We start from the raw sequence: 144,179 nt of genomic DNA, 5'->3' as shown, positions 1-144,179 counted from the left end.
TGCGGTTGGTATTAGGAGTCTCCACTAGAAGTAGAGTGGAAGGAATCTGCTGATGGTCATCTTCTGCCAGTCTGTTGTGGCCGGGTGGAAGTATCTGGCCATTTGTATACACGATTTTGTCAGTAGTCTTCTGTGTCCCTTTGGAACTTCTGTCTCTTGGTGGTTTTAATGTCCTTGCGGCGTTCAGTCAGAGTGGAGGTAATCTGTTTTGAAGTTGTGTAGTCTTCCTTGGATAGGATCTCTTGGAGCTTTGTTTCTGTAGCCTGGATCCATTCCTTGATGTCTGTAATTGCAGACTGTAGATCAGATAAGGTGAGAGTCATTATATCAAACGAGCACTTGTTTAGTATTTGCTTAAATTTCATGCAAAACTCTGGATTGTCTTTAAAAAAAAAAGTAGGACGTGTATGTATTCGTAGTCCTCTTGGTATACATTTAGTCCTAAGGTATTCAGCCAAGGTGATACTATGTATCTCGTAGTTCTGTAGACGTCTGGATTCATGCTCCAAATCTTAAATTCGGAAGCTGGAGTTTGGAGAAATTCACCTGATTGGGTCACAAATGCATGAATGGCAGTGACTTCTTCTTGCTGGAATGATAATGTATCGCTGATCATTTTGTCACAGGTGCGGTGCCAAATTCTGGAAGATGATGAATTCACAGAGCAAACCTTGGTTCTATATAAATTACCATTATGTCCTCTGTTCTGGTTAAAAATGTGCATTTGTTACTGTATTTGCCTATATACGACGTCTCACCATCACAGGAATTATACTTGTAAACCTCGTCTATCATTTTGCGTTATGAAAACGGCTCTCTGCACTTATATAGAATAACCTGTGATAATGATATCTGGTCCTTTTGTTCTTTTATTCAGCCATTTTTGACTGTTATTTGTACTTCTTTGTATATAAACAGTGTCTGAAGAAGGCCTGCGAACCAAAACGTCACGCATGAATATTGCCGTAAGTTACCGAACAATATGAAATCGTACTATCAAGACAAAAACCTACAAGCTGTAGTTTTAGTTATTATTGGATCTTATTTAGTTAGTGTGTGTCAGAATTATTTGGGTAGTTGGTTACTTTTATTGGAAAAGGTTATGGCTTATATGTGACTGTGTGGTATATCTATACACCATGCCCAAGCTTCACATTAGGGAAATTTGTCAGGACTCATGCCATTTCACTGTCTACCTGGACGCATTATAAAAGATTAAGAGCTAATTACTTTTTCAGTAAGAACTCCTAGGTAGGAACACAGCTGCGTTCTCCTACATTTCTTATACACGAACCTTCAGGTAATGGGTTGAGGATTTTACTGACAATGACCAGGTTATTTATTGGATTAGTAGTTCTACTTACAATACTCAAAAGGGAAACACTGAAAATATAATATGATGGCGTGGTTTATATCTAGGCTGAAGAAGACCTGGTCGAAATGTCAATGTATGGATAGCGTTTAAAGGTGTTAGGTTCTTCTTTCACTTGGGTAAAGATTAGCTATGGCTATAAGGATGTGCATACCATGGAGATAGATCATTTGGCTTCTATGGGGCCCTTGAAAAGAGAAGGTCTACCCCTATTCTTGGTTGTTTTGTACAAGGTGGTGGATTCCCCTCTCTAGAGAAGCTGCCGTGATAGCAAAGAAAGGGGTGCGGAACTGGGTCACGGAAAAGGCGTGTTTTTTTGGGGTGAAAAACACTAAACCCTTCTGTCTAGGGTGGCAAACCCTGGCACCATATTCGAGGCACAATTTTAATCTTGGCTATGGGCTTCCTCTCTTCTATGTACACCGGTGATTATCTATTACTCTCGTCCATCCAAGGATGGACATAGAAATGAGCGTTCTGGGAGGAAGATTGCATTAACTTGTTAACGAGTTATTGCTGAAGGGCGGTAGATCAGAAAATTATGGACAGTGCCTCGTTGAGGGTAGATAAAGAGCCAATTTAATATATTGACTGAGTATTTACACTGTAAATTGCAGCAGATAATGAAGCGTAATAAGAGAATAGTGTGATTCTGTTTATTGTGCCGGGTTTAGTCATGTCAGCTGCTGAACTAAATTGTCCATCAATTATCCATTGCCGTGTGATAAAGCAATCTGTCCCCACGCTGGAACCACAATATGGACGTCAAAAGGGACAAGCATAAAACACATGCTTCCGCGAACACAGGTAGTTTTGAACTACTGGTGCGCACCAGGTGTCCCACAGAAAAGGCCAGCACGGGTAAAGGAATACGTATGTCACATTAACAGCAAAGGACAATACCCACCATGAGAAATGTGCACTTGATGGATTTTGTGCACAATAAGGTATTGTGGCTAATTAATGGGAATATCCTACCTGTTGTATCTTCACTTTCCCCGATTCTATTAGTCATTAGACATCTCATTTCCGTCATATTAATAAATACATAGCAGCTGAAGGGTTTTCTTATGTTAAAAAATAATGAAATATCACATCTGTTGTAACAACATCACAGGGACAGACACAAGGACTTTAAGGGGGGGTCCAAGTGCATTGGTGGCCTCAACGGAGTACACTAAAACTAATGTACCTTCTGTTTTACAGTGGTGGCTTGTTATGTCACATCATGGAGATATTTTACCGTAGCAGTATTGCTCACACCACTGTAATAGGTTGCTGTATAGATGCACTATATGGCAGCTGAATAATCTCTTATTGACACTCTTTCCCATTTTTTATAATGGCAGATAATCAGCTCAAAAAGGTCCAGATCGGGATCTTTTTGAGCTGATTATCTAGCATTTCCACTGGACCTGTTGTATCCAGCAGCCCCCAGACTGTAGCTACATACCAAAGTCCACTACAGCAAGATGGGCACATAAGCTGTTATTCACTGTTATCAGCCAAGCACCATCCATTATGCCTCTTTTCAAACATATTCCTATGAAGCGCTCTGTGCTTGGCTTTTCTCTCTAGCTTTAAAGGGAGTCTGTCACTACCATATGGCCATATACGGTGCTTACATTGTCCTATAGCACACCTATACATGAAAAAAGGCAGAGCAGCCTGGGCTCTAACACCGTGAACACCGCCCCTGGGCACTTGCAAGTGCTCATTTGCATATGAATCCAAGTTTGTTTTTCCAGCTTCTGCAAGTGTAAAGAAAAAGACAAAGGTACCATTACATTCATGTATAGGTGTGCTATAGGACAATGTACGCACTGTATATGGCCATATGGAGGTGACAGACTCCCTTTAAATTTTTTATCATATCAAGAGAGTAGACACTTCCAATACCAGACACAATGAAGAGCATAGAAACCTGATGTTCAACTCAATAAAAATCAATGCATTAAAAGACAGTGGACATACACTAAGAGCTGAAATCCTAATGTTACAGAAAACTCAATAAACATAGAAACATAGAATGTGTCGGCAGATAAGAACCATTTGGGCCATCTAGTCTGCCCAATATACTGAATACTATGGATAGCCCCTGGCCCTATCTTATATGAAGGATGTTCTTATGCCTATCCCATGCATGCTTAAACTCCTTCACTGTATTTGCAGCTTCCACTTCTGCAGGAAGGCTATTCCATGCATCCACTACTCTCTCAGTAAAGTAATACTTCCTGATGTTACTTTTAAACCTTTGCCCCTCTAATTTAAAACTATGTCCTCTTGTAGCAGTTTTTCTTCTTTTAAATATTCTCTCCTCTTTTAACTTGTTGATTCCCTTTATGTATTTAAAAGTTTCTATCATATCCCCTCTGTCTCGTCTTTCTTCCAAGCTATACATGTTAAGGTCCTAGTAGCTCTTCTCTGAACTCTCTCCAAAGTATCAATATCCTTCTGGAGATATGGTCTCCAGTACTGAGCACAATACTCCAAGTGAGGTCTCACTAGTGCTCTGTAGAGCGGCATGAGCACCTCCTTCTTTCTACTGGTAATGCCTCTCCCTATACACCCAAGCATTCTGCTAGCATTTCCTGCTGCTCTATGACATTGTCTGCCTACCTTTAAGTCTTCTGAAATAATGATCCCTAAATCACTTTCCTCAGATACGGAGGTTAGGACTGTATCACTGATTTTATATTCTGCTCTTGGGTTTTTACGTCCCAGGTGCATTATCTTGCACTTATCAACATTAAATTTTAGTTGCCAGATTTTTGACCATTCCTCTAGTTTTCCTAAGTCCTTTTCCATTTTGTGTATCCCTCCAGGAACATCAACCCTGTTACAAATCTTTGTGTCATCAGCAAAAGGACACACCTTACCATTGAGGCCTTCTGCAATTTAGCTGATAAAGATATTAAACAATATGGGTCCCAGAACAGATCCCTGAGGTACCCCACTGGTAACAAGACCTTGGTCTGAATATACTCCATTGACTACAACCCTCTGTTGTCTGTCCCTCAGCCACTGCCTAATCAAGTCAACAATATGGGAGTCCAAGCCCAATGACTGCACTTTATTGATAAGCCTTCTATGTGGGACAGTATCAAAAGCCTTACTAAAGTCTAGATAAGCGATGTCTACTGCACCTCCTCCATCTATTATTTTAGTCACCCAATAAAAAAAATCAATAAGATTAGTTTGACACTAACTCCCTGAAGTAAACCCATGCTGTTTTTCATCTTTCAATCCATGGGATTTTAGATGTTCCACAATCCTCTCCTTAAGTATGGTTTCCATTAATTTCCCCACTATTGATGTCAGGCTTACTGGCCTATAGTTGCCCGATTCCTCCCTACTACCTTTCTTGTGAATGGGCACAACATTTGCTAATTTCCAATCTTCTGGGACGACTCCTGTTGCCAGTGATTGGTTAAATAAATCTGTTAATGGTTTTGCTAGTTCACCGCTGAGCTCTTTCAATAGCTTTGGGTGTATCCCATCAGGCCCCTGTGACTTATTTGTATTAATTTTAGACAGCTGACTTAGAACCTCTTCCTCTGTAAAGACACATGCATCAAAAGATTCATTAGTCTTCTTTCCTAACTGAGGTCCTTCTCCTTCATTTTCCTTTGTAAAAACTGAACAGAAGTATTAATTGAGACAGTCAGCTAGTTCTTTATCTTCTTCGATATACCTTCTATATAAGTACTAACAACTAATGCCCAGCTGTTAAAGTGGTCAGTATTTTATTAGTAATATTACAGAGAGTAACTTTAATGGGGTTTTCCGGGATTGCTATGAGTTTAAATAGATATACTCATGTAGTTGCATACCTCATGTACATCTTTCCCTGTGCTTTTTTCAGCGTGGACTCTTCTGACCCATTTTCACCATGTAAACCAATCACTCTGGTTTGTTTCCATCCTGTATGTCACACTTCCTGTTGCTATATCCAACCAAACCCATGATGCACTACTTCTTTCTCTGCCATAACTCCAGCCCGCCCCTAACACCCAGCTAGTTTATAGCTCCTCCCACGAGGCTAATTACACTCCCCTATTATCGACACGCCCATGGACATAACATCACAGAAAATAGAAAGAGCTTCACGGTCATGTGACCACAGCCCAAAACAGGAGTTAGATAAATATAAAGGTGAAAGAAAAACATTACAAAATTATGGCTACCTTCACAAATGATTATTTTGACCCCTTAGGGACCCATGACATACTGGTACGGCATGGTTCCCGAGTCCTTAAGGACACATGACGTACCGGTACGTCATGGGTTTAAAACTACATTGTGGTACAGCGGGGGTTAATCGGAACAGGATGTCCGCTGAAATCATTCAGCGGGCATCCTGTTACAATGCCGGAGGGGTCATGTGACCCCCCCCCGTACCGGCGATCGCAGCAAACCGCAGGTCAATTCCAATCACAGTCCGAGCATTTGGGGGTGGCGTTGCTGGCCTTGGTGCCGATTGGTGCTGTCCTTGGTGCTGGAGAGAGGCGGGAGATTCAAACTCCCGGCGCTCCTCTCTCCCCTCCTCTTCCTGCTGCTGCACCGTCCTCACCAGCTCCTGCGATCCCCTCGTCGGCACCCATCACCCTCTAGGTAGGTTAGGGTCAGTGAGGGAGAGGCACGATTAGGCAGGGATAGAAGGGAGAGTTAGGGGAAAAAAACAAAAACCTTTAACCGATTTATTGGTTTTGGTGGTCTCTGGTGGTTGGGGTCCACAGCACTTAGCTGTGAGACCCTAGACCAACCCAGGAGTGCTGCCACTTGCCCCACCCAGCCCCCCAAATGATAATATAGTGTAAAATCTAAATAAATTTAAAAAAGTAGACATATTGGGCATCTCCGTGTCCGTAAGAATCTGCCCTATAAAAATAAACAGATAAACAGCATTAAAAAAAAAAGGGTAAAAAAAGGTTTTTTTTACCTAAGATCACAAAAAGTCTAATAGCGAGCGATCAAAATGTCATATGCACCCCCAATTATTGCCAATAAAACCGCCATCTCATCCCGAAAAAAATGAGCCCCTACATTGGATAGTCGCCCAACAAAAAAAACTAAACTGTAGCTCCCAGGCTATGGAGATACTAAAATAAAAAAAAATTGGTCCTAAAATGATAATATAGTGTAAAATGTAGACATATTAGGTATCGCCGCGCCTGTAAGAATCTGCCCTATAAAAATAACATTTAACCAAACCCCTCGGATGAACAGCATTAAAAATATAAAATAAAAACTGTGCCAAAACACCCATTTTTTGGAATAATTTCCATTTGAATCCTTTGTTTCCGGTAATAAAGCAAGGGTTCACAGACAAACAAAACTAAATATTTATTGCCCAGATTCTGTAGTTTGCAGAAACACCCCATATGTGGTCAGAAATGGCTATGTAGCCACACGGCAGGGCATAGAACGAAGGGAACGCCATATGGTTTCTGGAAGGCAGATTTTGCTGGACTGGTTTATTTACACCATGTCCCATTGGAGGGGTGTACTTTCTTAGATGGAGTCACTTTTTTTTAGAATTTCTAATCTACGGGTGCAACGGGGGGCTTTAAATGGGACATGGTATAAACAAAACCAGTCCTGCAAAATCTGCCTTCTAAAACCCATATGGCGTTCCCCTCCTTCTATGTCCTCCCGTTTGGCCAAACAGTAGTTTAGGACCACATATGGTGCGTTTCTGCAAATTACAGAGTCAGGGCAACCCATATTGAGTTTTGTTTGGCTGTTAACCCTTATTTTATTACTCGAAAAAATTGATTAAAATGGAAATAGATTCTCCATCTGCCATTAAAGGATAACTGTCGCACTTAGACCCTAATTTCAATTTTCATATACAGTTGCGTTCAAAATTATTTAACCCCCACTGAAATTGAGTGTTTTGCCCAGTTTGACATTGATTTTGATCATTTCAGTCATCTTGTTTACAATTAAATCAAAGAGGCACTTGTAAGTCAGACAAAAATAACATAGCATTTATATAGAAATAACCACAAATGTCTTTTCTGTGCTCACATCATTATCTGTTTTATTCAACCCCCAAGTGACATTCAATCTTAGTACTTAGTACAACATCCTTTTCCAGTTATAACAGCTTTTAAACGTGAAGCATAGCTTGACACAAGTGTCTTGCAGCGATCTACGGGTATCTTCGCCCATTCTTCATAGGCAAAAGCCTCCAGTTCAGTCACATTCTTAGGCTTGCGCGCTGCAACTGCTTTCTTTAAGTCCCACCAGAGGTTCTCAATCGGATTTAAGTCTGGTGACTGCGATGGCCACTTCAAAATGTTCCAGCCTTTAATCTGCAACCATGCTCTAGTGGACTTGGAGGTATGCTTGGGATCATTGTCCTTGAAAGGTCCAACGTCTCCCAAGCCTCAGGTTTGTGACGGACTGCATCACATTTTCATCCAATATCTCCTGGTACTGAAGAGAATTCATGGTATCCTCCTCCTAACATAGCGTTGATCCATGGGCCCAAACAGTTCTAATTTTGTTTCATCAGTCCACAGAACACTATCCCAAAACTTTTGTGGTTTGTCCACATGACTTTTGGCATACTGCAGTCGACTCTTCTTATTCTTTGGAGACAGCAAGGGGGTGCGCCTGGGAGTTCTGGCATGGAGGCCTACATTACGGAGTGTGCGCCTTATTGTCCGAGCTGAAACTTCAGTACCCACATCTGACAAATCTTTTTTCAGTTCCTCAGCAGTCACACGGGGACTTTTCTCCACTTTGTGCTTCAGGTAGCCCACAGCAGTCGAAGTCAGCATCTTCTTTCTGCCACGACCAGGTAGCGTTTCAACAGTGCCCTTTGCCTTGAATTTGCGAATGATGCTTCCTATGGTGTCTCTTGGTACGTTTAACATCTTTGCAATCTTCTTATAGCCATTGCCCTTCCTGTGAAGAGAAATCACCTCTTCTCTTCTCTTCCTGGACCATTCTCTTGACTTCACCATGTTTGTAAACACACCAGTAAATGTCTAGAAGGAGCTGAGTATTACAATCCTTTTAAATCTGCCTAATTGGTGCTTATTATGCTTGATTGCTGCTCCTTGACATCCACAGGTGTTTTCAATACCTGATCGAAAACACTTGAATGAACCTCTGCTCTTAAGAGTGGTAGTCTTTAAGGGGTTGAATAATTGTGTCAATGAAGAAATCACAAAAAAAAAATATTTAATACTGTATTACAAAAACAATTGATGTCATTTTAGTTGCATTTGGTTCTTTAAAAAGTCCTTGTAAGATTTCATTCTGAACACAATTACAAATGTACACTAAATTCCCTAAAACCCTTTACAGCATTGGGGGTTGAATAATTTTGAACACAACTGTATGTAGTTACTAATAACATAATATTCCAGAATCAGTTACTATTAGACTGACTTACCCCATATTTAATAAGATTCAGCCCTTAGCAACCAGTCTGCATAAAACTGCAATTTCACTATTCAGTTAAGATGGCTACTCTCTCCCAGCTTGATCAGCAACCAACATGGAGTGGCAATGCTTGACATGACACATATGATAGGAAGGAGGGGGAGTGTGAGTGACCCTGTTCCCTGCTGCTGTTGGGGACAGGAACGTGTCAATGTAGGGGGAGGAGAAGACAGCGAATAAGTGCCTGTTGTGGGAGCTAGGGCGACACAAGAGTGGGGGGATCAAAGGACCTGGCCTCATTGCTGGGGTGCTGCCTCGTGATGTGCCCATCTTGCTACTGTTGCTGCCTGCCTGGCTCCATCATGCCACTGACAGGCAGCTGCCGCCTCCATTATGCCACTGCAGCAATCTGCCAACCTTTATGTTCTGTACAACTGCTGCTACCTCCATCATGCCACCGCCACCATCCTGCCACTGCTGCGACCTGCCAACCAGCATGTACTGGATGGCTGCTGCAACCTGTCAATCATCATGTTGTGTATGGTTGCTGCTGCCACCTCCATCATGCCACTGCCAACATCATGCCACTGCTGCGGCCTGCCATCATCCTCCGTAAGGCTGCTGCTGCCTGCCAACATGTACCATATGGCTGCTGATGCTGCAGCCGTTGCTGCCTTAGCTGCTGTGCTCCTCTTTGTTAATCCTTTACTGACACTACTATTAACGCAAAGCACCTGCCACTACTACCACTATTACTAGCACCCTTAGACAGTCATTCTACTGTCTTGTATGTTCCATGTTATGGTGCTTCTGCTGCCGCATGCTATTATATCCTTACCATACCCTTTCTACATTTGCACAGTACTGCTGCTGCTTCCAATTAAAAGAGATCATTGTTTTTAGGTTCGTTCCCAAAAAGCCAGTTTTTCAACTGACAATCAATACTTGTGCGCGTCATATCAGCAGGAATTCCAACTCTGTCAAGTCATAATTTTTGGATGCTTGGTTCCCCAAGGCACCTTTTCATTTCTTCTCATAACACTGTGTATGTTTAACTCCTTTGGAAAAAGGGTCAAAATGGCCAATTTGCCATTTTTTCATCGTTTCCCTTACCCCAAAAATGTAATAAAAATGTGATCAAAGTCACACACACTCCAAAATGTTATCAATAAAAACTACAGATTGTCCCACAAAAAATGAGCCCCCACACAGCAAAGTACATATAACTATAAAAAAAATAGTTATTTCCCAGTTCCACCCCATTTGGAATTTTTTTCCGCTACATTATATGCCATATTAAATGGTGGCATTAGAAAGTAAAACTTGTCCCACAAAAAATAAGCCCTCATACAGCTATGCGAATGGAAAAATAAAAAAAGTTATGGCTCAAGGAAGATGGGGAAGAAAAAATTAAAATGAAAAAATGAAAAAACCTCCGGTATCCTAAGGGTTAAACATTATCTTCCCCTAATAGACAATTTTTGGAATATGAAAAAGCATGAAACACGCTGTATGGTAACACCATCAAACGTGCATTTAGCCTTAGTTATGTATGTTCGAGTCACTCAGACATTATTTACTATTGCTGTCATTGCGTTTGAGAGCGTAAAGAAAAAACAAAAATAAGAAAAAAATAAATAGAGAGACAACTTTTTCTAAAAATTAGTCCTAGGAGGCCTCTCTAGGCTTATATGCTAATTTTCAGGACCACTGGAGCAACTTTGGTTTGGCCCAAACTGAACTTTTTCAAAAATACTGCGAATCTGAACTGAATCTCGAGTGGTTCGCTCATCTTTAGTTGGGGTGATGGGAAGCGTTGAGTTTGAACCAGTTTCACATAATGGTTTTATCTGACCAGAGAACATTTTTCCATGTTTCTACCACATCATCAGTACATATGGAAATGACTGTGTGGTTGTTGACAGTGAGAAAGTCCATGTAGAGATGAATACTCTACATTGTAGACTATCCGCAATAGCAAACTTTACAGTAATCCCAGATTCACCAATATTTAAAACTCTCAAGTCAGCCAATTTATTACCAATATAACAAGCCCTTTTAATAAAGCCATTCTTCCCCATCACTGTCTTCACATATTATGGCAACAGACCTTCAGTCCTTTAGGATTCAGCTTTCAATCTAAAATTCCTCAATGGAATCCGTTCAGCTTAATATTATTCTTCCGCTCTTTAGGTTCTGCTGCTAGTTTTGTTTTGTCCGAGATAGGGCATCGCTAACTTGTTCATTGAGTTAGAGATGCCCTAAAAAAAATAATGAAACACTTAAATTAAGCATCAAATCTCGATCAACAAAAATCATGAATTAATTGAGAGCTGGATTCCAAATCACCCTGGAACTCAAAGTAAAAAATGAAGATCACAAGCAGATCTAATCACAGCAATTCATAATGCAACGCTTGGTTGATCTTGATGGACCTATGTTTTGTTTCAACTGTATTAACTATGTAACTCAGTAGTGTATACAGCCCACACGTGCTTGTATGCACTCCCGACAACGTTCGAGCATGCTCCTGATGTCAGCGGATGGTGTTCTGATGGATTGCCTCCCAAACCTGTATCAGTACACAAGTGATCTCCTAAAAGTCTGTGGATTTACTTGGTGGCATTGGATGCACAATGTCCCAGAGGTTCACAGTTGGATTTAGACCTCGGAAATGTGAGGTCCAGTCAATAGCATCAATGCCTTTGTCATCCAGGAACTGTCTACACACTTTGGCCACATGATGTCAGTCAATGTCCTGTACCAGGAGGAACCCAGGGATCACCACACCAGTGTAAGCTCTGGCAATGGCTCTGAAGATTGCATTTCAATACTTTACAGGAGTCCGGGTACAGCTGGATATTATGAGGAGGTTTGTGCCATCTTCCAAGGATAGGCCTCCCCAGACCACCACTGACCCACTGCCTAACTGGTCACGAGGGATAATGTTGTAGGCAACGTAACGCTTACCACAGCGTGCCCAGACTCTTTCACATATGCAAAGTGTGATATACGGACGTCCCGGTGACAGTAAGTGGCAGGAGATCTATGAGACTCCTGGTTTGATCTGACAGGTTTTCCTTGTGGATCAATAGGTGTCTCTGTTGTTTCTGGTAATGGCCACACCCCTTGCCTCCAGGTGTTGCTTATGTGGTCATTTAACCTTCCTTATTTATAGTCGCTTCTCCCACTATGCTGTGCGGTTTAAAGCTTCTGTGCCTGTGGATTGGTTTTGGTTGGATCTCGGCTGAGTTCCTGGTGCTTCCATAGCCCCTTTGAAGTTAAGTCTTTCCTTTCCCTTTTTGTATTTTGTTTGGGTTCTGTGTGTTGCATTTCCCTATTGTTTGTATTAGGCCTGAAGTAGACTCCTGTTCGTCCTTCCTTTTAGAGGAACAGGTAGTATCGTCCCTGCCATTAGTACCCGGGTCCTATAGGGGTATATGGGACTCTAGGTATTCCTGCGTATGAACTCACCTACCTTTGGGGTCTGTTCATACTGGTAGTCATGAAATACTTCAATAGGGAGTCACACTCGCCAGATCTTACGGTCGTCCGGAATGCAGCAGCCCACCTGGAGCCCTAGATCCACAGAGGCTCCTGAATGTACAATCCAATAAACGATGACGGAGGCAGCATATCCGGTGAATATCCCTTTATTGGGAACTGCTTACATGCAAAACGTGATTACAAAAGTTGCTACGTTTCGGCTATAGCATAGCCTTTATCAAGCACAGTGTGATCCCCAAATGATCCTGCTTATAAAGTATAAGCCACACCTCCCCAGACGGCCGTGGCTGATCACCTAGTTACATATTACACTAATCTTCCACAGTGTATCACAATGTGTTCACATACATTCGCTACAAGTATATATAAATCCTCCCATGTGAAGAATAACACTCTATGGAACACATACCTCCGTGATGCACGCTTACAGCACGTCCCCTTGTATCCAATGCGCATGTCAGGGGAGGAGGAGACGTTACCTCACGTGACAGACACTAATCACATGATCGCAAACTAACCCGTCCATGCGATCGTCAGTGCCGCCGAGCCGTCTCCTACTCCTCCCCCAGGCTGCGCTCTGTTACTATGGAAACGCATAAAAACCACCCACCCCAACCAGAGCCGCTTGCAGCAGACATACCCATAATTATCTTATGGACCAGCGATCATTCCTCCACATTGTGAATCACGGAGCTGTGTTCAATGGGCAGAACCCATAGTGATCTTAGTGAATATATCCCTACAGGTACAAAAGTAAAAAACAAGTACATATTATAAATCACCATACTGAGTACAAATTCATCATTACGTCCCAAGGATAACCTATACATTCCCCACATTAAATTCAATATTTATCCCATAAGGTTGGAGTGCCTTCAATTCAAAAATCCACTTCAGTTCCTTCCTACGTAGGATTCGATCCCTGTCGCCCCCACGTCTCATTTTGCCAACTGAGTCAATAATCCGGAACCGTAGCTGGTTGACAGAGTGTCTACGCTCAACAAAATGCTAAGCTACTGGTTTATCCACTTGTGCCCTTCTAATGTTACTCTTGTGGGAGTTAATCCGCTCATGGACCTCCATAGTGGTCTTACCTATGTAGATGAGACCACAAGGGCACATGATCATGTAAATTACGTCACGAGATCTACATGTATAGAATTCTATTATTTTATAGGATTTACCACTATAGGGGTGGGCAAAGGTATCTCCTTTCACCATATTACCACAGTTGCAGCAACCAAGGCAGGGATAACATCCCAACCTCCTTGGCGCCAGATACCTTTGTCCATCCACTCGGGAATCTATGACTTCTGTTCTCACCAGCTTGTCACGTATATTAGCGCCTCTTTTATACGCCATCATAGGAAAATTCTCAAACTCTCCTATTGTGGGCAACCCTTTCTGTAGGATATGCCACTCCTTCCGTATAATTTGTGCAATCTCCCCACTAAGGGCACCATAAGTGGAGACAAAGGGAATACGTTTCTTATCCCTGCTCTTATTTTTGCCTTGGAGCGTGGACTCACGGTCAACAACCGTTCATCACTAGATACTACCCCTCTCACCCTCAGCAGTTGGCTCCAAGGGAGTGACTCAACCATCCGACGGGGATGGTTACTGTCAAATTTCAGCAAGTTATTCCTATCAGTTGGCTTATGATAGATGTCTGTCGCGATTGCACCATCCCTGATGTATACCATTGCATCTAAGAATTGTAATTCAACCGGAGATACCGTAATGGTAAATTCTAGGCCAGGTACCATGTTGTTAAGATGTTGATGAAACAATTGCAATTCATCTAGGGTGCCACCCCAGATCACAAAAATGTCATCGATGTAGCGCCTCCAACACCGGGCTCCCCCAAAAAGGGTCGACCTGTATATAAATTTGTCCTCCACCTCCGCCATGAACATGTTGGCATATGTGGGTGCCACATTGGACCCCATGGCCACTCCACACTGCTGCTGGTAAAAGGTAGTCAGTCAGGATTATGGTTAGGGTTTTCTCTATGAGGTGTCGATCTTCCTTCCCTAGTTCTCAGGCCCGATTCCCTGTTCCCCCTTCCCTCCTATGCTCGGTGTGGCGTTTCCCTCCCACACTGAAGCGTGACAGACAACCTGTGCAACCCGAATGGGCTGCAGGTACCACCTTGTGAGATCAGAAGTGACAAGGACTCTAGCAAAATGCAAAACTACAGAAGATTTAGTCAGAAAGGTTTAGCAAAGAGAAATTGCCTGTGGTCAGCATCTGCAAAACCATTCCTTTTTGAGGATTGCCTTGATGCCATTTTCTCTTGCGCAAAACCAGATGAACTCTATTCACAATCACTCATGTTTTCGAAATCAGACAGATTATTATCCCTGAAGTTTAAGTGACTTAAGTGTTATACTGCTGGTTTGGGTCAAACTACTTTTTACTTTAAAGTGTATTTTTATCAATTTCTCTAGCTCCCATACCTCCTTTCAATGTTTTTTTTTTTTTCTCTTCAAATGTAACTTTTTGCCGTTTTCTCCATATCCCCCATGCTTAAATCCTACTTCCTAGCTTGTCATGTGACTGCTGTCCCATCATGCCTTAGGGCAGTGAGATGTATCCTGACAGCAGATCATGTGACACTAAACACTCAGCTTGTTCTTACCAATCAGGCTTCCTATGTCCTACATCACACGGCCCTAATGCAGGACGTAACCAACAGCAATTCAGATCGAAACAGATTTGCAACTGGGTGCAATGATAGGCTAATAAATTTAAAATAAAGGACGTTTGGCTAAATCATAGTATTTGGGGAAAGTGATATATGTTGGGTGGGATACATTTATATTAGGGGATAGCAGAACCCCCTTCCCTTCAAGTGTTCCTTTAATATTCTTTGAACAGTGTAGTTGACATACTGGAAAAGTAGACATAAACGGGAGGACTTACTTGCAGCAGTAGTTAGTCCAACTACTAGGGTGTTTAGTTTGTGATACAACACAGTCTTGTTTTCCTTTCTACCTTCGGGGGGGGGGGGGGGGGGGGAGGAGAGGAAACAAACAAATCAACAAAAAACAAAATAAAGTGCAATGCCTGATGACCTTGTGTGTTCCAGTAGTCAGTTTCAGGATGTCACATGAAGAGATTCTCTGAAAATATAATGGCTATTCTTAGACTTAATCACTGATACTAACAAGTATTGTTAGCTAGTGGACTCAAGCTTTTTCATGGAGTGTACTGAAAGCATCAAAACCTGAAGATCTTTACAATAGATGCCAACCTATTAACATTGTGGAGCCACCATACTGGAAATCTTAGGGCCATTAAGAGCCTACCATGAAGGGCACCTAATTCAGAATAACTAGCCATTCTGAGTGGTTTGGGATGTTTCCAAAGCCATAAAGTAAGATGTCAGGATTCTTTCCAAGTGTTCCTTAGTCAACCAGATGAACAAGACAAGATCGCCAGCCAAGATATTCCTAAAGAAACAGGTCTTCCTGCCATCAAAATGCCACCGTTCATTCCCCCTCACATGTCTACCTAAAGGTCTTTCACAATTTCAAAGCTGATTTCCCATTCTTTAATGTCTTAAAGGGATTGTCCAGGATTAAAGAAAAATTGATGCCATCTTCCACAAAACACTGCCACCCTGTCCACCCACAGTGCTCTTTTTGGTAAGAACATTGCCATAAATATCTAATAAGAATATTAAAAAAGGATCAATGCCCGATTAAGTAAATCATTTTCCCCAGAAAATAATTCTGAAGCATCTTTTTGTAGAACTCTGCATTGTATGAATAACTGACAGCTAGATGTTGTTATAACCCCTGGTCGTGGGGCATGTCCCTACAGTGTGATACATACCATTGACAAGAGCAATGCCCAGTTGTCACTTTATTCATCGACAGAGGAATGGCTCTGTTTTACATTTGTTAAAGGGTTTTCTGGTACTTCGTACTAGGTGCTCTAGCTATATCAACTGGTATCCCCCACTGTCCAAATATTTTGGCCTACCGCCTGCACTGGAAACTGGAAACTTTACAGGTGATGGAAGGCCATGTTCACTGTGCAGTTTCTGAAGCCGGCATAATGCAACTCAGCTCACACTTAGGCTACGTTCACACGTCCGTATGTGTTTTGCAGTCCGCAAATTAAACAGATGATGTCCGTATGGCAAAATGGACAAGAATTGGAAATGTTCTATTTTTTTTTTTTTTTTTTGCGGGGCTACAGAACAGACCTACGAATGCAGATAGCACACGGTGTGCTGTCCTCATTTTTCACAAACACATTGAAATTAATGGGTCTGCATGCTATCCGCAAAAAAAACAGAACGGACACGGAAACAAAATACGTTCGTGTGAATGTAGCCTTACCTGAATGGGAACTTAGCTGTAGTACCCTGCCATGGCCACAACATGGTAGATCGAACCTTGAGCTGTTTCGTCCACTGTTTAGCTTCTGTTACCAGAGGCTGATCGTTGGAGGTGTAGGGTGTCAGACTCCCACCGATCTGATGTTTATGACCTATTCTGAGAAAATGCCATCAATATGCAAGCCCAGAAATTGGTAATTAGTCTTACCGGTAATTGTTTTTCCAGGAGTCCAACATGACAGCACATGGGAGGTTGTCCTTATAGGTCTCTGTAGGGACAGGAAGCAAGAGAGTTTAAAAGGCCCCTCCCCAACCCCCTCTCCAGTGTCTTATAAATCACAACACCAGAAATTTCCCAACGTTATATATTCAGTATATTTAAATTCACAATGTTAACAGCACATTGTTATAATATTTGTATATACATGTCATGTTGGACTCCTGGAAAAACAATTACCAGTAAGACCGATTACCGATTTCCAGGACGTCTCCCATGACAGCACATGGGAGAAATACCCAATCACTTTAACTTCTAGAAGGACCTTCCGTCCAAATATAAAATTCTGATTGATTTGTGAGAAGGTCCAGACAATAATGTTCACAGAAAGTATTATAATTTGCCCATGTAGCCGCTCTACAGATCTGATCTATCGTGGCATTAGCTTTCTCTGCCCACGATGTTGCCATAGCTCTGGTCGAATGGGTCTTATGGAGATTGGACAGTATCCGTATCCTTGATCCATCTTGCCAAGGTTTGTTTAGTAACTTTCTGGCCTTTATTTTTTCCCCAATGCTGAATGAACACATTAGAATCCTGTCTCCAAGATTCTGTTGACTGAAGATATTTAACTACCTCTCTTCTCACATCCAAGCAATAAAAACGCTCCTATTTGGCATTTCTAGAAGTACAAAAGGAAGAAAGAATTATTTCCTGCTCTTTATGGAAAGTGAAGACCACTTTCTGCTAGAAAGCTGGGTCTAATTTTAAGATGATTCTGTCATCAAGAAGTTTTAGATAGGGTTCTTTCATAGAGAGAGCCTGAATCTCCTCTATTATACGAGCGGAGGTAATGGATACCAGGAAGGCTGTGTTCATGATCAAATATTTTGGTGAAATATTATCTTAAAGGGGTTGTCCAAGTTATATTTATTGATGACCTATCCTCAGGATAGGTCATCAATATCAGATCGGCAGGGGTCCGACACCCGGCACCCCCTCCGATCAGCTGTTTGAAGAGAAGGCGTGCGCGGTGTCAGCGCTGCCTCCTCTTCACTGTTTACCTTCTAGCCGTTGCATCTGCAGTGGTGAGCAGGTGTAATTACACCCAAGCTTTCCTATTGAAATGAATGGGACGGCGTGGGTGTAATTACACCTGCTCACCACTGCAGATGCAACGGCTAGAAGGTAAACAGTGAAGAGGAGGCAGCGCTGACACCGCGCACGCCTTCTCTTCAAACAGCTGATCGGAGGGGGTGCCGGGTGTCGGACCCCTGCCGATCTGATATTGATGACCTATCCTGAGGATAGGTCATCAATAAATATAACTTGGACAACCCCTTTAAGGTTCAAAAGGAGGTTCACAAAGGGAGCTTAGGACTAAGTTTAGATCCCATGATGGAATCATTTGTCTTATTGTAGGTTTTAATCTGAAACTGCTTTAAAAAAAACCTTTTAACCCATCATGTTCTGCTAACGGGAAATCTAGGTAAGCAGAAATAGCTAAAACTTGGACTTTTAAGGTACTAGGCCTCAACCTTTTTTTGAAAGAAATCTAGGATGTATTTAAATGCTAGGTGAGGAACAGTTTGCGTGTTCTGTAGACAACTAGGAACCAAATTTTTTCCAGATTTTCCCGTAAATGGCTGAAGTAACTGGCTTCCGACTATTTTGTAATGTTGAGATTACTTTTTCAGAAAGACCTTGCCTTTTTAGCTTTTCACTTTCAGGATCCAGTCCATCAAACTTAAGGTCTTCAGATCCGAGTGCTTCAGAGGGCCCTGAACCACAAGATCACTGGCGTAGCCACAGTAAAGCCGTACCCCCCCCTCATTGGTGGCAGCGGCAGTTCCGATCGGAGTCCCAGCAGTGTAATGCTAGGGCTCCCATCGGTTACCATGGCAGCCAGGACGCTACGGAAGTCCTGTCTGCCATGGCCAGTTACTCTGCAGCATACTTACATGCGCTGTGGCCGCCAGACGCTCCTCCTTCTTGTAACTCGTCACAGGTCTGTGCGGCGCATTGCTATAAGCATAAGCAATGCGCCGCACAGACCTGTGACGAGTTCATACATTTCCTACAAATGTGTTGCCAGTTACCAACTGTCTGTGCTCAGTCCTATGTGTAACCGTCGCATGTGCATGAGGAGCTGCGGATGTGGCGGCGAGGTCCGAGAGGTATGTGGGGATGGGCCCTAATTATTTTTTTTATATGGGGCCCAGTCATTTCTAGCTACGCCCCTGAAGAAGAACCCGATTCCTGGGAAGGATTAATGGATCTTCTATGCACATTGCTCTGAGGAGCGAATACCAGCTCCTTTTCGGCCAGGCCAGAATAATTAATTATTATTTATTATTAAAGCGCCATTCATTCCATAGCGCTGTACATATGATAAGAGGTGCACATACATAATACAGAAAATTGCACTAATCATAAACAAGATGAGTTACAAACTGGTACAGAAGGAGAGAGGGCCCTGCCCGTGAGGGCTTACAATCTACATGGTATGGGAGAAGGACACAGTAGGTGCGGGTTATGTTGGTCATGGCGGTATAGAGGCAGCAGGGTCACTGGTTGTAGGCTTGTCTGAAGAGGTGTGTTTTCAGGTTTCTTTAGAAGGATCCCACTGTAGGTGAGAGTCTGATATGTTGGGGTAGCGAGTTCCAGAGTATGGGGGATGCATGGGAGAAATCTTGTAGTCGATTGTGGGAAGAGGCGATGAGGAGAGGAGAAGGTCTTGTGAGGATCGGAGAGTGCCTGTGGGGGTGTATCGGGAAAGTAGCTCAGAGATGTAGGGAGGGGACAGGTTATGGATGGCCTTGCATGTATTTGTTAGTACTTTTAAGTGAATTCGTTGGGCAATGAGGAGCCAGTGAAGGGATTGGCAGAGGGGAGAGGCAGAGGAGTAATAGGGTGAGAGGTGGATTAGTCGGGCAGTTGAGGATAGATTGGAGGGGTGCTAGATGGAAGGCCACAGAGGAGAATGTTGCAGTAGTCTAGGCGGGAGATAATGAGGGCATGTACAAGCATTTTCGCAGATTCAAAGTTAAGGAAAGCACGGATGCGGCAGGTGGTGGAAAGGGCTTGGATGTGCGGTCGGAAGGAAAGGGCAGAATCCAAGGTCACTCCAAGGCAGCGGACTTTGTTGACCAGGGAGTGTGAAGCCATTGATCATGATAGATAGGTCTGTTGGGGGGGTTGAACAAGATGGGGGAAAGATTATGAATTCTGTCTTATCCATGTTAAGTTTTAGAAAGCGAGAGGCAAAGAAGGATGATATAGAAGATAGACATTGTGGGATTCTTGATAGTAGGGTAGTGATGTCTGGACCAGAGAGGTAGATTTGTGTGTCGTCAGCGTAGGAGTGATACTGAAAGCCATGGGACTCTATGAGCTGTCCCAGGCCAAAAGTGTAGATGGAGAAAAACAGGGGTCCTAGGACCGAGGCCTTGCGGGACACCAACAGAGAGGGAATGAGACGAGGAGGTGGTGCGAGAGTGGGAGACGCTAAATGTCCGTTCTGTGAGGTATGATGTGATCCAGGAGAGGGCCAGATCAGTGATGCCAAGAGATGAGAGAGTTTGCAACAGAAGGGAGTGGTCAACAGTGTCGAAGGCAGAGGACAGGTCAAGGAGAAGGAGGACAGAGTATTGTTTTTTGGTTTTTGCTGTCAGTAGGCCATTGGTGACTTTGGTAAGGGCAGTCTCGGTCGAGTGGTGGGGTCGAAAGCCAGATTGTAGTAGGTCAAAGAGGGAGGAGGAGGAGGAGAGGTGTGAGGACAGTTCTGAATAGACATGTTGTTCAAGTAGCTTTGAGGCATACGGAAGAAGTGATATGGGGCGATAATTGGACAAGGAAGATGGGTCAAGTGAAGGCTTTTTGAGGATGGGTGTAATGGTAGCATGTTTAAAAGCAGAGGGAAAGACACCAGAGTTTAGTGATAGTTTGAAGAGATGAGTTAGGGCTGGGATAAAGACTGTGGTGAGGTTAGGGATGTGGTGGGATGGGATTGGGTCAAGTGCACAGGTGGTCAGATGAGATTTGGAGAGTAGAGTGGAGAGTTTTTCTTCTGTAATGGTGGAGAAGCAGGTTTTGGGAGAAGAGGACTAAGCAGTTGTGTAGAGGGTCTGTGTAGTGAAGCTTTCTCTGATGTTGTCCTCAGCTGAGAAGAGAGGAGAGGGTGGGGGCGCTGGGGGACGGAGAAGGGAGTTAAAAGTGCTGTGTGACAGGGAAGATATGAGAGATGAGAAGCAGGCCTGTTTTGCATCAGCGAGCGAGGATTTGAATATGAGGAGGGATTGCTTGTATGTGGTGAAATTATCTTTAGAATGGGATTTCTTCCATCGCCGCTCAGCAGCCCTGGAAGGTTGTCTGAGTTTTTTGGTCAGGTTGGTGTGCCAGGGTTGTCTTATGATTTTTCGGGTTTTGTTGTGTGTGAGGGGGGCAACAGTGTCCAGAGCTGTACTTATTGTGTTGTTATATAGGGTGGTAGCAGCTTCTGTGTCTTGGAGGGAACAGATGGTAGAGAGTGGGAGAAGAGAGTCAGAAAGCAAGCGAAAGACGAGATGTTTGAGGTTCCTGCGGGGGTGTGCTAGTGTTTGTTGTGCTCTCACTGATCTTCCTCAATACTGCTGGAATAAGATGAATTGGTAGGAAGGCATAGGCGAAGTCTATGTCCCAGATTTGTGACATTGCGTCCACTGCTAGGAGGAATGCCCCTTGGATTTAGAGAGTAGAAACAGCTCGTCTATGCGTTTACTCTGGTCGCAAATAGGTATGAGGATGACCCCATCTGTGAGACAATTCCTGGAACACTTCTTTGTTTAGCATCCACTCTCCAGGATCGACTTTGTTCCTGCTCAGGAAATCTGCCGTAGTGTTTTCCATGCCCTTTAGATGTAGGGCTAAAATTGATAATACGTTGGACTGGGCCCAATGAAAAATCTGATTTGACACCCTCTGCAGCAAGGGGTTTCTGGTTACCCTTGGTGTTTGAGCTAACACACCGTAGTGATGTCTGAGAATATCCTTAGGTGTTTCCCTTTTACAATATTTTTGGCCTGTTTCAGTCTTTAGAACCGCCGTTAGTTCTTTTAAATTTGAAGATCCCAAGTCATCTAGAGGTGACCATGCTCCCTGAAAGTATTGATCCCCCACCTGGGCTCCCCAGCCTAACTTGCTGGCATTTGTGGTCACTGCCACAATTGGATCCAGCTTTCAGGGAATTCCTTTTTGTAGGTTTTTCAGAACTAGCCACCAGTTTAGGGATTTTTTTTTTTTTTACCCCAGTGGTAAGAGATATCCCTCTGTCTAGGGATTCCTGACTTGTCCCAACGAGATAGGATCAATTTCTGTAATGGCCATAAATGAAAATGGGCCCAGGGAATCATGGGTATGCAGGATGTCATATGCACAATCAGAGAGGCGATGAGAAATTTCTCTTCTTCTTGAAGTGTTGGAACTTCATCACCAAGGTCTTTTGGGTATAGGCAGAAAATAAAATTTTTCCATTGAATCTAGAAGGGTACCCAAGAAGATTTTCCTGGTTTCCAACCACAGATCTGATTTGTCGTAGTTGATAATCTACCCCAATTTTGTTAGCACCTGCAGGGTTATCTGAAGATGATCCTTCAAAGTCTCCCGAGACTGGGCTGTTAATAAAAAATCGTCCAGATATTGGATTATAATTATTTTGTAGTGTCTTAGGTGAGCTTCTACCATCAGTTTGGTAAAAACCCTCGGAGCTGATAAAATTCTGAATGGCAGACATTGAAATTGGAAATGATGATGTGGCGGTTCACCTTTATGGCAAATCTCAGATACTTTTGATAATGAGGATGAATAGGGATATGATAATATGCCTCCTTCGGGTCTATTGTACACATGAATGCTGCTGGGGCAATGAGTGAAGGGGCAGACCGAATGAATAGATTCTATCTTGAACTTGCAATAGGAGATCCACCTGTTCAGGAATTTTAGATTTATGATGGTCCTGAACGATCCGTTTGGCTTTTTTTTTTACTAGGAATAGTGACCCTTGAACTGTTTATGAGAGGGTACTGGAACAATGGTCTTCATTCTGCAAAGAGACCGAATATCCTGTAGAAGTTGAATCTGTAATGACACTGAGTGAGCATCAGTTATCTGAAATCTTTGTGGGGGAGGAGACTTGAATTCTAGTTTGTAACCATGCTGAATAGTTCGGATTAACCAGGGATTTTCTATAATGGAAATCCATTCCTGACTGAAAAAACAAAGTCTTCCCCCCACAGGGATGGCATTATTGTTTACCGGGATTATTTGTGTTATTGGGGTTAAGAAGGAACCCTCTCCCTCTGCCCCCTTTCGGGTAGCTCCATCTACCAGATTTTCCCTTCCCTCTACTCGTCGAGTATTGGGATTGTCAGTTTGTCTTCCGAAAGGGCTGACTTTTCTTGCTCTTCTCTTACGGAAATCCCTTTATCTTGTCAGCAGCTCTTTCTAAAATGGTGTCCAGTACAGGTCCAAATACATAGAAACCAGAGAATAGTATTGCACATAGCTTGTTCTTAGAAGCTGTCGCCTGTCCAGGTCTTCAGCCAAAAGGCCCTTCTAGCAGTATTTCTTAGTGTTCCACTTCTCGCTGCAAAACAGATAGATTCTACAGAGGCGTCCGCTAGGGATGAGCTCCGATAAGCCAAAGTCATTGCTTCGCAATAACTTCATAAATTAATTTGTACTGTAAAAAAAAAACATTTCGGTGGTACCTTGGAACCGAACCCTAGTTCGGGAAATGTTTTTTTACAGCACAAATTAATTTATGAAGTTATTGCGCGAAGTGTCGCAAGACTTCGCAAAGCAATAACTTCGGCTCATCAAAGCCAATACATTCTAATACTGTACGGCGCTCCTGCTCAGTACAGTATTAGAACAAAGAAAACAACACTGGAGAATGTCGCGCTCATCCACAGGAAGCCAGGAGCCCGGACCTCGCCCTGAACCTTGGCGCACAACAAGTCCCAGAATGAAGAGAAAACCGGTCCAGCTACACTGAAAATACTTGAGGCTTTATTAAATCCCATGCAGATAAAAACCAACATACAGCAATGCAAGAAATCGACCGGTTTCGGATCACTATAGGTGCAGATCCTTAGTCATGACTAAGGATCCGCACCTATAGTGATCCGAAACCGGTCGATTTCTTTCATTGCTGTATGTTGGTTTTTATTTGCACGGGATTTAATAAAGCCTCAAGTATTTTCAGTGAAGCTGGACCGTTTTTCTCTTTATTCTGAGTATTAGAACAAAGTTTTATGCGAATTGACTTCGGATGTTTCATCCAAAGTAGATTTGCTCATCCCTAGCGTACGCCATGAAAGCTGTAGCCATTTTTAGCAGAGGTAGAGATTCTAGAATTTCTTCTCTAGATGTCTTGAGCTTCAAATGGTTCTCCACTTGATTGAGCAAGAATGCCATTGCTCTGGCTACAGACGTGGCGGCAATATTAGTATTCCCAGACTCTCTTTAGGAGTCCATCAGATTTTTGGTCCATGGGGTCATTTAATTGGGACGAGTCTTCAAATGGGACAGTCGTCTTTTTTGCAACTTTAGCTACTTGGACATCTATTTTTGGAACCTCTTCCCATAATTTAGTGTCATCAGGATTAAAAAGGAGACGACTTCTGAATCCCGAGTAACCATTCCTCTAGTATCATCAAGTTAAAATTAAGGGGAAGCGGCATCCCGGGCATGGAAGAAAGAGGTATACTGGGCAATGCTAGGGAACCTCGCATAGAGGTAATAGCAGGGTCTTTAGGAACTGGGAGACACCACCCGACCCAGCTCCAGCCCTAGTAATCATGTGGCTACTTCCAATCCTTTTCCTTTCTTCAACACTAAAAAGAGGGCCTCTCTTGCCAACTCGCTGTAGGCACAGGAAGAACACTTGAGAATGGGGTGGGGAGAGGCCTTTTAAACGCTCTTGCTTCCTGTCCCTACAGCGATCTATAAGGCCAACCTCCCATGTGCTTTCATGGGGGACACCATGGAAAACTCCTTTAACATTATCCTAAACTTTCATTTAAACAATTAGACAGTTTCTGAGCTATGTTGGAGGTGCCTGGGTGCTAGGAGGACCATGACTCATATATGGTGGGAATGCCCGAAGCTTAACCCGCTGTGGGTAGATGTTTTCAAGCTTTATACTTTTCTATTTCGGGCCAACACAGCTTCCTCCCCTTCCATCGGACTTCTATCTATTTTCCCGGGACGGATCTCGCATATTAAAAAGGGTTCATTGCGGCTTTTTTTGTTGGTCATGAGACAAATTATACCGCGCAGTTGGAAGTCTACCGAGTGTTTGAGAAGGATTACTTGGGCCTCTGCACTGGATGTGCCAATTCACAGAGAAGAGATGTGTGCCTCTGACCATAACAAGATTCCGGAATTTCTTAAGGGTTGGGAGCCATGGTCCAGGTTTAGAGCCTCTTCCTCGGTTTGGATGGCTTCTGGGGTTCTCCCTGATTCCCCTCCATAAGATTGCCTAGCTACTCACTTGCTATGTCCTATGATTTTTTTTTTCCCTCCCCCCTCCCATCCTCTTGTGTGTCGTCTTGTCTCCCCCCCTTCTCTGTCACTGTTTGTCTAGAATTATTTGCCTGTATAGCCTATGTTAGAGGCCGTATTAAACCCTCTTGGGTTTTGATTCCTCTGACTATATGTCAGTTTATTGTTTGCAGTACAGTTATTTGCTTCTACCATGTCCTTGATGTAGCTATGCACTATCTGACACTATACTGCTGTTTGCGATGGCATGACGCACTGTAACTGTATGTGTGGTTTCTATACTGCAATTTGTGATGTTTCTTTTATGAATATAAAGATAAAATCTTATTGAACCATAAACAATTAGACAGAAGGGATTATATCCGTCACACACCTTTCTCTGGTTTAGTAACTACCGATTCTTTTGGTTCTTATTTTACTGTTCATTACACCTGATAATTCTCTGCTTACATAAAGGAAGCGATTAGTCGACAAACAAGCATTTTCTCATTTGGTGATCACTGGACACGTTTATACAGGACAATGATCAGGAACAAATTTCGATATAAATGTTTACTCGTTAGATCATCACCCAGTGTAAAAGGCACTTGGCAGCATTGCAAACGCATATCAGCTAGCACTATGGTAACCCCAAGAGAACACACATCGGAAGTCCCACCAATAGATCTTAGTGGAAAGTACTAGCTTCGGAGTAAAAAGCTGACAGGCATTGGCATGTCAGTTTATAGCTTTACCAATACTATGCAGGTATTGTGCATATGCATTGTATAGGCAGTATATGACTACAAAGCACTGTATAGCATTGGCACCTGACCATTACATGGCTCAGTTCATGCAAACATGGCACCTATGGGTTCCAGTGGTTTGACAGAGTCAATAATTTTAGAAAAGAAACAAAGTACCATTATAGATTACTTTCTCCCCCCCCCCCCCCCACTTACAATCCTTTCCATCGTGAATGCACAGAGATGTGGTTCCAGAAACGTGACATTGCTACACAACCAAACCTGTATTTGCTAGAGTACGCAGTCATAGACGCTGCTTATTATTCAATGGATTAGAGACATCATGTGGACAAAGTATGAACTGCATCAGACTGAGGCGGACATATTGAATCTATAAACAAAGACAAATGCTGTGGACAACGTCTGCAATGAAATTCACAGCAGCATGCCAATTTATGTTTCCAGATGTCTGCTGTAGATTTCGCCCTTTGCAGTGCACAGGGTTAAATCTGCAGGATTTTGCCGTTGTGGAATATTTCACATTTGCTTCTTTCTCCACTGCACTTGCGCCTCATTCATGAAGCAAGCATGTGTCTTTCATAAAACCCTATAAACTGTGTTCAAGTCATATAGAATTAGCCAAGCTTATATATGTACTTGTCAGCATCAGTTAGGCTGTCCATATACATTAGAAGTCGGTGGAACCAACTAATTTATTCAGACAGGAGGGCAGCCGCTGCCAGTCTCCTATTCCCTCTTTCCAATGAAAACACATGCCCCATGGTGAAGAAACAATCGGCTGGAAGCTATCTAAGGTGTATGGCTATCTGCCAAGGATAAATGTAGCACATGAAGGACACTGCTGCTAATTCTTTGCATGTCCCCACAATTAGTTCCTTTATACTGGCCATCCAGATAATCGTGCTGGTGAAGATCGTGGAGGACCCCCAACCTTTTGTATGTTGTGAGTCACTTTTATCTTTCAGTGATGGTCAGGAGCAACAGACTATAAAAAAATAGAGGAAAGAGATTTTGAATCTGGAGAAACAAAAAACATGAAATTGCAAACATTTGTAAACTTTACCACTAGTATTCTACCATATTGGCTAGTTTAGTGGTAAATCTAGGATAGGTCTACAACAATGTCACTTTCATTATATATGGTCATAACTGAGAACTCCTATGGCGACCCACACATCAGGGGGTCGTGACCCAATGGCCGGGGACCACTGGCCTATAGGATTTGTCAGCGAACATTACACTAGGAAGGATGGTGATGAGCTCATTGAAGTACACAACTATAAGGAGGCAATCTTCCTGGTGGGCCTACTGGTCGTTCATCATCTACAGTTGGCTCATATACTGTACAACAGCAGTGATCAAAGCCCCGCAAGCCATACACAAGACAATTCTCCAGGTACTTGGTAACAGAGTTTATTGTTACATGATTAACAAAATAAAAGGCACATAACATTAATTTGGTGTCAACAATGGTGGAAGGGAAAGGCCTTGCTCACCGCTCCCAGAGTTTTTTGCTCTGCAGTTCTCTGGTAGACGGGTGAAATGGTGAAGAGACACCTCTGCAGCCCCCAACTCCAGGGGACCGTGCGGCATTTTAAGTGTTCAGGTCTAGAGATTAATGTGAGAAATGTACCTGAGTAACTAAACAAGGGCAGATCTTAGTCTTCCTGATAGAACATCTGCTTTGTCAATGGTAGCTCAATGCAGTTATTGAAGTCATGGCAGTTTAGCTGCAATATTTTACATCGCTGAATGACGCGGAGGCAGGCATGGAAGGCCAAATCATCTTCTAGATTTCAGTAGCTGTCCCGCCTTTCCATGGCATGCAATCAAAACTGCGCCGATTTGCCTTGCCCTTTTACAGCTAGAGTCACCACAATAATAATAAAAGCAGTCAGCGTGTCTGGACTGGAGGCCTTGCTTTTCTACAGTAAATTAACATCTTATTTTGCACAGAACTAAGCACATGGCTTATATCAGCAGACCATGGAAAGCTAAGTGTTGATTTTGCAGCAGACGCTTTTTTTTTTAGGCTCCCACATGTGTGTAACAGTCCTACATGTGCCGACACTCCTGTCCTAAAAGGCAGTAAAACCGATATACATGAGCACTAGATACAACACTGAGATCTGCACACCCTGTGCAGTATGTACAGAGCTCATACTGGATGCAAACTTGTCATAATGATGTAAGTTACAGAATAATCTCCAGCCATTACATAATTTTACAAAGGAAATTGTCTTATGGCTATATGTTGTACTATTCCTGTATTATTTCTACTAGAAGTTTTGCTAGCAGTCTGCAGTAAGGGTACAGAGGGGTGGTAACCAGTTGGGGGGGCGTGTACCTGCCCAGCCTGAAAATGGTAGCACTGATTGGATAGAGCAATTCTGTGCAGGTACACCCCCCCCCCAACTGGTTACCTCCCCTCTGTATCCTTACTGCAGACTGCTAGCAATTCATTCATAACTTCTAGTAGAAATAAGACAGGACTGACAACATACAGACATAAGAATAGATGCTCCAGAATTGTTATCACATAGGGAATGCATGAAGCTATTAAAACAGGCATGCCAGGAGTGGTGAAAGGTCCTCTTTAAAAAAAAATAATATATATAATTTTTTTTTTTTACGTAACAGGATCCTTCATTTCCTACATTGCGTAGCTGTGCCAGACATGTCCAAGGTGCATAAAACCTATAGCAACCAAATTAATAAAATCCTGGATAATCCGTTTCAGTTGTAATCTATTCCAAGGTTACAGGTTAAACCGTGTTTCAGTATGACGTGTTCACAGTTAGAATATTTGAAGGATATTTTTAGTTTACAGAAAGTTATCTTGTGAACAGACCTGACATAGTCGTGCAAAGCAACAACACTTAACCTTCCATGAGAAAAATCACAACTTGGCTTTGATCTAATGAAATGACATTTATGCAATGGTCATTATTCGAAATCTCCTCAGGATTGTAGTGTACATGTAGCTGCAGATCTTTTTAGATCATTTGAGTGTAAAATCCAAGAGGCATTTAAACCGTTCACCAGAAAATGCAGCATAATCTGCAGGTGGCATGTTATAGAGCAGGAGGAGCTGAGCAGATTGATGTACAGTTTTATGGGAAGAGTCAGTAAAACTTGTAATTTATACCTATGAATCTCTGCCATTTCTGAGCTCAGTTGTACACGGGGGCCATCTTATTAGCGGCTGACAGCATACACAGGGAGTGCTATCAATCACTGTTAAGATTTCCCACATAGAAAACTGACCTGACCTCATCCATTTGATCATGGAGAGGTCGTAGCGGCCATCGTGATTGAAGAAAATGCATCAAATCTAGTGTCTGGCCACCGTGATGACGTCACATGTCAGAGTGGGCGAGATTTCGCGCGTTTTCTTCAATCAAGATGGCCACGACGGCCTTTCCACATTCAAATGGATGAGGTATGTTGTTTTTTTTTAACCACCAATTCAGGAAAAATTGATTCGTTGCCACGACGCAAGGTGGAGTTCGCCATAGTGAAGAATCAAATTTTTACTGAAATTCGAATCCGCTTTGTTAACTTCGATTCGCTGAACACTAGTGACAACTTCCCTTGAGAGGGCATCTGTCAGCAGCTTTGTCCTAATGAAACTGACCGACTTGTTGCATGTGCTCTTGGCAGCTGAAGGTCCAATGTTCCTAATATATGCAAACGAGCCTCTAGGAGCCATAGGGGCGTTGCCATTACACCTAGAGGCTCAGCTCTCTCTGCAACTGCTGGGCCCTGTCCGAGTAGACTGACGGGGCCAGGCAGTGAAAAGGTCATCATGCATGACCCTGTGAATCAAAGTGCAGAGGTCATAGCAGTCGTAGAGAGAGCAGAGCCTCTAGGTGTAATGCTAACGCCCCCGTTGCTCCAAGAGGCTCATTTGCATATAATAAAACCAATTTTTGAACATGGAACCAACACAGATGCCTTCAGCTGCCAAGCGCACATGTAACAGGTCAGGTACATAGGTACAAATCTGCTGACAGATGCCCTTTAAAGAGGAAGGGAAGTCAAATTGATATAAAGTCACAAAAGGGATTTACAGACCATGCAAACCCCTTGGACACGGCTCAGATATCTCTCATACTTAATGACTTAACATGTTAAGCAAAGGTTCATTTACATCCATGAATTTGCCCCAATATTCTGAGCCATGCCAAAGGGTATTGAGCACTAAATACAGCCCTTTTTTTTCAGCATTACCCTCTGTAAACGTAGGAGGTAAACGTCGGGCAATACTCCTGACGTACACAGCTGACAGAAGGGAAAAAACAAAGTGTGAACACGGCCTTAGACCAAGGTCACAGACATAACCTATAAGGTTTTCACACATAAATCTAGGACATATCAGAAGATAATTTTTCTTGGATTTCCCCTTTCAACCCGTTTCTGAAAATAAAAAGGCAGCGAAAAGTTCAGAAATGGTGGTAAAGCACAGGACAGAAGAATACGACCTGGCCTGCCTGTCCCTGAAGGCACTGCAAGGAAGGGCACAGCTGAAGACTTCTCCTAAAATATGGATATGCCCAAGTCCGTCAGGTGATGGACACAATCACGACTACCTACATAAAATCATATTTGGTTATTTTCTACATAGAATATGATTAACATGTAAACATGGCATCCACAGAGTTGAGACGCTCTGCAGGAATATCACAAAGGCTGTACAGATTATAACTAGAAATGGGTTTACAATAATGTCGCCCATGCAGGGCACATCTACTCAGGCAGCCAATTTGGCTTAGAGGACATTCAATTAGGCAACAATCACAGGCGGCATGTGTCTGGGACTGTACTTCACCCTCATTCAAGCAAATGCGGCCAGACTGCAATACCACACTCAGCCATTGGACGAGGGTGGCACTGTTTTCTGGGGGAAGAAAATGAGATTGCAGCATCACTATTGTTAGGATTTTATGCAAAGGCACTGAAAACTACTATAATGGGATCCAAGAACCAATAAAATATCTACAATAATGGCATGATCTATGAAAAACTAGTGCAATCAAGACCCGCCTTGAAAATTTAAAGCAATTCGGACAGGCTGCCCAGGGCACCAGTATTCATACATGAAGCCTTAGATATAGGAAGGCACATTTTATACTGTAGCGGATTCTCAGGATACAGATGCAATATTGATGGGCGAGTTATGGAGTTTAATCTGAGGTCACACTGAAGACTGACGGTACGGCCACAAGTGACGTAAATGCTGTGGGTTCTCCCAAGCAGAATTCGGTGCAGAAAAATCAGCAGCATTTACAGTACTAGCACTGGTCAAAATCTCATCCACAAGCTGTGGAGAAAGCTCACAACGTAAACTGACTATCACTGTGGGTTCAGTCCGAAGCGTGTTGCAGCAGAAGAGCCGCTGCGATTCCGGAAGCAACACAGATGCAAAAAATGATCTGCTGAAAAATTTTCCCCATCACGTGAAGCCAAACCCTAACAACCACAGGCATTATTAGGGTGTGTTCACACGTTGCAGTCATACTATTAGGGTCCATTCACACGTCCGTAGTGTATTGCAGATCCGCAAATACACCCGGTCGGCACCCCCATAGAACCGCCTATTCTTGTCCTCAATTACGGTCAAGAATAGGACATGTTCTATTTTTTTTCCGGAGCCGCGGATCAGAAGATCAGCAGCGTGCGCCGGAAATGCGGACAGCCCCAGAGAATGAATGGGTCTGCACCCGTTACGGAAAATTGCGGAACGGGTGTGGACACATTCTACGGACATGAGATTATCCAGGGCATCTATCAAATTAGTCTAAGTGCACTTTACTAGTGAATGGCTGGACTCTGGACGTTATAACGCATCATCCATAACATTTAACGCGTTTCCATTCTTACATCTGATAACTGAAATGTATGAAATGTACAGCACAGAATAGAAAATAAAGTTGCAATATTTTGGACAATCTAAAAAGTCAATTTTATAAGTTCGACACAATAATAATTCCTTTTAAACTCTCAAATAAAAAGCATTTCGCTGTTTAAAATCTGAAAACTCTGACCAGGTGACTTCTTAATGGGACACCGTGCTCGTTCCATGCAAAAGGCGTTATCAGGACGGTATTAGCTCAGTAGAAATAAGTCACCGACTCCAGTGCTGCTCCCGTTCTGACGCTTTCTGGGTCCCTTTCGAAACACGACAAACGACCGCTCACCCAATCACTGGCTAGGTCATATCCTGTGTGGGGGGAATGACCAGGACATAGAGGACCAAGGAGGACCCAGGAGCGTCAGAACGGGAGTGGTGGGGATTGGGGAGCTGCCTATCTGAACCTAAAAAAAAAAAAAAAAAAACACACACCATGCCGACTGGATTAACCCCTTTAATTCTGCATCCAATTGATGTGCACATCTCAGTCTGCTCTACACGCAACGGTGACCTATTACTTAGGGTACAAGCTTCTATGCTTATTTAAGTGGGGCTGGGTTTACATCAACATTGTGGCAAAACCCTGAAAACAATGCTACATAACTGCAATGTCTGAACACAGCCCTATACAGCAGCAGTTAAGTGCTGTATTTAAAATCTGCAAGCAAGGACTCATCACAACTACAGACCATGGCTGAATGATTGCCATATGGTCCCACTAACTGGATTTAAAAATTCCTAATGTTTCTGAAGGGTTTCCAACATACATTTCCAATCTAATTTGAAAAATTCCACCTTTTAACAGCATAATTTTAGGCCTAGAAATTTCCATTTCTTTGATACAGAACTCAAAATCCTCTGTTTAGACAAAGAGATAAATAATCTCCTGTCTGCCCACAGTGGCCACTAGAGGGGGCCCAAGAGCAATTTCCTACAATAAAAAAATAAAAAATAAAAAAAATAGAATTATTTTTTTGTTGGCTCCCTCTAGTGACGGCCACAGGTATAAGCCAGAATTTATTTTATACCTAGTGGGTATGAACTGGTTCCCTGCATACCATTTTTAAATGTAAATACTAGGTTTACCCTCCACGCTAGTAAGCCCCTGAACACTACAGATATTGCTTATAAGCCATAACAGGCCCATTCTTATGATTGGTGGGGTCCTGAATCCCTTATGATATTTTATATTCTATCAAGCCAAATAATACTTTTGTGGGAAAACCTAATTTAGGTTTGAAGGAGTAATCCCATCTGGACAGCCGGATCAGAATTCAGGCTACATAAAGCCCACCGCAGTGGGAGATGCCCCTAAGGGTGCTGCCACACTACATTTTTCTTGTGGCCATTTTTTAGCCTTGTAATAAAGCCAGGTGTTTTTTCCAGGAGGTGTTTTTTTTTTTTTTGTCTTGGCAATTTTTTTTAGACATTTTTTTTTCTACAAAGGTCTATGAGAAAACGTCTAATAAAACACCACACCCAGAGCATGCTGCAATTAAAAATATACTAAGGCAACAGAAACCGCAAGTGAATGGTCTTAAAGTGTCATAGCCCTTTTAGAATTTTTTTTATTGGCCAGAATGTAACATTTCACTGGTGCATTTTTGGCGGCCCTAAAAAAGTATTTTTTGGAGAAAAAAAAAAAAAGATGTAGTGTGAAACCACCCATATAGTGGCTTGCTGCTCAAATAAAGGAAGGGGCTAATTTGGGGATCACCTTTAAAACGTCCCAATATGGACAGGAGACTGGTTGTTCAGTACGGACAAGAACTTTTGGCTTTTAAAAGGGCATCTTTTAGCAGATTTGTACCTATGACACTGGCTGACCTGTTACATGTGCACTTGGCAGCTGAAGGCATCTGTGTTGGTCCCATGTTCATATGTGCCCGCATTGCTGAGAAAAAGGATGTTTTTATACATGCAATTGAGCCTCTAGGAGCAACGGGGGCATTGCCATTACACCTAGAGGCTCAGCTCCTTCTGCAACTGCCACGCTCTCTGCACTTTGACAGGGTCAGGTGTGATGATGTTTTCACTGCCAGGCCCTGTAAAAGTGGAGAGGGCGCAGCAGTTGCCGAGAGAACAGAGCTTCGAGGTGTAACGGCAACGCCCCCGTTGCACCCTAATGTCTATTTGCATATATTAAAACATAATTTTTCTCAGCAATGCAGGCACATACAAACATGTGACCAACACAGATGTCTTCAGCTACCAAGCGCACATGCAACAAGTCAACCAGTTTAATTGGTACAAAACTGCTGACAGACGCCCTTTAATGCCAGGTATAAAAATATTTAGTCCTGCACATTAAAATAGTTGTGGGCTCAATTTAAAAGTTGTCTCTTCGTTAGGAGCGACACGTTCCACTTCTAGGAGCGTGATGGATTCACGGTGTAGCTGGTCTTGTCTACAAGACCTCACTTACCTTGTTTTCTGCTACCCAAATGGCTAATATTTCCCAATATATGGACTCTGTATATAATTAACAACTAACACCACGCAATTTTCTGTAAAAGGGCGTCTGCTGTGATTGGGCAATGAGATGTCACAGTACAAACGCCTAATAAAGACCATGTAGTGTATCCCAGTAAGGAGGGTCGACCGTGCGCCTGTCTAGGCAATGTCTACAGCGACATTAGCCAGGAGAATCCGACAGCTACAGGAATCTGCCATCACTGGCTTCACAAAGCCTGGAGACTGCAGGCAAGTGCACATTAATCATCATAAAGCTCTGCATATTACATTGTAAACTTCTCCACGAAAGAAGATGCTCAGGGGAGGAATCTGTTCATGTTACCTTGTGAACCTGTAAGTAAAACTGTAGCTTTCCAAAGTTTAGCAAGACATTTCTCTGAAAGGTCCAAGTGACTGCATAGAATACCTGAAAGAGCTAGAAGTAAAAGCAATCAAAGTACTATACAGTTGGTGCAAAAAAACTCCACTTTTTCAATAAGAGGCACGTGAAGCCAGCCTTCCAATCGACACTGAGAAGCCTCTTGCTGCCATTTCATGGGACAACGAGCATAAGCTAGTGCCGTACCTACGGTACATGGAGAAAGAGTCACTCCTATAGTATCTGACTTTGATTCTCCTCGGGGATCACGCGTCTAATTCATACACATCTATCGATCAGGTGCCTCCTTGCTGCACGCCAAATCCCAGAGAGGTCACAAGTCACCCACATTTCAGATATGGATGACTGGAAGACTGAAAAGTTACGAAGAGGCCGCAACGCTGGTTAGAATTAGTGTTGAAGTATGCTGCAGACACCAATCTCCAAGGTCGAGGAAGAAAACATCAGCAGCATTTCAAGAGGAGGGGGAAGACTTGCAGATTTTTTTTCCACGAAGCATTTCAAATGGAGATCACTTTGATCACGTGGCTGTAAAGCATGCCCACTACTTAGCTATGCACTGACGGCTCCCGGGTCTCTCCCTTGTTGTTGGACCTAGCTGCTCAGACCGCCCATAGTTTTCCCTCTGTTTCGTGTGTCCATCCAGCACCAGGCTGGGCTCCAGGTTCAGAGCATGCCTCTCTGTCTTCTTCATTCCATGCAGGAGTATCCAACGCTGGAAGGCAACTGCGCAATAAGGCCTCGTCTGTAATGTAATTTCTAGCAACACTGAAATGCCATGGACAGGTTAAGTATGGATGGCACTGCCTTTTCCAAATGAGTAAAAATCATAGTAGTAAAATACGGAAAGGGTTTCTCGGTACGAATTTGTTACACAAACAGAGCAGGACAGGGAAAATGCTCAGACAAGTAGCACCAGGGGAACAAAACCCACCCTGCTGGCACTGAAATGGTAAACCTCAGCTGTATTCTATATACACCACACAGCGAGCGGTAGGGTGCGGGAACATGGACATGTCTGTTAGTGCTTGAAGCCCTTACACGATCTGTGTGTCGAGGTTCTTGATTTGACCTGATGGGATCTGAAGATTAGTGCTTTAGTCACTTGATGTCTGTGTACAAAAAAAAAAAAAAGAAAAATACATAGTCCCTAAACACCCTTTACCGAACTTTAAAAACAAATATATATACGTATATATATTTTTTTATTATCCGTATCCGCCCGTCATGTGCTGGGCTTAGTTATTCTGCTCAGTCTTTGGGGCTGAGGCATCCCGTTGGTTAGTTCTAAGTTTTAATGGGGTAGATACATCATCTGCTGGCTGCTTGCGACTGTGGTGACATGATGACGTGTGACTGTAGAAGCTGACTGTGGCCGTCTGTCCTTTGGCTAGCCATCTGTGTGAGCATTGAAGTGGCCATGTGTTCAGCTGGTGAGCGGAGCCCATTAGGGGAGGCAGAGGACAATGAACTGTGCTGGGAGACTGGGCCTGGAGAGCCTCTGGTATCGCAATTGTCTTTGAGGTTTTCTGCACACAAAAAAAAAAATAATCCAGTAAATCAGTGAATGTGACAACGATGCAACAGTTCGGTCACAAATGGCAGACGAAAAACATGCGTGTCAATAAATTGGAACATCATTGAAAAGTTATATCAGTAATTCTATTCCAATAGTTAAACTCATACTCTATAGATTTATTACATACAGAGTGATCTATTTCCAACGTCTTTTAATGTTGATGATTATGGCTTACAGCTAATGGAAACCCAAATCTCAGAAAATTAGAAGAAAATAAGATCAATTAAAAATGATTTTTAATAAAGAAATGTTGGCCTTTAGCCAGTACAATCTATGCACTCAATACTTGGTCGGGGCATGCATCAACGCTGTGTGGCGGCGATCAGCCTGTGACACTGCTGAGGTGTAATGGATCCCAAGATTGCTCTGATATTGGCCTTCAGCTCATTTGCATTGTTGAGTCTGGTGTCTCATCTTTCACTTGTCAATACCCCTACAGGGTTTAGGTCAGGCGAGATTGCTGGCCAATCAGCACAGCGATTCCGTGGTTATTAAACCAGGTATTTATTGGTAGTTTTGGCAAGCCCTGTTGAAAAATAAAATCAGTATCTCCATAAAGCTTGTCAGCAGAGGGAAGCAGAAGTCCTGGCAGGACTTTGGACTTGATATAACACAGTGGACATGGGTCCCCAAACCATCACTAACTGTGGACACTTCACACTAGACCTCAAGCAACGTGGATTGTACACCTCTTCACTCTTCCTCCAGACTCTGGGACCTTGATTTGCAAATGAAATGCAAAATTTACTTTCATCTAAAAACAGGACTTTGGACCAATGAGCAACAGTCCAGTCCTTTTTCTCCTTAGGCCAGGTAGGATGCTTCTGATGTTGTCTCCGAGTGGCTTGGCACAAGGAATGTGACAGTCGTTGCCCATGTCCTGGATAAGTCGGTGTGTGGTGGCTCTTGGAGCACTGACTTTAGCCGAAGTCTACTCCTTGTGAATCTCCAAATTCTTGAATGACCTTTTCGTGACAATCCTTTCAAGGTTGCAGATATCCCTGTTGCTTGTGCACTTTGTTCTACCACACTTTTTCCTTCCACTCAACTTTTCATTAATACACTTGGATACAGCACTCTGTTATTAGTCAGTTTCTTAAGCAATAACCTTTTGTTGCTTACCCTCCTTGTAGAAGGTGTCAATGACTGTCTTCTGGACAACTGTCAAGTCACCAGTCTCCCCCATGATTGTGTAACCTACTGAACCAGACTGAGAGACCATTTAAAGGCTTAGGAAACCTTTGCAGGTGTTTTGTGTGGATTAGCGGATTAGAGTGTGACACCATGAGTCTACAATATTGAACTTTTTCACAATATTCTAATTTTCTGAGATACTGACTTATGGGTTTTCTTTAGCTGTAAGCCATAATTACCAACATTAAAAGAAATAAACGCTCAGAATAGATCCCTCTGTGTGTAATGAATCTACAGTTTATAATATATGAGTTTCACGCTTTGAATTGAATTACTGAAATAAATAAACTTTTTCATGATATTCTAATTTATTCAGATGCACTAGTACAACACCTGGGCTATTTTTGCAGATCAAGTCCAACATATAATCTGCAGCCAAAAAGATGAAAGAATTTACATGGAATATGGTTAGACTTCGGTTCAAAACAGTGTCTGGTGCGAAAAGCAACTGTAAAAATGATAAAGACCATTGGTCATAGGAGAGGGGCACTTTAAAAGGGTTTTCCAGTAATAATGATGTTTTATCATGTGCCTGCAGCCTGTCCCCTGAAACCTGCACCTCTCCAACCAATGACTGCGTGATGCCAGCCAGATGTACACAGTACGGGGACCATAAGATGGAGGCAGCACATAGGACCAGAGGGGCAGTGAGCAGGTAAGTATGAATCTTCTGTTTCAGGGGCAGGCTGCAGGCACTTGCAAAACATCATTTTTTTACCGGAAAACTCATTTAAGGGTGCCCATACACAGTACACATATCAAAACAGACGACTTCACCCAAAACAATCGTTTGTAGGTAAAAATGTAACTAATTATCGTTTTATCCGACCAATGACAGACCATCATCTTTTGAAAGGAAGTCGGCCATGTTTAATATTAAAGGTGGGGCCATACGCATTGAAAGGAAAACGTGTCAAACCTCATGTCCATGGGTGTTCTACAAAAACAGATGGTGGGGGAAAGCAGACTAGGTCATACTGGATTTCACCATGCCCAGTCAGAAGTATCTACTCATTCAAAACACATGCACACTTAGCCAAGCATACATGCATGCATATGGGAGAGTCAGGAAGAATAGCTTCAATCTGACAACTTTCTTCACTTTAGAATATGTGACGTTGAATACGTTTGCATTAATAAATACAAAAGCATTAAAGGGGTTTCAGAAATCCCTTTTTAGAAAGATCCCCCCCATGTGCCGGGGCCCCTCACAGGTAATATACTTACCCCGCTCCCCGCACATGGGTGGGGGGGGGGGGGGGATGTTTCTGAAATCCAATAACCTCTTTAAGGGAGTGATACCTTTATAGGTTAACCAGAAAAAAACATATTGCATCCAGCATGAACTTGCACGGATTCAAGATAAACCACAAGGCCGGTACAACTGTGGGGATCCATTACTCTGGACCAGGACACTCCATGGACGACTTAAAGGTTTTAATTCTCAAAGCGAATTTTAAGAATGATAAGAGTCATAAAAACTTGGGAATTTAAAATGACTACATTCCAGTCATTAAGTGATGGACTGAATCTCACCCCTGGTTTTATGACCCACTATTTAGACAAAATGTACACCTCCCTCAGTTCGACTCCAAATGCATAATCTACAATGTCTCCTCTGACCATGTCCACTTGATGCTGGGCCTGATCTTAATTATGCATCCCCCCATGTACATGTTTTGCTGTAATATCCTATAAGTGTTTTGTATTTAACGCAAAGGTATTCAACATCACAGTTTTCTCTGGCTAACACGGAACTATGCAATTCTTGCCACACACCATTTATTTTAGAATGAAAGCGTTGACTATTACAGAATGCACCATAGATAAGCGTTTTAGTTTAAAAGAGTTGTCCGGGTCCAAAGCTGAAACCGGACATATCCCCATCTTCACTCCTCCAGCCGCCCTGATATTAGCATCGGAACATTTCATGCTCCGATGCTCTCCTTTGCCCTGCGCTGAATCGCGCAGAGCAAAGGCATTTTTTGGAGATCCGATGACGTAGCGGGCTCTCCATAAGCCACCACCTAGCACTGAGCCCGGTGAGGTCACTGGCACTAATGGGCGGGCTTTAGCGCTGCCCTAGCCTGTAAAATGGCTAGGGGAGTTCTAAAGCCCGCTCATCAGAGCCAGTTACATCACCAGCAACACTTCTGGGCGGAAGCCTCCACCTAGCAGTGTGTCAATATAAACAAAAAAGCCCTTGCCCTGTGCGATACAGCGCAGGGCAAAGGAGAACATCGGAGCATGAAATGCACCAATTCTTATATATCAGGGGGGCCGGAGGGGTGAAGATGGAAATACGTCCGGGTTCTGAACCCGGACAACCCCTTTAACTAGTTGGGCTTTCCTAGAGGATTCCTACAGATACAAATTACTGGGACAGGCCACATAAATATCGTCTGAGAGACGCCCTAATGACAAAGCGAGTACCACATTGGTATTGTATACAAGACCAGTACTACTCACCTAGATAGACCTGATTTTTCTTTTGCAGGGCAGTTACAGGACAGTCTTTGTGTGCCAGCAACAACTGCTTTAATTGGGCTACTTCATTTCTCAGAAGAGTAACCTCATTCTATAGGTGAAAATTCAAAGAGAAGTATTTTCAGCCAAATCTGCCCGGTACGGATGATAATCCAATCCTAGTACAAACTGCAGCCAATCGATAACTTACACTAAGCTGCACGTTCTGACTGGTCAGTTCCTCTGCCTTTTTCTCCAGAGAGCACACCCAAACCTTACGCTTCTGGCGACAACGTGAAGCAGCAGCTCTGTTTCTCTCGAGGAAGCGCTGGCGACGTTCGTCTGGATCCTCGTCTGTTGCTCGCCGTCGCCTACCCCCGGTGCTTGGGGTGGGCTGAGCAGGAGATACCTGTAAATTGTAATAAGACAAATGAGGCTATTAGAATTATAAGGACAATTATGATTGTCACACTATACTCTTAGCCACTGTTTCCAGCACCTATATGGTTAAAAGACTACTCCGTCTAGAAGCATTTATTAGCTATCCACTGGATAGGCTTTGAATAAAGGAGCAGGGCAGGTCACCTTCACTCCTTTCAAACTCCTACTAGGGACTCCCCCTCTGGCAATTGTTGGGTTACCAAAAGTTGGATCTCAATAAGTGACAAATGCTTCTGGCTGAAATACCCCTTTAACACCTTCCCGACCGCACCATGTAAAGTTACATAGGCGGTCAGACATTTACAAATGGCACCAGCTCAAGTGGAGAGGGCGCCACAGCCGGTGGGTGTCTGCTCTTTTAAACAGCAGACACCCGGGACGAATGTATGCGATCAACGTTAACGCCGATCGCCTACATTTAACTCCTCAGATGCGGTGGTCAAATGTGACCACAGCATCTGGGAGGTTAAAGACCGGGAGTGCGCACTCATGGATGTGTGCCGGCTCCCCCACAGTGAGGATCGGAGGAGCCGGATGTAGTGTGAGGCAGCCTCTGTACTCAGGAGTGGTATGGGGCTACCACACATTAATTCCTTTGGAGAGCCTGCCTGTGGCAGGGCCCCATAGGAACATAGATTGCTTTTCTTATAACTCCATTAGCATTGGAGTTTGAGACTTACACTAAGGATTGCTTGTTATGGTTTCTTAGGGGAACAAAAAAATGCGCCCTTAACATAGCTCCGTACACACAAAAATAAAGCCATGGGGGTCAGAATATGACGATGCAAAGAAAAAAAATGTTTTCCCAAGAGTTTTAAAAAAAAAATTCAGTATTAAAACGCAAGAAAAACTATACTTATTTGGTATCGTCGTAATCGTACTGACCTCGAAAATTAAAGCAAGAGGTTGGTGTTACTGCCAAAAAAATGTGGCAGAATTTATATATTTTTTTAAAATAATAATTCCACCTCATTTGGCATTTTTTCCTGCTTCCCGCCACATTGTATGCAACTGTAAATGGTGCCATTAGAAAGTACATCTTGTCCGACAAAAAACAAGCCCTCATACAAAGCAAGCCGTTGACTACACAAAGGACGAGCAGGAGCCAGCGCAAAGGCCTAGAGAGATGGGGAGCAGGTAAGCAGCAATCATTAATTGTATGATGCAGGTTAGGGGCAGATGCAAAAGTGATTACCGGAAAACCCCATTTAGATTTGGCACTTTTGCCTAAAGACGTTACTTCACTTTCTACGCCACCCCAGGAGTAGGATTGTGACAATTTTAGTGACTTTTAAAAAATTTCACAGTTGATAAATCTAGCGTAAATTAGATCAACAGGCTAGCCATGCTCACATTCACAAACGGAGTGTTAAAAAAAGCGCAAATAAGTTCAAAATGTTGTAATGTCCTATTTTGCGACTTTATGAAGACAGAATTCTGGAGGTCAGGGAGGGATAAATTCACTGCCAATAGGACACTCACGAGACATTGATATATGGGAGGCTGACCACTGAGACCCCAACCATTTCTAAAAACCGAATGGCCCTAATTGCAATAAGAGCAAGCAGCAAATGAGTGGTTTATCCTCACTGACATTAACAAGGTTACCAGCGAGGGCTTTTAGGTAACAACTGACTTAATCAGATGACATGTCTAATCCAGTCATTGAAATAATCCAGCTGATTGCTGAAATTCCCTTGTATTTTTTTCTGGCCTCTCACCTGAGGCTGTGCAGGCGAAGGTGCATCTGGGTGTTGAACCAATATTTGGCTCTGTTCTGGTCGTGATGCTACCATAGCCATCCCTCCATTCAGCGACGATGGAACTTGGTGAGTAAGGGAGGCTTTAAGTCTCTGGAGATATAAATAAATAAAAATATACAAATATTTCACTCCACTCAATAGTCCAAAAACACATGAAAAGAAGAAGAAATAAAAAAGTTGTCCGAATTGAACAAAAACGTGGGCAGCCCCTGTAGGGTAAAATAACAAAAGAATCAATGCTCACTTTTCTCTCTCATCTGTACACACCACTCTGGGCAGTAAGGGGGAGAATAGCACTGAGCCAGGAAAACGAACAGCGGTGGGGAGGACTGGAGTGCAGCGCAGGAAGAAGCGGGGCAGAAAAGGGGTGAGCGTTGATTCTTTTTTATTTTAGCACATTTACGGTGGCTGCCCGAGTTTTTATCTAACTCTGACGACACCTTTAACTTTTATGTGCAATGCAACTACAGTTCATGTACGGCATAATAGCAAATTGTTTATCGAGTATGGCATAAATTTACCAAATATTATCTTAAAGAGGGTGTTCCACAAGGATAGATCATGAAGGCCATTCATGATCCATGGGCGTTAAGGAAAGAACTGAGCTACTCGCCCCAGTGTACTTGAATAGAGAGGGACAAGCCCATGCACCGTCTCCTCTCCATTCAGTTTTTAGCTGGAGGCAACCACCTCATCTGGTGGAACGGGGATCAGTGGGACCTCAATGTCCCGCTAGGTGGTGGGTCCCAAAGCCGTACATTTAGGTAATATCCTATGGCTATGTCGTAAATGTGTGCTGTGAAAAAAATCCCTTTAAAAAGGTATTGTCTACCTTTTAGATACTGATGACACCCTGCACCTCCAACCAACGAAGCCGGAAACAAGACAAAAGGGAGCAAGAAGCAGAAGGCTCTGTCCGCAGTGGCTGTGCGAGCATACAGCAGCTGGGCTCACATTCACTTGAACGTAAGCATAGTGCTGTACAGCCACTACACAGTGGGCAGAGTCTTGTTTCCCCCTTTTTCAACAGTTTTTTTTTCTGACGGCTGCAGCAAACAGCTAATCAGTGGAGATGCTGGACCCCCAACAATGTGATATTGTTGATCTAGCTGGAGGATAGTTCATAAATATCTAAAAGCTGGACAACCCCTTTAAGATGAAAAAGCACTCACTGCAGTTATGTCTCATGCAGATATATAAAGGATTAGACACTGGGTCTTGCCACAAGAGGGTAAGAAAGTGCTTCCCCCACTGCCCTATAAATAGGCTCTCAGAGGCTTTTAGGTAGTGTACCTCTTGGTGAGCGATCGTTGACTGTTAGACATGCCTCTACACAGCACGTGGAGACATTTCACCCAGCTGACAGATTTCGAGAGGGGGCATATCATTAGACTGGTAGAAGCAGGGTGGTTGTTTTGACATATTGCCGACTAACTAGGCCATTCCGACCTAGCTCTTAGGAGATGTTATGAGCAGTGGTTTACGTAAGGGCTCCGGTTTGCCAAGTAAAAAAGGATAATTAGATTTGCTGACAAACCAGAGCAGCTCCCACACTTTCTTTGTCCACCATCCAGACACAGGTGGCACCTTCATTACACACCCCTGTCTCTGCCCGAACACTTTCTAGGCGCTTAGAAGGTGGAAATTTGGTGTCAGGCAACCATCACATGTCCTGACGGCCAACCACCATCACCTTTGTTTGCAGTGGTGTCGTGAACGAGAAACCTGGACTGCTGCAGACTGGAACTGTAACATCAAAAGGATTTGGCGGCTCACTCACTGTTAACCTATGGAGTAGGTGCTCTACCACACAGCACTCCCTATTGCTGATGAAATACAGTTAAAAAAAATAGAGTTTGGCGTCACTCAATATCGGGCAACAATCAGACAACAACATAAATCTGAAAATATTATTTTATATTCGCAACATGTTGCATAAAAATCACAATAAAATACAATAAAATTACAATGAAATTATAATATATAACCATATAAAAACATATAGAACGTGATCCCCTCTAAAAGCGCTAATTAGTCTGTCTGGCTTTAATGTGCGGTTTCCCTGATAGCCACCAGGGTAAAGCCAAGGGAACAGTTGCGTTGTAAAAGAGTCACAATGAGTTTTTTGTATTGATACAATATTGCTTGGGAGTTTAAATGTACTTTACCACTCCTATGGGTTGGATTTCCTGTAAGATGCAGTCGCTCTGTGAGCTGCGTGGAAATGTAAGTCCGATCTCTTTAGATTAAAACACCCGGCTGTTTGACGATGATCTTTGTTACTTTGGCCTTCCAGGACCTGCTTGTGGCGTCCCACGTGGTGCTACTGGATAGGTCACGTGACTTTCGATTCCAGGCGGGGTTTTCAAATCTGTTCAGTATCCGATCATAGATGTTAAATGCTTCCTTTTCTTGTCCCTCACTGTCTGCAAACCAAACGCGTTTCGGGGTACAGCAGCCCCTTCCTCAGTGGTACAGACAATGGGTTTGAAAGGTCATTTTTATATCGTCCTTAATTGGTCAATTGCATGCTGGGACAGTGAGGGGCATGGAAGGTCCGGATATGGATTTTCATCTTATAGGGATCCAATTATAAACTCAAATGTTCCAAATACAATGTAATACAGATCCATATGTCCTTAACATTGGTAACATATATCTTTTCAATTGTTTTTACCTTGGTTAAAATCTATAACTTTAATTTGAATTAACAATAATAGGAAAATAAAAATATGAATAAAAATATAAATAAAACGCATAAGTGTGCTGGTAATATAGTCCAATTCACCAAAAACGCACCTGCGGTTCCTATGCGTTTGTAATATAACATTAAAATATTGTACATTAAACAAAACAATATCTAAAAACCGATGATGGTGAACTAATGTATCAAGAATGAAGTCTCAATTTTCCATGTGGAATGATCATCTCACATCCCTCGTAAATATGTGGAGACCTATGTTTCATTAAATTGAAATATTAAATTGAAACAAATGAATATTTTTCATTATTTTTCACTTAAACGATCTCACATTATATATTCTCATCCAAAACTTCAAACTGACCCAAAAACGCACCTGCGGTTTCGGTGCGTTTCTGGTGCGTTTTTTCTAAAATTTAGTAAAATTTAATAAAATTCAAAGTTTAGGCCGAAGATGATGAGGGGAAGCGCTTTTCGTATTTCTTTTTCGTATATATACTGTTTATGATGTATATAGGGATATAAACAGTATATATACGAAAAAGAAATACGAAAAGCGCTTCCCCTCATCATCTTCGGCCTAAACTTTGAATTTTATTAAATTTTACTAAATTTTAGAAAAAACGCACCAGAAACGCACCGAAACCGCAGGTGCGTTTTTGGGTCAGTTTGAAGTTTTGGATGAGAATATATAATGTGAGATCGTTTAAGTGAAAAATAATGAAAAATATTCATTTGTTTCAATTTAATATTTCAATTTAATGAAACATAGGTCTCCACATATTTACGAGGGATGTGAGATGATCATTCCACATGGAAAATTGAGACTTCATTCTTGATACATTAGTTCACCATCATCGGTTTTTAGATATTGTTTTGTTTAATGTACAATATTTTAATGTTATATTACAAACGCATAGGAACCGCAGGTGCGTTTTTGGTGAATTGGACTATATTACCAGCACACTTATGCGTTTTATTTATATTTTTATTTATATTTTTATTTTCCTATTATTGTTAATTCAAATTAAAGTTATAGATTTTAACCAAGGTAAAAACAATTGAAAAGATATATGTTACCAATGTTAAGGACATATGGATCTGTATTACATTGTATTTGGAACATTTGAGTTTATAATTGGATCCCTATAAGATGAAAATCCATATCCGGACCTTCCATGCCCCTCACTGTCCCAGCATGCAATTGACCAATTAAGGACGATATAAAAATGACCTTTCAAACCCATTGTCTGTACCACTGAGGAAGGGGCTGCTGTACCCCGAAACGCGTTTGGTTTGCAGACAGTGAGGGACAAGAAAAGGAAGCATTTAACATCTATGATCGGATACTGAACAGATTTGAAAACCCCGCCTGGAATCGAAAGTCACGTGACCTATCCAGTAGCACCACGTGGGACGCCACAAGCAGGTCCTGGAAGGCCAAAGTAACAAAGATCATCGTCAAACAGCCGGGTGTTTTAATCTAAAGAGATCGGACTTACATTTCCACGCAGCTCACAGAGCGACTGCATCTTACAGGAAATCCAACCCATAGGAGTGGTAAAGTACATTTAAACTCCCAAGCAATATTGTATCAATACAAAAAACTCATTGTGACTCTTTTACAACGCAACTGTTCCCTTGGCTTTACCCTGGTGGCTATCAGGGAAACCGCACATTAAAGCCAGACAGACTAATTAGCGCTTTTAGAGGGGATCACGTTCTATATGTTTTTATATGGTTATATATTATAATTTCATTGTAATTTTATTGTATTTTATTGTGATTTTTATGCAACATGTTGCGAATATAAAATAATATTTTCAGATTTATGTTGTTGTCTGATTGTTGCCCGATATTGAGTGACGCCAAACTCTATTTTTTTTGGAACTGTAACATCTTTAGCTACGAATCCAGGTCCTGTTTTGGATCTGACTGTGGTCTGGTTTCAGTATGGAGGCCTTGTGATGAGCACCTCAATCTTGCCTTTGCTGTGGAGCAACACACTGCCGCAACTACTGGTGTAATGATGTGAGAAGCCATTGCATATGAGACAGTCACCCCCACCCCTGGTAGTGATACGAGGGACACTAACATCTCAGTGATATATGCAGGACATCCTACAGCCACATGTGTTGCCTCTCATGGCAGAGGTTCCACCTGGCAATTTTCAGCAGGATAATGCTTGCCCACATACAGCAGGGGTTTCCAAGGAATGTCCGGCAGATTTCAGCACTTAGTTGGGCTGCCCAGTCACCATATTTACCACCAATTTAGCATTTATAGGACCAGCTGAGATGCCAGCTTTGGAAACCTACATGTGCAGAACCGACAGGCCTAGCTGCAACATCGGTGGGCAAATGTGCCGCAGGATACCATATGGAACCTGTATGCCGCCATAGAGGGCACTAGAGCCTCCTTTCAATTGTACAGTTTTACCCAATAAACTCATCCTTTGGCTCTAATATTGTAATCACTTACATATATCATTACATTTACATATAAAAAGTTTCATTCCAATAACTTATTCAGGAATTTTTTGGTCATTAGGGGTATAAAACCTAAATCACCAAATCATCTTAAAATATAATTTTAGTTTTTACACGGTACTTCAAAATTAACTTTACACAACTAAAATTTCTCTACAATTCAAAGAACAGGAAAATAGTACCCTCACAACTTACACTATGTGCTGTCCAACAACTCACCAATTTGGCTTCTGTATGAGCTGAAAGACCGGAAGGAGAAATATGCCCCCCACCGCCGATAACTGGGGGTCCAGGAATCCCTGGTATATTAGGCACCATGTTCATAGGTCTTGCCAACTAAGCCAAATAATGCAAAAAAAATTAAAAAAAGTAAGTAAGTGATAACCAAATTCCTTCCAACAAACATTGCAACTGGCCGGACAGAGGTCCTTACCGATATAACTGATGGCATCTGTACGTGTGGACCTGGAAGGAAAGGAACATTCTGGCCACTACCCAGGTGCATCATAAGGGACATAGAGCCGCCTGGGGAACTTAAATGTAGAAAAAAAAAAATTTTTACATTTATGTACAAGACACTATTAGAGAGGGAGATACCATCAATGCTGATGGAATGGATAACCCAAGGCAATAAATTCAACATTTGTTCATCTTATGCAGTGATGGCATATCCTAGTGATACGTTCGGTGACGATCCCACCTAATAATGAAGGGGATGTAGCGCTGGTCGAGCCCTTTATCCACTACCTTTTTTCCTCTGCACGCCAGCACCACAGCCACCCACTGTGCAGGGAGCTGTAAAACTGCCCTATTTTATGAATGGGGCAACTTGCAGTCCAATGAACTGTGGCACTCCCCGATACAAATCCATTGCTGTGGCTCCTTCATTCTGGGAAGGTGGGGTCGCTGGAGGTACCAGAGGTTATATGATATCCTTTAGCTATGCCAACACTTTACAAGATGGAAATAAGATATTATAGTCTCATTGCTGCACACAATTTTACATCTTTGGAGAAAATTTATCTACATGAGGTTAGCACACACACCAATGGAATATAGAGAAAATGAGAGTTATGGAAAGAGATACATTGCAGAAGTGGATTGTATGCCAACGCCAAGACCAAGAACAAAGTGCAACTACGGCTTCCTTACCCTAGCTGTCTGTTGGACGGAGGGGCCTGAGTGATGACAGATGTAGGAGAAGGCAGTGTAGGGTGCAAAGGATCGTATCCCATATGGAGGGGCAGTGAACCAGGCCGGACTATTGTTGGAGTGGGTGTTGAGCTGACCTGCGGCTTCGGTGGAACCTTAACCAGAGTGACACAGTAAAGATAATCAATGAAAATAGTGAACGGCGTGCATGAAATGGATACAGATCATCCGCAACCTAACAAGGTGTATTACAATTCATAAAGCATCTAATACATATTAGATAAAAACGCAATGACTGGTTCTGAAGACTGCTATCCAGTTTATTTCATTCTGCGGCTGCCATCAAGAGTTTATGGGCCTGCGGCCAATGACAAATGACATTTCAGCAAAATGCTTGAGCACCATATTGGTGGCAGATTACCCACGAGAGGCTAGCAGGACAGAAATGAATGGGGTGGGCAACCTGCGGCACTCCAGCTGTTGTGAAACTACAACTCCCAGCATGGATACTCGCTCTGCTCTTCTCAGAACTCTCATAGAAATAGAGCATACTGGGAATTGTAGTTTCACAACAGCTTGAGTGCCGCAGGTTGCCCACCCCTGCTATATAACTTCCAAGCAATATATTGATATAGTGTTATCATTCATACAAAGTTGCCTTTCATCTACTCTCTTTGGCACCTACTTATGCAATAAACTAGGAAACCTGGTATCAGCCTAATTAATCATGTTAGGGTGGGTTCACATTAGGGTTGTTTCAGGTATCGAAATTTCGATACCCAATCGATACTTTTGTACCGGTTTCAATACGATACCGGGATTTCCATTTTTTAGAAACTGGGCTGCGCAGTCTAGTATTACAGAACTTGGAGTGCGCTTCTGTCAACGCGCTCTAAGTTCCCTCAGTAGCACAGGGGAGAAGGAAGCAGTCTCTCCCTCCCCCTGTGCCGCCGCTGCCAATGAGGAGAGACGGGCGAAGAGGGGCGGGCGCACTGTGCCACCAATGAAAGTTAACTTCCAATACAAATACAGGAGGCGGCAGAATCACATAGCCGGCACCCTGCCTCTATGACAGGGTGCTGCGAGCAGCCGAAGTTAACTCGCACCGCACCTGAGGGGGTTACCTGCCACTGATCGCAGCTACCTGTCAGAAGCAGGGTGCTGGCTATGTGATTCTGCTGGCACCGCCTCCTGTATTACAGGTTAACTATTATTGGTGGTGCAGTGCGCCCTCCCCCGTATTAGAATCATTGGTGGTAGTGGCCACAGGGTCCTCTTCCTTCCTCCTCATTGGTAGCAGTGGCAGCTTCTGATCGGAGCACCAGCAGTGTAATCCAGGGGCTCTGATTGGTTACCATGGCAGCCAGGATGATACTGAAGCACTGGCTGCCATGGTAATCTCCCTGCTGCTGTGTGCACTATGTACAGGGAAGCAGGGAGAGTGTGAGGCCCTAATCACCCTAATAGAGCTCTATTAGGGAGAATAGACAAGGGATCAAAAGATCCCAGGTTCTAGCCCCTAAGGGGGGAAATGGTTATTAAATAAAAAGTAAAAAATAAATAAATAAAAAAGTTAAAAAGAAAAACCACCAAAGTATGGATTATAAATATACATATCGCATATTGCCAGGTCCGAAAAGTCCAAACTATTAAAATATTTTAAAAAAATCAATGCGGTGAACGTCAGAACAGAAAATAAATAAATAAATGCGCGATTCGCCATTTTTTAGTCACCTTGTCTCCCCAAAAAAATAGGACCGGACTGTTCGATTATGAGCTGGGCATTCCATAAAATGCACGCGGCTTTTTTTCACGTGGTATTGAATGGTATCGAGTATCGCAATAGTTTTTTATGGTATCGAAACCGAATCAGAATTTTGGTATCGAAACAAACCTAGTTCACACCACATTTTATGCCTCCGTTTGATGTACACAGCAGAAAAAAAGTATACAAAAATGCCGTGCACCACATTCTTGTATCCTGCAGAGTGCGCTTAAAAAAAAATTTTTTTATTTTTTTTACAATGTGAACAGATGCCACTGAATGGCATCAGTCTGAGGCATCCGTTGAAAGTATACGTTTTTTGTATACGTTAAACGGATGGGAAAAAACGTGATGTGAACTCAGCCTCAATGTTCTAACTCATGGTGCCCATGTACCTTCAACAGCTGATGGCTCTCTCTCCTGACGCCCCCATACACATACTGTACATGATCGGTTTGGCCGAACATGCATCCATTTCCAGTGGAGAGAGGATAAAGCTGCGGGCAGTCACCTCTGGTGGTGGCTCATCTCCCCACAGAACAAAAGGATAAGGGGGCTGAAATTCAAAGTGCCCCATCCTTTTCTCCTCCATCATCATCTGTCAAGGTAGAGTTGGAAGTTCCCTATATGCAGAGTGCCAAGAACAGCAGGTTTGGCCATCAACAGCCAGTTGTGTACCGGGGCCTTTAGATAACCACAAAAATGTAGTGTTATAGCTTGGTAAATTTGTAGATCTAGTTTGAAGAAAAAAAATAACCTAGTAAACCAATATCAACAACCTTTAAAACTAGAACTGCAAATAACTGTACTAAGGCTAGTTTCACACTAGTGGTGAAGAAATCTGGCAGGGAACAGCCTGCCGGAGCTCTCTGGATCTGGCACTGCTGGATGCAACATGAAAGCCTGCCAGCCCCATTAACTATAATGGGAACCCGAGGAGATCCAGGTACAACATGGCAAATATACCGAGAATCAGCCGGACAAACAATGATTTTTGTCCGGCCGATTCCCAGCACTGTATGCCGGAACAGCCTGCCAAAAGTGTGAAACTAGCCTAAGGCTCCATACAACCCCAGAGTCGTATGAAGCTGTACAATGGCACCTATAGACGTATGAGGCCCTACTGTACTTCTATATGTCCAAGAGTCCCCCCTTCTGATTATAGAAAAATCTGACAAAAATTTGTACAAGTATATTTTCTGAATAGTTTACGGTCCAGTCAGCGGCACATGGAGTGCCTGTGGCGCCATATTACAGGGCCACAAGGATGGAGTTTCTCACACCGCTCCACTGTGTGTAAGGGGAGTTAATCTATCGGCTTCAAATGCAAGTGCATTTATCTAGGTACAAAATGTGTGTGGAAAAGCTGGCCTGTGTAAGTCACTACCTTCTCCTCTGCTAATGATCTAGGACTGTCTGGAGGGGAGGAATCCACTTCTACTGGTTCTTCCTCTTTGATTTTAATATCAGGAGTTGAAGGTAAAGACATATCCAGTGGTCCCGCACTCTGCAAAAAGACAAGGAGAAGGAATGAACATGCTGTGTCTTAGAGATATTCCATCTGTTACCAGTTGCTCATAAAAACACCCGGAAAATCATTTTTTCATAACTACTTAAAACACCAGAGAATGTTAATGTTCTAATTCAAGGTGCCCATAGACCACCTCATGCACACAGATAGACGCTGAGCTTAAGCAAGGAGGCATGTACAGTTGTGTTCAAAATAATAGCAGTGTGTTTAAAAAAGTGAATAAAGCTCAAAATCCTTCTAATAGCTTTTATTTCCATACACACAAATGCATTGGGAACACTACACATTCTATTCAAAATCAAAACATGAAGAAAAATATATCAAATTTGTGTTGTTCCTCTAAAAAAATTTAACGATAAGTGAATATTAGACTGGTCAAAAAAAAATTGTATTCTTCTTTACAAACTCAAACATTCACTATATAAACTGAAAAATGTTTGAAGATTTTGCTTTCCTTTGAATCACTTAATATTTAGTTGTATAACCACTGTTCCTAAGAACTGCTGTACATCTGTGTTGCATGGAGTCAGACAACTTCTGGCCCCTGTGAACAGGTATTCCAGCCCAGGATCATTGGACTACATTCCCCAGTTCTTCTCTATTTCTTGGTTTTGCCTCAGAAACTGCATTCTTGATGTCACCCCACAAGTTTCCTATTGGATTAAGATCCGGGGATTGGGCTGACCACTCCATAACGTCAATCTTGTTGGTCTGGAACCAAGATGTTGCACGTTTACTGGTGTGTTTGGGGTCGTTGTCTTGTTGGAACGCCCATTTCAAGGGCATTTCCTCTTCAGCATAAGGCAGCATGACCTCTTCAAGTATTCTGATGTATTCAGACTGATCCATGATCCCTGGTATGCGATAAATAGGCCCAACACCGTAGTATGAGAAACATCTCCATATCACAATGCTTGCACCACCATGCTTCACAGTGTACTGTGGCTTGAATTCAGTGTTTGGGGGTCGTCTGACAAACTGTCTCCGGCCACTAGACCCAAATAAAAGTAAGATTGTTCTATTAGTCCACAAAATGTCTCTTTAGGCCAGTCAATGTGCTCTTTGGCAAATTGTAACCTCTTCAGCACATGTCTTTTTTTCAACAGTGGGACTTTGCGGTGGCTTCTTGCAGATAGCTTGGCTTCACATAGGTGTCTTCTAATTGTAACAGTAACAGTACTCACAGGTAACTTTAGACCTTCTTTGATCTTCCTGGAGCTGATTGTTGGCTGAGTCCTTGTCATTTTGGCTATTCTTCTATCCATTCGAATGGTAGACTTTCTTCCATGTCTTTCAGGTTTTGGTTGCCATTTTAAAGCATTTGCAATCATTTTAGCTGAGCAGCCTATCATTTTCTGCACTTATGTTTTCCCCTCTCCAATCAACTTTTTATTCAAGGTACGCTGTTCTTCTGACCAATGTCTGGAACAACCCATTTTCCTCAGAATTTCAGAAATAAATGCACTGTAACCAGCATGTACAACATTTGCTGCCTTCCTTCCTTAAATAAAGGGCAATAGTTGCCACCCGTTTTTCAAAGAATGAATGACCTCACTCATTGAACTCCACACTGCTATTGTTTTGAACATGCCCCTTTCAATAAGTGATTCAATTACAGAGAATCAGCAGCATGCATGTCATGACTGTTGGGTCTATTGGATTTCTCTACTACACCTGCTAGTAAATTATTTGCCACGTAGAAATATCATTTCTACCAAAAACTGTGATTGATCAGGTTAGCGATGTCTGACTGCCATTATTTTGAACACAACTGTACTTTCAATGGAGAGAGTAAAGGAGCATTTACACGCTCCGAGGAGAAACAGATTGTTGGGAAGGAAGCATTCCTTCCCAACAGTCAGCCACTCCTAAAGTGGAGGTGAAGCACTGCAAATACATGCAGCAATCACCTCCACAGTATCACTTGTCTCCATACAAAATCACTGATCCTGGGCAGCAGAGTGCTGTTTAGACAGCACAGTCTGCAGCTCGGGAACGATTATTGAGGCAACTTCACCTCAGATCATGTCATCCAATGAACAAGCATTTTGCTTGTTTATCCGATGATCTGCGGCACGTTTAAAAAATGAGTGTTCATAGGAATGTTCGTTCCCAATAATCTGCCCAAATATTGGGCCATTGAAATCCAATTCCAGGAATCTTGGTGATGGCTTATCTAAAAAGTTGCCATTAGATAACTTCATGCTAATCATTACCCTTATGCAGACATTTTTGGAATATGTTGTATATTTCACCACTAGGATCCACAAATATATCCAAAAGGAGGGTTTGTTAGGCCTCATGCACACAACCATAATTTTCTTCAGTGTGCTACCCATTTTTTTCACAAAAAGTAAGAACATGGACCCACTCATTTATATGAGGCCATGCACACAATGTTTTTATTTCATGATCTGTGTGCCCGATCCGCAAATCTCCCTGCAGGTCCTATTCCTGTCCATACCAGCGGATGAGAATAACCCATTCTGGTGATTGGAATGAGAAAAAAATGGAATGCATATGGCACGTATGAGTGAAAATCGGATATAGTCATGTGCATGGGGTTGTCTGGGATTAGAAGAACATGGCTGCTTTATCCCAAAAACAGCACCACACCTGGCCATGAGTTGTGTCTGGTATTGCATCTCAGCTCCACTGAAGGTAATAGGGCTGAGCTGTTATCCCACACAAAATCTTTGGACAGATGTGATGGTTTCTTACAGAAAGCAGCCATCTTTTTCAACGTCTGTAGAACCCCTTTAAAGGAGAGTACGTGCACAGCTCTCTGCATTCATTTTAATGGAGGAAACCACTGGGCCGAGCATGATAATGTGCTATAGGTTTATTATCTTAACGATACAGATTAGTCATATGGTAACTGGAATACTGATCTATAGAGTACAGAATAGCAAAAACCAGAGAGAGCCAAATGTGTTGCCCTTCAAATAATCAGGTTGATACCATGTTCCGGACAGTGAAGACGGGCACGTTTTAGATGGACTGCATGAGGATGGAGTCTGTGTAGTCGTTTGAATGACCGATAAAAAGGACAAATACAAAAAATACACCAGGACGTTCTTGGCACAGACATGTGGAAAAATCACTCATGTGAAGCAGCATGGTGGCTCAGTGGTTAGCATCGGTGGGGTCCTAGGTTCGAATCTGACCAAGGACAACATCTGCATGGAGTTCGTATGGGTTTCTTCCAGGTATTCTGGTTCCCTCCCACACTCAAAGACAGACTGTGAGCTCTAGTGAGTCTGTAAAGCGCTGCAGAATATGTTGGTGCTATACAAGTGAGTTCATTAAAAAAATACCCATTCAATTGACTGGGTCTGTGTTTAGTCTGAGTCCTGTCCATTCTAAACCTGGATGGGAATCTACCCCGCATGAAGTCAGCCTCGTTCACATCCGCGTTTTGAAATCCAGCAGGCTGTTCACTGTATCCGACACAGCTGGATAATGCCGCCATACGCCAGACCCCCATTGACTAAAATGGGAGTCAATGGGGTTCTGGACGCTTTCCGGCATAAACGCCGGCTTTTGGACAGACAAAAATTTCTGATGAAAAGCAGGTGTGAAAGTAGACCAAGACTCCATGCATCAAAAATGGACTGGAAAAAGTGGTCTTGTTGTCCACAGAAACCAGAATCTAGGAGGGAAGGGATACTAGTATCTCTCACATGCAGTGTACCCCAAAATTGTCAACCAATGTATCTGGTATGGACTAAAAACTACTGTATGCCAAGTCTGGCATGTTGTATTTCTCCACATTTATAACTAGAAAGGTGGCATCTAATCTCATCGCAAATCTGAACCTCTGTCCACTTTTCTTGACCATTAAAAACAGTGTAGGGAATTAATAAAGTAGCATAATTTGCAATATTTTCAGTCTACAATCCCAGAATACTGACTTACTGACAACTATCACCAACCACAGCAGTAGAAAAGAAAGTTCTGGTATGTATACTGTATACACACCGCCTTCTATAAAGTAGAAACCTAAAACTGGACAATATGTGATTGGTGATGGGCACTGTATTAGAAAGCTGGGGGCCGGCATCATAAGTCACCTTTTTGTCATCTTCCTCTTCCGTGCCTTTCTTGAATTCATGTTCAAAAGAGCTGGCCAACTCATTAAATAGACCGACTTCCTCACAATTCTTCAAAAACCGTGTGGGAGTGGGAGTCTGATCTATGAAGACAGAAGAGGTGGGTAATTATACAGCATCTACTCAACAAGTACCACACTAGATAGAATATACATAGCTAAAGGAGCGCGCCACATTGGAGCCACTTTTTAAAATATATTCGGAAAAAGGTTTTCACTGAAGACAAACCTAAGCCTGACATTGTAGGTATGACAGTTGTAATTTTCTTGCCATCAAACTCAATTGAATCACTGACAGAACCCTGATGAGCCCCCTTTATTCGTTGTAGAAATTTCAGTGACTAAAATACAAAATTGTGGTTGTTTTTGTAGCAGGGGGGTGGATTTCTGTAAGCCCTACATAGATGAATGAAAGGGATTTTTCCCTTTGCAGAAATTGCTGCAACAAATATATTTTTTGTAAAATTATACCTGTGTAAGCACAGGATCTGGCCTAGTGCTGTGGGCAACAACGTAGATGTGAACAGAGCCTTACCTGGCACATTAGGGAATTACATAATAAGAACTTCCACAATACAGTTTAAGGTCTCATGCACACGATCGTATCCGTGTACAGGCAGGCTGGGACCTAGTGTGGGCCCCAAACCTGCCTCGAGTGTTCTCCAGCAGGCTGCGCATTTCTGGCGCAGCCTGCTGGTCAATGTCAGTATAGCACTGACATTAAAATGCACTGTATTTTAGAAGCAATCAAAAGATTGCCTGTTACAGTTCCCTTGTGGGACTATTAAATGGTAAAATAAAAAATCCAAAATTAAAAAATATACGCTTTTCAATAAAAGTAAAAAAAATGCTAAAATAAAATCTCCCACATGTTTGGCATGGCCGTGTCCAAAACAACCCGCACTACAGAAATATCTTGTTAATCATCCCCTATGGCGAACACCATATAAATTTATTCTTAGTTGCCACCCAAAAAATTTAACAAGCGGTAAAAAAAAATGCTTGGTCAGTAAGGCCCAAAACAGACTGCTCACCAAAGGATTAAACAATAGGAAATAAAAGGTAACAAACTGCCGCATAAAGAACAACAAGATTATGTCCCCTTTTCTTCACGGTCATTTTGATTCAGGGGATATATAGTTTACCACTGCTGGGGTCAGGGTGAGATGCTGCGGTTTGGAGTGGTGCAATTTTTTATTTTATTTTTAGTGCAGATTTCTTCTGTAGCTGGGACAAATACAGCTTCCTGAACCTCACTGCAGAGCTGATCTGGGTCTGCCAAGACCCCGCAACTACAGCAGATACCCAGTGATCAGATAATGTCATGGCCGCTTCCTGATTCTTACACACAATATTTATTGATGGCAGGGACAGTAATGAACTCTTTCTGCTTTCTACAGAGTGGCTGGTTGTCTATGACAACCTGCTCCCCGCTCCTGCTTCGAGTGCTGCTGCAAACTCCGCAAAGATGTTCAGAAACATCCCTGCAAATCCGCTGGGTATTTAAAGTTTTCTGGTGGTCCGCAAGTGGTTAATATACCGCCACTACTGCAACAACTATTATCCAAATCAAATTTTTTCAGAATGGTTGCAATTTTAGATAATAGGCGAGGACAGACATAGTGAAGAACACAGGAGTAGGGTTGAGAGAACCCGAACTACGTGGTGAGCGCGGTGACGTCATCGCAGGTCCTTTTGCGGGTCCTGAAGAAAGAAGAGGATACCAGCTGCGTGATCAAGTGGATGAGGCGAGTTTTTTTTTTAATTTTTAACCCCTCAATGGTCATTTTATTTAGCATTCTATCTTAAGAAGGCTATTATTTTCCGTTATAACGGAAAATAATAAAGTGAAGTTCGGTTCCCCATTGACTTTAATGGAGTCCGGGTTCGGGTTCAGTGTTCCGGTCAAGTTCGGGTCCCGAACCCGACCTGAAGTTCGGCTTTACTGGGTTCGTTTATCCCTACACAGGAGTAATCTTTTAAGGAAGAAAACAGTAGAGGTGCCTACAGTCAATTTACATTGCATAGCAGAGGATGAATTTCTTGAAGTTTACCTGTGACTGACTTCACTGTGTAGGTGCCAGTGGCAGAAAAACATAAAAAATACATTTACTGCAGGGTGCAATTTTGTTGGAAACCTCTGTATGGTATAGTGCAAGAAAAAAAGGTATACCAACATATATCAGTGGATGGAGGCCAAAAGGACACTCCTGTTGGTTTAAGGCTACTTTCACACTGGCGTTTTGGTTTCTGTCTGTGAGATCTGTTCAGGGTTCTCACAAGCGGTCCAAAGGGATCATTTTTTCCCTTAATGAATTCTGTATGGAAAAGGATCCGCTCAGAATGCATCAGTTTGGCTCCGTTCCGCCTCCATTCCGCTTTGGAGACGGACACCAAAACGCTGCCTGCAGCGTTTTGCAGTCCGTCTGACAAAACTGAGCCAAAACGGATCCGTCTTGAAAACACCATTGAAAGTCAATGGGGGACGGATCCATTTTCTATTGTGCCATATCGTGTCAGTGAAAACGGATCCGACCCTTTGACTTACATTGTGTGTCAGGACGGATCCGTTTTCACTGACACAATATGGCACGATAGAAAACGGATCCGTCCCTCATTGACTTTCAGTGGTGTTCAAGACGGATCCGTTTTGGCTATGTTAAAGATAATACAAACGGATCCGTTCTGAAGGGATACATGCAGTTGTATAATCTGAACGGATGAGTTTGTGCAGATCCATGATGGATGCGCACCAAATGCGAGTGTGAGCATAGCCTAATAGGTGCTTATGGATAGGTTTAATGCATGTGGTCAGGAAAGCAAAATGGACACTGCTAACTTAGTGTCTCAACCACCTCCTCCAAAAACTCCACTTGTAAAAAGGGGGCTTTACGTAAGTAACATGCTGGAGGAGACTTATCACAATGGTCTGAAAATAAAAGCTGCACTGATGGGTTTGCAATGGGCAACAAGGCCAATTTCTCTGTAAGAGACTGATAATCTTACAAGGGCCGACGCTAGGCAACAAACATGTGCCTTTCACACGGTCCAGTGAATAATGAAAAGGGGGATGAATGATCATTATTATGATTGTTCCTCCTCCATTCAGTTTGCATACTGACATGTGGCATGCAAAACAATCGTTAGTTAGCACCATATTGCCTTGTGCAAACGGGGGGTGCTGCCAACATGAACGATTCAATCACCAGACAAGCTGACATTTTTTGTTAGTTTGTCGAGTGATTGGTGGCCTGTGATAACTAGCTAATAAGTGGCCTGTGTATAGGGCCCCAAGTCACTTTCTTTTCCATATGTATTACCAAGATGGCTTGCAACATTACCTTGGATGATCACAGAGTCCGTCCTTGCGGGCCCAAACTTCAGAGTCATCTCATGCTTGTGTTTGTGTACGGCCAAATGGTCTTCATTTGTAAAACGCTGCAATGAAAAGAACACAGGGTCAACAGTGAGAAGAAGCATAATCAATAGCAAATCAATACATAAAAGAAAGCTCAACCAACCTATGCCAGAAAATACCCTCAGCGAATTAAAGGGGTTAGGCAGGATTAGAGAAAAAGGGGTCCTGCTTGCATTCGGTAACGGCTGAGGCCAGTATTGCAGCTCACCCCCAACGAAATGAATGGGGCAGACTTACAATCCAGCCTGAAAAGAGTGGCACCACTGTTTCTGGAAGAGCACCCGGATCTAGGTTGCTCTCCCTAAAGGGCTTCTGTTACCAGTGTCATAGCATTAGAACAGGCTGACCTTAGACCCGTTCGCTGGTCAGCATATGGTCCTGATATGTGGCCCGTTCGCTGGTCCCGATATGTGGCCAAATATTGGTGAAAAAAAAGAAGAAGAGAATTTAACACAAACAAATGCACCTCTAGGAGCAACGGGGGCATTCCCATTACTCCTAGAGGCTCTGTTCTCTTTGGTGCCGCCGCAACCCCTGCTTTTTGATTGACTGGGCCAAGCATTTAAAAGTCAACACGCCTGGCCAGGACTTCTCAAAGTCTCACGCTGCTCCGTGCTGTTCAGTAACCAATGCAGGCACAGTACAGGGAAGAGGCTCGCCAGCAGTCCTCTTCCTCACTGCGCATGCATCGGAGCAGACGCAAAACTTAATGGGAAGTAAGCACCAGGTGTGAAGATGCTCATAATGCCGGAACCTGTCAATCAATGCACAGGGGGAAGCGGTAGCAGCAGGGAGAACGGAGCCTCTAGGTGTAAATGGAAACCCCCCCATTCCTCCTACGTATATATTAAAGGTTTCCTGTCACCACAATTTTCGCTATTAAACAGGCTGACATTATACATGTGCAAATGTCACCTGAATTTAACTCTGCTATTCTTTTTTTTTCAGTGTGCCCCTGTTTTTGTGCAATTATAACTTTTATTATATGCAAATTGGCCTCTAGGAGCGGGGCATTGCACCTGCTCTTAGAGCCTCCTGCCAGCCCTGTCTACCGGGGTAATCTTGCGCCTGAGCCGTCCCGTTCAGTATTCGGCGCAGGCAGGGAAGGACGCTCGCCGGCTGCCTCACTGCGCTGAATACTGAACGGGACCTGGCCCTGTCAATCAAGGATGGCAGGGTAGGATATGGGGTGGGAGAACAGAGCCTCTAGGGGCGGGTGCAGGCTCCTAGAGGCTAATTTGCATATAATAAAAGTTATGTACTTAATGCAAAAGTGTTAAATAAACGCTATTAAAAAAATAAAAAAGTTATAATTGCACGAAAACGTGGGCACACTGTAAAAAGAATAGCAGAGTTAAATTCAGGTGACATTTGCACATGTATAATGTCAGCCTGTTTAATAGCGAAAATTGTGGTGACAGAAACCCTTTAAAACTTCATTTTTCACCAAAATGCGGCCACGTATCGGGATGGGACCAAGACAGATCAGTTCTGAAGACCGATGCACGGGTCTAGTAAGGTGAACCTGTTCCAATGCTATGAAACTGGTGACAGAAGCTCTTAAAAACATAAAATATTTTTTAGGTTTTATTTAAATAAATGTAAATTAAAATTGCAACTATGTACCATCCGGCTATGTACACAAAAAAGGCGAGTACATGCGCAACAAGTGTACACAGCGTCCCCCGGCGCCAACTGAACGTACAGTATCCTCATACAGGTGGCTGGTGCTAAAAGGTAACAAGCTACATACACAAAAACTAAAATTCAAGTAGCTCTAATTAGCCTCACAAGGAGAAGATTGAACATCTAAGCGTAGCAATAAACTCGAGATTAACTGCTGCCAAACGGAGCAGCGTCCGCACCAGCAGAGGGAGGACAACCGGCACTCATTTTTGCAAAGAAACTAAATGGGATTATAGAGCTGGACGGACGCCATGACTGAGCCCTGCGATTCCAGCTCTCAATTTATAGGTTATCCGCACACAAGACTGAAAATATGAAATGCTAAAAAAAAAAAAACAGATCCAGTGAGCAGTTACACCGCAGGGTCACGCTGATAAATTAGGAGGGGGAACTAAAAAGAATACGGGGAGTTCTTCTAACAGCTGAGAAATGCATTCCAGCAGCCAGGAAAAGTGAATAAAGGGCACCGCACCCCCTCAAGTCCCGTGCTTTCAGTGCCAAAACAACCTCAGGAAAAATAGGCCCCTGGAAGCCGTGTCCAGGCCTGGCACGCACAGCCTGCGGAAACATGAGAGCTATGGGATTACTGCACACATACAATCACACAACCATGTTCCTCCACTTCCTCTCGGCTGAAGGAGAGCATATGTGTACGCGAGGGGAGGGGGGGGAGGCAGCTGGAGAAAGGACGAAAAGGCTCGACGGGATTTCGTGTGTGAGCATCTCATATTATTCAATGTGTATTGAGAGACCGAACTAAGACAAGGAAAAGGAATGGAAAAAATTGGAATTAAAGGCAGGGCTTAACCCTTCAAGGAAAAAGGCAGTTTTGGACTTGACGACCACAGGAATTTTTCACCTTTTCCTCGACATTCCAGTGGTTGTTTTATTGTTTTTTACACCAATCTACCTGTACAAGACCTGGATTTTTGCAAGTTCTACTTGATGCCAATCCGACCAGGATGGGGCGAGGTTGGATCGCCGATTGTGTGACTCCCTGATCTGGACAACGCCCAGATATTCCACAGTAATATTCATATGGTGAGCAGCATCTCAAAGTGACTGCTGCAATGTGGCTAGATTGGATTGAGCACACAGGAGTTCCCCTTTAAGCGGCCACATACTCTACATAGATGCAAAAACTTTGACCGACAGCTATTCCTCCCCCCATCCCGAGCATGCCCATGTTCTAGACAGGGAGGACGTCAATGCCAGACACCTCTGTCAGTGGATTATCTGCAGCCAGAACAAACTATGGCACATGTTAGAATTCCTGATCCTCATTTCCTCGGAGGCCGTCTTATGGTTAGGATCTAGACAGATGTGCCCAGAAGAGAAAAAGAAGGCTCGCAATAAAGATTTTCTTCAAAGGTGACCACTATATAAGGGACAGTAATGGGTGGCTGGGGTTATCAAATATGGATCTTATGCCATAACATAACAGTTTTACAGGAGAATAATTTTATGTAAAAAACACAATCAGAAATAAAAAATAAAATAAAAATCCCACCGATCCATAATCATTCCCATGCTGCTCTGGTCTCAGGTTCTACACACACAAAATGACTTGGACCACCACAGGCAGTTTATTCACTGGCTGCAGCAGGCACGTGGCCTGCATCAAATTGTATACTGATACAAGAAGCCTACAATGGTGGCAGCAGAGCAACAAGGCCAAAAAGCTAACAGTGGGAATCAGGAAAGTATGATTTCCTCCGCGGGTCCAGCCACACTGATGGGGGGGGGGGGGGGTCCGAAAGGCCCCTGTGAGTGAACAACCCCTTTAAGACCACCCCAGTGAACAGCTATGAATGACAGTTGACTGGGCCATGACAGACTGCGCAGGGACACCCTATCCAACTGATAACACCCAGGTGCCAATGTATTCATCAAATTCTAGCAGGAATAATAGAGGAATGACACAACAAAGAGTTAGAAGAAGAAATGCTCCAGAATGGTCATTTCATGCGGAGTACAATTATTTACTAGAATCGGTATGTCAGGAGAGGGGGCAGGTTCTCCCCATATAATGAAAGACCCAGCATTGGTTTTATCCCAAGGATAGGCCATCCATATTAAAATACTAGAAAATCCCTTTAAGTGACCAGAATTTTAGTGTCATGGCTTTTAGTCAACTGCAATTTTTGGGTACATGATTACGGTACTTGCGCACAATATGCTGGAGTACTTGGGGTATCATGGTGCCATCATCAGGCACTGCTTTATAGTGTGTGGCTTTGGGAGGTTTACATAACATTTTATCATTAACCTTAGGACCTGGAAGCGGACACAAAATCAGGCAGTAGATTTCTAGGTAAAAGATGGAAAATGCCCACTCAATGTCCTATATTACAAACACACAGGCTGCATGTAAAGGGTACGTTCACACCATGGATTTTTTCAATTGGAATTCACAAGTGTTTTTTGTGTGTGCAGTTTTTGATGCTTTTTTGTATATTGTTTTTTCAACCTATGGGTGTTTACTTCAATACAAGATTGCATTTCTAGCTCATGGTTTTTGCCATGGACACATAGTAACATAGTACATAAGGCCGAAAAAAGACATTTGTCCATCCAGTTCGGCCTGTCATCCTGCAAGTTGATCCAGAGGAAGGCAAAAAAACCCTGTGAGGTAGAAGCCAATTTTCCTCACTTTAGGGGAATAAAAATTCCTTCCCGACTCCAATCAGGCAATCAGAATAAATCCCTGGATCAACGATATCTCTCTAGTAGCTATAGCCTGTAATATTATTACGCTCCAGAAATACATCCAGGCCCCTCTTGAATTCCTTTATTGTACTCACCATCACCACCTCCTCAGGCAGAGAGTTCCATAGTCTCACTGCTCTTACCGTAAAGAATCCTCTTCTATGTTTGTGTACAAACCTTCTTTCCTCCAGACGCAGAGGATGTCCCCTCGTCACAGTCACCGTCCTGGGAATAAATAGATGACGGGATAGATCTCTGTACTGACCCCTGATATATTTATACATAGTAATTAGATCTCCTCTCAGTTGTCTTTTTTCTAAAGTGAATAACCCTAATTTTGATAATCTTTCAGGGTACTGTAGTTGCCCCATTCCAGTTATTACTTTAGTTGCCCTCCTCTGGACCCTCTCCAGCTCTGCTATGTCTGCTTTGTTCACTGGAGCCCAGAACTGTACACAGTACTCCATGTGTGGTCTGACTAATAATTTGTAAAGTGGTAGGACTATGTTCTCATCACGGGCATCTATGCCCCTTTTGATGCAACCCATTATCTTATTGGCCTTGGCAGCAGCTGCCTGACACTGTTTTTTGCAGCTTAGTTTGCTGTTTATTAAAATTCCTAGATCTTTTTCCATGTCAGTGTTACCGAGTGTTTTAGCATTTAATAAGTACGGGTGACTTGCATTATTCCTTCCCATGTGCATAACTTTACATTTGTCAGTGTTAAACCTCATCTGCCACTTATCTGCCCAAGCCTCCAATCTATCCAGATCGCTCTGTAGTAGTATACTGTCCTCTTCAGTGTTAATTACTTTACACAGTTTAGTGTCATCTGCAAAAATTTATATTTTACTATGCAAGCCTTCTACAAGATCATTAATAAATATATTGAAGAGAATAGGGCCCAATACTGACCCCTGAGGTACCCCACTAGTGACAGTGACCCAATCTGAGTATTTACCATTAATAACCACCCTCTGTTTTCTATCACTGAGCCAGTTACTTACCCACTTACAGACATTTTCTCCCAGTCCGAGCATTCTCATTTTATATACTAACCTTTTATGTGGTACAGTGTCAAATGCCTTGGAGAAGTCCAGATACATACATACATAGTCCAGATACATACATAATGTTTTATTTATTTTTTAAGCTTTCAATTCCAAGGCATGCTGCTTCTGTTTTCCACATGGAAAGTGATGTCCTTTGAAACGAACAAGAGGCTGATGAGGCACTTTTTGGGAGCGGATTTTGAGGCGGAAACGCACCAAGTCCACTCCCAAAAAATTCTGTGTTAACTGGCCCTAGGAGGAGTAAGGTCTCCTTGCCGACATCGTCAGGCTACATGGTATTCCAATTAGACATCAGGACATCTTTAGGTCCTAATGACTATAAGCGGAGTCCCCGTTTGCTTGCGAGTCATTAGTGAGTAGTCGGAGTGCACTTTTTCTGTACAGCAGGGGGCACTTTATAAAAAGGAAAGGTTATGTGCATCCCCGGGCATGAATCACACAACTACCGGTGTAACCTAGACTCTGCATTACATGGCCAACAGGATGGCGGTGACGTCTGTGATGAGTAACCCCTTCACTGCCAGAGTCTCTCTACTCTGTGAAGTTCTTCTCAGCTGCCTCACGTGGTGCACATCAATAGGAAAACGCGCTCCATTTTAACGGAGCGTTACTCAAACATTAGTTTTACAATATCAATCGTCCAGAACTGGGGTCAGCAACCCCTGGCACGCGAGCCATTGTGAAACTACAACTCTCAGCATGTACACTTGCTTGGCTGTTCTCTGAACTCCTATAGAAATGAAAGGAGCATGCTGGGAATTGTAGTTTCACGACAGCTGGAGTACCAAAGGTTGCTGACCCCTGTGTTACACGTTCTGATCGATACACAAATGTCTCCTTAAAAAAACGGATATCCCTTATATAAGACGGGATTCTATAGCGCTCCATCACATCATGCCACAACAAATCACATAATTAACAAAGTATGCAGAATTTCATTGTGTTCAATAAGCATCTTGGCAGAAGTGTCTACAGGTTAACACGAACCAAATGTTTAAAAAAAAAAAAACACAAAGCATTATAAAAGAACAGCATGTCTGGGTTTGGCTGACATGACGGATCTTGCAGTGGTGATGAGTCATTACCCATGTGGGGCTGCTGGAGTATGTGCAGAATAGGCTTAAAGGAGAAGGACGGTTTTCAGCAAGAGCTTAAAAAGGGGACGGTCTGTTATGGACAATCCATACTTTTTAGGGTCTAAAGTGATGACAAATTGTCCTTCTATTGAAACCCCAAACAATGAGTTGTAAACAGTAGGGAAAACGGAAGTATTCAAATTCCCTGCAGCGCCCCAGGGAAAATGAAGTATTACACTATATCTACTCAATTTAATGGGTTAGCTGCGTAATGTAGGACAGCACGGGTCCTCAAGAGCAAGAGGAGGGAAAGGAGAACCCTGTATTTTAATGGTGAGAGGGGGGGGAACATGCCCCGACTGAGAGGAGCATCAATGTTTATGGTGGAGTAGGCAGAAATAGTTCTTGGCCAAGGGAGCATTTGTGTCTTTACGTGTACAGAATTGTTTTTCCCACAGCAGCACCACCATTGCCCCCAGGATGTCTCTGGTATTGCAGATCAGCTGTAAGACATAAAAAATCTGACATCTCGTATATGACAATCTCTTTCTAACAAGGCTAGGACCACACATGGGTCCAGAGATCTCCCCATTCATTGCTCTGCTAGATTTATATCAAGCTGGCAGCTCAGGGGAGTGTCTCTTCTGCTGCAGCTAAGGGGGCGTGTCCATGCTCTCCCTATCACAGCTCAGGAGGAAGATAAAGAATGAAACTGAGCATGTGCGGCCATCTCAGTGAGCAGGACAAAGAAATAAGGCAGGAAAAAAAAAAGAAAAAAGAAAAAAAAAAGCTGATGGTGCTATACAGATACATTTCATTGAGTAACTCAGTGGATATGCTATTTTTAATTACATGCAATTATAAAAGAATTCAGATCCAGGTGCTGGTTGGAAAACTGTAGAATATTTTTTGTGGGACCACCCCTTTAAGTGAGGATCGTTTTTTTAGGGTAAAAATAAGTATTCTGGCATCGTGTTCACATAGTACTGCTGCGGGGTACATGAATCCCAGACAGAGAACAATTAGAAAGGGACACACATATGTTAAATTTTTTGGAGCCAAACATTGGGATGTGTGTATATATATATATATATATATATATATATATATATAGCCCCAAAACTGCAATGTATGAACACAGCTTCACACAGCTTCAAAATCAAACTTTCTGAAATGATCATTTTTACTTAAAGGGCATCTGTCATCAAATCCATCCTAGTAAAACCAGCTTACATATCCAGTGAGCCCTTGCATTATAATTCTAATTCTAATGTTCTTGCTCCCATGTTGCTCTGCTGCCTTACTGAAGAGAAAAAAAAAACAACTACTTTTTACTCAGATGGCACAGAGCAGCGTGATCGCCACTGTGTCCGATGCATGCGCAGTACAAGGCATGAGGCTCCCCGGTCCCCTGATGTAATGAAACCTGGATAATGGTTGTCAGTGGATGTCTTCATCAAGACAAAGGTGTCATCTGTACGTTGAGCTCTGTGGTTCTGCTTGGTAGGTCCAATAGATGACATACGATATCTTCCATGATGCACCATGTCATGGACACTAGCACACATGGCTGTGAAGTCAGTGTTGGAAGAAATGTTACGACTCCAGTGCTGGCTTCAAAATAAAAATATTACATGGTAGAGGGGACACATTTAAAATCCTGATGTCACGACGATTTTACTACAGTAAAGTTGATATCACTAATTATCATACATGAGCCATTTACGAAGAGAGCGTGGAAAGATGGACGTTTGGTTTACCACCTCCACAGCCCTGGTGAGCACAATTATATTACAGATGTAGCCAAGCTCAACTCCATGAGTACAGAAATGGTTGAAATCGAGCTTTTGGAAAAACGTGCTTGTAATATGCATACTGGTGCCTGTGGAAAGGGATCAGGATATATCTGGCTCTCCACCAAATGAAAGGGGCCCGGGATCTGCCGAGACTCGTTACAGAAACATCTCATGTCCCAACTACGAGATCAAGTAAGGATACCTATTCACCAAAAACAATGGATCATACGTTCTACATGGACTCATAATCCACATACAAGAGAATGTGTCATAAAGAAATAAAGAATCATCCCCAAGTAAAGGTTTCATCTGCAAAATAGGGTTTTAACTGATTAACGGCAAAAGTCTTCTAGCACAGTCGTGGTCTGAACTTTTGAGTTTTTTGAAGACACAAACTACCACCCGATCTCTTGTTCTCATAAGGCCTCATGCACACGACCGTTGTTTTATTCCGTGTCCGTTTCGCCGTTTTTCGTGACTTTCAATGGGTCCGTTGAAAACTTGGCTAATGCACAGTTTGCCATCCGCGTCTGTGATTCCAGTCCGTCAAAAAAATATAACCTGTCCTATTAATTTTGTGGAAAACAGTTTGCGGCCCCATTCAAGTCAATGGGACCGCTAAAAAACGCGGAGGCACAGAAGATTGTCATCCGCGTCCGTTTTTTTCTATCATTTGCATGGCAAACCTGTCTTAGACTTTTTTTACATTCCTTTATGTCTGGTGGTCCTCCAAAAATAAAGGAAGACACACGGAAACAAAAACGGAAACAGATCACAGAACAACGGAACCCCATTTTGCGGAACGGAACACAACAACCGCCGTGTGCATGAGGCCTTACAATGTAAAATCTGACCAGAACTTACCAGCATTCACCAGATATTGCCCTCATTCCATTTTCAACTCTCATTATCACAAAAGGTTTGTTTTTCCACATCAGGATCCTAGTGACAGATTGTCCCTGTATTGCACCAAACGGGTTATCGATAAAGGGGCTTTCAAAAAAACGTCAACCTAAGGCTACATGCACACGAACTGTGTCCGTTCAGTTTTTTTTTTTGCGGATAGCATGCAAACCCATTCATTTCAACGGGTCCGCAAAAAATGCTGTCCGCATCAGTATGTCCGTTCCGTAGCCCTGCAAAAAAATAAAAAATAAATAGAACATGTCCTATTCTTGTCCGTTTTAGGCATTGTTACAATGGATCGGCAAAAAAAGATTGAGATGATTAATTAATATCTGAGCCAATGCTACTTTTTCACGTTCTGTGTGTCTCATGAGTAGAACAGAGGTCCGTTAGGGTCAGGAAAAAATTTCACTAAAAGGCTACATGCACACGACCGTATGTGTTTTGTGGTCCACAAAAAAAAAAAAAAAAAACATCCATATGCCATCCGTTTTTTTGGGCGGATCCATTGTAACAATGCCTAAAACGAACAATAAAAAACAACCAACGGACACAGAAACAAAATACGTTTGTGTGTATGAGGCCAAAATCAGATGTGTCCTTAGGGCTCGGATGTTAAAAAAAAATGTAGACTTCTGACAGAAGTTGAAATGGATTTGATGTGCCTTATAATAATAATAATAATGATTAATAATAATGATAAAGGAGTTGTTCAGGAAATATTTTTTGGGGGTGAAAAAAAAAAGTACCATAAAATTAACCTGGTCCCTGCTTTTGTTTCCATTCTGTACGTTACACTTCCTGTTGCCATATCCAACCAAACCCATGATGCACCTTTCCTTTCTCTGCCACAGCCCCAAACACTACCGCTAGTTATAGCTCCTCCTACCCATCACTGAGCTGTCCATGGACATAACCTGACCGGAAATAAGAAAACGCTGCCTAGACACAATCATGAGACCACAGGCCGGATCGGGAGATAGGAGCAAAAAAGTAAGATAAAAGAGATGCATTCTAAAATTACAGCTATCTTCATAAATGATTATTTTATAGGATTTTGATGCAAACTGGAAACCCCCTTTAACCCATACTGGCTCTTTTTGAAAAATAAAAACTGCTCCCCCTGACAACTCTTTTGCTACCTAGGCTGCCCATAGGTAATATAGGGGTTTCCTCATGAAGACAGCCCCTTTCCATATTCCCAGTCAGGGTTAAGAAGGTCACAGTGGGGGGTGGGCACCAACAAGGACGGCCCCTCGCAGCTTCTAGGGTGATCATAGCTGTTTGATGGGACTTTTGAAGATTTCATCATCAAACAACATGTTTCCATAGAGGAACATCATTTTCTAAGGTGACTCTAAGGTGACCACTGTGTATGGCAGCTGATCAGCAACTTGCACTGCTGCGGTGGCCCATGCATCATGCAATCTGTACACCGCTGATGTCTATACAACATTAGTGCACTCCATACAAGAGCAAATGTATGAAGAAACACTGGAATTTTGTCAAAGACAACACAACCTAATGTCGCTTTTGTAATCTTTGTGCAGAATCAACAGCGTAACACAAGCCGGAGAAGAAAAGGTCAGATGCCGGAGCTGTTGAAACACACATGCTAAAAATATTCTAAATTCTGCCCGATGAAAGAAAGAAAAGGGCGCAGAGCAGAACCATGCCGAAAAACACACTTGATGTCTCCCTCTACAAGTGCCTAACAGCACAAACTACTTGCACGATATGCACGGCGCCTGAGCTTGATGAATGAGAAAGAATACGAGTCCGATTCCTCACTGTCTGCAGCGACGTGAGCGTTCTTCCTGGTGCCCCCCGGGGATGTGCGTGAAAGCCGCATCACGTTTAATGTGTAAAAACTAGAACATGACAGACTCCATAATAAAAAAAACTGCAAATGTAAGCACTTGTGCCACTGCTAGGAGGAATCTGAGCTACGGGAAACGTTCTTCATTCAGCTCTTGTGGTTACACATTCTTTACTTGTGAATGAAACGCCCATTTTAAAAATTCAGTTTCTACATCCCTGGATTATGCAAGTCAACATTGCCGTAAAGGAGACCGGTGACAATTTTCCCTGGAGAAATCAAGCAGCACTTGCAGGTGACTACACTGCCCCGCCGGAAGCAAGGAGATCGAATGTAGCCAGCTGCTGAATGGACTGTTTGTTGCTAGCAACAGCAAGAAAACCTTGCTTCCTTACGTAGTCGGAGAGATTTTTGTATGAACAGTGTGCGGACGTGGCCTAAGGAGCGAAAACAATAAAAAGACACCAAGTCAGCAAACTTAAAGTGGACCTTTCACCAGTCCTGACATTACAATATACCGTATCTTTCACATTATAAGACGCACCTTGGTTTTTGAGAAGGAAAATAGGAAAAAAATATTTTGAACCAAAAAGGTGTGCTAAAATATTTAATAAAATAACAATAATAGTTTACACTGTTATGGGGGATCTATGGATGACACACTTATGAGGATATCTGGGAGATCTTTGGATGACGCACTGTTATGTAACTATAACCCCCCTCATCCTTTCGAATATACCCATGTACATGCAGATGAGGGTGGGTTATAGCCACATTTAATATCAGTACTGTCCAGAGACTATAAAGTAATTTGCCTGTGTTTATATAAAAATGACTATAATCCTCCTCATCCATAAGAATGCATCTATTTACTGCAGTACATGGGTGTATTCTTAAGGATGAGGGGGGTTCTAATCCCATTTAATATTAATACTGTCCAGAGACTAATGTAATTGACACGTGTTTATATTAAATGTGACTATAACCCCCCCTCATTCTTAAGAATGCACCATTGTACTGCAGTACATAGGTGCATTTTTATGGATGAGGGGGTAACAGGGTTAATTTTTAGGTCAGCCCCTGAGCTGTCACTTACCAGGGACTTTAGGTGACAGGGGATAGAACAGGGCGACGGAGGCCACTACAACTCCTTCCTCCCTCCTATCTCACAGCAGTTCCATTGGTGGTCTGTGGCAACGGCGTTTATGGCCGGACTGGAGGGAGGGGGTAAGCTTATTGGTGGAGATGGCAGTTCCCACCTCCACCAATAACAACCGCACACAACCAATCAGCAGAACGTGCAGGCGGCAGTGCAGCGGAGAAGGAGCGCATTTTATAAAGCGAAAAATACGGTAAATACCTGCCATTGTAGGGCATGTTGAAGAAATGTCTTAACGCTTATTTTTTTCCCCAATGGGCTTCTCCTTTTCCCACTCTGTATGCTAATCCATACAATCGGTACAGGGAGGAGACAGCCATGTTTCTCAGGGGCTCACCTTCTCCCTGGTTGTGACACGGTCCGCAGCGACTGGACAGCTCACAGACGCCTCCTGAGAAACTGTCTCCTCTTCCCTTTACCGAGCGATTCATGTGAAAGGGGCTGTGCTGCGACACAGCTCTGTGCTAGGTAAGCTGCGAGAAGGCCACGGCATTCATAGGAGCGGGCAGTTCCGAGTGTCGGACCTCCCCTCATAAGATATTGATAAACTATCCAGAGGATAGGGCATTAGTTATAAAGTTTTGGAAAACTCCTTTAAAAGGGGTCGACTGGCAACTTCATTTTTTCCCCCAAACACTGCTCAAAATGGTATAAAATAATAAAACAAGTAATACCAACCTTACCGATCCCCTGCTGCTCCTGTGTCAATACTTTCTGGGTCCCCCGCCAGTCTCTGAGCTTCTTGGCTCCTCCAGCCATGGACAGGTGACTGCTGTAGCCAGTCACTGGCCCTAGAGGAGTTATTCTATAGAATGATTGGCTGCAGCAGTCTTGTTGCATCATCGCTGCTGCCATGTAAACACGGGTGGGGGACCACAGAAGCATAGACGTGGAGATTTAAAGTGACAAAATACTCCAATAGTACTGGACCTGCTTGTTCATATAAGAAGTTAGTAAATGTTAGAGAACCCGGTTAAATGCGTTAGGGTACTTTCACACTAGCGTTTTTGTTTTCCAGTATTGAGTTCCGTCCTAGGGGCCCAATACTGAGAAAAAACTGATCAGTTTTATCCTAATGCATTCTGAATGGAGAGCATTCCGTTCAGGATGCATCAGTTCAGTCAATCTTACGTTTTTTGGACGGAGAAAATACTGCAGCATGCTGCAGTTTTCTCTCCAGCCAAAAATATTTGCCAGAATGCTGGATCTGGCATTAATTTACATTGAAGTGTATTAGTGCCGGATCTGGCTTTCCGGTCTGCGCAGACCTTTTAAAATGCAAAAAAATTTTATACCGGATCCGTTTTTCCGGAGAGACAGATCCAGCATTTCAATGCATTTGTCAGACGGATCTGCATCCGGATCCGTCTGACAAATGCCATCCGTTTGCGTCCTGATTGCCAGGTACAGCAGACAGTTCCGGTGACGGAACTGCCTGCCGGAATCCTCTGCCGCAATTGTGAAAGTACCCTTACATATAAACTGTACCATAAAGGGCAATACCTAAAAAATGGTCCGTCATAACATCACATCAATCTAAACTTCTCCAGTTGAGACTAATATTAGTAGGAAGTTCTACCAGTCACAGAGTAGAGAACATTTCCCATGAGTTATGGTCTGACTGATGAGTTTCTGCTAGAAGAGGAACCATCAGGACAAGGTTTCACTTACATTTTTTATTTTTATTTGCTAGTTCATTAGAGCTAGGCATGTATACTTGAGTTAGTCTGTCAATGATAGTCAAACGATGTGTAATAACCGTTTTCCTTAATGTCCCCTTTCCACTGCTCCCTTAAAAGACTGTTGCTATGGCTTATCTGTCTTCCCTTAAGTATAAAGACAGAGGGGCGGTCCTCCACACTGCACGGCTGCATTAGGCTTTAGAGTGCGGAGGCGTGTCTCTCAGCAATCTAATCTGATTTGCTGGCAGAGAACTGCTGGCTACAGCAAGTGTGTATGTGAAGTGAGGGAAGGCAGTTTTGGCCTCAGAACTGGCAGAGGAGCCATCTTGAGAAGGTCCTCATATTGTAGAGGTTAAAACAGCTGTAACTAAGGGAAAAACTCAAAGAAAACAGAAACATTGGTATGTGAACAAACTAAAGATTACTTTCTGCATAATGCAGCAGCAGCAGTAACATATACTGAAATTGATCTTTTGATGAAAACATGGCGGTTATACTTTAAGGTTGTTCCTTGGGGCCCAAGGTACAAAAATTAGGAAGGTTTAGCATAATGTTATAGTATTTCTTGGAAGCCGAACCTTCAGATGTCTCCAGAGATTTTACAGTGCAGTAATTGGATTTGCGGTGGCTCCTCCATGAAGAAGTAGCAGGTTCAGGTGCTTGTTCTTTCCAGTTTCCATTTTGCACTTTTTTCATTCAAGGTTTACCGTCAATGATTTTTATTAAAGCACATGAATTCATTAGAAACAGCCACATGTAATAATTGCTCTCCAGCAACTTGGACGGCCATGTGCACTTCAACATTAAAAAGGACATTTCTGTGCTAGCAAGACTAAGCCAGATCCTGATGCTCAGAGTGTTGACCCAAAGGATAACATGAAACTCATGCCTCCACCCTACAGGATGTCTGTTGACGTCACAAGCTGCAATTCAGCGGTCATAAAAGGCTTGATTTAAGCTTTTGAAGGTCATATAGGGACTGCATTTATCAAAGTAGCTAAAATGATTATCTAGTTTTGGACAGAGACCTTATAGGAAAAAAGGAACCCATAAATGGGACATCAACTCCAAAAGCCTGAAAACACATCTGCAAGTGTTTTCGATATTGATGCCCTATCCCAGGGTTTAGCAACGCCAGTCCTCAGGGTCCACCTGCTGGTCATGTTTTCATGATTTCCTTAGTATTGCGCAAGTGATAATTAGTGTCCATGGATCAGGCCTTACCACAGGTATTCATTCTGTGGGATATTCTGAAATCATGACCGGTAGGTGGGCCCTGAGGACTGGAGTTGAGGATAGGGCAGTGTTCTTCAGGACAGGACAACAATCTGATTGGCGGGGCACCCTCCTCACAGCAAACCACTCACAGAACTCTACATGGTATAGCGGCTGAACTTAGTACAGCAGTCCAGGCCCATTCACTTGAATTGGACTGAGCTGCAAATAGGCCACGAAACCGATGAACGTGACATCATTGGCCTCTTTAAACAGCTGATCGGCGGATGTGTGGGATGTTGGACTGCCACCAATCAGATACTGATGACCTATCAATGTCAAAATCCCGGAAAACACCTTAGCAGTGACCACTGGGAGGGACTTTGTCATATCCTATAAAGATCAACTGACAACGTCTACCAAGAACTCTGCAGGAGATAATTATGGAAAAGTCAGTCAAGTGTAAAAAAAAAGGAAGTTTCAAGTACTCCATGAATGATTTAAAAAAGAACAAAAAAACAACAACTTCTAGGTACGCTGGGATCCCCACGAATCACTAGTCTTGATAAACATTTTTGCAATGACTAATGTTTGAAATGCACTTTTCTCTCATAGGGGATGGTTGTGTAGCTGGGACAGGCCATTGCTTGCCATATAGACGCTCAGCCTCAAAATCCCCTCACTAGGGTCAACTGGAGTGTAGGAGGAGACCCATAAAAATATCGGAAGAATATGCAAACTCCATGCAGATGTTCCCCTTGCTGAGGTTTGAAACCAGGACCCCATCTCTGCAAGGCACCAGTACTATCCACTGAGTCACCATGCTACCACACCTGCAGTGAAGAGGAATTTGAGTAGCGTGGTTGAGCATGTGCCATGTTGTTCTACTGAGTGTCTATGGCTGTGATGGCTAACCTCCGGCACTCCAGCTGTGGCAGAACTACAACTCTCAAGATGTACACTTGCTTGGCTTGGAGGTTAGCCATTACTGGTCTATTGCAATGAGTGAAATTGCTGAGCCTTGTACTCGTCTGTCTTTTTTAAATTTAATTTATTTTTTAAAACCTACTGTTTGCAAGCCAGAAGCCTTACCATCAAGCTATAGGTTCAGCTACACGATCAGACATTTATCATTTAGTTAATTTATGGTTCAAAATAACATAACAATAACAAAGACAGGTGCACTATGCGGTCTTACTAACCCTCGTACTGGTGTAAAATTGAGAATTAGCCAACATATCCTGCTTGGAGGATCTGTCCCCCCAGTATAGATGCACCACTGCATATGGGGTTAAGCACTTCCTGCTTTTTAATACCATGCCAATTTGTAGTTTGTATTTGGAATTTTTGGAGGTGTAGAAACTCCTAGTCTGAATGTGCCTTTATTTCCATCCACAGGTAGCATTCTGGTGCACATGTGAGGCCCGGGCTATATCAGCCAGTCTTGGGTGGGGCTCAGAGCTCTCTGCCTCCTCCCATTGTATGCATGGTCACATGCTGGAGGTTACTGGGAGATTGCTTTGAGTCGGACCTTGCGCACCTGTAATTTGCCCACTGGCTCCTGGTATTGCCCATACGGCCCAGGTAGGTTTAGCGTTAGGTTCCCAAGCTATTTGAGAAACCTTGGCGCGGTGCTCGGGCTCAGACATGTCCTCCAAGCAGGATATGTTGGCTAATTCTCAATTTTACACCAGTACGAGGGTTAGTAAGACCGCATAGTGCACCTGTCTTTGTTTTTGTTATGTTATTTTGACTGCTTATCACATCCACACAATTGCTACCCTGTGTAGGATGTCCATTGTGGTACTTGTGGTCTGCTGCAGGCATCCTCCATTGACCATTGTATGCATTTTTGCTGGGGATTGCCATTAGCAACGGGCCACAAGTGCAGGATCTGCCCCCCCAGTATAGATGCACCACTGCATATGGGGTTGAGCACTTCCTGCTTTTTAATACCATGCCAATCTGTAGTTAGTTTATGGTTCGTAAATTTGAACTTCTGCGGTACAGCAGAGGAGAAAACGTATTTTCATATCATACAAGACAAAAAAAAAAACTAAACGCATTGATGTCATCGATGATGTAGGTGAAAATCCTGGCATTTGCCCGAAGCTGTCTAGTCATTTTGGTGCAACAGAATTCATTAAAAAGTGGTTACGCTGAGAAAGAATAATCCAAGTTAAATAAGACTAAATGCATCCTGTACCCTGTGCTGTCTAGGGGCATTTTTAAAGCCTCTGCTATTTATACAAAGAAGGTGGAAATGCATTTTAATGTCCGATATAACACCGGGCTGAAGGACCGGTGTAGAAAACGACCCTTTAATCCCAAGGGTTGACTGAGGTAGGGTTGCTTTTGAGTTCTCAGCTGCGACTTTGCCAGTGATTGGAGAGCCAAGTCCAAAAATAACCGCAAGAGGAGACCTAGCAACCATAAGATGTTTATATCTGCATTCAACACTGCCCTCCTCAAGGGACAAATGATCAGAATGTTCTGGGATGAACCAGGCAGGAGATACTGCTGCTAAATTCCAAAACTTACACCCATCTTCAAAGCTCTCGCCTGTAGCTGGATTTCTGAGACTTTAACTAAAGCACAACCGATATAAACCTAAGCTCCAGCAAGAGGAACGTAAACATAAGCGCCGATACAGGATCAGGAGCTGCAGGAGTGATCACGCATGTCTTCACACTAAAGCCTCATTCACATTTCCATCTCATATGTTTCATCCGTGAAGCTGTCCGTGAAGGATCAGTGTGTCATCCGTAATTCACTAACGTTGCTTAGCTGAAAATTTAATTTCCAAAGAATCTCCTATTAGTCTTCAGTGAAAAACGGACGTAACACAGAAACACGGATGTGGGTCAGTGATTTTCACAGACCCATGGACTTCAATGGGCATGCTTGACATGCATAGAAGTAGTGCATGTCCCCGTGACTGAAATGTGAACAGACACATTTAAATCAATGGGTACGTGTGCAGTCCCAGAAAATGCGGACAGCAGAGGTCAGTGAAAAATGGAAACGTGAAAGAGGCCTAAACCCCCAAGGCCTTATTGCTTTATTCCCCCCGGTATACTTTAATCCAACCCAGTTATTTATTCCTTCGTAGAGATTTATTTGGGAAGGTGACCCATGTGTCTTCCCATCATATAGGCATAACAGACACGTCCTACAGTCTTATCTCCATCCTGCAGGACGTGAAGAAAGCAATACATACGTCAGGATATGAATAGATACCACTAATCTCTATGGAACAGGTGCTATCTCACAGTATACCAGAGAAGTGGACTCTCGAAGAACTATGTCGCTCTCGGCACTTCCGAGCCACTGGTAAAGCACTCATCGAGTTCAAGGAAGTAACGATCAAAAAGAGAAAAAAGGAGAACATTGTGCACACCCAAACTGCCACAACATTCAAACGGTATCCTAACAATGCAGACAAGTACATAAAAAAGGTGTTAAAAATGGGGAGGTGTCACATTATTATGATCATTTATGTTTTTTTTTAGTTTTGTTTTTTTACTTTTGCACTTTCCTAAGGCCTCATATGCATGACCTGTCCATACTTTTGTCTGCAAAAAACAGATACCTTCAATGTGCATTCCATATTTTTATCACTCCCATCAACAGAAAAGGGCCTTAGGGGTATTCTCATTTGCAATACGAACAAGAATACGACATGTTCTATAATTTGCAGAAGGGGCACAGCGATCCGAAAAAGTAATGGATGTGGCATGACCCCACGGAAATGAAGGGATCAGCAAAAAATAAACGTAGCAACCATGTGAACGCATGTTTTTTTTTTTTTTTCTTCCCAGTGGTACCCTTCCTGCATTCATGGATAGGTCGTCAGAGATAAGTGAAGCGTCCTGGGATGATACATCCAAAGTCGCTTCGCTAAAAAAGTTTGTTATAATACTGTACAGAGATCTGTCTCCGTACAGTATTAGAATGTATGGGCTCCAATGAGCCAAAGCAAGTTACTCACGAAGTCGCGCGAGACTTCGTTAAATAACTTCAGTATTTGATTATTACAGTGAAAAACCTTGGAACAGAACTTGGCTTTGGATCCAAGGAACCACTCTGAACCAAAGCAGAGTTCGGTTCCAAGTTTTGAAGTGGTTTTTCACTGTAATAATCAATTATCAAAGTTATTCACGAAACCGCTCGAGACTTTGTTGAATAACTTACTTCGGCTCAACGGAGCCCATACATTCTAATACTGTACAGAGACAGATCTCCGTATCCGTACAGCATTCTGACAAATATTTTAGCGAAGCAGCTTTGGAATGTAGCATCTGAAGCTCGCTTCACTCATCTCCAGTCATCAGTATCTGATCAGTGGGTGTGCAACATCGGGGACCCCCCCCCCAATCAGCTGTTTGAGAAGGCACCAGAGCTCATAGTAGTGCAGTGGCCTTGTCTCTTCTTACCAAGCACAGTGGATTAGTAGTCAAAAAAAAACAACAACAAAGAAAACAACACAACACTGTATAGCGGCTGTTTTTGGTATTGCAGCTCAGCCCTATTCATTTCAGTGGGCCTGAGCTGCTCCTAGGCCAGGGATCAGCAACCTTCGGCACTCCAGCTGTTGTGAAACTACAATTCACAGCATGCTCCATTCATTTCTATGTGAATTCTTAGAAGAGCAGAGCAAGTATGCATGCTGGGAGTTGCAGTTTCACAAGGTTGCTGACCCCTGTCCTAGGCCATATGACTGATGACGGTCATGTCACACGGCCTAGGAAAAATTGGAGAAGGCCAAGAAACTAGGATAGGTCATCATTATGAAAGAGAAAAAAAAAAAAGTTTAATCCTTCCTCTTACATTTTGCAGTGCCTCTGATTCTCTCTTTAGGTTCTAAGTGAAGTAAATACACAACATTACTACATACATATATACATATCGCAGGGGATTTACTTAGTAGAATGTGCTGGCATTTGGGCTCAAACTGCACCAAGACACTGGCATTCATGCCATGCACCATATTTATTATTTATAGGGACGAGAAAAGAGGACGTAGCTAAGTGTAGTTGTAAAAAAGACAGCTTTATTAACATTTATAACTTAAAATTTTGGGCAAGGGTTTTGGCAGATGTCAGACCATAAAGAGTGCCAACTGATGATATTGCAAATCAATCTGTGCTCGTTTAAGGGGGTTGCCCCATGACAACTTATACCCATTCACAAGATAGTGGATAAGTGTTTGATCGGCGGGGGGCTGACTGCTGGGGCAGCACCGACCATTAATAGGGAGGCCCATGTTCCTCTTGAATGAAGTGTCAAAATAAACACATATGTCCACCACTCCATTCAACGCTATTGGGCTGCTGGAGATATAGTAGCCGAGTACAAGCACTCAGCTACCTCCAGCAGTCCTATGGAGTGGAATGGTGAGGCGGACATGCAGGGAAGATAAGCCCCCCATAGGTCCTTCAACATTTCTACACAGCAAGGCCACCATCTACCGTTAAGCTCCTTTCCAGTGGAAATCTAAAATTCCACTGCTATTCCTGAGAGACTTTGCACGGAGATGATGTAATAAAAAGAAATTACCTGCCGCTGTCTTACTGTTCACCTTCGCACACAGCCCGTTAGGCCTGCGCCCACATTCACTGTGCAGTCAACCTAAAGGCCTCATATTACAACCGGCCATCTAAAACATTCGCAACAGATACCTGCTGTTTGTTAGGATCATTAGTAGTGTTGAGCGAACTTGTGTTTTCAAGTTTGGCGCACAATGTTTAGGTGCATGCAGTCATAGAATTCCGTTATGGTCCGTGGTTGCGGAATCCATAATGGGATTCTTAAATAACCTAAACCTAGTACGCGGATCTTGACAACACAAGTTCGCTCAACACTAAATCACTAAGGAAGACTGTACAGACCAATATTTTTTTTCTCACCAGCAAGAACCCGGTCAAAATGAAAAATGTTTTACAGTAATCTCTTAAAAGGGTTGTTCAACATTTTGATACTAATTGTTTATCCTCAGGATAGGTCATCAATATCTGATCGGTGGGGTCCGACTCTCGTCGCGGCCTCCTCACAGCGACGTACATTGGATAGAGGTAGTGCTTGCTATTGAAGCTCTGCCCCATTCCCTTAAATAAGACTTAGCTGTGCCTGGACCACGTGACCGATGTATGTGACGACATCTTACTATAAGCTGACTGTAACGTAGTCTCTTGCCAGCATTGGTGCACAACCTATACCGCACCTTGAAAAACAAGTAAAGCAAGCATAATACACTAATAGCAGTGGTAAAGCTGGCCAGACACTTGAGATAGCTGCTGACAGCTATGTCTCCCGATCCTCCCATCCATATGCAGAAACAGCCCAGCTGATCATAGGCATGTAGTGAATGGACAGGGAGGAGAAAGCCGCTGTCAGCCACCTCTGCTGGCGGCTTATATCCTTAGAACAAGATGACTAGACCGCTAAAATCCAGCACGTCATTGCTCGATTCTCCAAACATTAGTGACAGGAGGATGCCACGCACACACAAATGGCTGTCTGAACCTGCCGATTTAGAGGAATTAGCCGACATAGATCGAATATCTATAGCCCACTTAAGGGTCCTATTAGATTGTATGATATTTTAGGCCAGTTATCGGGAACACATGTTCATAGGAATGCGCCTTTCCGATAATTGTCCAGCATAAAAGTGATGCCTATCAGACGCTCGTCTGTAGGCAGATTTGCACTTTTTATCAGGACGAAAGATGTCCGATTATTGTCAGCATATCCCCCTGTGTAATCAGGGATGTGCAGCTGATAATCAATAGAACTGAATGGGGGAGGAATGACCTTGGAAGTGATCATTCCTCCCCATTCACTTTGCATATGCCTGTGTAATAGACCGATGCAAACAAGCACTGATGGACAAGTTTACTGTCCTCGATGCTCTTCCTGCCCGAATGTTGGTCTAATCGAGCCGCCCTTAGTCTGAGGTGGGGTGCATCCTCTATGACAAGGATCAAAAACCTTCGGAACTCCAGCTGAAACCGCAGCTCCCAGCATGCACATTTACTTGGCTGTTCTTGTTAATCCCATAGAAGTGAAGAAAGGATTCTGGGAGTTTTAGTTTCTAAACAGCTGGAGTGCCGGAGGTTGCTGATCCCTGCTCTATGATGTCTGAATGTCCCAATAGGGAATATCTGATGATCTGCCACCTAAACTGGTTCTTCTAATATTAAAGGAAAGGAATTTAGTTTTACAGCTGCAGAAAAGGAAAGTGGCGAGTGGTTGAACTTGATGGACCCGTTTTTACCAGATAGCAGTGTCACTAAGCAATGGAGGAAAGTCCACACAAGATTTATCTTTAGCTTCTCATCGTGCATCGACTGCAAATATTACCACCTCAGCAATCATTTATGAGAAATGTGAGTGGTTACAATGGCTGCCGCAAGCACCATAAACATTTAAGGCTCAGTTCCCGTCTCCCTCATTTATAAACATCCTATGGGTCGCACGACAGACACCGGCGGCGGCCAATGATGTCCTGATGGGAAAAACAGCACTGCTGCAAGCAACACTATTCCTCCTATCAAAAACAATGGAAGCTCCAAACAAAGCCTTCCATCAGAGGTGAACATTGGGAACAATAGCCTAACCTAGCCACGTCAACTCAGAAAAAAAAAAAAAAAAATAAGAAAAGAGAATTTCCTGGCATGTAATGAATGCCTTCAGCTCTACTTGTCTCTTACCTGCCCGCAGCCGGGGGCGCTGCACACAAAGGGGCGATCGTCTCCCATTCCTTTATCTGCAAACCAAACAAAAACAAAAAAAATTGTTAGCAAAATTGTATAAAATGTTCTTTTTTTTAATAAAACGGCTTAGCATTTGTACAAATGTATCCATACAAAAAATAAAACCCGACAACTGACAGGAACCGGACTGATCCATTATAAAACCTATCGTCAGGATAGGTTATCAATATGAGATGAGCAGGGGTCCGCCGATCAGCTGTTACAGGGAGCCACGGCATCTCTCCCAAGCACAGCAGCTTTGCTTGGTATTGCAGCTCAGCTCCATTTGCTTCACGATCAGCTGTTTTATGCGGCGGAAGCGCTTCCTGTTCATCACATTGCCCGCCGTCTCGGAAGTGCAGTGCAATGACAAGTACTTGCTCCATGGAACGAGAACGCTATTACACTACACCACCGCTCCACAGGAGACAACACGTAGTATAATGCCCTCTTCAAAGAGCTGATCGGTGGGGGTGCTGGGTGTCGGACGCCCGCCGATAAGATACTGATGACCTATACTGACAATGGGTCATCAATATAGAGGGCAGGACAATCCTGTTTAAGTTATAGGGATGGGGGCTTGGCAACTCCGAACATTAAACTATCTTACCTCACAATTTACATAGAAATGTGCCAGAGTGGTAGAACACTACAGACTCGGTCAAGGGATTTGATGACATAGGAAGTGGTGGGTCACGCTCCATTTTCAAATTGGTAGAGACAAGGGGGGTTGGATACCGATTCCTCACCAATATTTTTGATGCTACAAGGCACGAGAGGAGATTTGTAAAAAGATCACTGGACATTACTCCACTATGGGATAATTATAATATTTCGGTGAGTAGTTCTTTTTGGATACACAAAGGAATCACGTGAGGTAATCAAGTATCTAAAGAAGGCAAATTAGCAGATTTCAAAGTATTAGGGCTCATGCACACGACCTTATGTATTCTGTGGTCCGCAAAACACAGATCCGCAAAAAAAAATAAACAGTTGACATCCGTGTGATGTCAGTGTTGTATCCATTTTTTGTGTGGATCCATTGTAACAATGCCTGTCGTTCTCAGCATGACGGACAAGAATACAATAGGTCCTATTTTTTGCGGAACGGACATACAGACACGGAATGCACACGGAGTCAGTTCAGTTTATTTATTTTTCCCCCCCCAAGACCTGTATATAAAAAAACAACAAAAAAAACATTTCTGTGCATGAGCCTTTACAACATGAATATGGATTAACACAAAGGGATATATATTCAGATACATTCAATTAAAATATGCCATAAATAATAAAAACTGAGGTTAGAGGTAGATCAATGGGATGGCGCAGCATTGATACAAGGGGTCTAATTTGAAAAATGTATAAGAAGTTACAAAAAGAAAGGATAAAACTGTATTTTTCAGATCCACAAAATACGGACACCACCAATGTTGCATCTGCATTTTTTTGCAGACCCCCTGACTTCAGTGGGTCCGTGGGCCACAGTATAGGACATGTTCTGTCTTTCTGGGGAACGGACATAGAGATAGCACAGATCTTCCATCTGCATCTGTATGTCTGTTCCACAGGAAGATAGGGCATGTCCTATAATGGATTGCAAAATGTGGACCCATTGGAGTCAATGGGTCTGCAGAACAAATGCGCACAGCAGATAGACCACATCCATATTTTGTGGATCTGCAGTTTGCGGACCCCACAACAGATACGGTCAAGTATCTGAGGATTTAGTAAATTCATTAGGTTGGGCACTATTGTTTATGGACTGATAAAGTAATGAATGACGGAAGATAAATACACAATCCATGTTTCATCACAGGATATATATTACTGCTACATTTTTGCCCCAGATATGATACGAACACCCTAGATTGGGTAAATTCAATTTGGAATTTTCCAATTGTCTCATTTTCTTTGGTCGACTGTGTGTTTGAGGTAAATTTGGAAATATCAGTTATGTATTTTGGATACACCCAATGAAACAAACATTTTTTTGAGATAAAATTAAGGCAGGCCTTAAAACTTTGTTTGAAGCAAGACGGCTTTTAGCAAAGTTTTGGTTAGCTCAAGCTGCACCCTCTAAAGGATCGCAGATAACCCAAACCACAAAACTGATAGGATTATAATTTGCCCAAACTAAATTAACTGGTAATATACAAAATGGGTTAAGTGTAATGGTATGATTTGGTTGGAATTAAAGGGTCACCCGCCTCTTTGTAACTGATAACCTATCCTCTGGTATGGGGCTGCACTGCGCGCAGCTATGTGACCGATGGTCGTGACGTCACTGACCAAAGATCCGTTCCTTCTCAAACAGCTGATCACCGGGACCCCCACAATCAGATGCTGATTACTTAGAGATCAGTTACAAATAGCCGGATAAGGGCTCATTCACACATCCGTTCTGTGCATTGGGGACCGCAAAATGCACAGGCAACTTGAATAGGTCCATAATCCGTCCGCACCGCAAAAAATAGAACATGTTCTATTTTTTTTCTTTGTGGTGCGGAGGCACGAAGAGAAACCCCGCGGAAGCACTACGTTCCGCACCGACCTTCCGCATTGCGGACCCATTCAAGGGAATGGGTCCGTATGCTGTTTGCGGGCTGCAATACGGACACGGCTGAACAAAAAAAAAAAAAAAAAAGACTGCATGCAGCAGTATTTGTCTCGCTAAAACAATTTATGCCAGAAAGCAGCTGGGTCACAGCCCGATCCCATTATAGTCAATAGGGATCCGGCGGTGATCTGGTGAATCCAGCAATGTCTGAGCCGGTGAACGCAGACATGCAGCTCTCTGCCAGAGCAGCCTGCTGAAAATGTTCACTGCAGCTGTGAACGTACCCTACCCCCTCTAAATGTTCCAGACGGATGCTACTGGAATGCTGTCTACTTCCATTAAAGGGATTCTGTCATGAGATTTCAGCCCTATAAGCTAAACATATGGCCATGTCCGTACTAATAACATGAATCCTAAGCTGGCCTTATTAAACCTGCTTGTGGCTCTATTAGCCCAAAAAGCAGGTTTTTATAACCTGTCAATCACCTACCTAAGGTGCCCAAGGGGACGTCCGTTAATACAGGGTGCCCGGCACCTCCTTCCCAGTCTTAATCGCCGCCCTCCCTGTCTACAGTGCCGCCTTCCTCACCTCAGCGCCGCCTCCGCAATCCTCCCGTCCCTCTGCCAGATCCGGCGCCTGCGCACTAGGCTCAGCCTGATGCGCCGCGGACTCCTGGCAGCGGCTTCGTTGAGCGAAGTGCGTATGCGCATCAGCCGGGCACCCTGTATTAACGGACATCCCCTTGGGCACCTTAGGTAGGTGATTGACAGGTTATAAAAACCTGTTTTCGGGTCTAATAGAGCCACAAGCAGGTTTAATAAGGCCAGCTTAGGATTCATGTTATTAGTACGGACATGGCCATATGTTTAGCTTATAGGGCTAAAATCTCATGACAGAATCCCTTTAACTATAATGGGGTCCAGAAGTGACCTGGTAAATATGCCGAAAATCGGCAGGACAAATACTGATGCACGCAACGGTTTTTTGTCTGGCCGATTCCTGGCGTTCTATATACTGGAACAGCCTTACCACCTGTGGGAAATGGGGGGAGGGGGATGTACATATGAGTGTGGGTTAATGGAATACTGTAATTAGGAATTAAACAATCATTTTTCTTTTATGAATGCTTTTTTTTTTTTTTGCAACTGAATAGTAGGAAAAACCCTTGGTCTGTGGGCTAAATAAAGAACCCCCGACTTTCTAATACACCTTCCATTTTAATGATTCACTGTTTTCAAGATCTCTGTTGGCTGTCAGGGAACCTAAACTTTTCAGATGCTGGAAAGTGGAAACCAGCACAGGCCTAGGCCTGCTGACAGCGGAGAGGTAGGTACAATTGTATCCGGTCTAGGTAATCCTATGAGAACCCAACACCACGTCAGCACAAATCCCTCCTAGATTCAGTATCAGTCCAGGGTGCAGGCTGGTTAAGCTCACTAGATACAACTGTAGCAAACCCTCAGCTGTGATTAGTATTAAGGAAGCATGGGGTTTCAAGCTTGTGGAACAAAACCAGGAAAGTCTGCAGTCACCGCCAGCAATCAGATCTTAAAAAATGACTTCACCATGGTATCGGTAAAATACAGAATACATCAAAAGACAGCGGGAGACACAAACGCTTGCCGCAGGAAGCAGAACCAATAAATAAGTGGCGGCGTCAGCAGTGTGTGTCTCACCTTAGCTTCTGGTTTCATAAAGGGCATGTGGGTTCAAACTTCTCCCAGGCCAAGATCCAAGTGCGAACAGTGATAACTAGTGCAGAGCGACAACCTTGAGAGGGGTCAAACAGGTGCCAGATCTGGACGCCTCTCACCACTCGCAAGGAAACCTAATTTCACTGCCCTCACGCTGGCAATCCAACCAGCAGCAAATTCTTTTGTCCTGTCATTTGAGCAGTCTGGCAGATGACAAGTGTGCACCTCTGTAGGACCCCATACAGGAACTTTTCTTCCCCAGAAGCAATGTTTGTGCTGGGTTCGGGGGAAGCAGCGCACCATGTCTATACGGCAGTCGATGGAGAATTCTGTATCAGTACACAAGTCCCCGTGGACCTAAATTTTAATTTAAAGGGGGTGCATAACTTTGTTTTTTCCCCCCCCTATAACTTCCTTCTTGGGTAGACCTTTGAAGGGAAGAATACTTCCCACCTGCTTCTCGGATCCTCCTTCTCACAGCCTCGACTGCTTCGTTGGGCTCCCCAGATGTAAACTTCCCGTTTTCCGGCACTACAGCAGTGACCCCGCATCCCTTGCATCATGGTCACATGATGCGAGGTGGATGGGTCACTGCGGAGGCAAACAAAGTTCACATCCAGGGAGCCCAGCGGAGCAGCCACGGTTGTGGAGTTGGGATCCAGCACTGGGAAGCAAGCAAGGATACTTCCCTTTGCAGGCGAGGGGAGGATTTGCCAACCTGCACCTCCCCCCCAAAAAGGCGGCCAATCCCTTCAAGGCCACACGCACACAGTGTGTATTACACATGGATTTCCGTGCCAAAAATCTTCAGTGTAATATAGTACTAGCTAAATAGATGATATTTTCAAAACTGCAATTGACCACTACTCTGAGAGGTAAAAATCTGTGATCGGAGTTGTCTCCAATCACGGACACCCCCCCACTGGGTGTCTGTGTAAGACGTGTCCTGAGAAAAGGTGCCACCAATCACCTGGCAAATGTTCCTAAAATCATTTGTAGTCCACATATGGTCCCGTGTGAACAGGGATCTGCTGTCCTGAAACAATGAATCTATATCGGGGACAAGCGATCACTGATCAACTGAGGCTCAACATTAGGACAATGGTCGGAAATAATGGTTCCTTCCCGATTATTGCCCTGTGCAAAAGGGTCGTAAACTGAACAGGTATGGGTCATCAGAAGATGACCTATTGTTTAAATTACAGTCTTATGTTAAAATATTTATAATTTTTTTTTTGTGATTTATGTTTTCATTGTCTACGTCACTATATTAAAAGTTTTTCTAAAATCCTGCAGTCTTCACACTGGCCACTGGGCCTAATAAGATGTTATAACTTTCTGGACTGTCTAGGTAACTTTTCAGTAGAAATCTCACTATCACCACAAGCAGGATTACAATGACAAGTAACACCACAGGATCCCGCATTCTCAATAGGTTATGTCACAGCTGATCTACTCCCTAATGCCCCAAAAAAATTTCCCACAGAAGTCAATGAAGTCCCCGCCTGTCCATGGCTGCTCTCATTGAACAGGTAGTCTCGAAATATTTTAGGCCTAGCAAGATGATTTTTTTTTTATATATAGACAGTGATATAGTAAATTAAAAAGAAATATCACCAAAAATCCATAAAAAATGTTAATATAAAAGCTTGATTTGAATAATGTTCCCGTTGCCCAGCCGTGCTCATATTGCGTCCCACAAACAGCGGGTCCGCAATATACGGGCACTGGCTGTATGTGCAACGCAAGTGAATTCACTTGAATGGGTCCGCAATCCCGATGATACAGTACGGTGCAGAATTAAGGCACAGATCGGAAGCACTGCGGATCACAGACCTCATTCAAGTGAATGGGTCCGCGCCTGCCGATGGTTGGGCACAATTCGCGGTCCACAGCACGGGCCCAGCCGACATGAGCCCTTAGGGTAAAACTGGATACAGGAAAGTCAGAACACATGTTTTGGCCAAAAATTCTGTGTTAAAGGGTTTCTGTCATGAGAAATAACGTCATGTAGCGGACTGACATTAGTCAAATGCTAATGTCAGCAGTGCATAACAGTGTGCTTTATAACTCCCTGCCTGCTGCTGTTCTCTTAAAATAAAGACTTTTAAAATATGCTAATGAGCCTCTAGGTTATCAGGGCGTTGCTTCAGCACCTAGAGGCTCGGTCTATGCACCCTTTGGCACGCCCAGGTCCAGTTGATTGACTTTCGAGTTCTCCTCAGTGTCCAGTAAATCCCGCATCTGCGCCGTCCAGTTTAGTATTCGACGCAGGCGCAGTGAGTGAAGGACGCGCTCCTGCTGCAGGCTTCCTTACTGCGCCTGTGCTGTAACGTTTTAACATATCTCTATGGCAGTGTTCTCATAGAGTTTAGTGTATGACAGTATGCAGGAAGCTCCTTGGCTCCCTCTAGTGGTGGCTGCAGGTAGCCAGTTTGTCATTTACCACTATGTAAAGCATTTGGAGCTCAGTAGCAGAAAATCTGTTCCAATCACTGAAAAGAAATGAATGCGCTCAGGATTGTAAACCTATTTAAAGAGGACCTTTCATCAGTTTAGCCCTAGTCTAATTATGGTCTTACCTTATAGGGCAGCCCCCACTCCCCCCCCCCCCCAAAGACCCCCCTCCCCCCGCTGTTGGCCCCATTGATTTCGGCACCTTATATTAGAATAAACTGACTCTGTTATACTAGGCGGAGACTCGCAGTTTCGCTGGGAGGGGTTCTCTTCTCCCTGGCTGTGAGCGCATCCAATCAGAGCACACTGCTCTTAGCCAGGGATAATGAGCTCATTCTCCGTGGCTAAGAGAGGTGCGCTCTGATTGGATGCGCTCACAGCCAGGGAGAAGAGAACCCCCCCCCCCCAGCGAAACTGCGAGTCTCCGCCTAGTATAATCAAATCGGAACATAATATAAGGCGCCGAAATAAACAGGGCCAACAGCGGACGAACGGCGCAGGGGGGGGGGGGGGGGTCTTTGAAAACTGATAAAAGGTCCTCTTTAAAAACAAAAAATGGTATTCAAGGGTCAATGGTCACTTTAAGATGGGGAAAGTGTCGTCCAATATGACCAGAAAAAGTAGTCACTAATTTCCTTGTGAATATTAAATATACAATAATATTTTATATGATGGATGGGGAGGAGCCCTTTCTCTCAATCAATCCCAGGGCTGCATGGGTAATTTCTATCCAACAATGCTGTTTTTCAATGCAGAAACACAAGAACCATTGTTAGATTGAAAGGATTCTTTAGATTCCACAAGTAACGCGTGTGCCGTTTGCTGGTACTTGGTGGGTAAAGCTAAATCTTTCAAATTTAAAGGGAATCCGTCCCCAGATCCATCGTTATGAATCCATCTTACATGCAAGATGCTCGCTCGTCGGTACATTGTAATTGTCTTGGTTCTATTTCGTTAGGTGCCTTCTTTGTTGAGAAACCAGCTTTTTAGTTTTATGCTAATTAGTGCCTATGTGCAAAGAAGGCGGTGCCTTTGCACCTGTGGCTCTGCTTCTATTCATTCCCAGCTGCGCCCCTACCAATGTGACCAACAGGGCTAGGCAGTAACTCAGAGCTGGCCATAAAGTCTCAAGGTAGCTCGCTGGGCGCACCCGCTGTACGCGATCTTCAGCCATGAACAGTGCATGCGCTGAACCCACCGAGTACATATTTACTGCCTGGCCATGTCTGTTATGGCGGTGGGGGGTGCAGCCGGGAAGCAAAATGAGCAGAGCCTCGGGTGCAATGGCACTGCCCTCAATAGCATAAAATAAAAGCAGATTTCTCAACAAAGAGGGCACCCAACGAAACAGAACCAAGTGTACTGAGCAGCGCACATCTCACACACAAGATGGATTCTTACGATTTATCTGGTGACAGATTCCCTTTAACCAGGATTTACTCTTGAAACATGGTGGTGGGTTATTATTTGCATCACCCCCATTTAGATATCTGGCCACAGTTTGGGGACCTAGCAGACACAGGTATTCTGGACAGAAGCAATTCTCCTTTACCCACTGGATTAGCCGCTAACTGCCAGATCGGTGGTGGTCCAAGTGCTGGGACCCACAGTGATAGCTGCCCCCCACCATGCAGCCGCAAGACTGCAGCTAGGAGGGTTCTGAATAGACCGGCGGTCAAACTTGTACCCTGGAAACAATCAACCAGCTGCTGTTGACAGACCTTGGTATTTTATTATTAGAACTATGGCGGCAATATTCAGGGTAGTCGGGCCCAATAGCAAATGAATACACGATGCATCTAATGCATTGAACATGGACATCATAAGATTACAGGACACAGCAAGGGGGTGAAAACAGCAAGTGTGTACTGAACCTTGTCTGCGAGAGGGAACTGCGCACACGATTCGCGGTTTTAACTGCTGACAGCTCTGCTCTCGATTGGCAGGGGACTGAAGATAGGAATATAAATAAAATAAAAAACTTTTAAAACAACCCTTTTAACTTTCTGTGCACCGCTGTTAGGATTCGCTCACATTTGCAGAAGGTGCTCCATGTATACAATGCAGATTTACAGTATTTTATCGATCTAAACACCCTTTTTTTTTTTTTTTTTTTTTTTTTTTTTAAGTATTACATAGTACAGATAGTAAATCCAGTAAAGTGAGAAAAATGGTGTGGAATTGTGCCATCTCTGGCATGGACACCAGCAAATTTGGAAACTGTCCTTTCAAAAATCCCATATTTGATTTGGTTATAATGCATGGATATTAACTGCAGTGTTCCACCGTCCAACTTCATCGGACCAGAACGGCAGGAAAGACACACATGCACAGCAGCCAACACGAGTTCTGCACATTTCCATGACAGATGTAAGCTGCTCGTCTTACAAGCCTCAGTCCCAGAGCATTTCCTGGGAAAGCGTGCGCGACACAGTAAGCATTTGGAGGCCATGAGCGCTGCATGTGTATTTTTTTTATTATTATTATTTAGAAATGAAGCGTGAAGGGAAAAAGCGGCCCCTCCCTCTAGCAGCTCAGCGCCCGGGTCACGCTCCAAGTCGGCAGCACGCCACTCGCTGGTTGTGATGGGAAGCTGGGGGATAGGCTATGAAAAGTCATGGTGTCAGCAGCGGGCTTCAGGCATAAGGCTAGCCACAGTGCATGGCTATCAGATCCACTGTTAGACTATAGTATAAGACAACAGCTGTTCTTTCCTCCATGGTCGACCCAGTGCACTTGATAGAACAGGCACTATGCAAGTCTATCTCACCCCAAACTCTAAGCTCCAACCTCCACCCGTTGGGAGCTGAAGACGGACAACATGCTGCTGTTCAATCGCTGGACACACTCGATGTCCACACTGGGCAATTATCGGGAACGAATATTCATATGAACAATCATTTGGGTGATCGTCGCCCTGTGTAAAATACCCTTGAGCCAATGACACCTCCAGTACAGGCTTAGGAGGGCCACAGGGGTCAACTTAACACAAACACCTACTGTCCTCAAATGGCCTCTAGTAATAGTCTGCCTACTGCTGCAGGGAAAGCCAGCTTTTGTTCTGTCCATCAGGGGGGTGGTCCTACAGCTCCTCAATCAGCTTCTTCCAAGAGGGTCCAAAAAAACTACTCAAAACTGATCATGATCAAATAAACACTTTAAGACATAGCACTTCGTAGGTTGCCAGATTTGCTGCACATAACAGCAAGAGGTTGGTTTTTTTTTTTTAGAAGAGAAGAGTTTCTGCGGCTAGGGCAAGTAGATGGTTGTGAGACTTTATTGTCCTTCAAAGCCAGCCGTTGAGACCTGAATCTGTAGCTACAATATCTAGAACTCAGAAAGTCCAGGATAAAAACCGTCATCCTGTGCGCCACACTGGGGTCATAGTCCTGCTCATGAACTTCTCTCCTGGTATTTAGAATTAATGGGGAACTCATTTCTTTGTGTGTGTCTTTAGGCTAATAGGAGAGTGGACCTGTCTCCTTAGGATAGTTTGAGATGAGCGTGTCCACGGTGGGAAAAACGCTCCATGCAGGGGAGTGATTTCCTGGACTAGACACTTTTCCTTTGACAGAACCACACAGCATATAATGTACTGACTGCATTATGAAAGTACAAATCATTACAGTGGAGGTTGGGCAGAGGCACACAGCATTATAACTCATTATATGCTGTGTGGTCCTGTCACAGGAGCAGAGTTCACTACGGGAAATCACACGGGTGGGGACTAATCTCTATACGACATGATGAAAAGCCCTGTGCATCCATTTTTACTTACCAGGATTTTATTTTATCATCATTAAAGTCAATAGGTGGCAAAAATAAATAAAAATATGGAAAATGATGGCAACACACTGCAAACACTGCCCTTTATGAATGCATGTGGTTTTAATGGGGTTTTCCAGGAGTAAAATATTGATGACCTATCCCTTAGGACAGGTCATCAATATCTGATCGGTGGGGATCCAACTCCAGGAATCTGGATCAGCTGTTTGAAGAGGCTGTGGTGCTCCGGTGAGTGCTGCAGCCGCTTCCTAGGCCAGTGATGTCACGTTCATCGGTCATATGGCCTACGCACAGTTCAGTCCTATTCAAGTGAATGGGCCTGGGCCGCAATACCAAGCACTGCCACTATACCCTGAGCAGTGCGGTGCATTGAAAGCTGTGAGGAGGCGGCTGCAGCCTCTTCAAATAGCTGATTGGTGGGGATATTGGGTGTAGGACCTCCAAAGGGAAGATGACTTACCTGCTCCCTCTCCTGCAGGCCTGTGATGCTCCGCTGGGCGCCACAGATGTCAACATTCGGTTTGACATGGCCGCAGCAGTGGCCGGCTCCCCTTGCATCATGACAAATGGTCACATGGTTGCATGTGGATCCAGACACCGCTGCTGGCGGTGATGCAAAACTGGATGTTGACATCACAGGAGCCCAGCGGAGCATCGCACGCCTGCAGTAGAAGGAGCGGGAAACTGGCAAGTCATCTGTCCTCTGCAGGTCCAGCAGAATGGGGAAATTAACCTTTTGAACATTTTTTTCAAAAACTATTATAAACGGTATAAAAATATTTTTTCTAATATATTGTACTTTGTTCCCCCCCCCCCCATTTTACTGACAAAATAGGTGCCCAATCTGACATGTCAGTGGTGTACAGACTCCACTGTACTGCAGGCACAGAGGAGTCTGTACACGAGACTTAGAATTTACAAATGGCGACAAGACTTTTTAGTCTTGTTGCCATTTGCGAGTAGACCCGCGGCTGCTCTGCTGTTGAATACAGAGGCGGGCACAGGAGATGATAGTTCCCTGCCCCGCCGCCCATGTTCTTCTCAGCAGCGCAGTGGAGGAGGAGTCTCTCCCTCGCCCCTGTGCTGCCGCTGCCAATGAGAAGAGAGACAGGAGGAGGAGGGGCTGTGGCCACTGCGCCACCAATGAAGAGAACTGACCTGTTAATACAAATACAGGAGGCGGGTGCCAGAATCAAATAGCCGGCTACCGACCTCTATGACAGGGAGCTGCGATCAGCGGCAGTTGAGTAAACCCTTCAGGTGCGGTACATGAGGGGTTAACTGCAGCGGATTGCAGCTCCCTGTCATAGGGGTCGGGTGCCGGCTATTTGATTCCTCCTGTATTTGTATTAACAGGTCAGTTCTCTTCATTGGTGGCGCAGTGCGCCCCCCCACCCAACACCCCAGTATAATAAACACTGGTGGCGCAGTGCGCGCCCCCCCCCCCCCACAGTATAATCAACATTGGTGGTGCAGTGGGCAGTGCCAGTGAGGGTTAAAAATAAATAAACTCACCTCCTCAAATTGATCGCGTAGCTGCCGGTCTCCTGTTCTTTCTTCAGGACCTGTGGTGACGTCACTGAGCTCATCACATGGTCCATTACCATGGTGATGGATCGTGTGATGTACCATGTGATGAGCACAGTGATGTCACCACAGGTCCTTTGACAGGTCCTGAAGAAAGAACAGGAGACCGGCTGCTACGCGATCAATTGGAGGAGGTGAGTTACTATATATTTTTTTTTAACCCTCATTGGCACTGCCCACTGCGCCACCAATGTTTATCATAATGGGGTGTTGGGGGCGCACTGTGCCACCAATGTTTATTATACTGGGGTATTGGGGGGGGGCACACTGCGCCACCAATGTTTATTATACTGGGGTATTGGGGGGGCGCACTGCTCCACCAATGTTTATTATACTGGGGTGTATATAATGTTTATTATATTGACCTTCTACTAAGCATTCTGTATTAAAGAATGCTATTATTTTTCCTTATAACCATGTTATAAGGGAAAAATAACAGTGAATAGACTTTCATCCTAGCAACCATGCATGAAAAAAATCGCACCGCATCCGCACTTGCTTGCGGATGCGCCACCACTGACATGTCAGATTGGGCACCTATTTTGTACAGTAAAATGGGGGGGGGGGGGGGGGGGAAACAAAGTACAATATATTAGAAAAAATATTTTTATACCGTTTATAATAGTTTTTGAAAATCAGCTCCATTAACTTCTATGGGGCCTGCGTTGCGTGAAAAACGCATAACATAGAGTATGCTGCGATTTTCACGCAACGCACAAGTGATTAGTGAAAATCACTGCTCATGTGCACAGTCCCATAGAAGTGAATGGGTCCGGATTCAGTGCGGGTTCCCCTCACGCATTGCACCCGCACAGAAATCTCGCCCGTGTGAAAGGGGCCTAAGGGTGAATAGGACAGGGGTTCCAGCCCCTAAGGGGGCTAATAGTAAGTAAAACAAAAACCAAAAACAAACAAACAAACACACTAAGGGTACTTTCACACTTGCAGCATTGTGATCCGGCAAGCAGTTCCGTCGCCTGAACTGCCTGCCGGATCCGTCGATCTGGATGTGACTGAAAGCATTTGTGAGACTCATCCAGATGCGGATCTATCTCACAAATGCATTGCAAGAACGAATCCATCTCTCCGCTTGTCATGCGGACAGACGGATCCATCTTTTTACACATGCGCAGACCGGAAAGACGGATCCGGCATTCCGGTATTTTGAATGCCGGATCTGGCACTAATACATTCCTATGGGGAAAACTGCCGGATCCGGCATTCAGGCAAGTCTTTTTTTTTTCGCCGGAGATAAAACTGTAGCATGCTGCGGTTTTATCTTTTGCCTGATCAGTCAAAATGACTGTACTGAAGACATCCTGATGCAAACTGAACGGATTACTCTCCATTCAGAATGCATGGGGATAAACCTGATCAGCTATTTTCCGGATTTGAGCCCCTAGGACGGAACTATATGCCGGAAATGAAAAACGCTAGTGTGAAAGTACCCTAAAATATTAAGTTTAAATCCCCCCTTTCCCAATTTTACATATAAAATATTATATATAAACACAAAATAAACAGATTACATAGCGCTGCGTCCGAAAAGTCTAAACTATTAAAAACTATCTCCTATGCGGTGAGCATTCGCCATTTTTTAGTCACCCCAAAAAATAGGATAGGACTGTTCTATTATAGGTCGAGCGTTTCATAAAATGCGAAATGCACGCGGCTTTTTTGGGTGTTTTTTTTTTTGCCCGGTATTGAGTATCGCAATACTTTTTTATGGTGACGAAAACGAATCAAAATTTTGGTATCAAAACAACCCTATGCCGATCTGATCGGTGTAGCGTTGTCAGGATACCAAAATTTGGATTCGGTTTTGATTTGGCAACTAAAAATTTTATTTGGCTCCTAAATTTTTCAGTAGCCAATGGCTACTAGGTATTTTTTTTAGTCTGGAGCACTGCTTTAACATCTGCCCAAGGCATTTCTTTTTACATAACGAGTAATTAAACTGAGAAAAATATGCAAAGAGGCAGGTAAAGGCTGTATGTAAAACCGACTTTTAGGTGGCGCTTCAAAATGGCAGAAAAACGCTTGCAGTTAGATGTGCCTTTTTCTCTTGTTTTTACATAAATTAGCAGTAGCGTTTTTGGAACTGTATCTCACTTCTAGGGTGCACTTGAGGGTTTTCTGCAGTAGAATCTCCACTGCGCATTTGTTGCAAATTTACAATTCTGCATAAAAATAAATCTGCAGCATAAATTAAAATGCTACAAAAACAATTCACACAGTGGACTTTTTGGCTGCGTGTGGATGAGGTTTTTTTAAAAAAAAATTTCATCCACATTGCTGCTGCTGTAAAAAGTTGTCGATCTGCAGCGTGCAACTTTGCGGTGGCGAATCTGCAGCATTTACGTCTAGTGTACCGCCAAAAAAAAAAAAAATTGGCAACACTCCTACTGAAAAGATCTTAGTCCAAAGCTGTGAATGCAATAAGATGGAGCTCCCTGAAATAGCACACAACGATTCAGACACCAACGCACAAAATAAACACATAAACCTGTTCCAGGCCGTGCAGCAGCCAGGAATCCGCCCCAGAGGTGACTGCACACAGCAGGCTACAAAGCCCCAAAGGTGATGCCTGCAGATCCATACAAAGCTGAAGCGCTGGCACAAACCGATCATTCTTCTCCACATTTCCTATTCTGAGGCTGCTGTTAAAACAACAGAGTCCCACCGGCTTGGCCTGCTGCCTGCTTGGGAGAGGCAAAGTCAACCGTGGAATGTGAGGGGGGAAAGGGAAAAAAAAAACTGCAGACTTCTGGGGCCGAGATTGGATTTCCTTGATTTTGAATTCTAGAAGTCAGAAATTGCAAAAGAAAAAAAAAGTACGGATCATAAGAAACACCAAACTGGCGAGTCTCCTTTTTCTCACTAAAGTCATAAATCCTGAGTCTCCAACTGCTGTGCAACTACAACTCTCAACATGCTAAGTCAGTAATACTCACCCCTGGTAATGCAGTATCTCTTCATCTTCCTGTGCAGATGTTTACGTTTCCATACAGGTATGTTCAAGACCGGCACGCATTAAATGTTCCTCCAGAGGCCCGGCTGCCTGTACGCAGCTTTCCTGCTGTCTAATAGCACACAAGCCACACACGGTAAGAACGGGTGGGCAGCAGTCATGTCATACCTGCTGTCAATGGGCAGGCGCCTCCAGCTCATGTTCTTTTCTGCTCTTCCCCCCACATGTGCGGAGGAGAGATTTGTAGGGCTGCTGCCCACTCACTCACGCTGCTCAGGCTAGACTATGCATGTGTGTGGGAGGGAGGGGAGAATCAGGAAGGCAGTGTCTACCACACAGCGTGTTCCTGAAAGTACACCGAAGGGTATTCCTCTGCATGGACTGTCATCCTATAACAACGTGTGCGAGTCGTCCCAGGACAGCAAGCCACACTGAATCACCACTTACTCACATACATAGGAATACAAAGGGGATGTTCACATGGCGGGTTTTGCAGTGGAATTTTGGCACGGACACCAATACCATAATTCTGCTGAAAAACCAGAAGCAGCCGTGTCCTTTCTGGCTCCCATTCGTTTCGATGGGACGCAACACCGAGGAAAGCGGAGTGACGCCTAAAAGCCACAGTCACTCTGGGAGCGGGCATGGCTATAAGATGCCACTCCACAATTCTCACAGATGTCTCCCATTGAGATGCATGGAAGAAAGGGCGTGGACACATTTTCAGCAGAATTTCAGCGCGGACAGCCAAAACTTTACTGTAAAACCAGACATGTGAAGGTTCCCTAAGGGTAAATGCACAGAGTGTGGGTTACACTGTAATACGGTACAGTACTTTTTCAGAAATTGACCTGCGGTGTGGATTTTGAAATCAGCAGCATGTAAACTGCTTGTACAGATATTCGGATTTTGGGTGGAAAAACAGCAAAAGCTGTGTGGAAAACCCACCTAAACTACACTGCCGTGTGCATGTACCCTTATTAGGCATACTTGCCAGCTAAACTACGCTGCAGTGAGCATCTACCCTTATCGGGCATACTTGCCAGCTAAACTACGCTGCAGTGAGCATCTACCCTTATCAGGCATACTTGCCACCTAAACTACGCTGCAGTGAGCATCTACCCTTATCGGGCATACTTGCCACCTAAACTACACTGCCGTGTGCATCTACCCTTATCAGGCATACTTGCCGCCTAAACTACGCTGCAGTGAGCATCTACCCTTATCAGGCATACTTGCCACCTAAACTACACTGCCGTGTGCATGTACCCTTATCAGGCATACTTGCCACCTAAACTACGCTGCAGTGAGCATCTACCCTTATCAGGCATACTTGCCACCTAAACTACACTGCAGTGAGCATCTACCCTTATCAGGCATACTTGCCACCTAAACTACACTGCCGTGTGCATGTACCCTTAGGGCCGCTTCACACGAGCGGATGCCGTGCGTGGCATCCGCTCCGTGAAAGAGTGCCAAGACCCGCTGCAGACTGCAGAGGCACGGAGCGGTAACATGACTGTTAATGCTCCGTGCCTCTCTGTGATCTCTTTACTACGAAATCACAGTGACAACTGTGATTTCGTAGTAAAGAGATCACAGAGAGGCACGGAGCATTTAACAGTCATGTTACCGCTCCGTGCCTCTGCAGTCTGCAGCGGGTCTTGGCACTCTTTCACGGAGCGGATGCCACGCACGGCATCCGCTCGTGTGAAGCGGCCCTTATAGAGCATACTTGCCACCTAAACTACGCTGCAGTGAGCATCTACCCTTATCAGGCATACTTGCCGCCTAAACTACGCTGCAGTGAGCATCTACCCTTATCAGGCATACTTGCCACCTAAACTACACTGCCGTGTGCATGTACCCTTTCAAAGCATGTTTGCTGCAGCACACAAAGAACCCAGAAGACCAACAGGCAAACTAGTCACCCTTGTAAAACCTTTTCATTAGGACGTACTCAAGAAATATTAATATTCAAAATGGTACAATAAAGCTGTCTGCACATCAGGGTTTTCAGGCAGTCACTGGTTGGTCTGAGAAGGTTGTTGTCTTGGACAGTGATGCCCAAGTTGAAATGGCAACTTGAACAGAGCGACGCTGATGAGGTGCAGAGTTATCGATCTGGGGGTACAAAAGGCACAATAGCACTCGGTGCATGACCAGCTTACTAGTATATGTAAATCCTGTATCGGCTATTAGATGAACTGTCTAGTAAGATGCAGAGAGGTTTCAACAGGAAGAGCAAGGGACAGCCCAGACTAACTTTCACTTTCCAGCAGTCATTGTGACGCATGCACTCGCTTCCAGTTACACTGCTTACACAATCAGTCACCCAGAGCCACGGTCGTCAACATGTGCAGTCACATTTACATCCGCCGTCACTAATGTACACATGGGGCTATGTGGTGCACTCAGTCCTGTCACATACAGCTGCACACAGGGAAGCCAAGCAGCAGGGCAGAAGGTAAAGATGGCACCCCAGGGATCCCTGTGCTCCTCACACCTACATGTCAGATGAAACTAGGTTGTCAAAAAGTTTTAAGTTTACTTTATTTTCTATACATTATTTGAATCTAGAGAAATTTTTGCCTTATTTCTTGAAATTTGGCTTTTTATCAGACACTGTTTTCATGAATGAACTCAAACAGGGAAAAACAGCACACAAATGCCAGGTGGTGGGGCATGGCATGGTTACAAAAGCACGCCCAAGAGATTTACTGGTGCTGGGGTCACTTCAGCTCTCCACTCAGCTGGATCCGGCTACCAGACTTCTTAGTGTAAAGTCCATCAGCACAGAGTGCGCCCAATTTATTAATAGGAAGAGCCGTACGCCGTTTCTGGCATAAATGATCGCAAATAAGTTGCTAAGCCCCACCCACTTTAAGAGTACATAATTTTTTTTTATTTTTTTTGCCACGATAGCAGTGCAAAACATTTGATAAATGCCCCTCGCTGATTCAAAACAAGGCCTTGTGCACATCTCAGCTGGAGGCTCCAAAATAACTGCCTAATAGGCCTCCAGTAACATGACCACTAGAGATGAGCGAATTTCATATTTTGAAATTCATTCACGCTTCGTTTGGTGGTAAAGGCAGAATTGCGTTATGGATTCCGTTACCACGGACCATAATGAAATTCTATGATGGAATGCATAACTGAATGACTTTAGAGGCATTTCTTTATCCATTCCGTCATAATAGAAGTCTATGGGCCCCCGTTATGCAGGGGAGTCGGGATGGGAAATGGGACGGATCCGTTTTGCAGCCCATAGACTTCTATTATTTTATTAATTCTTCTATAAATTTTTGGTGTGCCATAGATTTCTCAGTTGAAATAGACTTCTATTATGACGGAATGAATAACGTAAAGGCGTTCTGTTATGAATTCAGTCATAGAATTGCGTTATGGTCCGTGGTAACGGAATCCATAACGCAATTATGCTTTTACCATCAAACTAAGAGTGAACGAATTTCATAACATAAATATTCGCTCATCTCTAATGACCCCATTGGACCCTCATTGAAGTCTATGTGGTCCATTGGGTGCCGGCAGTACTGTCCCTTTCATTTTTCTGTTCTTCTTATGGAACAGGAGAAAGAAAACCCAAATGCACATCTGAACATGAAACTTCAACTGTGTACCTTGCTAGACACGACAAGCATCTCCTCTAGAATGAGACGCTCATATAGGGTTACCGGGCCATGGGTGAAAACCGCGGTTGCCAGACAAAAGTGAACAACAGTATGTAACGGAAACATATGCCGACATAACTCAGCACTACATCCGCCAAAATTAGTTCAATTCCCTGCTATTTCCAGAGTGGCACATTTTCAATAGTCCTGTTTTCCACCCTGGGCCGGCTATTCAGGGTGCACGATGATGGCTCTGGACACATGGTAAATCCCATCAGCTTTGTTCCCTCCTCCACACTTTTCTATCCAGACCGGTGCTCTCAAAATAGAATTCCCACAACTGTTCTGACGGCTCAGCTATTTTCTGTCAGCATTAAACACATCCTCAGGAAAACCGCTTTTCTTAGCTAGAACACAATACAGCGCTGATCGCTGTGCCGCTGCCAACTTCTCTCGATAAGATAGTCCTCACGGATATTTGGAGAGGTCTGTCACTAAACAACCAATGGGTGCTTTCTACATTTTATTTTAACCTCTTCAGGACACATGACGTAACGGTACGGCATGTTGTCCTGGTACTTAAGGACACATGATGTACCGGTACGTCATGTATAGTTCCGATCACCGCCGCCCAGCGGGCGGTGATCGGAACCCGGTGCCTGCTCAAATCATTGAGCAGGCACCTTGGCTAAATGCACCGGGGGGTCCTGTGAGACCCCCATGTCGGCGATCGCAGCAAACCGCAGGTCAATTCAGACCTGCGGTTTGCTGTGTTTCCAGGTTATTCGGGTCCCTGGGGACCCGATAACCCGGAACAGGATGGTGATCGGTGGTGTGATAATACACCACCAATCACCATTCTTAGATCCTGACAGGTGATGGTGACATCACCTCTCAGGATCGTCTCCGATTGGTAGGTGGGCAGGAGGTGCAAATTAGAGCTGCGCTCCTCTCCTCCTCCTTTTGTGTTCAGGAGCCGATTAGAGAGGATTGCTGCTGCACGTGGATCCAGAGCTACACCGATCTCCAGCCAGCGCCCCAGCACCCCCCAGGTATTTAGGGAAAGGTTGGGTTAGGCAGGGATATTCAGGGAAAGTTAGTGTGAAAAAAAACAACTAATTTTTGTTGCACCACCCTAAATCGGTTGATCAGCGATTTTGAATTATTATTTTTTTTGCTCACATTTTTTCCCCTTTTTTAGTTAGACATTTATTTTATTTTTTTGTCTGTTAGGTTTAGGGTGAGTTCTCGAACACCCGTGCCCCCACACACACACGCACACTGAACAAAGATTTACACAAACACACACACACACACACTCCCCCATGGCCCGCCGGATGTTCTTGCCTCCAAGTCAGGAGTTTGCCTCCAAGTCCCAGTGAGGACGAGGATGACCCTACTTTCCTGTTGTCATCAACGTCCTACTCATCATCTAGCGATGATGATGAGCCCCCAAGGCGGCAGAGACACCGCCAGGCGGAGCAAGGGGACCGCCATGATAGGGACCCTGTGGCCCACCCTAGTACGAGCAGCTCTGGGGCTCATACTAGTTTTCCGGCCCACCAGTTAAATCCACGGAGCCCCCTGCCGGTGAACTTGTCTGGTGTACCCCAGAGAAAGTTGAGCCCATGATTCCTGATTTTGTAGGCCATCCAGGAATCCAGATTCCCACAGTGGGACTATTTTAGTCTTTTTTTCAGTGACCACTTTGTAAATCTGATGGTGGAGCAGACGAACCTGTACGCCCAACAGTTCATTGCTCAACACCCGGGCTCCTTTTTGGCTAGGCCCGGTGGCTGGACCCCGGTCAGTGCAGCAGAGATGAGGACGTTTTGGGGCCTCGTGCTTCACATGGGCCTAGTCAAGAAACCTAGTGTCAGGCATTACTGGAGTGGGGACGTCTTCTACCAGACCCCACTTTACAGTAAGGCCATGACACGCTCCCGGTTTGAGGCCATCTGGAAATGCCTGCATTATTCAGATAATGCAGCATGTCCCTGTTCCCCCCTCCCCCCCGATGTGATCCTGCCTATGACCGCCTGTACAAAATCAGGCTGGTCATCGATCACTTTGGGGCCAAATTTGTACAGGCCTATGTACCTGGAAGGGAGGTCGTGGTTGATGAGTCTCTCATTGCGTTCAAGGGGAGACTCATTTTCCGCCAGTATGTTCCCTCTAAGCGGGCGAGGTATGGCGTGAAGCTGTACAAACTTTGTGAGAGTACCTCAGGGTACACTTACAAGTTTCGTGTGTACGAGGGGCGAGATTCCCGTATTCAACCCCGAGAATGTCCCCCCCACTCTGGGAGTTAGCGGGAAACTTGTGTGGGACCTTATGCACCCACTGCTGCCTCCCTGCCCACCCCCTCCAGGTACCTATCCCCAGGGGTGAGACACCTGCCCTTACCAGTGGAAACCTGTTGCTGGTCAGGTATAAGGACAAGAGGGATGTCCTTGTACTGTCCACAATTCATGGTAACGGCATCACCCCTGTCCCTGTGAAAGGTACCGCGGCAACGGTCCTCAAGCCCGATTGTATCATCGACTACAATCGGTATATGGGAGGAGTTGATCTCTCTGATCAAGGCCTCAAGCCATATAACACCATGCGCACAACCCGGCATGATTAAAAAAAAGTTGCGGTCTACTTGGTGCAGGTTGCCTTGTACAACTCTTTTGTGCTGTCCCAAAGCGCTGGCAACACAGGGACATTCCTTAAGTTCTATGAGGCAGTCCTGAAGAACCTGATCTTTTCTGACCGGGAAAGAGCAGGCCGGAGTACATCGGGAACTGGAGGTGCCCGGATCGTCCCTGGCCAACACTTTCCAGGTGTGGTCCCCCATACTGGAAAGGGACTGACCCAAAAAGGTGCAGAGTGTGTCACAAGAGGGGGATACGGAAGGACACCACTACTCAGTGAGACACGTGCCCCGATCATCCGGGCCTCTGCATTATTGGTTGATTCAGGGAGTACCACACTTCCATGGAGTACTAAATTTATATCCCAATTTAGCCACTGACAAAATCGGATAAAAAACTGGTTCTCAGACTTCAAAAATATTATTTAGTAAAACTAAAATAAAAAAAATAAAAAAAGTTGACATATTAAGTATCGCTGCGTCCATAAGAATCTGCTCTATAAAAATACCCCCCAACCCCTTAGATGAACACGGTAAAAAAAAAAAAAAAAAAAAGGTATTTTGTCACCTTACATCACAAAAATTGTAATAGCAAGTCATATGCCCCCCCAAAATAGCGCCAATAAAACAGTCCTCTTATCCTGCAAAAAAAAAAAAGGACTCTTAGACTATGGCGATACAAATTTTTTTTTTCCTTTATAAAAAGATAATATAGTGTAAAACATAAATAAAAAGTTGCCATATTAGGTATCGCGTTCGTAAGAATCTGCTCTATAAATACCCCCCCAACCCCTCAGATGAACACGGTAAAAAATTAAAACTGTGCCAAAAAAGCAGTTTTTGGGCAAATTTTTCATGTTAATCCGTTTTTTTCCCAACAACAAAGCAAGGGTTAACAGCCAAACAAAACTTGTATGTAATATTACCCTCATACTGCAGTTTACAGAAACACCCCATATGTGGTTGTAAACTGCTGTATGACCAAACGGCAGGGCGCAGAAGGAAAGGAATGCCGTATGGTTTCTGGAAGGCAGATTTTAATGGCCTTTTTTTTTTTGGGCACCATGTCCCATTTGAAGCCCCCCTGATGCACTCCTAAAGTAGAAACTCCAAAAAAGTGACCCCATTTTAGAAACTACGGGAAAAAGGGTGGAAGATTTGTTGGTACTAGTTTAGGGCTTTATTTACACTGTTTTTATTTTTATTTTTTTATGGTATTCACCTGAGTACCCTAGAGTAAAAACTCCCTAAAAGTGACCCCATCTAAGAAGCTACACCGCTCAAGGTATTCAAAACTGATTTTACAAACGTCGTTAACCCTTTAGGTGTTCCACAAGAGTTATTGGCAAATGGAGATGAAATTTCAGAATTTCTATTTCTGGTAACCTTGCCTCACAAAAATGTAATCTAGATAAACCAAAAATCATATGTACCCTAAAAATATTCCCAACAAAACTGCCACCTTATCCCGTAGTTTCCAAAATGGGGTCACTTTTATGGAGTTTCTACTCTGGGGGTGAATCAGGGGGGCTTCAAATGGGACATGGTGTAAATAAACCAGTCCAGCAAAATCTGCTAAACCAGTCCAGCAAAATCTGCCTTCCAAAAACCACACGGCGCACCTTTCCCTCTACGCCCTACTGTGTGCCCGTACAGTAGTTTACAGCCACATATGGGGTGTTTCTGTAAACTACAGAATCGGGGCAATAAATATAGCATTTTGTTTGGCTGTTAACCCTTCCATTGTTACTGGGAAAAAATGGATTAAAATAGAAAATTTGCCGAAAAATCTAAATTCTGAAATTTTATCTCTATTTGCCTATAACTCTTGTGGAACACCTAAAGGGTTAACGACATTTGTAAAAATCAGTTTTGAATACCTTGAGGGGTGTAGTTGGGTGGTTTTCATTATGTAAGCCTCACAAAGTGACTTAAAACCTGAACTGGTCCCTAAAAATTGGATTTTTGAAAATTTCAGAAAAATTTCAAGATTTGCTTATAAACTTCTAAGCCTTGTAACGTCCCCAAAATATAAAATATCATTCCCAAAATGATCTAAACATGAAGTAGACATATGGGGAATGTAAAGTAACTATTTTTGGATGTATTACTATGTATTATAGAAGTAGAGAGCTTTAAACGTGGATAATTTGCAAATGTTTTTACAAATTTTTGGTAAATTTGGTATTTTGTTTTATAAATAAAAATGTTTTTTTTTTTATTCATTTTACCAGTGTCATGAAGTACAATATGTGACAAAAAACAATCTCAGAATGGCCTGGATAAGTCAAAGAGTTTTAAAAGTATCACCACTTAAAGTGACACTGGTCAGATTTTCAAAAAATGGCCTGGTCCTTAAGGTGAAGTAAGACTGTGTCCTAAAGGGGTTAAAGGGGTTTCAAGAGGAAACTGGACAACTCAGAGGACCGACCTGTAATAAAGAATGGATTATTCGTTTACCCGAAAGAGCCTGCTCCAATACTCCCGGCAGGGTTCTGTTTTCCTGGCTGCCTCAGTGACACCATGTCGACAACATGTGACTGCTGCATTAGCCTCAGAGGTGCACTGAAGAGGCAGAGTCACTGCTGCAGCCAGAAAAACAGAGCCCTGCCATTTGAATAGGAGTGACGACGTGAAGTCCACCAGGTAAAGTGTTGATCTACTCTTTATTACAGGTCGATCACACGAGTTGTCCGGTTATCTCTTGAAAACTGGCAACAGCTTCTATTCAATTTTAACAATTAAAGGAAACGTGTTTATTTCCTGAACATGATTATGGGGGCAGCCATGTTGCCCGAGCTGTTCTTAACTGCATTTTAAAAAGTTATGGCAGCCCCATGGTCCATAGACATAGAAGGAAAGAATAGAGAAGCTTTGACAATCACCTATTGTGAATGGTGGATCATGTCTAATCCTACCTGTAATGATATCACCTCTGTGTATAGATAAGCAGGTAACTGCAGTAAAGTGATCTGTACAGACCAAGAAGTGGAGTCAATTATTTGGCTCAGTGGTCAGTAGGAGACCTGCAGGATTTTTTGTTTTTTTGTTTAAAGGGGTGACCTTCCTCACTCAGTGATTGACTAAGTGGGCATTTCCAGTCATTTCTGGTGTATCGGGCTGAGGTCAGGAAGTTAGAGCAGCATCCTAACAGCTGCAGCGGGTCTTTTTAAACATTTGTAACTCATTCTGACCCTTAAAAAAAAAAAACTTTATGTTTAACATATTTAAAAGAATTTTTGATGATGCTATTTTTAATTTTCCATTTCAATATATTTAAAGGGGTTGTCCCCTGTCAGAGATGAACCCGGACATATCCCCTGATATGAGCAGTTCATGCTCCGATGCTCTCCTTTACCCTGTGCTGTATCGCGCAGGGCAAAGGCATTTTCTGGAGATCTGGTCACATACTGGGTTCTCCATGGGTAAAGCTAGGTGGATGCTTCCGCCTAGGTGACGTCACCGGCACAATTGGGGAGGCTTTAGCGCTGCCCTAAACCAAAACAGGCCTCACAAAAGTGAGTATGTGTACTAGGCCTGTATACCAAGTATCAACACCAATAGAGAAAACAAAACAATATATACATACACACACACATATATATATATATATATATATATATATATATACACACACATATATATATATATATATATATATATATATATATATATATATATATATATATATATATAAACATTATTATGGTTCCCTGAGGGGAAAATCCAATAAAATGCAATGACAAATAATACAGAACAATGGCGGATAACACACAGGGTGGAGGAATCACAAATATACAAGTTAAAGCATAGAAAAAATATGTTGGATAGGGCCAGAGAGGTACTAGATAATAAATAATACCTCAGTGGGGGACATATATAAGTGACCTCGCCAACCATGAACAAGATATTGGAGCCAAAATCAGTACATACTTTGTATTTCATGCACTTTGCACTTTAATAAGTATGTACTGATTTTGGCTCCAATATATATATATATATTGGATACTCCAATATATATATATATATATATATATATATATATATATATATATATATATATACACACACACACAGTCATGTGAAAAAATTAGGACACCCTTTGAAAGCATGTGTTTTTTTGTAACATTTTTAATAAAAGGTTATTTCATCTCCGTTTCAACAATACAGAGAGATTAAAGTAATCCAACTAAACAAAGAAAACTGAAGAAAAGTCTTTTCAAGATCTTCTGTAAATGTCATTCTACAAAAATGCCTATTCTAACTGAGGAAAAAGATAGGACACCCTCACATGTATTCCCTCTTAAATTGGCTCAGATCTCACACAGGTATATCACACCAGGTGCACATAATTAGTAGATCGTTACTCTGCATGTTGAATGAGGCTTGCCCTATTTAAACCTCAGACATTTAGTTTGGTGTGCTCCTGACTGTTGAAGTGAGAGTGAGCACCATGGTGAGAGCAAAAGAGCTGTCAGAGGACTTCAGAAAAAAGATTGTAGCAGCCTATGAGTCTGGGAAGGGATTTAAAAAGATCTCAAAAGATTTTGAAAATCAGCCATTCCACTGTCCGGAAGATAGTCTACAAGTGGAGGGCTTTCAAAACAACTGCCAACATGCCCAGGACTGGTCGCCCCAGCAAGTTCACCCCAAGAGCAGACCGCAAGATGCTAAAAGAGGTCTCCAAAAACCCTAAAGTGTCATCTCGAGAACTACAGCAGGCTCTGGCTACTGTTGATGTAGAAGTACATGCCTCTACAATCAGAAAGAGACTGTACAAGTTTAACTTGCATGGGAGGTGTGCAAGGAGGAAACCTTTGCTTTCCAAGAGAAACATCGAGGCCAGACTGACATTTGCCAGAGATAAAGTTGACAAAGACCAGGACTTCTGGAATAATGTTCTTTGGACAGATGAGTCCAAAATTGAATTATTTGGACACAACAGCAGAGGACATGTTTGGCGTAAACCAAACACAGCATTCCAAGAAAAGAACCTCATACCAACTGTGAAGCATGGAGGTGGAAGTGTCATGGTTTGGGGCTGCTTTGCTGCAGCAGGACCTGGTCAGCTCACCATCATAGAATCCACGATGAATTCTACTGTGTATCAGAAGGTGCTTGAAGAACATGTGAGACCATCAGTTAGAAAATTAAAGCTGAAGCGGAACTGGACCATGCAACATGACAATGACCCAAAACATACTAGTAAATCAACCAAAGATTGGCTGAAAAAGAAGAAATGGAGAGTCCTGGAATGGCCAAGTCAAAGTCCAGATTTGAATCCCATTGAGATGCTGTGGGGTGACTTGAAAAGGGCTGTACGTGCAAGAAACCCCTCAAACATCTCACAGCTGAAAAAGTTCTGCATTGAGGAGTGGGGTAAAATTTCCTCAGACCGATGTCGAAGACTGGTAGATGGCTACAAGAACCGTCTCACTGCAGTTATTTCAGCCAAAGGAGGTAACACTCGCTATTAGGGGCAAGGGTGTCCTATCTTTTTCCTCAGTTAGAATAGGCATTTTTGTAGAATGACATTTACAGAAGATCTTGAAAAGACTTTTCTTCAGTTTTCTTTGTTTAGTCGGATTACTTTAATCTCTCTGTATTGTTGAAACGGAGATGAAATAACCTTTTATTAAAAATGTTACAAAAAACCACATGCTTTCAAAGGGTGTCCTAATTTTTTCACATGACTGTATATATGTATATATATATATATATATATATATATATATATATATGTATATATATTTATTATTAGTCGTGCTGTTCTTGTTTTCTCTTTTGGTGTTGAGGCCTCAATGTATGAAACAATGAATCTGGGCAAAAATGTAAAGACCAACAAATATACCTACAGTGTTGTTTACTAACAAACAACGACAAAATGGCCAAAATGATCAAAAATAGAAATCACTTTATTACAAGAAAATTCATAATATACATAATAAATAAAAATAACGGGGAGCAACAGTAGAATGTCAATGCCAGAATCTTGTAACACGGCTAGGGCAGCGGTAAAGCCTGCCCATCAGTACCGGTGACGTCACCGAACACACTGCTACGCCTAGCAGTGTAATATAAACATAAACATAATATAAACAAAAAAGCCCTTGCCCTGTGCGATCCAGCGCAGGGCAAGGGAGAGCATTGGAGCATGAAATGTTCATGTCCGTGTGGCTCGATGGGGTTAAACTGGGCATATGTCCGGGTACAGCGCTGAAACCGGACAACCCCTTTAAATATATTTACATGGAAAATGAAAAATATCAAAAATTATTTAAAATGTGTTATACATAAAGAAATGAGATAGGTCAATTTCTGAAGACCCACTCTCTTTAAACTATTAATAAAATAGAGACACATACACCGATCTTTTTGCTCTTGTTGAAGGGGTTGTTCAGTGCTCTAACCTTCCGGTCTTAGCCCGACACACTGGAAATGCCCACTTAGCCAGTCACTGAGTGAGGCAGGTCACCAATGTGGCCAGTGACTGGCAGAGCAGCATATCCTGCCATTTCCTGTGTGTGGAGTCCAGGAACCAGGAAGAAGAGAAGCACTGGGACGGCATGATTGGGGGAATCAGTGAAGTCTGGCCTTAGGGATCTAGGGATTGTCTCAGGTAGCCAGTTAGGGTACTTTCACACTAGCGTTTTTCTTTTCCGGCATAGAGTTCCGTCACAGGGGCTCTATACCGGAAAAGAACTGATCTGAATGGAGAGTAATCCGTTCAGTTTGCATCAGGATGTCTTCAGTTCAGCCGTTTTGACTGATCAGGCAAAAGAGAAAACCGTAGCATGCTACGGTTTTTTCTCCGGCGAAAAAAACTGAAGACATGCCTGAACGCCGGATCCGGCATTTTTTCCCATAGGAATGTATTAGCGCCGGATCCGGCATGCGCAGATCGGTAAAAATGTGAAAAAATGTACAGGACGGATCCGTCGGTCCGCATGACAAGCGGAGAGACGGATCCGTCCTTGCAATGCATTTGTGAGACGGATCCGCATCCGGATCCGTCTCACAAATGCTTTCAGGCAGCAGCAGATCGGCGGATCCGGCGGCCAGTTCCGACGACGGAACTGCCCGCCGGATCACACTGCCGCAAGTGTGAAAGTAGCCTTACTAATGTATAGTTAGTATCCATATTGCTTCCTTCTCTGGATCGAAAATTTTTTCCATCACATTATACACTGCTCGTTTCCATGGTTACGACCACCCTGCATTCCAGCTTCGGCGGCCGTGCTTGCACACTATGATAAAAAGCACTCGCCTCTCTGATGGCCAGGGCCATAGGAGTGCACATAGGCCGAAGCTTTTTCCTATAGTATGCAAGTACGGCCATCGACGCTGAACTGAATGGTGGTCGCAACCATGGAAACGAGAAGTAAATAATGTGATGGAAAAATGAGTCTAGCCAGCAAAGGAAGGAATATGGACAATCACAATACATTAGTAATTGCCTTGTATTAACTTTCTTTACATGATAAATGCTATTTGCTGAAGTGAGACAGCCCCTTTAACCAATGTTTTTGGAAATTAACCATCACAATCTTCTTCAAAAGTAAAAAATGATGAACAAATTCCACTGCTGCCAAAGGTTTGTTCCGCAGTGAGACAAGTCTATAAAACAGGAATAACAGCAACATGTGGTATCCTACAAAACAATAAAATTAGGATGCTCCATATCAGCTTTTCACTTCAAGCCTAAAAGTAGATATTAAAAGTATGTGGAAGTCAACACTTTGCTCCCAGTTCCACTCAAGGGGATAATAAACCGCCAAACGAGGAACATTAGAACGCTGTGCAAGCGCTAGTGTAAACTGCTCTACAAAAAGGCACAAAAATAGTCATTCAGCAGACTCCTTACTGAGGAAATAGCAATTTCTTCTCAAAATAAATCGCAAAAGAAAAAAAAAAAAAAAAAAAAAAGCATTGATATCATTAAAAAGTTATAAGTTACAGTGGAACAAGTAACTGAATCCAACTATACTCGCTAAAGCCCCCTTTACCTGGGCCAACTGACGAGGCAATTATCTGGAATGAACCATTTCCTGCTCGTCAGTGGAGAGAATAGCTGCATTTACCTAATCTCCTCTCTAAGGGGACGAGTGATCGCTGCTATGATCGATTGTCCCCCATACAGATTCATTATTTCTGGACAGCAGATTCCAGTTCACACAGAACAATCTCCTGCCCAGAAACAATGACCAGTGTCTGCAATTCACCGGGAGATTGGCATCACCTTTAGGGTTCATTCAGATGGCAGTATTCAGCAGCATTATTGCGGACAGTTCAGCATGTCTGCAAAAAAAATAAAAAATAAAAATCAACTGACTGCAGTCCACATTTTTGCAGACCCATAGACTTCAATGGGGCCACATCCTTATTTTCACTGACAAGAATAGTGCGTTTTATTTATTTTGCCGGGGGGTGGAACGGAAGAAAAGATGCAGACTCCGCATCTTTTGGGGCGCCACAATATCCAAGCTCTCCGACGGCACTGTAAAAGCCATTTGGTAGAAATGCCCATCTTATGGTTGCTACAATTTTTAGAATCAGAAATTGCATTTAGTGCCCACAGACAAGGCTGGGTTCACACATAGCGATGGTGCGCAACATGTTACCAGGAACTCCCGCAGTTTTGCTGAAGGGCACGCCTCTTAATAAAATAAGTGAATTTTGGACTGCAACTTTCTTAGGCTGAATAATAAATGGGCACAGAACAATAACTCTGTCCATCATCCGGTGGCAGGGTCAGCGAGCCACTTTGGACTCCCAGCGCTAGACCTGCATGCCATCACAGCAGTGACGGACCAATGAAATCAGCGGGTCTCTCACTACATAAAGTTGCCCTTCCTCAGTGCAGCAGAAAGGTTCCCCGTCAGATCCTGATGAGTCCTATAACCTTTAATTTGGTTGGCAGCAAACACGTGGATTTCTGCACGTCCCATTGAGATGAATGCTGATCAGATACTGATGGTCTATCCTCAGTTACAGTCGGATAGCCCCTTTTAAGATAAATGGAACTAGGTTTAATTTGCACAAATTTCTGCAACATAGCTGTCTCGTGTAAATATAGCTGAAACGGGCCCGATTCACCCTTTAAAATGCACATAAATACAAGATAGCCTTCAAGCTGGTCTTTAAAGGGGTCATCCGGTAATAAATAGCGATGACCTCTATGGATAGGTCATCAATATCCAATCGGCAGGGGTCCAGCATTAAAGTGAATGGGGCTGGAACTGCAATACCAAGCACAGCTGCTGTACTATGTATGGGGGGGTCTGCCAGGGTTCCATAGTGCTGCGTGCTGAGCTGCTGATGGAAGCTCAAACGCAAATGTGAACAGAGCTTTAGTATCTAAAGACAGTAAAGGTATGAGTCTTGGAGACCCTTAGGCTACCTGCACATGGCAGACTAAGGGTCCATTCATATGTCCGCAAAATGGGTTTGCACCCGTTCCACAATTTTGCGGAACAGGTGCGGACCCATTCATTTTCAATGGGGCCGCAAAAGATACGAACAGCGCACAGTGTGCCATCCGCACTTCCGTTCCGCAGCCCCGCAAAAAAATAGGAATTAGACTTACAGTTAATTCGTTTTCCGGAGATTCCCTCATGACAGGACAATTGGAGGTTGTTTCCTGTCCCAAGAAGGTCAAAGGCGAACAGAGGTTAAAAAAGGTCCCTCCCACCTCCACCCACCAGTGTTTTTCCAAATTACTACACCAGGATGAATGCAACTGATTTATTAAAATCATAAGAAAATCTTATATGCAATATTTACATAGTCAGTAAGGGAGGGGATGTACGGGTGCCGTCATGAGGGAATCTCTGGAAACCGAATTACAGGCAAGTCTAATTCCTTGATTAACAGACCTACCTCTGTTTATAGACTTAAATACTTAAAGGGGTTGTCCGGGTTCAGAGCTGAACCCGGACATCCCTCCATTTCCCCCCCGGCAGCCCCCCTGACATGAGCATTGGAGCAGTTCATGCTCCGATGCTCTCCTTTGCCCTGCCGCTAAATCGCGCAGGGCAAAGGCATTTTTAGGAGATCCGGTGACGTACCGGGGCTCTCCATGGGGCTGCCAGGACCCCAGTGTCATCACCGGCACTGATGGGCGGGATTTAGCTCTGCCCTAGCCAGTAAAACGGCTAGGGCAGAGCTAAAGCCCGCCCCTCAGAGCCGGTGACGTCACCGAACACACTGCTGGGCGGAAGTTACAGCAGTTAGCGCAGGGCACGGGAGCGTATCGGAGCATGAGATGCTCCGATGCTAGCCTCAGGGGGGCTGTCTGGGTGAAAATAAGGGTATGTCCGGCAACCCCTTTAATTAGAGGAAGAATAAATTAGACTTATTAGACGTCGTCCATAAAAAGGATGCCCTTTACCTCTAAGCCTAGTCTATATGGTAAGTACCATTGCGTAAAAGTGACTCGCTCTAAAATCAGCTAAAATATTGTAACATCATATATAACCACTACACAGAGTACACATTTACTGTAGACCCCCATTGCAGTTCATTCCCAAGAGCTTAATTGTTATAACATGATAATCAACCAACTCCGGAATGTCTACAAGGTATAAATAAGAAATAGAGCCAAGCTGACAGCACTGGCACGCGGCAGGCATGGACATCAACAATGAGGTAACCAAACTGTACTATTAACTTCATACTGGTCCAGGACATGCGCGGACCCTGAACCAGGAGTTGTTGGTATGAACTCAAGGGAGAAAAAAGGAGAAATAACTCTCTTGACGAAACCAGGCCAACCAAGAACCCACCTGCCCGCATAGCTTCAAGGTCAGAGCCAGTCTTAAGGGTTTCACAAGATCTTTACATGGCACTGGCCAGGAGACACAGGACCTATGCAGCGCACATAGCCACAGCTTATCTGTGTGAGCATGGCTGTAAGTGTGAATGTGGACAGAGGAATGCACAGTCTCCATTGCCGTTTTGTAGCCCCCTGGGTTGTCGTGCAGGGAGGGGAGTCTCCTTCCCAGGGATGACAGAGGTGCCCTTGAGGTTATGGGTATTAGGTGCAATGAAGACAGGGTCCCTAATGTTTGTGACATCAGCACCCTTAGGTGCAAATAGATAGAATAACAGAAGAATTTAGTTGGGCATAAGTTGACATTTACTGAAAATCACTTGTCTTGAGGTAGGTTATACCAATTTATTGGCATAGAAGGGTTAGCTATAATCCATACAAGACAAATTCCCAGCCAGGATGGTGCTGCCTCCCATATAACAGGTCTGGGTAGGATCTTTACTAAATTTCAGTGCTCTGGTCACATTAATGTTCCTTTAACTTTAGGCTGACCCATCCTATCTCCAGCTGTAGAGTATACTATACCCTATAAATCACATGGTCAGTATATATGTCTTGCACTCCTTGAATTACATAGAATTACCATTAGTATTGTCCATGGAGGAATGTGGCTCCAAATACAGCTGTGCGGTAAACTGTAGATCGTGAATAGGCACTGTAGGCTACTCCACTCCCCAAATGATAGTAGAGTGCATAGATTGAACTACCACTCATCTCCACTAGGCTTTCCCTAATCTTTCTGTTACACTGGGTCCTTACCGGAGGTCTTCACCTTAGGACCCCTTTAGCTTTAACTTAACTTCCTGCCTCCTACCTTGTTACTTTTATGCGTCAGGGCACCAGTAGGAGGCCACTGCCCAGCGGCAGACGGACACGCCTGGCGGCACGCCAGACGGGGGTCTAGAGGGGGGCACGCCAGGCACAGATACATTTTTCCTAGATAAAGGAATCAAGTGAGACATAACTAAGCCACATTGCTAGACCTGAAATATTTAAAGGGAACCCGTCACCAGTTTTATGGTGTCCTAACTAAGCGCGACATAAATAAGTGACTGAATCTCTTAGCACAATGGGCCAGTGGGAAAGTGAGCACAATGAAGATGCAGGTAAGTCACAGTGTTGGCCACCACAGTCAGACCATGTATAGACTAACCATAAACGCACCATACTTCTCATACATAATATAGACTTCTTATACAGTGGTCCCTCAAGTGGTAACTTGAGTTATCGGTTCCCAAGCCCCAAAATGTCATCCAAGATAAGAGAAAATGAAGATTGAAGAAAAATAAGCAGATAACTAAAGATAAAACAAGTCCTTACACATAACATCCAGGAATAGCAGCTATTTTACCAGAGAAGTGACCTTGATTGGTTGGATCTGAGTCTGAGGCATTGTATGTTGAGTTTAGTTTCAACTTACGATGGGTCAGAAAAGACCCTTGTATGTTGAACATATTGTATCCCGAGACCATTGTATCTTGAGAAAGCACTGTATACTCTTCCAGTCATATGGTATACATAACTCCTATCACATACTCTCCATATATACAGTAGTCCATGTATCCTATACTCACACAGATATACTCATCTCTCTCTATACAGGGAGTGCAGAATTATTAGGCAAGTTGTATTTTTGAGGATTAATTTTATTATTGAACAACAACCATGTTCTCAATGAACCCAAAAAACTCTAATATCAAAGCTGAATATTTTTGGAAGTAGTTTTTAGTTTTAGCTATTTTAGGGGGATATCTGTGTGTGCAGGTGACTATTACTGTGCATAATTATTAGGCAACTTAACAAAAAACAAATATATACCCATTTCAATTATTTATTTTTACCAGTGAAACCAATATAACATCTCAACATTCACAAATATACATTTCTGACATTCAAAAACAAAACAAATCAGTGACCAATATAGCCACCTTTCTTTGCAAGGACACTCAAAAGCCTGCCATCCATGGATTCTGTCAGTGTTTTGATCTGTTCACCATCAACATTGCGTGCAGCAGCAACCACAGCCTCCCAGACACTGTTCAGAGAGGTGTACTGTTTTCCCTCCTTGTAAATCTCACATTTGATGATGGACCACAGGTTCTCAATGGGGTTCAGATCAGGTGAACAAGAAGGCCATGTCATTAGATTTTCTTCTTTTATACCCTTTCTTGCCAGCCACGCTGTGGAGTACTTGGACGCGTGTGATGGAGCATTGTCCTGCATGAAAATCATGTTTTTCTTGAAGGATGCAGACTTCTTCCTGTACCACTGCTTGAAGGTGTCTTCCAGAAACTGGCAGTAGGACTGGGAGTTGAGCTTGACTCCATCCTCAACCCGAAAAGGCCCCACAAGCTCATCTTTGATGATACCAGCCCAAACCAGTACTCCACCTCCACCTTGCTGGCGTCTGAGTCGGACTGGAGCTCTCTGCCCTTTACCAATCCAGCCACGGGCCCATCCATCTGGCCCATCAAGACTCACTCTCATTTCATCAGTCCATAAAACCTTAGAAAAATCAGTCTTGAGATATTTCTTGGCCCAGTCTTGACGTTTCAGCTTGTGTGTCTTGTTCAGTGGTGGTCGTCTTTCAGCCTTTCTTACCTTGGCCATGTCTCTGAGTATTGCACACCTTGTGCTTTTGGGCACTCCAGTGATGTTGCAGCTCTGAAATATGGCCAAACTGGTGGCAAGTGGCATCTTGGCAGCTGCACGCTTGACTTTTCTCAGTTCATGGGCAGTTATTTTGCGCCTTGGTTTTTCCACACGCTTCTTGCGACCCTGTTGACTATTTTGAATGAAACGCTTGATTGTTCGATGATCACGCTTCAGAAGCTTTGCAATTTTAAGAGTGCTGCATCCCTCTGCAAGATATCTCACTATTTTTGACTTTTCTGAGCCTGTCAAGTCCTTCTTTTGACCCATTTTGCCAAAGGAAAGGAAGTTGCCTAATAATTATGCACACCTGATATAGGGTGTTGATGTCATTAGACCACACCCCTTCTCATTACAGAGATGCACATCACCTAATATGCTTAATTGGTAGTAGGCTTTCGAGCCTAAACAGCTTGGAGTAAGACAACATGCATAAAGAGGATGATGTGGTCAAAATACTCATTTGCCTAATAATTCTGCACTCCCTGTACAAGTGTAGTTCCATGCACTGTGCCCTCTTCTGAGCCATGTGACGGCAGGCACGGTGTGCCGACAGAACCGTGGACAGTACGTGCTTTTCTGGTCAGGATGGCAGCCTGCATACACTGCTCCGGCACCAAGCCCCACAGACTGTATGACTACCTGCACACGTTACAGATTACGCCATTTTTCCCCCACACAGATTCCTTCGCAGAAAAACTGCAGCGCAGAACAGCACCAGCGAAGTGTATGAGATTACACAAATCTCATGCACACTTTGCTTTTTCCGTTCCGTGCGGATTCTGAAATTCGCAGCATGGCGATTCTTTTTGCGGATTGCACTCTTTGCAATGCAAGGGTGAGAGCTACACAAAACCGCAAGTTACACATGGAGTTTTTGGTTGGGAATTGAAATGAATGGGTCCGCGGACTCATTCATACGGTTCGTGTGAATAAGCCCTAAGTGTAAGACTGCTTCCTGGCTGTCTTACAATTAGACAGGCGCAGGAAATGGTAAATGATATGGGCCTACCGGCCCGGGCCCTTCCCCGCCCACTTTTTTAGACCTGGCGTGAGAGGGGAAAAGTCACAGAACTGTGCCCGGAATACACCTAGTATATGCGTATTTCTGGTTAGTAAATGACCCCCTTTGTTTTTTTCTTCCATGTGGAAACTGACATGTTGGGTGGATTTTAAAATCTGCAGCATGTCAATTGTTTGTGCGCTCCACCCACTCTGTAGAGGGGTATTCCCCAAAAACCTCAATGGGGTTGTTAACATAAAAAGAAAATCTGCACTAAACCCCGTATCAAACACCACACGAGTTCATAAAAAACAATACGGATTTGAGCCTTTTTTTGTGCAGATTTCATGCATACAAATTTTTTACCATGTGCAGGTACCCTAAAAGGGCTTTTCTGGTAATTAAGATTTTTTTTTAGCAAGTGACCACAGTCTGCCCCCTGATTCATATTTAAAGAGGTTCTGCAGTTTTTTTTTTATTGATGATCTATCCTCTGGATAGATCATCAGCATATGACCGGCGGGTGTCCAACACCCGGGACCTCTGCCGATCAGCTGTTCGAGAAGGCAGCGGCGCTCCAGCAGCGCCGTGGCCTTCTCGCTGTTTACCGCAGGCCCAGTGAAGTCACGGCTAGTATCAACCGGCCTGGGGACGGCCAAGCTCTGTTCACTTGAATGAACCCCTTTAACTACTCCACACCGCTCTAGTCCTCTGCACTGCCTCCGCTGTGTCCATCTTCCGGTCCCCGCACTGTCACATCCAGTGGTGCATGATCACATGTGCTGCTCCAGACAATGACTGGCTTCAGTGGTGATGACGCCATAAGGAGCACGTCACCACTAAAGCCAGTTATTGGCTGGAATGGTGAATGTGACCATGCACCTGCCGGAAGATGGACACAGATGCAGTAGGGGGGACCAGAGCGGCGTGGAGCAGTTAAGTATGAATTTTTTGTTTAAGGGGGTGGCTGCAGACACTTATTAAAAAAAAATAATAATAAATAATGTTCATTACAGGAAAAACCCCTTTAAAAGGGTTCTCTGGGATTACTATGATTTTTAAAGAGCCTTTATCTAAAGGGCAGATTTGTCCCTATGACACTGGCTGACCTGTTACATGTGCACTTGGCAGCTGAAGACATCTGTGTTGGTCCCATGTTCATATGTGCTCATATTACTGAGAAAAATTGTTTCAATATATGCAAATAAGCCTCTAGGAGCAACAGGGGCGTTGCAGTTACACTTAAGAGGCTCTGCTCTCTCTGCAACTGCTGCGCCATCTGCACTTTAATTGACAGGACCAGGCAGGGAAATCATTATCATCACACATGGCTCTGTCAATCTTCTGACCCACTATAACAATGCCTATCCTTGTCCGCAAAACGGACAAGAATAGGACATGCTCTATCTTTTTTAGAGCCGCCTACATCCCACAAGCGCACTCCAGGCCACAGAGCCCCCAAACCTCGGACCTTAGTCCATATTACTATACCAGCACAAGCGGCTCATCCAGTGTTCTGAAAAAGGCTTTATGCCGAAAAACGTTTTGCGAACTGGAAAACAGCCTATGCAATAAAGTACTGCACGTAAAGCATAAAAGTGGTTTTCAGGAGTCTTTCTCTATATTGCAACTCGGCCTGGGAACCGTCTCCTGACACCCACGAAATATTCCCCACCTAGAGTGTGATCCAACAACTCACTATCTTTTTTGAGGGGCTGCGGAACGGACACACGAATGCGAACAGCACACGGTGCGCTGCCTGTATTTTTTGCGGACCTATTGAAATGAATGGGTCCGCATCCGTTCCACAAAAAATGTGGAACGAATGCAGAGAAAAAAAATATATATATACGGTTGTGTGAATGGGGCCTAGAGGTAAAAGAAATGCATTACAAAATGACAGCTAACTTCAGTAATCATTATTTTAAAGTATTTCTGACTATCTTCTCAAGATGGCCACCGATGCCCTTACCCTGAGGATAAGACCTCCCTAACTACCCAGAATTCATTTGGCTCATCTCGGGAACTCGCAGCCTCACCCCAACCAATCTGCTTTCTCCAGACTTAAACACGCCCTTTTCCTCCTGAATAGTTGTTTGCAAATTTTTATTACGAATATTGGCACTATACCGGTCCAAAGGGAGCACGCATGCAGCGTTCGGGACTGCCCACTAGGGTTGTTGCGGGTATCGAAATATCAATACTTTTGTCCCGGTATCGATACAATACCGGGATTTGACATTTATCGATACTAGGCTGCCCTACTGGGCAGCCTAGCATCAGAGAACATTGAGCGCACTGCTGTCAGCGCGCTCATGTTCCCTCAGTCATCACTCTTTCCCTCCCACCTGTGCCGCTGCTGCCAATAAGAGAGAGGGGCGGGTGCGCTGTGCCACCAATGATAGTTAACCTTTAATATAGGAGGCAGGTGCCGGCAGCAGAATCACATAGCCGGCACCCTGCCTCTGACAGGGAGCTGCAATCAGCGCCAGTTAACCCTTCAGGTGCAGCACCTGAGGGGTTAACTGCCGCTGATCTGCTGCCGGCACCCGTCTCCTGTATTAAAGGCTAATCATTGGTGGCGCAGTGTACCCACCCCCCCTCCCCAGTATTAAAATCATTGGTGGTGCAGTGCGCCCCACCCAGTATTAAAATCATTGGTGGTGCAGTGCGCCCCCCACCCCTCCCCCCTAGTATTAAAATCAGGGTTTCCTCCCCTTCTCATTGGTGGCCGTTCTGATCAGAGCCCCAGCATGGCAGCCAGGACGCTACTGAAGCCCTGGCTGCCATGGTAATCTCCCTGCTGCTGTGTGTACTGTGCACAGGGCAGCAGGGAGAGTGTGAGGTCCTATTCACCCTAATAGAGCTCTATATCAGGGTGAATAGGACAAGGGATGAAAAGACCCCAGGTTCTAGCCCCTAAGGAGGGAAATAGTTAATAAAAAGTAAAAAAATAAATAAAAAGGTTTCCCAATTTTACATATAAAATATATAAATAATAAATAAACATATCACATATTGCCACGTCTGAAAAGTCCAAACTATTAAAAATATATATATATATATATATATATATATATATATATATATATATATACACACACAAATCTCCTATGTAGTGAACGCTGGAACAGAAAAAAGTATATATAAATAAGAACTGATTGATTCTCCATTTTTTTAAATGCAGAAAGCACGTGGCTTTTTTGGCATTTTATTTTTTTCGCATGGTATCGAGTATCGCAATACTTTTTTATGGTATCTGAATCGAATCAAAATTTTTGTATCGCAACAACCCTACTGCCCACTGCTACCTCCGTCTTCTGTATATAGAAGATAGGAGACAGAGGACACCTGGGGGAGGAAAGAACATGCTGCAATTACTAGGTAATTCAATACCTATGCAAAAGTATTAACTAGGGAACAAGGTAAACTTAGTCAGACCAATCCAATTACATACATTTTTTTTTTTTTTATATGACAGTTACCCTTTAAAGGGTGTTCAGATCTACTCTGGCACCTCCTTAGGAGATTCCACCACAAGAGAGACACAAAATAACACCACGCTGCCCGGTAATATGACAAAGACCCAATGAACCCAGTATAGTCAAGGGGGACGTCAGGGGCCATTGCTGTCCTGATGGATTAAATATTCCCATAATTTCTGTCTTTCCGCTCACATGTACAGAGAGTGCAGAGGACACGAAAGAGGGGAACGAACAACAGAAATAAGGTTTTCTTCCTGACTATTTTTAGGTGGTCAGATGGCTGAGGGGGAACCAAAAACAGGATTGAAATATAACCAATGAATGGTTCTCAGAGTTAGGGCTCATACACACAACTGTTGGTGTTTTTGCGGTCCACAAATTGCGGATCCGCAAAATAAGGATACCGGCCGTGTGAGTTTCGCAGTTTGCAGAACCGAATTTCCTGCTCTCTATAGAATAGTCCTATCCTTGTCCGTAATGAGGACAATAGGACATGTTTTTTTTTTTGTAGGGCTGCCGAACGGACTTACGGATGTGGACAGAACACGGTGTGCTGTCCGCATCTTTTGCAGCCCCACTGAAGTGAATAGGTGCGCATCGAATCCGCAAACAATGCAGAACAAAAACTATGGACGTGTGCATGAGACCTGAGGGTGCATTCACACTATGTTTTTTGCAGTCCGCAAAAATTCAGATGACATCATTTTGCAGATCCATTGTAACTATGCCTATTCTTGTCCGCAAAACATGCAAGAATAGGATATGTTCTATTTTTTTTTTTTCGGGTGCTGCGGGAAGGACATATGGATGGACCCATTGAAATGAGTGGGTCCTCATCCTAACTGCAAAACAGGCAGATTGGATGCGGACCAAAAATACGGTCGTGAGAATAGAGCCTTAGGCCTCCTGCACACTACCGTATGTTTGCTAGCTGCTATTTTTGTGGAAAGCACATGGACCCATTGAATTCTATGGGACCATGCATACATCCTTATTTTTGGCAGATCCGTGTGGCTGTTATACAAATTATACAACGTGTCCTATTCAGGTCCATTTTGCGGATGAGGACCGCCATTTCTATTGATGGGAGTGAGAAATGGGTGGAGTGTACACGGAAGGTATCCATATTTTACGGATTTGTGGATTGCGGACCGATATACGGATATGGTTGTGCTCCAGCATGGTTTCCAATTTTAATCACGACATCTGGTACCACTGCTGTCTCCTGCTGTAGCTTTTGAGACAGAACAAGCCTGCAGATCTTCTTAGCAGAGGACATGAGGGTGAAGGACAGAGATACAACTTCTCCTCTTTCTGAATTCACTCCTGGTTTTGGCTTCCAAAACAGCACCAGGAACCCTGACTGTGTGGCCTTCCCTATGGCAGGTCCTATAACTGTACTGGCCAGTGAGACTCCAACTGGAAAGTAGAAATGTGAAGCTATTTTAGTGCCAATCATTAATGGCTGGACGGCTAATGACAATAGTTACATCTATAGACAGCCTCAAAAAACATGATCCTGACTGGGAAGAAAATTTGGCCCCATGGTAGACAAAAGAAGGGATTACCAGCCTCAGAACTGAATACCCCCACTATTGAAGGCGGCTTCAAAGCATCTTTATCAGAGCTGAATGCTCTTGAAGAACAGTCTGTGTAACTGGTAGAGCAGGCTCGCTCTTCACTACCGCAATATAACCACATAGGACCTGTATGATGGGATGCGAGACACCAATATGTCAATGTAAGAAAACCTGCTAGTAATTACCGGGAAGGGTTCAGAAACGGAAGATCCAGGAACACCACAAAGTAACCAGATCTCACACCGAGCACGGTAAGGGATCATCCAGACGGCTGTATGTTGGTGACTACATACGATCCCCAATTTGTGGATCGGATGTGGACCCATTGTCACAGCGTAGGGGGAAGGGAGGAACACCAGAATGATAACAGAAGGAAAATGACCAGAAACTAGGCCTCAAGGCTAGGGAAAGGGAACCGGTAACCACCTAGGAAACCCTAAGGCCCCTTTCACACGGGCGAGTATTCCGCGCGGATTCGATGCGCGAGTTGAACGCATTGCACCCGCACTGAATACCGACCCATTCATTTCTATGGGGCTGTTCACATGAGCGGTGATTTTCACGCATCACTTATGCGTTGTGTGAAAATCGCAGCATGCTCCTCTTTGTGCGTTGCGATAATCCACGCAACGCAGGCCCCATAGAAGTGAATGGGGTTTGGTGAAAATCGCAAGCATCCGCAAGCAAGTGCGGATGCAGTGCGATTTTCACGCACAGTTGCTAGGAGACGATCGGGATGGAGACCCGATCATTATTATTTTCCCTTATAACATGGTTATAAGGGAAAATAATAGCATTCTGAATACAGAATGCATAGTCAAATAGCGCTGGAGGGGTTAAAAAAAAGAATAAATAATTTAACTCACCTTAGTCCACTTGTTCGCGTAGCCGGCTTCTCGTCTGTCTCCTTTGCTGAACAGGACCTGGGGTGAGCATTAATTACATGAACAGGACCTGTGATGACGTCACTCCAGTCATCACATGTTCCATCACATGATCCATCACCATGGTAAAAGATCATGTGACGGACCACGTGATGACCGGAGTGACGTCATCACAGGTCCTGTTCATGTAATTAATGCTCCCCCCAGGTCCTGTTCAGCAAAAGAGATGCCGGGCTACGCGAACAAGTGGACTTGGTGGTGAGTTAAATAATTTTTATTTATTTTTTTAACCCCTCCAGCGCTATTTGACTATGCATTCTGTATTCAGAATGCTATTATTTTCCGTTATAACCATGTTATAAGGGAAAATAAAACAAACAATCTACAGAACACAGATCCCAAGCCCGAACTTCGGGTTTGGGTACCAAACATGCGCGATTTTTTTCACGCGAGTGCAAAACGCATTACAATGTTTTGCACTCGCGCAGAAAAATTGCGGGTGTTCCCGTAACGCACCCGCACATTTTCCCGCAACACCCGTGTGAAAGGGGCCTAACTCTGACTCCTGTCAGTGTGAATAGACCCTGAAGGTGGGAATATTCATACACCGGAAACCTAGGCCCTAGTAACCCTTACTAGTCCTAGGAGTAGTGACAGGGTCTGAGACTACTGGTTACTTCCTAGATGAACGAACCAGCGTCTCCCTGGGGCCTAGTAAAAAACGAACAAATGGGAACAATAAAATACAACGAGAAGTATACTCAGCTTCAAAAGAAAATGGATGAGCAGCAACTCAGATGAGAACCACACCAAGCTCTTCCAACGCCAGGCAGATAATATCAACCGTATGGTAAGAAGTACGAGTCCAGACTAAACAGAGGAAGTAATGACCACAAGCTACACCTGACACAAGAGGTGTGGTCATTACCAACAACAACACTGCAATAAGTGAAAACCAAGAGGCTGTCAGATAACCTCACGTGTCAGCCAGTCTCTTAGATATTCTAACCTCTGTCACAGGAGGGATCGTGACACCTATTTATTTCAATGGAGCTGCAAAAGATGCAGGCAGCACAGCGTGCTTCAAATAGGCGGACAATAGGCATTTCTATCATAGGACTGGCCGTGTGCGTTCTGCAAAATGTGGAAAGCAAGCGGGCTGGTATCAGTGTTTTGCGGAATCTGCAATTTGTAGCCCGCAAAAACACATATGGCCATCTGAATGAGCCCTAAATGTGAGGTCAGCCCAACACCGCGCACCAGAAGGCTAATAACATGAGTGTGTTCAGAGACGGCTGCTCCTCTGACTGTACTCACATTTAGGGTGCTGCGAGTTCCTGCCTGAATGCAGATCTACTGCACCGTACTCCTAGAATCATGTCAGTTCAGTACAGTAGACCCATAATCAGGAAGCATTGCACAGCATCAGAAATCGTCACGATGCTGCGAGTGCAGTCAGAGGAGCCGTATTCAGTCGGGATAATGCAGCCATCATGTGGAGGTTAGGGTAAAACTGACCTGATTGCACTACATGAGGCAATGCTACTCTTTATAGAAGCAGCCAATAAATTCTACAGAAAACATACACAGGTCAATTTCATGACGCCAGTTTTTAGGTGAATTGCGGATCGCACATGGCCGGCACTATCAGAGAAAATGCCTATTCTTGTCCGACAAAAATAGGACATGATCTATCTTTTTTGCAGGGCCACGGAATGGAACTACGGATGTGGACAGCACAGGGTGTGCTGTCCGCATCTTTTGCTGCCCTATTGAAATGAATGGGTCCGCACACATTCAAACGGCCATGTGAATGAGCCCTAACACTGGTACTACAGTCCAATTGTGCAAAATCTACGATATAATAATTAAACGGACTTACTTTCTGGCAGTTCGTGCACCAGAAATTCCATCCTACGTCATCTATGGGCTGGCGTAGGATTGAACTATAATTTTCACCTGGTTCTAACATACAGTAAGTCTGACGGGTCACAGGAGGTCACGCCCCCTACCGCTAAAACCTGCTCACTTTTCAAAAGTGGCAGGAGAAGTCACACACTGACAAAAGGTGGAGTAAATATGGTGTGCACCATAGGATGAACTTATTTTTATTTATTTTTTTACCATAAAACTGGCGGAAACTGCTTCATATATCCGCCCCAGCATGTTCTAGGTATAAGGCTTTTCTATAGGAAATGAAAAAATGTGTGGATAAAAAAAGTTCATGAAAAATAAAACACACCATCCAAAGAAAGCAAGAAATTCATGGTATTAAAAGGACAAAAAAAGAGGTGCCACAAAGGAGGCCTAATAATGTTCCACTCCAAATTTTTTTACCTGAATTTTGGTCAGATATCCTTGGCCAATGCTTATAAGCAGCACCCGCGGTGAGATAGGACATGGCCTCTCTAAGCACACAGGGGAAGATTTATCTGCCTGCGATGAAAAAATGGCATTAAAAAGTCGCAATTTTATTTTATTTTTTAAGTTGCAAAGTGCAGTTTTATGCTGCCCTCGACACTTTTCAGAAGGGGGCGGTGGCAAGGGCTAGAAGGCGGCGTGCCCAGTCACCACAACAACTTAATCTTCATTACATTTCTGTTCAGGCGCACTGACTGCAGGAGGATGAGACTAATTTATAACAAGGCCAGAATCTTGTAAACATTAGGCGCATCCTCCGGCAGCGCAGGGGATATCATCAGCGCAGAAAGCGCCAGTCTTGATAAATCTCCCCTCGGACTCTGCGGCCAACGTGTGTTTTCGGTTTAGCTCCATTCAATGAGGCTAAACTACAAGCAGGCCCATGGCATTCAACGTGAAAACCACAGTAGAAACTGTGGCGGTTCTCCTGCAGAATACGCAGTGTGAACGTACCCTAAATGGGTAACTTGGTTATAAACATTTATAACATATCTCCTCAATAACTGATAAATGTCCAATGACTACAGGATAAAATGCAGGTACGTCCCCCTATCGCTATCAGGGAGGTCATGGATGCCTGTTCAAACCACCAACACAAATTGTAAGGAGGAGCGGCGATCGGCTGTTTCTGGCAGAATTAGGCTCCATTCACACGTCCGTATAATGGGTCCGCATCCGTTCCGCAAATTGCAGAACGAGTGCGGACCCATTCATTCTCTATGCGGACGGAATGGATGGGGAGACATTTCCGGAGCGCGCCCCTGATCTTCCGGTCCGCGGCTCCAGAAAAAAAATAGAACATGTCCTATTCTTGTCCGCAATTGTGGACAAGAATAGGCAGTTCTATGGGGGGTGGCGGCTGGGTGTATTGCGGATCCGCAATGCACTACTGATGTCTGAATGGACCTTTGAGGCGGGTTTACACGTCCCGATTATTGTTCCATCCCGACAGTCAGTAATCTCCTTCACAGTATCAGGACGAGGGATCGCTACTGCAATCACTTGACTCCATAAAGAATCATTGTTTCTGGGCAGCAGATCGCTGTTTAGACTGCACCATCTGCTGCCCAGAAACGATGATTGATGGGCCTGCAGGAACGACAGGATCACCTGATGATCTAGCGTTTCGCTCGTTTATCGGGTGATTGACTGCTCATTTACGCAGCTTTCCCTGCTAATGATGGGGGATTCCAGCAGCCGGACCACCAGCGATCACCTGTCTGTGGACTGCAGGGCTTCACTTGCACAACCCCCTTCACCGACAAGGTTGTAGCAACACTAAACCCAGTTTTTTGGGGGGTTGCTAGAGCTACAGTTATTATAAATTAGTGGCTACATACAGATCGTACTACAGACTATGAGGAGCCACATCAGATTTCACAAGTAGTAATGATGAGTATTATTACTGTAAAGTCCAGTATGAAGCTACACAAAAGCAGAGTAAAAGACACAAACAACTAATATCTGCACAAAACCGCCATTGTGCTCCACAACGTGACCAGCCCCAGACTGTCCGTACACCAGTTACTGGATGGAGGCCGGTTATACGGCGAGTACACTACTACAGCGGGACGTCAGGGAGAGCGGGGAAAAGCAGGGGAGGGAGCAGACACAGGGAGGACTGAAGATTCTGGAGTAATTCAGGGTCAGAGGCTCCAGCATGTGATATATTCAGACCCCGCAGCATCAATAATAAGAAGGGACCAGGAGAAATAAAGACCTGTCCCCAACACTAGAGAGAGACAGGCGGGGCGGCGCAGGAGATGGTGGGAGCAGGCACCCAGGACCACAGTGTTGGGTGGGAGCAGGCACCCAGGACCACAGTGTTGGGTGGGAGCAGGCACCCAGGACCACAGTGTTGGGTGGGAGCAGGCACCCAGGACCACAGTGTTGGGTGGGAGCAGGCACCCAGGACCACAGTGTTGGGTGGGAGCAGGCACCCAGGACCACAGTGTTGGGTGGGAGCAGGCACCCAGGACCACAGTGTTGGGTGGGAGCAGGCACCCAGGACCACAGTGTTGGGTGGGAGCAGGCACCCAGGACCACAGTGTTGGGTGGGAGCAGGCACCCAGGACCACAGTGTTGGGTGGGAGCAGGCACCCAGGACCACAGTGTTGGGTGGGAGCAGGCACCCAGGACCACAGTGTTGGGTGGGAGCAGGCACCCAGGACCACAGTGTTGGGTGGGAGCAGGCACCCAGGACCACAGTGTTGGGTGGGAGCAGGCACCCAGGACCACAGTGTTGGGTGGGAGCAGGCACCCAGGACCGGGTGGGAGCAGACAGTGCTGGCTGGGAGCTCAGACAGTAAGTCTGTAAAGCGTACATTCTGTCCCAGCCCTGTTGTTAAAAACCCGCCTCCATGCAAATTCCTATTGGGTGTGTTACCTGTCACTTGTTCACACACCGCCTCCTATTGGCTGTTCAAAGCAGACCCAAGGAAAGGGGGCAGTCTCCCAGGTTTGGGCCCTTTCCGAACCTCTAGGGTATTTGGGGCGTTGTGTCGCTGAGCCCGCAAGTGACATGCGGTGTGTGTGCTACGGACGAGTCAGCTCTCGGCCGCCATCTCTCACCGTGTCGACTCTCCGTTTTCTCCGAGTCCCGGCCCCGCTGTCCTCCACCAGCAACCTACAGCAGCGCGGGCGCCCCAATCCTCAATTCTCGCGAGAACAACATGGGCGGGGCAGGCTGCTTCCTCGTGACGTGCAAGCGCTTCCAGCTGACTGTCAGGGGATTGGGGCGGGGCTAGGACGCTGACAACTCAGTGGGCGGGGTCGTGATGACTGTAAAGAATGCGAGCGGGTGGGGCTGAGCGACCTGACTGACAGCGGAGACCCTTGGATGAGGTGACTTGCTGTCCATGGGAATGTGGGGAGTAAATAGGTGCAGGAGCGGCCTCTGCAGGCCATCCCGTGTTACTACACCTATGTGTATTATGCAAGTTGGGAGCTGCTGAGAATCCATTAGAAGCAGAGTGGACGGGTAGGTGTCATGTAGGGGGGGACCCAATTATTACAATAGTAGGCCATTACTATAATGACTGTGTTATGAAAACTGCCCATAGCAACCAGTCAGGTCACTTTATACTATGATCAACTGCTTTTGGACCCATCAATGCCCATTGGGCGTTGCTAGGGTCTCAAAAGATCCGGGCACAAGCACCAATGCATATGGTCTAGTTCAGCCATTCTCAAACTGCGGCCCTCCAGCTGTTGTAAAACTACAACTCCCACAATGCCCTGCTGTAAGCTAATACCTGTAGGCTGTTCAGGCATGCTGGGAGTTGTAGTTTTGCAGCTGGAGGGCTGCAGTTTGAGGATGCCTGGTCTAGTTCATTGAACAACCGCACAGTGTGACGCACAGACATCTTAGCTTCCTTACTTTTCTGTCATCACCCCCCAAATACTATCCTGAAGAAAAATTAGTGCTCCCCCCCCCCCCCATAGTAACAGTACTCCTCATAGTCCCACCAATAGTAATTCCCTTCTAGAATGCTCTCATTAGTAATACTGCCCCCTACTGGACCCTTAAACAAAATAAAAAGTGCAGATAAGGGAGGGGGTATAGTCATTATGGATCAAAACTACTATTTAGAAGAATCACTGAGAATTCTATCAGATGCTGAGTATTACAACATCATTAATGAAGATCCCACTCCAAACTTCAAAAAAGAATTACAAACCCTGATCGATTCAGGATACAGCACAGAAATTTTAAATAAAAATGAAAAATCTTTCATCTCCAATACCCACCCGACAATAGCCCGGTTTTATTTTCTTCCAAAAATCCATAAATCTATCACATGTCCACCCGGTAGGCCAATCATCTCTGGCATTGATTCCCTCACTTCTAACCTTTCAGCATACATCGACAAATACCTTCAGAAATATGTTCTCAAACTTCCCTCCTACCTCAGAGACTCCTCCAACCTGATTAATATACTGGATGAGATTGAATGGAAGCCACACTACACTTGGGTAACACTCGATATAGCCTCACTTTATAGCAATATCCAACACAATCTGGGCCTAGAAGCAGTACGACACTTCTTGAATAATGACATAGAAATGTCCTCAATACAAAAAGAGTTCATTCTGGAATCAATTTCCTTCATTCTAAAACATAACGACTTTATTTTTAATGAAAAATTCTATACACAGAGAAAAGGAACAGCTATGGGGACAAAATTTGCCCCATCATACCCTAATTTGTTTGTTGGACATTTTGAACAAAAAACAGGATTGATGTCAAACAAAAACATTATAATATTCAAAAGATTTATAGACGATATCATATTCATATGGGACAACAGCTCAGAGGATCTAGTAAAATTTATTGAAAAAATCAATCAGAACAACCGGGGCCTAAAATTTACCTCCGAACACCACCCAAAAGAGGCAACTTTTCTGGACATCAATATCAAAATAATAGCAATAAAATCACTACCAGAACCCATTTAAAAAAAGTAGACTTCAACAGTTATTTAGATTACTCAAGTTGTCATTACTCAAAATGGAGAAACAATATACCCTACGGACAGATGAAACGAATTAGAAGGAACTGTTCTGATACAAAAGTGATGGAAAAACAAATAAAGGTCCTGAAAGACAGGTTCAGGGATAAGGGATATCCAAAAGGATGGATCAACACCTCCGCTAGACGAGCAACCTCCATCAGTCAAGATATTGCCCTACAACCTGCCCCAGCCAAAACCATTAAAGATGATAGGCAGGGCCGTTGCTACCATAAGGCAGACCAAGCGGCTGCCTTAGGGCGCACCCTGGGGGAGGGCGGAAAAATGTGACATGGAGGGGGAGAAATGTGACATGGAGGGCTGATGTGACATAGGGGGGTGATTTGACATAGAGGGGTAGAAATGTGACATGGGTGGCTGATGGCTGACATGGGGGTATGATGACTTACATGGGGGCATGATGGATGGGGGCTAATGGCTGACATGGCGGCATGATGGCTGACATGGGGGGCTGATGGATGGGGGCTGATGTCTGAAATGGAGGTCTGATCTGAGGTCTGATTAACATTGGGGGTCTGATTGCTGGTCTGACCTGAGGTGTAATGCAAAATATTTTTTTCTTATTATCCTCCTCTAAAACCTAGGTGTGTCTTAGAGGGCGAAAAATACGGTCCTCAAAGCAGCGATTGTCTGAAGCAGAGAGAAGATACCAGGACCACACAGAGGAGAAGCCAGCTGCTGCAGATGGGACCAAGGCCAGGTGAGCTGCGAGGGGGGGGGGGGGGCGCCAAAATGTAGCTTCGCTTGTGTTGGCAAAAATCTTTGCACCGGTCCTGATGATAGGTATCAATATAACCTCATCACCCGGTATAACATTCATCACACCAACATCAGACACTGCTCACTAACATACCATGGCAGCCAGGACTTCAGTAGCGTGACTCCTGGCTGCCATGGTAACCGATCGGAGCCCCAGCATTACACTGCTGGGGCTCCGATCGGAACTGCCCACTGCCACCAATGATGGGGGAGAGGAGGGGGACCCTGTGGCCACTGCCACCAATGATTAATACTGGGGAGGGAGGGGGGGGGGGTTTGCGTTACCAGAGGGGGCAGATCAGAGGCTGGGGGCAGGCAGATCAGAGGCTGGGGGGAGGCAGATCAGAGGCTGGGGGCAGGCAGATCAGAGGCTGGGGGGAGGCAGATCAGAGGCTGGGGGGAGGCAGATGGAGAGAGAGTGGTTAATGGAGGCTGCAGGCACCACCTTGGCATGTATAAAGTTTTTGGTTTAGAGAGGGGTTAATGAAGGCTTTCATTAACCTCTTCAAACCAATAACTTTATACATGCCCATTGGGATTGGAGGGGTTAATGGAAGCACCTTGGCATTAGGCATGTATAAAGTTATTAACCCCTTCAAACCAATAACTTTATACATGCCTAATTACGTACGTTATTTTAAGTAGCTTTTTCTTATTAGATTACTCGATGAATCGAGAAATATAATCGATAGAATACTCGATTACAAAAATATTAGTTTACTGCAGCCCTACTAGTGCACCAACAATGATGGTCTAAAACACTCGGGCACATATATACTTTGTTGTAGGAAATGTATAGATATATATATATATATATATATATATATATATATATACATATTTATTTATTTATTTCATTTTATTTTATTTATTTATAAAATTATTATTATTTTTTTTTCATATATATTTTTTTCATATATGTTGGCAAGTCGATGTTTTAGATCAAAGTAGATATTGAATATATATATGTATATTTATTTTTCAACAATTTTAATATTTTAGTATTTTTAGCATTTTTTAGAAAAAATAATGTATTTTCATAGAAATGTATTCTTACACAAATAGTCTTAATATTATCTTAATACATTTATGTTTATGGTTATATTTATACTTACAAATATTTATATATGTTTTCCTTGTCACACAACTACTATATATATGTATATATGTATGTTTCTTTGACATATAACCACTACTCCTAGTCTCCACTGCTCTATATCTATACCCTTTAACATGCTTTTATATATAAAATCTCACCAATTTAATATAAAACGAGTATATCCCCAGTTGCAGTGCATTGTATATAGTTGAGATCACTGATGCGTTCCAATGTTTTCTTCCCAAATAACCAATAGACTAGTGCATAGGGCTGAAACGATTATTCGAATAACTCGATTAAATCGAGTCAAAAAATTCACCGATGCAGTTTCCCTGCATCGAGTAATCGTTACATCACATGATCACGGAGCGGGAGTGAAATTAAGCGTCTTACTCACCGCTTCCGTGTCCTCCGGAGGCCAGAGAGGCAGGACTGAGCCGGCCGGCACAGCGGAGGGAGGAGGGGGGAGGAGGGAGTCTCTCCCTCCCCACTGTGCGCGGCTGAGCTGAACACCAATGAGGACAGAGTAGGAGAAGGAGGGGAGGGACTGTGGCCACTGCGCCACCAATGAATGTGCCGGCCATATCCCACAGGGTCCCCCTCCCCCCCCCCATCATTGGTGGCAGTTTGCAGTTCCGATCGGAGCCCCAGCAGTGTAATGCTGGGGCTCCGATCGGTTACCATGGCAGCCAGGAGTCACGCTGCTGAAGCCCTGGCTGCCATGGTATGTTAGTGAGCAGAGAGCAGCGCATTATACTCACGTGCGCTGTGGCCGCCGGTCGCTCCTTCTTCTGTCTGTGCGGCGGATTGCTAATGCTTACAGCATTAGCAATGCGCCGCACAGACCTATGAGAAGGAGCGACCGTCGGCCACAGCGCACGTGAGTATAATGCGCTGCTCTCTGCTCACTAACATACCATGGCAGCCAGGACTTCAGTAGCGTGACTCCTGGCTGCCATGGTAACCGATCGGAGCCCCAGCATTACACTGCTGGGGCTCCGATCGGAACTGCCCACTGCCACCAATGATGGGGGAGAGGAGGGGGACCCTGTGGCCACTGCCACCAATGATTAATACTGGGGAGGGGGGGGGGGGGTTTTCGTTACCAGAGGGGGCAGATCAGAGGCTGGGGGCAGGCAGATCAGAGGCTGGGGGGAGGCAGATGGAGAGAGAGTGGTTAATGGAGGCTGCAGGCACCACCTTGGCATGTATAAAGTTTTTGGTTTAGAGAGGGGTTAATGAAGGCTTTCATTAACCTCTTCAAACCAATAACTTTATACATGCCCATTGGGATTGGAGGGGTTAATGGAAGCACCTTGGCATTAGGCATGTATAAAGTTATTAACCCCTTCAAACCAATAACTTTATACATGCCTAATTACGTACGTTATTTTAAGTAGCTTTTTCTTATTAGATTACTCGATGAATCGAGAAATATAATCGATAGAATACTCGATTACAAAAATATTAGTTTACTGCAGCCCTACTAGTGCACCAACAATGATGGTCTAAAACACTCGGGCACATATATACTTTGTTGTAGGAAATGTGTATATATATATATATATATATATATATATATATATATATACATATTTATTTATTTCATTTTATTTTATTTATTTATAAAATTATTATTTATTTATTTTCATATATATTTTTTTCATATATGTTGGCAAGTCGATGTTTTAGATCAAAGTAGATATTGAATATATATATGTATATTTATTTTTCAACAATTTTAATATTTTAGTATTTTTAGCATTTTTTTGAAAAAATAATGTATTTTCATAGAAATGTATTCTTACACAAATAGTCTTAATATTATCTTAATACATTTATGTTTATGGTTATATTTATACTTACAAATATTTATATATGTTTTCCTTGTCACACAACTACTATATATATGTATATATGTATGTTTCTTTGACATATAACCACTACTCCTAGTCTCCACTGCTCTATATCTATACCCTTTAACATGCTTTTATATATAAAATCTCACCAATTTAATATAAAACGAGTATATCCCCAGTTGCAGTGCATTGTATATAGTTGAGATCACTGATGCGTTCCAAGGTGGAACGCAAACCGGAAGTGCTGTACCTTACTGCGGCTTCTCCAACATAGAACAGAAATATGAAAAATATAAAGACACCTCTGGCTATAAGATTCTGGACTATAATATACCCTATGTAACCATATAAAAGAGAATGCAAGCACTTTTATCTTACCCTAGCCGAGACAGTCTGGTGTCAAATAGGGAGAACGGCACTTCCGGTGCGTTCCATGTTGGAGCGCATACCGGAAGTGACGTTCCGACACCAGCTTCAATCCATCCAAAACGAAGAAACGGCATTTGACAAATGCTGCAGGTACGAGCCACTCAGGCTCCGAATTACTCTAGCCCCAACTTGTAACTACAAAAGGGCGACACCTCCGGTCCGTTCCCAGATGGAGCGAAAACCGGAAGTGACGCGGGGGACTCCGCTCTTTTACCTGAAACAAACCAACTGTTCCCCAAACCATAAGGCAGCTTCAATGGCAGTGTAGCTACAATGATGTATTGCACAACCAATGACTACCAACCAATGACTTTTTAACTTGTATTCTATGACTCTGATGGAACTTTATTATTATTCTTATGTAAGGCGGGGGAGGCGTCACTTCCGGTGCGTTCCACGATGGAACGCAAACCGGAAGTGACGTTTTCCCCCGTTTTTTGGCGCTCTTTTTTCAAACATTTTATGTACTTATACCTCCGAAAAGATGTATGATGTCATATGCTCCTGATGAAGGGGTTTTCTTATACCCCGAAATGCGTTGAGCAAGATACCTTCACCCCACCCTGTGGTTCAATAAAAGACGATTGACAAGAGGCTCGACTGGACTGCTGTCATTTCGTGAGATCTTAAAGGCGACCCAGGCGCAGGACGTTATTCGGTGGGTGTTTTGTGCTTATCCCAGCCGGTACCTCCTGGGTGAAGTGAGTCAAAATAGCTTTTATTTTTAATTCATGTTATGACATCATTTGACTAATCTCTAATTGAGTCTTTTTACATATGTACTAGTATTTCAATTTTAATATATTTTCTTTTAAAAAAAGGGGGAAAAAATCCTTTGAAGATAATAACCTACGAATAGTTATATTTTATATACACTTCTCATCAGAGGGATGGTGGCGCCTCTCCAAGAGGTAAAAAATAATTTTTTATGCTGTCTTTTTAGCCCTACTGGACCCAACAGTGATAATTCTCCCCAAGAGTGCCTCCATTAGTAGATGAGCCCTCCAGTATTAATAATACCCTTACTGAGCCCCCAGTAGAAAAAAAGGCCCCCTATTGTTCCCCCAGTGGTAATAAAACTCTCTACAGACCCCTCTGTAGTAATAAGGCCCCCATAGTGCTCTTAGTAGAAATAACGAGGATCTATAAGTCCCTCCTATCGAGCCCCCAGTAATAATAACGCCTAATGTCCCCTGGATTTAAAATGCCCCCACAGTGCCCCCAGTATTTATATCGCCCCCTACTGTTATAATGCTCGCCCTGAAGTGCCCCAAGAATTTATAATGCCCCCTGCAGTCCCCCCTGTAGTTATATTCCTCCGCTTAGTGTCCTCAGAAATTATAATTCCTCAGCACCTCCGCCATACAGTCCCATGTAAATAACACTACTTCCCTCCCTCCGCCATAGAGTCCCTTGTAAATACCATCTCTCCAGCCCCCTCCAATATACAGTCCCATGTAAATAACATCCCTCTCTATCTACAGCTCCTCCAAAATACAGTCCCATGTGGTGTTGAGCAAACTTGTGTTTTAAGTTCGGCGTCTAAAGTTCGGGTTATCGAAGTATCGCGTTATAGATTTCGCTACCACGGACCATAACGGAATTTAGAATCCATAACGTGATTCTTCGATAACCCGAACTTTAGATGCCGAACTTAAAACACAAGTTCGCTCAACACTAGTCCCATGTAAATACCATCACACCATCTCTCCTGCCCCTTCCAACATACAGTCCCATGTAAATAACATCACCCCCTCCCCAGTCGCCTTCCACATACAGTCCCATGTAAATAACATTACCTCCTCAATATTCAGTCCCATTTAAATAACATCACTCCCTCCCCCAGACACTTTCAACATACAGTCCCATGTACATAAAATCACCCCCTCCCCAGCCACCTCCAACATGCAGTCCCATGTAAATAACATTACCCCTAAACATTCAATCCCATGTAAATAATATCACTCCCTCCCACAGCTGCCTTTAACATGCAGTCCCATATAAATAACATTACCCCTCAATAGTTTAGTGCTCTCATTAAGAGAAACAAAATAAGAGTATTGCAGGTTTGATACCTTTTAATGGCTAACAAAAATAGAAGTAATGATGTTACATAGTGAGCTTTCGAGACATCACCAGTCTCTTCATCAGGCGTACTACAAGAATATATGAAGAAACAGCAATATATATACAATAAGAACAGAGGCATGGGGGGAATGAATGGACATTTGAAAAAAAAACAGAACAACATATTAAAGATCTTGAGAATGACCCCTTAATTATCTTAGAGATAAGGGGTGTGAAAGTTTTATGGTCTCTGAATTGATGTTATCTTAAAGACCTGGTGCCCCAACTATGTCTATAGAAGACTCTTTAGATCTTGTAGTGTGTCATAAATCCCGGGGACAAATTCAGTCCAGTATTCAAAGTGTCAAGCAGTGTTATAAATTTGTATTCCCAAATTCTTCTAGCTTTTTGGGATTTGAAGTTACCTTTTAATATGAGAACTTTCATGTGTTCTACATTGTGTCCTGGGCTACAGAAATGCTTAGCCACAGGAAAGTGTAGCTTCTTCTCTTTAATTGTGTGGCGGTGGGACCTCATCCTTGCATTGAGTTTCTGTCCTGTTTCTCCAACGTAGAGGCCTCCAACAGGACATTTAGTGCAGAGAATCAGATAAACAACATTAGATGTAGAACATGTGAATGTCCCAGGGATCCTATATTCCTGCTGTGTGTTGGGGATCCGGATCTGTTGTCATTATATGGGAACAGGTTTTGCATCTGCTTATATTACAGGGATGGGTTCCTTTTTCTGTGGTACCTGGCCTTGAACTTGATCTGATCAAAATGTTCCTTAGATTTGGAGGTTGTCGGTAAGCTAGTAAGGGGGGGTCTGGGAAGATTGTTTTTAGTCGTTCATCCTTAAGTAGGACATGATGTAATTTTTTGGCAGTTTTCCTCAGTTCCTCTAGTTGTGGGTTGTAGGTCACAACCAGAGGTATTCTCTGGTTATGTTTCTTTTCATTGTATTGGAGAAGTTGACTTCTGGGGATCTTGGTGGCTCTTGTGATCTGATCTTCAATTGAAGCAATTGAAGCAGGATGGTAGCCCTAGTGTAAAAATGTCCTTTTCAGATATTGTAAATGCTCATCCCTGTCTAATGGGCTGGAGCAGATTCGGTTATATCTGACGGCTTGACTATAGATGGACTTTTTAATATGTTTGGGGTGGAAGCTGTCCCATTTGAGGTATTTAGGCCGATCAATAGGTTTCCGATACAGGGATGTCTGTATTGTGCTGTCTTGAAGTTTTATGGTGGTGTCCAGAAAGCTGACTTCTGTATGGGAATAGTTGAGGGTCAGGTTTATGGTGGGATGGAATTTGTTGAATTGTTCATGAAATTTTATCAGTTCATGTTCAGAGTCAGTCCAGATTATTAGGATGTCATCAATGAAACGGAAGTAGGCCAAGGGTTTTTTGAGACAGGATACCAAAAAGTCATTTTCCAGTTTTGCCAGTTTTGTCTCATTCTGTATGTAAGTAAATAAGGATCGCAAATATGTATTCTGTATAAAAAATATGCCGATGTATCAGGGAGATACGGGCTTAAGTATAATCCTCATTGTAGGAACTGAACTTTGATGGGGTCATAAAACACTTGGAGGCCAATCCCTAGTCTTCACAGTCACTCTGCTGCCATTGGCTGACAGGAGTAAGTCTCCTGCCCATAGGAGAGTTCATAAAAATCTGTGCACAAGGACAGAGGAGAGAGACCCATGGAACATCACCAGACACTTAACTGGACATTGACGGCATATTCCTGTATCAGAAGAACTTTGAGGGTCTCCCCTGATACATACTGAACAGGGTTTGCAAGGATTCAAAAAGGACATATGAACGACCATCTGAAACCCTCCAGAGAAACTAAGTATTCTTTCATCTTTTTTCCCTTTCATTTGAACTGTCGTGATTATTTATATTGTTATTATTATTCTGTAGATTTATAGTCATTTTCATTAGACTTGTATGCACTGCTTTTTACCTCTTATTAAAGATTATAAAATCTAAATGGCCAAGTCTTCCATATTCTAAGCTGCTGAACAACGTACCTTGCCTTTGAAGAGACGTTACCAGGTAGTTAGTTAAATTGCATTTAGGAATTGTAGCTGGGGGTGATTGACTGCGGTTGGTCAGTAAGTGATATCCGGTTCATCCACTGATCTGTGTGATAGTGAATGACCCGGATAGTCGGCTCGTGGACCGGGAACCCACGTGGTGGCAGTTACCGAAGTGTAGTGGGGGGTGTTAGCTGGATGGTAATACCCCGGTCACGTGAGGTCTCTGTGTGTGCGCAGACTCCGTCACAGACCACTACGTCACAGCTGTGGGATCCGGAGCGATCGGATCCATAGTTAATGACATTTTCTGGTATCAAACCTGCAATACTCTTATTTTGTTTTCTATTTTTCTATTGGCTAACACGGTACCAGACTTTTTCCTTTTTCTTATTATCCCTCAACATACAGTCCCATGTAAATAACATCACCCTACCCCAGCCACTTCCAAATTTCAGTCCCATGTAATTAACATCACTCCACCTCACTGTCCCATGTAAATAACGTCCCTCCCTTCAGCCCTAACATGCAGTCCCAGTTAAATAACTACAACTCCCACCATTGCTCTGCCTCTCACACTGAGTAATCTTCACTTACCACTCCTCATGTAGCAGATCTCACCTCAGCCTCTTCCCAGGACTTCTCTTAACTGCTGAGCCGTTGTTCCATGATATTTCCCCTACCCGTGAAATTTCCCTACCCTCGTCACTTCCTGTTGTGACACGGCCGAACCGGACATGATGTTCCCAGCTTTGGAAGGAGGTGTGCTGTGCCGCGCAGGCGCACGACGGGGTAGGGAAATTTCACACCAGAGTTCACCGCACGTGCACAGTAGGGAGATTTACCAGAATAAATGGCCATCAGATCTCCCTGGTGTAAAATTTCCCTACACCGTCATTGTGCTCCTGCGCGGCACACCTTCTTCCAAAGCTGGGAACGTTATGTCCGGTGCGGTCGTGTCACAACAGGAAGTGACAAGGGTAGGGAAATATCACGGAACACCATCCTCTCCTGCACTGGTCACATGATGGTGACATCATCCCAGGTCCTTTTCATCTACTGCATTTAGAACTGATCACATGACCTGTGAGGTCATCACAGGGCCTTTAGCACTTGCAGTGCATTAGATTCAATTGTATTTGCCGTCCTGACAGGCAGGACATTCGGGGCCTGGGACAAAACATCAGTGGCCTTGACCCCGAATGTTTAAACCTAGCAATGCCCCTGCCATTGACAGCAAAAAAAATCTGAGGGGTCGTGCAAACGGCAGCTATTGATGACTTAGGTGGCCCTGCACAGTCAATAGCTGTCAGCCGAATGCTTGTTCAGCTGATGGCTCTCTCCGGACTCCCCCATACACATACATGCTCAGTTCAGCCGAGCATGCCTGTGTTGTCCACTAGGAGACAGCTTATGGCCAGGAAGAAACATAGAAACATAGAAACATAGAATGTGTCGGCAGATAAGAACCATTTGGCCCATCTAGTCTGCCCAATATATCTGAATCCTATGAATAGTCCCTGGCCCTATCTTATATGAAGGATAGCCTTATGCCTATCCCATGCATGCTTAAACTCCTTCACTGTATTTGCAGCTACTACTTCTGCAGGAAGGCTATTCCATGCATCCACTACTCTCTCAGTAAAGTAAGGCTACTTTCACACTAGCGTTCGTCGGTCCGCTCGTGAGCTCCGTTTGAAGGAGCTCACGAGCGGACCCGAACGCCTCCGTCCAGCCCTGATGCAGTCTGAATGGATGCGGATCCGCTCAGACTGCATCAGTCTGGCGGCGTTCAGCCTCCGCTCCGCTCGCCTCCGCACGGACAGGTGGACAGCTGAACGCTGCTTGCAGCGTTCGGGTGTCCGCCTGGCCGTGCGGAGGCGTGCGGATCCGTTCAGACTTACAATGTAAGTCAATGGGAACGGATCCGCTTGAAGATGTCACCATATGGCTCAATCTTCAAGCGGATCCGTCCCCCATTGACTTTACATTGAAAGTCTGAACGGATCCGCGCAGGCTACTTGCGCACTTGCGAAATTTTTTAAAGTTATTAATGCAGACGGATCCGTACTGAACGGAGCCTCCGTCTGCATTAATATGATCGGATCCGTTCAGAACGGATCCGATCAAGCGCAAGTGTGAAAGTAGCCTAATACTTCCTTATATTACTTTTAAACCTTTGCCCCTCTAATTTAAAACTGTGTCCTCTTGTGGTAGTTTTTCTTCTTTTAAATATGCTCTCCTCCTTTACCGAGTTGATTCCCTTTATGTATTTAAAAGTTTCTATCATATCCCCTCTGTCTCGTCTTTCTTCCAAGCTATACATGTTAAGGTCCTTTAATCTTTCCTGGTAAGTTTTATCCTGCAATCCATGTACCAGTTTAGTAGCTCTTCTCTGAACTCTCTCTAGAGTATCTATATCCTTCTGGAGATATGGCCTCCAGTACTGCGCACAATACTCCAAGTGAGGTCTCACCAGTGTTCTGTACAGCGGCATAAGCACTTCACTCTTTCTACTGCTTATACCTCTCCCTATACATCCAAGCATTCTGCTGGCATTTCGTGCTGCTTTATTACATTGTCTTCCCACCTTTAAGTCTTCTGAAATAATTACTCCTAAATCCCTTTCCTCAGATACTGAGGTCAGGACTGTGTCAAATATTCTATATTCTGCCCTTGGGTTTTTACGCCCCAGGTGCATTATCTTGCACTTATCCACATTAAATTTCAGTTGCCAGAGTTCTGACCATTCTTCTAGTTTTCCTAAATCCTAAATAAATTCCTAAATAAATGTCTCGTTCACCCGATCCCAGTCGGGAGTTCCCTATAGACATTAGATTGTTTGCTGTTCTCAGCAGTTTCCGCTGTGTTTGGGGGCCTTAAAGGGGATCTGTCAGCAGGATCAACCTTATTAAACCAGACGTTCTGCATGGTAGGATTGATCCTGCAGATTAAAATAGTACCTGTCTTGTGAAAATCGGTTGTGATGTTCCCAAGATAAAAAAAAGGCTTGAATCCTTTGTAAAATATGGAGCCTCAGTGCAGCAAGGGGCGTGGCCAGCACTAAGAGGAGGTCCAACAAGGGGCTAGGCCCCGCCTCTTGGTGCACATAAGTCTTTATTTGCAGAAAAAATAAAATTCTTTTTTCTCAGAAATGCCACAACTGATTTTCACAAGACAGGTATCCTTTTAATCACCAGTGTCAACCCTGCCAGGCGGTGTTGCTAGTGTCATAGGGTTAATCCTGCTGTCAGGTGCTCTTTTAAGCTAAATGCACAAGGCATATCTGTGTGTACGGAGCCTTGTACGCTCTGTGGGGTGCTGTATGTACTAAACGACTTACCTCTAGACGTAATCCTTCCCGTGGACTAAACCTCCCAATATGCAGCATCTGATAGCGCATGCTGTGCTACAGGCTCTGTGCACACTGCTCTGCCAGGTTTTACCAGTTATGTCTTATTGCAATTGGTTACAGATGACCTTGCTGTGGCGATATTACCGCCTAAGGTGAATTATGTTCCTGAGTTCTGTAGAATAGCCCAGTATTCATCTAGATGTGACGATTGTGATGACATGCTACATCCTTGTATCGATAGGCACTTAAGTGGGCCAAGTAATTTGGGATGTGCCTTATGCCACTCTGAGACGCCAGCTAAGAAAGCGTGAAATGTAGCGCTGGGGTCCTAGGTTTGAATCCAACCAAGGACAACATCTGCATGGAGTTTGTATGTTCTCCCCATGTTTGCGTGGGTTTCCTCCCACACTCCAAAGACATACTGACAGGGACCTTAAATTGTGAGCTCCTTTGGGGACAGCGTGATGGAAATGTCCGCAAAGTGCAGCGGAATATAGCAGCGCTATAAAAGTAAGTAAAATAGAGAGTGAAAATGTAGATTCCTGAAGGTACAAACCTTTTGGGCTATTCTAGAATGTACCAGTAAGCTCCTTGTAGGCTACCTCCCCTGCTCAGGATAGCGCTACAGCTTGTAGATCACTGGTGGATTCCCATCATAGGAGAGATATAGCCCTGGGACAATTTATTTCTATCACCCTTGAAATCCATGGCCCCACCTGTATTATCCTAAGTTTAGGGCTCATGCACACAACCGTGATCGGCTTGGGAAACGCGGTCCATGTGTCGGTGCACCTCCGACCCAAACTGACTGTATCATAGTGATTTATGATCCGGGGTCTCTTGTACTGTACTCATATAATAGCCCTGTGATCAGGCTGCACGATAAGTCACTATGATACAGTCCGGTCAGGGGAGCTGCGCTCAGCCTGAGAGATGCAGCCGACCCACAGAACGCATGTCTCCGGCCGATCGCGGTCGTGTGCATGACATGACCCCTTCTGCACATATTTGTTAGGTTGTAGTATTTCCTTGACTCAATTACCTGTTCAAGACTTTTCACACGAGCGATATGGATTGTGTCAGGATCTGTTCAGGAAAAAAATTGATGGTTTTCCACTCAAGTTCAATCAGTTTTTCTGCGATAGCATTGGATGCCATCAGTTTTGATGTGTTTTTCACGCACATGAAGAAAGACTGAAGAATAATCTACATCTCCTAGCAGCCATCAATGAAAAACACATTGACAGACATTTATTAAGCTCTTAACGCCGCTAGTGTGGCGTAAAAAAGTCGCAGATTATGGCGCACACCATAATGATATATCTCCCCCCCATTGCATCCGGATGCCTACCGTTTTTCACAAAAGCTCTATTCATTGCTATCAATCCAGAGCGGAGTGTAAAACACACATTGTAGAACATGCTGCAGTTTGCCCTTAACACAGAATGCTACG

The 144,179-nt window shown here is 43.7% G+C and overlaps 1 protein-coding gene across 6 annotated transcripts; it reads right to left on the bottom strand.

Moving 5' to 3' along the window:
* Positions 1-34,216: 34,216 nt before the first annotated feature.
* Positions 34,217-129,255, bottom strand: LOC122931132 (cyclic AMP-dependent transcription factor ATF-7-like). Of its 6 annotated transcripts, none has more exons than XM_044285084.1 (13): positions 129,148-129,255; positions 126,493-126,591; positions 82,350-82,405; positions 59,440-59,536; positions 56,061-56,182; positions 51,844-51,963; positions 48,692-48,846; positions 47,973-48,072; positions 47,735-47,875; positions 42,308-42,439; positions 40,357-40,554; positions 40,149-40,257; positions 34,217-36,435 (listed from the first exon to the last, which is right to left on the bottom strand). In XM_044285084.1, the coding sequence occupies exons 2-13, from the start codon at positions 126,554-126,556 to the stop codon at positions 36,218-36,220; spliced, it is 1,512 nt and encodes a 503-aa protein (XP_044141019.1). In that variant the 5' UTR covers positions 126,557-126,591; positions 129,148-129,255; the 3' UTR covers positions 34,217-36,217. The 6 variants fall into 6 exon arrangements, with proteins under 6 accessions (XP_044141019.1, XP_044141021.1, XP_044141020.1 ...); XM_044285086.1 differs by having other exon boundaries at positions 47,759-47,875; XM_044285085.1 differs by lacking the exon at positions 129,148-129,255 and adding an exon at positions 128,963-129,024.
* Positions 129,256-144,179: the final 14,924 nt, after the last annotated feature.

Source organism: Bufo gargarizans, chromosome 3, assembly GCF_014858855.1.
Source record: "Bufo gargarizans isolate SCDJY-AF-19 chromosome 3, ASM1485885v1, whole genome shotgun sequence".
Classification (NCBI taxonomy): domain Eukaryota; kingdom Metazoa; phylum Chordata; class Amphibia; order Anura; family Bufonidae; genus Bufo; species Bufo gargarizans.
The sequence above is the reverse complement of the archived record's forward strand: the minus strand, read 5'-3'. Positions and strand labels throughout refer to the sequence as shown.

Coding starts and splice junctions, on each gene's coding strand:
- LOC122931132 (XM_044285084.1), bottom strand. CDS start 126,556: ATGTCCTATCTCACCGCGGGTGCTGCTTATAAGCATTGGCCAAGGATA. Junction 56,183..59,439: donor GGACTCTGTGATCATCCAAG/GTAATGTTGCAA, acceptor CTGTCTTCATAG/ATCAGACTCCCACTCCCACA. Junction 47,876..47,972: donor AGATGCCATCAGTTATATCG/GTAAGGACCTCT, acceptor TATTTGGCTTAG/TTGGCAAGACCTATGAACAT.